This window comes from Oncorhynchus mykiss, chromosome 23, assembly GCF_013265735.2.
Source record: "Oncorhynchus mykiss isolate Arlee chromosome 23, USDA_OmykA_1.1, whole genome shotgun sequence".
Lineage (NCBI taxonomy): Eukaryota > Metazoa > Chordata > Actinopteri > Salmoniformes > Salmonidae > Oncorhynchus > Oncorhynchus mykiss.
In genome coordinates, this window is record NC_048587.1 from 40,235,029 (window position 1) to 40,341,654 (window position 106,626).

General features: G+C 42.1%; 4 protein-coding genes across 11 annotated transcripts; 2 read left to right on the forward strand and 2 right to left on the reverse strand.

The window, feature by feature from the left end:
- Nucleotides 1–10,197: 10,197 nt before the first annotated feature.
- lrrc59 (leucine rich repeat containing 59) lies at nucleotides 10,198–16,101 on the forward strand. The gene is made up of 8 exons (XM_021581021.2): nucleotides 10,198–10,446; nucleotides 10,732–10,842; nucleotides 11,106–11,165; nucleotides 12,265–12,423; nucleotides 13,520–13,624; nucleotides 13,916–13,988; nucleotides 14,948–15,142; nucleotides 15,241–16,101. The coding sequence occupies exons 2-8, from the start codon at nucleotides 10,744–10,746 to the stop codon at nucleotides 15,579–15,581; spliced, it is 1,032 nt and encodes a 343-aa protein (XP_021436696.2). The 5' UTR covers nucleotides 10,198–10,446; nucleotides 10,732–10,743; the 3' UTR covers nucleotides 15,582–16,101.
- A 101-nt stretch (nucleotides 16,102–16,202) lies between these two features.
- Nucleotides 16,203–19,292, reverse strand: nat9 (N-acetyltransferase 9 (GCN5-related, putative)). 3 transcript variants are annotated; one of them, XM_021581022.2, is made up of 7 exons: nucleotides 19,071–19,216; nucleotides 18,784–18,876; nucleotides 18,307–18,416; nucleotides 17,952–18,092; nucleotides 17,736–17,795; nucleotides 17,505–17,599; nucleotides 16,203–17,206 (listed from the first exon to the last, which is right to left on the reverse strand). In XM_021581022.2, exons 1-7 carry the CDS (start codon nucleotides 19,097–19,099, stop codon nucleotides 17,045–17,047), a joined length of 690 nt encoding a protein of 229 aa, XP_021436697.1. In that variant the 5' UTR covers nucleotides 19,100–19,216; the 3' UTR covers nucleotides 16,203–17,044. The 3 variants fall into 3 exon arrangements, with proteins under 3 accessions (XP_021436697.1, XP_021436698.1, XP_036816346.1); XM_021581023.2 differs by lacking the exon at nucleotides 19,071–19,216 and adding an exon at nucleotides 19,228–19,292 and having other exon boundaries at nucleotides 16,677–17,206; XM_036960451.1 differs by having other exon boundaries at nucleotides 16,677–17,206; nucleotides 18,784–18,872; nucleotides 19,071–19,187.
- Nucleotides 19,293–35,389: 16,097 nt separating this feature from the next.
- Nucleotides 35,390–55,271, reverse strand: eme1 (essential meiotic structure-specific endonuclease 1). Its single transcript, XM_036960452.1, has 9 exons — nucleotides 55,114–55,271; nucleotides 49,101–49,858; nucleotides 48,799–48,926; nucleotides 44,168–44,257; nucleotides 39,695–39,816; nucleotides 39,223–39,367; nucleotides 36,702–36,817; nucleotides 36,361–36,550; nucleotides 35,390–36,265 (listed from the first exon to the last, which is right to left on the reverse strand). Exons 2-9 carry the CDS (start codon nucleotides 49,825–49,827, stop codon nucleotides 36,110–36,112), a joined length of 1,674 nt encoding a protein of 557 aa, XP_036816347.1. The 5' UTR covers nucleotides 49,828–49,858; nucleotides 55,114–55,271; the 3' UTR covers nucleotides 35,390–36,109.
- Nucleotides 55,272–55,453: 182 nt separating this feature from the next.
- Nucleotides 55,454–105,992, forward strand: LOC110502758 (ras-related protein Rab-37). Of its 6 annotated transcripts, XR_005039189.1 has the most exons (11): nucleotides 77,545–79,844; nucleotides 95,949–96,059; nucleotides 96,180–96,221; nucleotides 96,325–96,433; nucleotides 98,841–98,893; nucleotides 101,015–101,080; nucleotides 101,365–101,421; nucleotides 101,606–101,682; nucleotides 101,845–102,019; nucleotides 104,928–105,121; nucleotides 105,464–105,992. XR_005039189.1 is itself a non-coding variant. In XM_036960453.1 (10 exons), the coding sequence occupies exons 2-10, from the start codon at nucleotides 79,686–79,688 to the stop codon at nucleotides 101,954–101,956; spliced, it is 786 nt and encodes a 261-aa protein (XP_036816348.1). In that variant the 5' UTR covers nucleotides 55,454–55,529; nucleotides 79,674–79,685; the 3' UTR covers nucleotides 101,957–104,117. The 6 variants fall into 6 exon arrangements, 4 of the variants coding, with proteins under 4 accessions (XP_036816348.1, XP_036816350.1, XP_036816351.1 ...); XM_036960453.1 differs by lacking the exons at nucleotides 104,928–105,121; nucleotides 105,464–105,992 and adding an exon at nucleotides 55,454–55,529 and having other exon boundaries at nucleotides 79,674–79,844; nucleotides 101,845–104,117; XR_005039188.1 differs by having other exon boundaries at nucleotides 104,928–105,992.
- Nucleotides 105,993–106,626: the final 634 nt, after the last annotated feature.

The following is a 106,626-nucleotide window of genomic DNA, read 5'->3' on the forward strand; positions in this document are numbered from 1 at the left end:
CTGCAGCATAAATACTGGAAGCTGAGACAGGAGGGGTCAGGAGACACTATGGCCCCATCCGATGATACCCCCGGACAGGGCCAAACAGGAAGGATATAACCCCACCCACTTTGCCAAAGCACAGCCCCCACACCACTAGAGGGATATCTTCAACCACCAACTTACCATCCTGAGACAAGGCTGAGTATAGCCCACAAAGATCTCCGCCACGGCACAACCCAAGAGGGGGCGCCAACCCAGACAGGAAGATCACATCAGTGACTCAACCCACTCAAGTGACGCACCCGTCCTAGGGACGGCAGGAAAGAGCACCAGTAAGCCAGTGACTCAGCCCCTGTAATAGGGTTAGAGGCAGAGAATCCCAGTGGAAAGAGGGGAACCGGCCAGGCAGAGACAGCAAGGGTGGTTCGTTGCTCCAGAGACTTTCCGTTCACCTTCACACTCCTGGGCCAGACTACACTCAATCATATAAGCCACTGAAGAGATGAGTCTTCAGTAAAAACTTAAAGGTTGAGCTCTATAGGAGAAAGCCCTGCCTACAGCTGTTTGCTTAGAAATTCTAGGGACAATTAGGAGGCCTGCGTCTTGTGACCGTAGCATACGTGTAGGTATGTAATGCAGGACCAAATCAGAGAGATAGGTAGGAGCAAGCCCATGTAATGCTTTGTAGGTTAGCAGTAAAACCTTGAAATCAGCCCTTGCCTTAACAGGAAGCCAGTGTAGAGAGGCTAACACTGGATTAATATGATCAAATTTTTTGGTTCTAGTCAGGATTCTAGCAGCCGTATTTAGCACTAACTGAAGTTTATTTAGTGCTTTGTAATGGTTTTCTTCCGTTGAAGGAGAGGACCAAAGCGCAGCGTGGTAAGTGTCCATGGTATTTATTTAAACACATAAACTGAACACTCCATACAAAAACAATAAACGTAACGTGAATAACCAAAACCGAAAACAGTACTGTGTGGTGTAAAACACGGAAACAATCACCCACAAAAACACAGTGAAACCCAGGCTACCTAAGTATGATTCTCAATCAGAAACAACTAACGACACCTGCCTCTGATTGAGAACCATACTAGGGCGAACACAGAAAAACAACCTAGACACACAAAACATAGAATGCCCACCCAGCTCACATCCTGACCAACACTAAAACAAGAAAAACACAAAAGAACTATAGTCAGAATGTGACAAACCTAGAAGTAACAAAAGCATGGATTAATTTTTCTGCATAATTTTTGGACAGAAATTTCTGATTTTTGCAATGTTACGTAGATGGAAAAAGCTGTCCTTGAAACAGCCTTGATATGTTCGTCAAAAGAGAGATCAGGGTCCAGAGTAACGCCGATATCCTTCACAGTTTTATTTGAGACGACTGTACAACCATTAAGATTAATTGTCAGATTCAACAGAAGATCTCTTTGTTTCTTGGGACCTCGGACAAGCATCTCTGTTTTGTCCGAGTTTAAAAGTAGAAAGTTTGCAGCCATCCACTTCCTTATGTCTGAAACACAGGCATCAAGCGAGGGCAATTTTGAGGGCAATTTTGGGGCTTTACCATGTTTCATTGAAATGTACAGCTGTGTGTCATCCGCATAGCAGTGAAAGTTAACATTATGTTTTCGAATGACATCCCCTAGAGGTAAAATATATTGTGAAAGCAATAGTGGTCCTAAAACGGAACCTTGAGGAACACCAACATTTACAGTTGATTTGTCAGAGGACAAACTGATATCTTTCCGACAGATAAGATCTAAACCAGGCCATAACTTGTCCGTGTAGACCAATTTGGGTTTCCAATCTCTCCAAAAGAATGTGGTGATCGATGGTATCAAAAGCAGCAGCAGGTCTAGGAGCACGAGGACAGATGCAGAGCCTCGGTCTGATGCCATTAAAAGGTAATTTACCACCTTCACAAGTGCAGTCTCAGTGCTATGATGGGGTCTAAAACCAGACTGAAGCATTTCGTATACATTGTTTGTCTTCAGGAAGGCAGTGAGTTGCTGCGCAACAGCCTTTTCTAAAAGATTTGAGAGGAATGGAAGATTCGATATAGGCCGATAGTTTTTTATATTTTCTGGGTCAAGGTTTTGCTTTTTCAAGAGAGGCTTTATTACTGCCACTTTTAGTGAGTTTGGTACACATCCAGTGGATAGAGAGACGTTTATTATGTTTAACATAGGAGGGCCAAGCACAGGAAGCAGGTCTTTCAGTAGTTTAGTTGGAATAGGGTCCAGTATGCAGCTTGAAGGTTTAGAGGCCATGATTATTTTCATCATTGTGTCAAGAGATATAGTACTAAAACACTTGAGTGTCTCTCTTGATCCTAGGTCCTGGCAGACTCAGGACAACTGAGCTTTGAAGGAATACGCAGATTTAAAGAGGAGTCCGTAATTTGCTTTCTAATATTCATGATCTTTTCCTCAAAGAAGTTCATGAATTTATTACTGCTGAAGTGAAAGCCATCCTCACTTGGGGAATTCTGCTTTTTAGTTAGCTTTGCGACAGTATCAAAAATCAATTTCAGATTGTTCTTATTTTCCTCAATTAAGTTGGAAAAATAGGATGATTGAGCAGCAGTGAGGGCTCTTCGATACTGCACGGTACTGTCTTTCCAAGCTAGTCGGAAGACTTCCAGTTTGGTGTGGCGCCATTTCCGTTCCAATTTTCTGGAAGCTTGCTTCAGAGCTCGGGTATTGTCTGTATACCATGGAGATAGTTTCTTATGAGAAATGTTTTTAGTTTTTAGGGGTGCAACTGCATCTAGAGTATTGCGCAAGGTTAAATTGAGTTCCTCAGTTAGGTGGTTAACTGATTTTTGTCCTCTGACGTTCTTGGGTAGGCAGAGGGAGTCTGGAAGGGCATCAAGGAATCTTTGTGTTGTCTGTGAATTTATAGCACGACTTTTGATGCTACTTGGTTGGGGTCTGAGCAGATTATTTGTTGCAATTGCAAACGTAATAAAATGGTGGTCCGATAGTCCAGGATTATGAGGAAAAACAGTAAGATCCACAACATTTATTCCATGGGACTAAACTAGGTCCAGAGTATGACTGTGACAGTGAATAGGTCCAGAGACATGTTGGACAAAACCCACTGAGTCGATGATGGCTCCAAAAGCCTTTTGGGGTGGGTCTGTGGGCTTTTCCATGTGAATATTAAAGTCAGCAAAAATTTGAATATTATCTGCTATGACAACAAGGTCCGATAGGAATTCAGGGAACTCAATGAGGAACGCTGTATATGGCCCAGGAGGCCTGTAAACAGTAGCTATAAAAAGTGATTGAGTAGGCTGCATAGATTTCATGACTAGAAGCTCAAAATACTTCTTTTTTTTTTTGTAAATTGAAATTTGCTATCGTAAATGTTAGCAACACCTCCGCCTTTGCGGGATGCACGGGGGATATGTTCACTAGTGTAACCAGGAGGTGAGGCCTCATTTAACACAGTAAATTCATCAGGCTTAAGCCATGTTTCAGTCAGGCCAATCACATCAAGATTATGATCAGTGATTAGTTCATTGACTATAACTGCCTTTGAAGTAAGGGATCTAACATTAAGTAGCCCTATTTTGAGATGTGAGGTATCACGATCTCTTTCAATAATGGCAGGAATGGAGGAGGTCTTTATCCTAGTGAGATTGCTAAGGCGAACGAATGCAGTAAGAAGCCAAGGTAAGTTGCTAGCTGGCATTAAACTTATCTTATAAAAAACTATCAATCAATCAATCATAATCACTAGTTATAATCACTACTCACTACTATACATGGTTGATGATATTACTAGTTTATCTAGCGTGTCCTGCGTTGCATATAATCGATGCGGTGCTCATTCGCGAAAAAGGACTGTCAATGCTCCAATGTGTACCTAACCATAAACATCAATGCCTTTTTCAAAATCAACACACAGAAGTATATATTTTTAGACCTGCATATTTAGCTAAAAGAAATCCAGGCAATATTAACCAGGTGAAATTGTGTCACTTCTCTTGCGTTCATTGCACGCAGAGTCAGTGTATATGCAACAGTTTGGGCCGTCTGGCTCATTGCGAACTAATTTGCCAGAATTTTACGTAATTATGACATAACATTGAAGGTTGGGCAATGTAACAGGAATAATTAGACTTAGGGATGCCATCCGTTAGATGAAATACGGAACGGCTCCGTATTTCACTGAAAGAATAAACGTTTTGTTTTCGAAATGATAGTTTCCGGATTCTACCATATTAATGACCTAAAGCTCGTATTTATGTGTGTTATGTTATGATTAAGTCTATGATTTGATAGAGCAGTCTGACTGAGCGATGGTAAGTAGCAGCAGGCTCGTAAGAATTCATTCAAACAGCACTTTAGTGCATTTTGCCAGCAGCTCTTCGCAATGCTTCAAGCCTGTCAACTCCCGAGATTAGGCTGGTGTCAACGATGTGAAATGGCTAGCTAGTTAGCGGGGTGAGCGCAAATAGCGTTTCAAACGTCACTCGTAGTAGTAGTAGTTATTGCTCTGCATGGGTAACGCTGCTTCGAGGGTGGCTGTTGTCAATGTGTTCCTGGTTCGAGCCCAGGTAGGGGCGAGGATAGGGATGGAAGCTATACTGTTACACTGGCAATACTAAAGTGCCTATAAGAACATCCAATAGTCAAAGGTATATGAAATACAATACTTCTGGAGAGAGTTTGCTGCACTGAAAGTAAAGGGGCTGAATAATTTTGCACGCCCAATTTTTCAGTTTTTGATTTGTTAAAAAAGTTTGAAATATCCAATAAATGTCGTTCCACTTCATGATTGTGTCCCACTTGTTGTTGATTCTTCACAAAAAAATACAGTTTTATATCTTTATGTTTGAAGCCTGAAATGTGGCAAAAGGTCGCAAAGTTCAAGAGGGCCGAATACTTTCGCAAGGCACTGTATAATGTATTTTGTTAGGGTGGTGTCGGAGGTGTAACTGCGTTGGAACTGTCAAATCCACTAGGGGCTCCTGACATTCCTATCGCGGACATTGCCATTGGAAGCACCAAGTCCTATTAGTAGAAATCTAATCTCTTGTGGACAGACTACATAAGCAAGATTTTAGTTTTGGCCCAACTAACAATTCTAGGGAGAGAGAATTTTTTTTGTAATGTTCCCCTGATGTTTGAGTGTCCAATTTTCTGTTAGTTAGAAGAACATTCTATGTATGTTAGCAAAAACCTCCTGAGAACCCATTTAGCATGTTTTGTCATTGGAGTTAGGAGAACATTCAATATTAATGTTCTAGATATGTTTAATGGGACATTGCAAAAACATTCATGTGTCCAGTTTTATGAGAGTAAGGAGAATATTCCAACGACATCACAACAAACGTAACAGAACATGGTTGCCATGTTCTCAGAATAAAGATATTTATGTTCTAGACACCTTTCATGTGACATTGCAAGAACATTCCAACCTGAACACATCACCCTTTGTTACTGTTGCCAAGCCCATCAAGGCCCTGATTGGTGGACCGTTGATCCATTCACAGCTCTTTGTCTGTTGTCAAGGTTAGGTACAGCCACAAACAGTGCTTTCAACTTATTTGACACACTTTCACATCAAATCAAACTTTGTCACATGCGCCGAATACAACAAGTGTAGACCTTACCTAATGCTCACTTACAAGCCCTTACCCAACAATGCAGTTCAAGAAGAGTTAAGAAAATATTTACCAAGTAAACTATATAAAACTATATCAAAACATCAAAAAATGTAGTTTTTTTAAATGATACAAAAATAATAAAAGTAACACAATAACATTACAATAACAAAGCTATATACAGGGGGAACCAGTACTGAGTCAGTGTGCGGTGGTACAGGTTAGTTTAGGTAATTTATTAATGTAGTAGGTAGGGGTGAAGTGACTATGCGTAGATAATAAAACAGTGAGTAGCAGCAGTGTATAAAACAAATGGAGGGGGGGTCAATGTAATAGTCCAGTGGCCATTTGATTAATTGTTCAGCAGTCTTATGGCTTGGGGGTAGAAGCTGTTAAGGAGCCTTTTGGTCCTAGACTTGGCGCTCCGGTACTGCTTGCCATGTGGTAGCAGAGAAAACAGTCTTATGACTTGGGTGACTGGAGTCTCTGACAATTTTATGGGCTTTCCTCTGACACCGCCTATTATATAGGTCCTGGATGGCAGGAAGCTGGGCCGTACACACTACCCTCTGTAGCGCCTTACAGATGTAAGTACAGATGCCGAGCAGTTGCCATACCAGGTGGTGATGCAACTGGTCAGGATGCTCTCGATCGTGCAGCTGTAGAACTATTGAGGATCTGGGGACCCATGCCAGATCTTTTCAGTCTCCTGAAGGGGAAAAGTTTTTGTCATGCCCTCTTCACGACTGTCTTGGTGTGTTTGGACCATGATCGCTTGTTGGTGATGTGGACACCAAGGAACTTGAAACTCTCGACTCTCTCCACTACAGCCCCGTTGATGTTAATGGAGGCCTGTTTGGCCCACCTTTTCCAGCTCCTTTGTCTTGCTCACATTGAGGGAGAGGTTGTTGTCCTGGCACCACACTGCCAGTTCTCTGACCTCCTCCCTTTAGGCTGTCTAATTGTTGTCAGTGATCAGGCCACTGTTGTGTCGTCAGCAAACTTAATGATGGTGTTGGAGTCGTGTTTGGCCCTGCAGTCGTGGGTGAACAGGGAGTACAGGAAGGGACTAAGTACATATCCCTGAGGGGCCCCAGTGTTGAGGGTCAGCGTGGCAGACGTGTTGTTGCCTACCCTTACCAGCTGGGGGTGGCCCGTCAGGTAGTCCAGGATCCAGTTGCAGAGGGAGGTGTTTAGTCTCAGGGTCATTAGCTTTGTGATGAGCTTCGTGGGCACTATGGTGTTGAACGCTGAGTTGTAGCCAATGAACAGCATTCTCACATAGGTGTTCCTTTTGTCCAGGTGGGAAAGGGCAGTGTGGAGTGCATTTGAGATTGTGTCATCTGTGGATCTGTTGGGGCGCTATGCGAATTGGAGTGGGTCTAGGGTATCCAGGAGGATGCTGTTGATGTGAGCCATAACCAGCCTTTCAAAGCACTTCATGGCTACCGACGTGAGTGCTACGGGGCGGAAATCATTTAGGCCGGTTACCTTCCGCTTCTGTGGGCACAGGGACTATGGTGGTCTGCTTGAAACATGTAGATATTACAGACTCAGTCAGGGAGAGGTTGAAAATGTCAGTGAAGACACTTGCCAGTTGGTCCACGCATGCTTTGAGTACACGTCCTGGTAATCCATCTGGCCCCGTGGCTTTGTGAATGCTGACCTGTTTAAAGGTCTTGCTCACATCGGCTACCGAGAGCGTTATCACACAGTCATCCAGAACAGCTGGTGTTCTCGTGCATGCTTCAGTGTTGCTTCCCTTGAAGCGAGCATAAAAAGCATTTAGCTCATCTGGTAGGCTCGAGTCACTGGATTAGTCCCGCTCCTTGAAAGTGGCAGCTCTAGCCTTTAGCTCAATGTGGATGTTGCCTGTAATGCATGGCTTCTGATTGGGATATGTACATACGGTCACTGTGGGGACGTCGGGGCTAAGAACAGCCCTTAGCCGGGGTTTATTGGTCATATACCACACCCCCTTGTGCCTTATTGCTGTCATGCCCTGACCTTAGTTATCTTTGTTTTCTTTATTATTTTGGTTAGGTCAGGGTGTGACAAGGGTGGTTGGTTTAGTTTTTGTATTGTCTATGTGTAAGTTGCCTGTCAGCACTCGTGTCTCATAGCTTCACGTTCGTTTTGTTGTTTTGTTAGTTTTGTTCAGTGTTCGTTTCCTTCATTAAAAGAAGAATGTATGCTTATCACACTGTGCCTTGGTCTCATCAATATGACGAACGTGACAATTGCTTAAATATATAGGTCCATTATCATTTCTACATTCTTTCTATCTGTTTTTTTTAGGGATGCAAGTTAGGGATGCACTGATATTGAAGTTCTGGGCCAATACTCATTTTATGGCCTTTTTAACCATTCTAGCACAGATACAAACTGCAACCCAGTGTATATGTTCATAAGGCTAATAAGAAAATATGTACAATTACTTTTTACAGGATTGTTTTTGTATTTGCATCAAAAAGTGAGTGAAATGCATCAGAAAGGTATTGAAAAGTTTGGCAAAACATTTAGGTAATAATTGTGTGTGTAGAAAAACATATCTGCATTGTTTTCAATTGCGGTTTTGTCACAATCCCTTCTAATGTGTCTTGTGGCCATGTGAGGGAAATAGAAGACATGTACGTGTTCCTGAGAGTCTTTGCTTTCAGGAATGGGGTAATTAATATTAAGTAATTGCATCAATCGTTCAAAAGCTAGAGCTAAATTCGGAGGAAGAAAACAGAAACCACTCCATTTGTCACAACCGCTAATGGTGTACATCAGAGGTTACTCACGAGTGGAGGAGGACCTTCAGCAGAGGAGAAAGGCAAGACAACAAAAATTAACAAAATGATGCCAAGTTCATGAGACCCCCTGATGAGGTGAGGCACCAGGCGATTCCCTAGGTTGCGTAACGGTAAGACCGCCTCTGTGGACAAGGAGAGCCTCATTTCATACAAGCACAGTTTTTTTTCCACTTTTCCTCTCCTCAATTAACTTAGTAACACACGTACTCTATGTCTACTACTTCTATAGATCATGTTAAGTGCATTCATGACTGTTCATTATTCCTCCTAACTTATTTTAACAATGAAAGTCAGTTAAGAACAAATTCTTATTGACAATGACGGCCTACCCCGTACAAAGCTGGGGCAATTGGACTCCCAATCACAGCCAGATGTGATGCAGCCTGGATTTGAACCAAGAACTGCAGTAATGCCTCTTGCACTGAGATGCAGTGCCTTAGACCACTGAGCCACTCAGGAGCCCATAATAATCCCATAATGCATCACATAGATGTGGATAACCGAACTGTGCTGTATAGCTGACAGGAGCTGTTTTTGTTCTGGATCACCTTCCAAACTTTTCTTACCTGGGGTTAGAGATAGGTGACCCTATAGCTAATTTTGGATGTCAATAACTGCATGTATTATCAGTGTGTGTATTGTTCATCTCCAAGGACATCCTGACAATCTACCACAGCATGATAACAACTCACCTGGACTACTCTGCTCACAGGAGGCTGCTGAGGGGAGAACAGCTGACAATAATGAACAGAACGGAGCAAATGGAATGGCATCAAACACCAGGAATGTTTGTTGTATTTGTTACCACCTACTTTGCTCCAGTCATTACCACGAGCCCGTTCTCCACAATTAAGGTGCCACCAATCTCTTGTGACTGTACCACAGTATGGCGTCCCTGCCTACGTCAATGCAATGAGACAGGTTTTAACCAGCTACAGCGTATCATCAACAGGGCCGCTCGTATCAAGACTGGGCATTCATGGAAGGAAAACATATAAACAGAGGTTCTTCTGCAAAAATATGTAATCCAACCACTGACGGACAGGATCCATTACAACAGCCTAGTGACTGTTTTCAAGGCGACACAGCACAAACTGCCTGAATACGTCAGATCTGTTCAGGTGGGAGTCTCCACCCATCCATGGAATGGCAAATGGTATGTTTTTGATATCATTCCACTAATTGCCACTCCAGCCATTACCACAAGCCCGTCCTCCCCAATTAAGGTGCCCAAACCTCCTGTGCTGTATATGCTTCTGTGTATGGTGTGTTTTAATTGATTCTCTGGAACCCAAGACTCCCTGGAAAACAATTGTTACTGAGTGGACTATCCTGGCTAAATAAATACAAATTAAGAAAATATCAATGTACCTGCCTAGTGGTTAGAGCACCAGGCCAGTAACCAAAAGGTTGCTGGATTGAATCCCCTAGCTGACAAGGTAAAAATCTGCCATTCTGCCCCGAGCAAGGCAGTTAACCCACTGTTCCCTGGAGGCCAAAGATGTGGATGTCGATTAAGGCAGCCCGCTGCACCTCTCTGATTCAGAGGGATTGGGTTAAATGCGGAAGACATATTTCAGTTAAAGGCATTCAGTTGTACAACGGACAAGGTATTTCCCTTTCAAGCACTATAGAAAACAACTTTGTTCCTGGTTATAATAAACTGTGTGCTTTTCATGTCATTTTTCAACTAAATAATTGTATTGTAGACTATGCTAAACATAAAAATAAATAAAAAACTTCCTGTGTGTGTGTTCGTGTGAGAAACTTGCCAGTTGCTCCTCCAAAGCTGTAGGTGGCGATAATGCTCTGAAATGTCACGTCATTGCCCCACCGCCAACTGGACTGCGAGTTCAATCAATGACGTGGAATTTTCATTGTAACAACTAACGCCACACAAATGATATTTGTCAGCGATTTAATCGCACTGTACGAATATTTTGCCAACTGTCTTTAAAGTAGAGATTCGTGTAGTATTTATTAGTAGGAATAGAAGGTCTGAGACGCTTAAACGGTTGTGATATCGCAGTGAAACATGTGAGTACTTTGACTAACGTTACCAAGAAAAGGTTACTTTGCTGTGGTGTCACTGTAGCGACCAACAAAAGAAAGTCAATTTGCAGCTAACTAACGTTACTCAGTTTAGCTAAGAAGTGATTACAACGACAGTAAAATAATAACATTGCAACAACGTAGTTTACGTTAAATAGCTTGTTGGCTAGGTGGGCTACAGCAGCTAGCAAACCATAATCACCATGTCAGTTAGCTAGTCTATTAGCTATGAAAGTTTCTGTTTACAAAATCGTGTGTATTCTCCCCCAGCCAAAACTCAGGATGAGTAAGAACAAGGTGTTGAATCTGAAGGACAAAATCGATGGCAACGAGATGGATCTGAGTCTCTGTAACCTCACTGAAGTTCCTGTTAAAGAACTAGTAGGCCCACAACGACACACACATTACCTTTATAAAGCCATATATTGTAAGCAACAGTGGAAGCTGGTGGAATGAGCTACAGGAGGACAGGCTCATTATAATGGCTGGAATATGACAAATGGAATGGAGTCAAACGTGTGGTTTCCATGTGTTTGATACCGTTCCATTTATTCCATTCCATCCATTACAATGAGCCTGTCCTCCTTCCACAAGGCGCAACTAGTATGGAATAGTCATGTTGTCATACACATGTGTGTTTTCAGGCTGCCTTCCCTAAAGTCACAGTCCTGGACCTGTCCTGCAACAATATCACCTCCCTGCCTGTGAGTAACCTTGAGTTAACCTAGTCCCAAAGGTGGTGATTCTTTCCATTGTGTACAGCATAGCCAGACACATTTACATAGAAAAAACAATGTATGCGAGAAAGGGTGGTGGAAACCCCTTAATGCCCAAATATTGATATAATAACCATCATATAGAAGCAAACTTGAAGTCACGCGATGACATTTGTGTGGTCCTCCCAGTACAAAGCATGCAGTTTATTAGGCTTCAGATAAAATATGTGATGATCAACTTCACAGGATGGTGAAAGTGCACGGTGATGAGTTTGTTGCTCCTTTCCAATAAATATTGAGGGTCTTATTCAGGTGACATGATCGATCTATCTTTGGCAGCCGTTTGACAAGTAAAAATAATCTCTTATCCATTTGAATCTCATTTTGTAGGCTAGCCTACCAGCACTGTATCTGCGAGCTGTGGGCTATGCACACTTTCCAAGACCAGAGTGGGCACATTTGCTATTTAACGCAACAGTTTGTGACAAAATTATCGGTAGAGTTGGAAACACATTTAACTTTTTATTTGGTACATGAAAATGTAAATGATTTAAAGTATATTTTATGTGCACTACGTCATCACACACTGCTTTTTATCCGCAACAAGTCAGTTTGGTGAGAAAACGTGCATATTTACTTTATGCAGATTTTAGAATATTTGCATGAAAATCTGTCGCCAATTGGATGGAAACTGCAGTCTGATTTATTAGGCAAGAATGAACCCAGCTCCAAAGCCAAATGCTTGTCACCACAGCCTTCAGTTCGGTCAGTTGTGTTAGTGCTGGGCTGGAACTAAAGCCTGCTCACCCTGTTGCTCCCGCCTGAAGACAACTGGCTAATGTCACTGACTAATGTATAGTAGCCAACCCAGCTGGATGGTCAAGGAGTTGTACTATAATGAAGTAAAGGAGGAGAGATGTGGGTAGAGCAGGAGAGAAGACGCGTAGGGGGTAGCAGAAGTAGTGTACAGTACCTTGAGTGTTGAAATTGTGCAGACATTCCACTGTCTCCTGTCAGTGGATCATTGCAATAGGAGTGGAGAGATGATTATTACACTGTACATAATAGTATGTGTGTGTGTCTCCAGCTGGAGTTCTGCAGCCTGAGTCACTTGGTCAAGGTGGACCTTAGTAAGAACCTCATGACCGTTCTACCTGATGATCTGGGTCGCCTTGGCAACCTGCAACACCTGGACCTGTACAACAACAAGCTGACCATTCTGCCTGTCAGCTTCTCCCAGCTCAAGGTGGGTAACAAACACACACACACACACTAGGGCTGGGAATTGCCAGGGACCTCACAATACTAAAACGCATCTAATCACTGAACATAACATTTTTTAATGGGGAAGCATGTTTCACCATTGTAAGCCATGTTACAGAAAGACACAGATAATGAAACATATCTGCCTGGGTGTAGTAGTTAGTTCCCATCATCACCAAGCTCTTCTAGAGTAATAGTTATAGCAGGCAAACTACAGCACAATATAAGGCCCATTTTCATTGATGCAATTCTGCTGGAAATAAGTTGGACTAAGAACTAGAGAGAATGTATTCAAAGCAATCACCAGTATGTGGAAATGCTGCTGACTTGGCAAAATTAGTTGGTGATGTAAATAAGAGGAAAAATAGACCTTTCTCAAACATCAGGACCTGCTTATTTGATTGTGGTAACGTCTCATAGTGTTCCCATGCTTCAAGCTTCAAATTTGTATTTTTTTTTACCTTTATTTAACCAGGCATGTCAGTTAAGAACAAATTCTTATTTTCAATGACTGCCTAGGAACAATGGGTTAACTGCCTGTTCAGGGGCAGAACGACAGATTTGTACCTTGTCAGCTCGGGGGTTTGAACTTGCAACCTTTTGGTTCCTAGTCCAACGCTCTAACCACTAGGCTACCCCTAAAGTCCCTTTATTCTCCTGGCATTTTCGACACTATTATTCATTAACAACATCATCATTAGTATAGTAATCTGCTTCTATAATATATAGTCACATTTACTGATAACTTTTTGGCAGAAACATTAGTAAAGCCCTGGGAATAAACTTTGAATCTGACCATCAACAGTAGGAAAGGCTAACTGTAATCAACCAATTATAATGTTTTACAACAATCAGAAATGTCTATTGTTAGTTCATTACAAACAGGTTTAAAAACAATGAGTCATACTTTCATGAACAAGACTATACAGTCAACTCTACAATAAGGATAAGCCAGCTATCTTTGAACTCTGTAAACTCCAACATGACCACAGTGGCATATGGACAGAGGTTGAAGACAGAAAACAATTCACACAATCTCAACAGGCTTATTTTTTGTTGTTGTGTGTGTGTGTGTGTAGAACCTGAAGTGGCTGGATCTAAAGGACAACCCTCTGGAAATCAACCTGGCGAAAGCTGCAGGAGACTGTCTGGATGAGAAACAGTGTAAACAATGTGCTGCCAGGGTAAGACTGGGAGGGAGGCGGTGGGAAGGGAGGCAGAGGGAAGTAGAGGAGATTCCACAACTCTTGGAGGACAATGGAAGTTGATAATAAAGCTTATTCATTGTTAAAAGAAGCAGAGGGAGGTAGGGAGGAAAATATGGACTGAGGGAGAGAATAAGAGGTAGGAAGGGAAGTAGAGATAAAGAAATTAGAAATTAAGGGAGAATGGGAGAGGAAGGAAATGTTGGGACAGACTAGGGTTATTTGGTTCCAGCATGGTGCAATATCATTTAGACTACAATATGATTGTAGGTTCTCCAGCACATGAGGATCCTTCAGGACGAGGTGGACAAAGAGAGGGAGCGGCGCTTCCTAAAGGACAAAGGTGGGTATTACAATGCAGGTGCCAGTGGTCAGTCAACCTAGGTCTGTGTCCTGAATGACACCCAATTCCTTATGTTGTGCAGTACTTATGACGAAAGCATAGTGCACTACTTTTGACCAGAGCCCTATGTAGGGAATAGGCTGCCATTTCCTGCCCTAGTGGCTATGGGTTCGCTCGTGTTATTTCATAGTGTTTTAACATTGTTAGCACAGAGCAGCTGATATTACTGACTATATAGCTTTCCATGCTTATAGTGTTCAAAAACATTATTATTCCTCACTGGGTAATCATTGAATGAGACAAAAAACGTTAATGGAAGCTGCGGGGCAGGAACACCTGCTCTTTCCATGACATGGACTGACCAGGTGAAAGCGATCTCTTATTGATATCACCTGTTAAATCCACTTCAGTGTAGATGAAGGGGAAGAGACAGGTTAAAGAAGGATTTTTAAGCCTTGAGAGAATTGAGACATATATTGTGTGCGTGCCATTCAGAGGGTGAATGGGCAAGACAAAATATTTAAGTGCCTTTGAACGGGGTATGGTAGTAGGTGCCAGTCGCACCAGTTTGAGTGTGTCAAGAACTGCAACACTGCTGGGTTTTTCAAACTCTCAATAGTTTCTCGTGTATATCAAGAATGGTTCACCTCTCAAAGGACATCCAGTCAACTTGACACAAGCATTGGAGTCAACATGGGCCAGCATTCCTGTGGAACGCTTGACACCTCAAGAGTCCATGCCTCGACGAATTGAGGCTGTTCTGCGGGCAAAAGGGGGTGCAACTCAATATTAGGAAGGTGTTTCTAATATTTTGTACACTCAGTACATTGAACATGATAGAAAGTGAACATCAAAGCTTAAGAGTTTCAATCTTGTTACAGTTTGGGTTCGGGATATAAACTGATTGGGACATTTGTAACTTAATCTGTTTTCTTTCGTCCATCCCTCCATCGCTTTAGAACTGGAGAAGAAGAAAGAGACGAAGCAGAGAGAGAGGGAGGCGAAAGAGAAGGAGTCGCGTAAACGAGACAAGGCAGAGGAGAAGGAGAGGAAGAGGAAGGAGTACCACGCTCACATGGCTGCCTTGGCCATCCAGGAACAGAAGAATAAGAGAAAAGAGGAGAAGAAAAAGAGGAATGGACAGATAGCAGCAGGTATGCAATGGGAGTGTTCCAGGTTGTTCTTAATGTAGTCGTGCAGCTCACATGTTGACTACACAGCACACGTCACTTACTCCCATCTCTCTCTCCAGATAAGAAAGCAGCTGAATCCGCCCCCAAAGCCCGAAGACGCTCTCTTATTGGCCTGCTGTTCAAGCTCCTCCTGCTGGGATTGGCTGGCGTCGTGGGGGTGTGTCAACTAACGGGGCTAAAGGAGGAGGCAGTCTGTGTGCCAATCAATGTTGCTGTGGATGACAGCCTCTCCTGGGTCCGGGAACAGGAAGTAGATGTAAGAGTCAGAAAGCTGGTGGAGGAAGTGGATATCAGAGCCAGAGAGCTGCTGCAGAAACTGTCCTCTCTGGTGCCACAACTCTTGGAGCCGCTCGGAGTCGTACCCACGGCAACGGAACCCGTGGAAACGGTAGAAAACTGAGGATGAACTGACGAGAATGAAAAATGGACGATCAGCTTAAATTCCCATGGAATTGTCCTGTCGTCGCTCCTGGTTTCCCCTCTTTGTATGCGCTCTGTTTTTAACCAGTGGCTGTCTGCGTCAAAATTCACTTACACCCTAGTTCCCTACAGTATGTGACTAGTCCAAAATAGTGCACTATTAAAAAGGAATAGGGTGTGATTGGAGACTTGCCCTGTGACACATGCACACTCCCAAGTCAACTCCCAGCCACTGTAGATCTGGATAGGTGTACTGGCATTCAATATGATGGAAATTCACTTGCCTAATAGAGGGCAAGATGAAGCAACTATATACTGCTTATACCTGTCCTATTCCTTTCAAGTCTACACTGGTGTAAAAGGTGGGGGTTGATTTGGGATTGGGCAATAGTGACAGGCCCCGCCTGTGCATCTTAGATCTGGGGTAAATTGGCTACACTCTTTTGTAATGCATCATCTCTGCTCAAGGACTGTCAACATTAATAAATGGCTATAAGCTTGAGAATGGTCTTTGTTTAGAGACGTATACATGAGAATGGAGCATCATGGCATGCCTCAGTTGATTGAATCAATGGAAAACCCATAAATATAATTGGGGGAAAAACCTCTTACCACTTTGGCAATTTTAATATCTACATAGTACATTTGTAGAGTTACAAAACACTGACAAACAACCTTGGACGGCAAATATAAGTTTCTGTAAAAATAAAAGACGTAAGACACTTGACACGATTGGAATAGGTAGATGACTACTGACTGACTACAAGCTCTACAATACATTATCATCCAAGCAAAATACAAATAACTTTGTCCCATTATATGGGTGAAAACTGTGTTTCTGACAGGGCGTATCACCATCAGAAAATCTACTGTGCTCTGTGGAGTCTAGATAGCAAGCGTGAATAGAGTTCAGGGAATTGTTTTTAGACCCACCGAGTAGCCATTAACTCTTATTATGGTTATTAAATTTGAGGCCTGGAGTTTTCCCCGGCCATGTATAAACAACAAAGTTCCGTTCAACGGTAGCCTATAGCAGCCACAGGCCATGGGGTCCTTCGCCCAATTAAACTCTCCATTCCAGGTATTCGACTGTACCCAGAATGCCTTTGTCTGACAGGAGGAAGTTGCCCCTAAGCGCTGATCTAGGGTCAGTCTTACATTCCCTCCCTAATGGTTAAGATTGGGGGATGGGGTGCTGATCCTAGATCTGTGCCTAAGCGCATCTTCTACCAAAGCCAAATTCTGTTTCTTCTCCTCGAAGTGTGCACCTGTACACTGCCCCTTCCCCCTATGGATTTAAAAGGAATGGACAGATGTAGGAAATGTGTTAAAGTCCCTCTAGTCTAACCCATGATTACACCCATCCAATGCTTTCTAAATGAGGGGGGAGTGAATGAACGCACACTTCGGGAAGGAGGGTAGCGAATCTGTAGCAGCAGTGGTTCACAGGGTGGCGTGTGACGACGTCACTTCCTGCCGGCTGTCCCGGTCCTTCCTGTACTCTCTCTCCTGCATGAAGGCCATGTCCCCCAGCAGCCGGGTCCGCACCGCCTGGTCCACCGTCATGCCCAGGGTGACCTCCCGGAACACCTCGCTCACTGACAGCTGCAGGGGGCAGAAGTCAAGGGCTAGGGGTTAGGGTGAATATACAGCTACAAGAGTATCATACTTTGGAAAAGACCTAGAGAAATGAGGTACTCTGACTGCATATACAATAAATACACTTGAACAATTTCAGTGTTTTCAACGTAGCCATTGAGTTGGGGAAACTGAACTGATATACAGAGCTATAATAATCCCTCTTTAAATAACTAAAGTAAGGATGACCAACATATTGCAGTTGTTTATAAAGGTTTCCCCTAGGTGGGGATGTGATTAACACCACATATAAAACCCTGCTTACCTCGTGGAAGTGGAACCTTTTGAACATGGCAATGCTGACTTTGTTGTCCAGGCCGATCTTTGCCTCAAACTTCCGGATCCCAAGTTTGGTCACCCCTGACAACGGAACACAGCACAGCTGTTACTATGGCAGCACAATCACAAGGTTCCAAAACCCTGATTCTAAATTCCAAACGTTTTAACATCTCAATATTAATCTAAATTTATGTCATAGTGAAATATCTGTACGTACCATAGCAGATCATCATCCGTGTGACCTCTTTTCCCAGGCCTTTGCCTCTGTAACTGGGCTCTACACAGGACATGCAAAAGCTGTGTAACTGATACAAAACCAGGAGTATGTGACCAATTATATTAATTGACAAACTGAGTACAAACAAGGAACAAGTGAACTTGTGCACCCTTGTTGTAGCATGTTTATTACACATTTATTATAGGTGTGTGTGACCTGCGATCATGATCTCCAGCTCAGCGAGGGAGGAGTCACTGGGGTCCGTCAGGAAGATGTTGACATCTCCCACCATGCACTGCTCTTCCTGTACGGCAGGGTCCGCCCACCGTTGTTTATCCAGGATGATGAAGGTGCACTCTGAAAAACAGAGTTTGGGAATCAAAACAAACTAAAAAATGTATTTTAAAATCCCCTTTACTGGGTCAAGACCCTACATTACATGAAACATTCATGAGAGAGAGAGCAAGACAGAGTGACTACAATAAGGGCGTTAAAGTGTAGAGACCATCCTAAAGAGCGCCTTAAAATACCACAGCTTGTGTGTGTGTGAGAGTGTATGACGAAGGCTCACTGTCATCATCCTCCCTCCAGCTCCTCTGCATGTCATACTCCTGCTCTAGAGTCAGCGGCTCAGATGCAGTCAGCTGCTGCAGCTCAGGACAGCCCATCCACTGGTGGTACCTGTCATGGAGAGGTAGATAAGATACATGGAGAGGTAGATAAGATACATGCACAGGTCACGGGTGCAGAAAGGGACAGGTAGATACAGATAAGACATCAGGAGAGCTGATCCACGGGTAGTAGCTGCAACCACACAGACGGGAAAACAGGTAGATAAAAGGTAAATGGTGAAAAACAGATGCAGGTAAATAATGTATAAGTGCAAGCCTATACAATAAACTACTGCTAGTTATTACATTCTGCAACAACAGAACGTAATCTTTGTATAGGATGCAACAAAACAAACACAATGAATACGTGATTTCACGACTAGAATAAGCAATTACAGCGGGACAATCAATTGAACAAATTACAGTTTTTTTCCTACCTGGGTACATGATCTGCGTTGTAAGGCACCAGTACGACGCTTTTCCCCTCCAGTAAGGTATCTTCGTTTATTCTCATGATGAGTGTTACCTGACTGACACGACAGGCGACACAAACATAAGCTAACGTTAGTTATCTAGCTAACTATCCGTCTGCTATGGATAATTGTATGTTATTTGCTGACAAAGCATTTATTTGGATTTTCTTTCGTTGGAACAGCTAGCTAGAGACAACTTCACAAGCTAGCTTTTCATTCATGTCAGCAAAACTAGGCAGCTAGCTACTTACTAGCTAACTAGACGTAATCTCATTGGCATTTGTTAGATATGCTGTTGATGAGATCTTTCATGAGAGACTTTCCATAACGAAATCTGTGCCATGTTGTCATGTTTTAGTAGCTAACGTTACAGTTGTCAGTTTTCTAGCTAACTAACTGGCTACTTACCTCTGAAAAAATAGCTACTTCCTTATTCTTCTTCTATTATATCATGGCGGTCCGCAAACATACGTTTAAGGTGCATGCCGCCACCTACTGTTCTGGAGTGTGCGATCAATCATGGCTGCAGTCCAAACTCCAGGGCTGCATTCCAAACACTTAAAAGACACACCCTATCCCCTCAGCCCTCAAATGAAGTGGACACGTCTGATTTGAGGGTTTAGGGCCGAGGGCTGTCGACTTTTGAGTTTGAAATGCAGCCTAAGGTTGTGTTTCAAAGTCATAAAAGACACACCCTCGTCCACTTACCCTCACCTTATGCCCTTTGGGAATCCCCGCGGGCCATATGTGGAGGCAAATGTTTGAGGTTTTTAATATGATAACTGATGATCAATGGGCACCACTGTTGTCTGTAAATTGACCCTGCTTACTAGAAGTTTAGATAGCTGGCCAGTAGACTAACACACAATGTTAAAAAATATATATATATTGCTGACATGGGCTAGTTGAGTGACTGTCGATACATTGTCGATACATTTCAAAATTACACATTGCATATTCTATTACTTTAACTCTCAACAGTAAGTTGAGAGCCCGACTGAGTAACTAAAAAATAAATAAATTGGTCCCAGGCCTACATAAGGGCGCCCTGCAGCCGCAAATGTATTACAAATAATAGACAGAAATACCTTAGTTAAGTAAGTAAATATCCTTTGCTGTGAGACTCAAAATTGAGCTCAGGTGCATGCTGTTTCCATTGATCATCCTTGAAGTCCACCTGTGGTAAATTATATTGATTGGACATGATTTGGAAAGGCACACACCTGTCAACTGTCCTGCTAAACCAAGCCATGAAGTTGAAGGAATTGTCGTAGAGCTCCGAGACAGGATTGTGTCGAGGCACAGATCTGGGGAAGGTCCCCAAGAACACAGCGGCCTCCATCATTCTTAAATGGAAGAAGTTTGGAACCACCAAGATTCTTCAAGAGCTGGCCGCCTGGCCAAACTGAGCAATCGGAGTAGAAGGGCCTTGGTCAGGGCGGTGACCAAGAACCCGATGGTCAGTCTGACAGAGCTCCAGAGTTCCTCTGTGGATATGGGAGAACCTTCCAGAAGGACAACCATCTTTGCAGCACTCCACCAATCAGGCCTTTACACTAGAGTGGCCAGATGGAAGCAGAGAATTAGGCCTACTACACATTATACCTTGCCATGCACTGCATTCTTCTGCTGCAACTCCATCATAGTCCTTCTCTGCATGCATCTCCAACACATTTGTAGTTTAAATTATGCTATTACTGGCCTATTTGTAGCCTGTTTTCAAATATTAGATTTTGCGTTGGCATTGGACATGGGAACAAGAACACTTTTTCTCCATTTGGATTTGTTTACACTTCAAGGATATCCATACACAATGCGTCTTCGACTACCTCTGGAGGTGGTCAGGAAGATCTAATCACAATCAGATCACAATATGTATTTTGATTGTCTACACCTGTCGAGAAATGTGTACACAATCAGAATGTGGCCAACATCAGTACAATGGACGCATGTTAGAACCAGGTATAAATGGGGCTAGGTAGTATGCAATTAAATATTTATTTAAAAAATATATATTTTTCTTTCACCTTAGAAATGTGAAGTAGGTAGTCAAATTGAATAACTGTTTCGGTCGCTCTCCACCCTCTTCATTGGCATTCAAGGTACTAGAAGCTGATTGGCTTAAATCGTAAATATGCTAAACATATTAGCATATGTGGATTCGACAATTGATTAAAAAAAAATCAAATGTAATTATTGATATAAACAAATCACATTTTTATATCAAACCGTTTTTGATATAGATAATTCCAAATATTGATATCAATAATGACATTGTATATATAAAATTACAATTATTGATACATTTGAATTGTCAAAATCAAAAATGAGTTTCTCAATTGAATCCTAATAAAAAAAAAAATGTGTATCAACAATTATTTATATATATATATATATATATATATACAGTGGGGAGAACAAGTATTTGATACACTGACGATTTTGCAGGTTTTCCTACTTACAAAGCATGTAGAGGTCTGTAATTTTTATCATAGGTACACTTCAACTGTGAGAGACGGAATCTAAAACAAAAATCCAGAAAATCACATTGTATGATTTTTAAGTAATTAATTTGCATTTTATTGCATGACATAAGTATTTGATACATCAGAAAAGCAGAACTTAATATTTGGTACAGAAACCTATGTTTGCAATTACAGAGATCATACGTTTCCTGTAGTTCTTGAACAGGTTTGCACACACTGCAGCAGGGATTTTGGCCCACTCCTCCATACAGACCTTCTCCAGATCCTTCAGGTTATGGGGTTGTCGCTGGGCAATACAGACTTTCAGCTCCCTCCAAAGATTTTCTATTGGGTTCAGGTCTGGAGACTGGCTAGGCCACTCCAGGACCTTGAGATGCTTCTTACGGAGCCACTCCTTAGGGCACTCCTCAGGGCAACCCTGGCTGTGTGTTTCGGGTCATTGTCATGCTGGAAGACCCAGCCACGACCCATCTTCAATGCTCTTACTGAGGGAAGGAGGTTGTTGGCCAAGATCTCGCGATACATGGCCCCATCCATCCTCCCCTCAATACGGTGCAGTCATCCTGTCCCCTTTGCAGAAAAGCATCCCCAAAGAATGTTTCCACCTCCATGCTTCACGGTTGGGATGGTGTTCTTGGGGTTGTGCTCATCCTTCTTCTTCCTCCAAACACAGCGTGTGGTGTTTGTCTCATCAGACCACATGACCTTCTCCCATTCCTCCTCTGGATCATCCAGATGGTCATTGACAAACTTCAGACGGGCCTGGACATGCTCTGCCTTCAGCAGGGGGACCTTGCCTGCGCTGCAAGATTTTAATCCATAACGGCGTAGTGTGTTACTAATGGTTTTCTTTGAGACTGTGGTCCCAGCTCTCTTCAGGTCATTGACCAGGTCCTGCCGTGTAGTTCTGGGCTGATCCCTCACCTTCCTCATGATCATTGATGCCCCATGAGGTGAGATCTTGCATGGAGCCCCAGACCGAGGATGATTGACCGTGATCTTGAACTTCTTCCATTTTCCAATAATTGCGCAAACAGTTGTTGCCTTCTCACCAAGCTGCTTGCCTATTGTCCTGTAGTCCATCCCAGCCTTGTGCAGGTCTACAATTTTATCCCTGATGTCCTTACACAGCTCTCTGGTCTTGGCCATTGTGGAGAGGTTGGAGTCTGTTTGATTGAGTGTGTGGACAGGTGTCTTTTATACAGCTAACGAGTTCAAACAGGTGCAGTTAATACAGGTAATGAGTGGAGAACAGGAGGGCTTCTTAAGAAAAACTAACAGGTCTGTGAGAGCCTGAATTCTTACTGGTTGGTAGGTGATCAAATACTTATGTCATGCAATAAAATGCAAATTAATTATTTAAAAAATCATACAATGGGATTTTCTGGATTTTTGTTTTAGATTCCGTCTCTCACATTTGAAGTGTACCTATGATTAAAATTACAGACCTCTACATGCTTTGTAAGTAGGAAAACCTGCAAAATCGGCAGTGTATCAAATACTTGTTCTCCCCACTGTGTGTATATATATATTTTTTTTTAATCTCTATCGGAGCTGAGACAACAACTGGCAGTTGTCTGCAAGGAATAACTGGAGAAGATATCTAAAAGAGAAGTTGCCCATAACACGGTCACTGATCACTTAAACCTCTATGGGATTGGTGTGTCCCCCGTGGGACAGATGAGCTAACGTAGGCTAATGTGATTAGCATGAGGTTGTAAGTAACAATAATATTTCACAGGACATAGACATATCTAATATGGGCAGAAATCTTCAATTCTGCCCTAACTGCACTGTCCAATTTACAGTAGCTATTACAGTGAAAGAATACCATGCTATTGTTTGAGGAGAGTGCACAACGTGCACAACACATGAACTTGAAAATGTATTAATAAACCAATTAGGCACATTTGGGCAGTCTTAATACAACATTTTGAACAGATAAATGGTTCATTGGATCAGTCTAAAACTTTGCACATACACTGCAATCTGGTGGCCAAAATATAAATTGCACCTGGGCTGGAATAATACAGTACGGCCTTTATCTTGCATTTGAAAGATTATTGTAAAAAATAAAATTATTTAACCAGATCTAATGTGTTATTCACCTACACTAATTTCACATGTCCACAAACTTCAAAGTGTTTCCTTTCAAATGGTATCAAGAATATGTATATCCTTGCTTCAGGTACTGAGCTACAGGCAGTTAGATTTGAGTCTGTCATTTTAGGTGAAAATTGAAAAATATTAATTAAGGTCAGTTTAGCCTAGGGCTCGTTCAGGGCGCAATGTTTTGGAACGTTCAGAAGAAATATGCTTTGTAGAACTAACATGGCTCTCTGACATGTAAAAATAAGATATCAGGTCAGCTCTATTCTTGGAATTTCTATCTGCAGAGTTCACCAATTGGCTACTGATTGTGGCTCTCGTGTTGTCAGTAGTGTGTGATGACTTGTCTTTATGTCCACAGAGGAGGTCGTCCAGGGTCTACTAAGTAAATGTGAGTATTTTCTCATTTGAAACAGATGGTTCGATTGTAGCCAATGACATGATGTCTAGGGAGCTAGTTTAGCAAAGTCAGCGCGGTTGCCTTCCTGAGACCTGAAGTACTATCGCCCCTGACCAATAAATGCTTTGGTGGTAAGCTACAGGGTCCTGATGCTAGCAATACTAGTTAAGACCTTTAGGAAATAATGTCTGGCGTGTGAAAATCCCAAAATATTTATTTTACTCAGAGTATTACATACACTGCTCAAAAAAATAAAGGGAACACTAAAATAACACATCCTAGATCTGAATGAATGAAATATTCTTATTAAATACTTTTTTCTTTACATAGTTGAATGTGCTGACAACAAAATCACACAAACATTATCAATGGAAATCAAATTTATCAACCTATGGAGGTCTGGATTTGGAGTCACACTCAAAATTAAAGTGGAAAACCACACTACAGGCTGATCCAACTTTGATGTAATGTCCTTAAAACATGTCAAAATGAGGATCAGTAGTGTGTGTGGCCTCCACGTGCCTGTATGACCTCCCTACAATGCCTGGGCATGCTCCTGATGAGGTGGCGGATGGTCTTCTGAGGGATCTCCTCCCAGACCTGGACTAAAGCATTCGCCAACTCCTGGATAGTCTGTGGTGCAATGTGGCGTTGGTGGATGGAGTGAGACATGATGTCCCAGATGTGCTCAATTGGATTCAGGTCTGGGGAACGGGCGGGCCAGTCCATAGCATCAATGCCTTCCTCTTGCAGGAACTGCTGACACAGTCCAGCCTCATGAGGTCTAGCATTGTCTTGCATTAGGAGGAACCCAGGGCCAACCGCACCAGCATATGGTCTCACAAGGGGTCTGAGGATCTCATCTCGGTACCGAATGGCAGTCAGGCTACCTCTGGCGAGCACATGGAGGGCTGTGCGGCCCACCAAAGAAATGCCACCCCACACCATGACTGACCCACCGCCAAACCGGTCATGCTGGAGGATGTTGCAGGCAACAGAACGTTCTCCACGGCGTCTCCAGACTCTGTCACGTCTGTCACATGTGCTCAGTGTGAACCTGCTTTCATCTGTGAAGAGCACAGGGCGCCAGTGGCGAATTTGCCAATCTTGTTGTTCTCTGGCAAATGCCAAACGTCCTGCACGGTGTTGGGCTCTAAGGACAACCCCCACCTGTGGACGTCGGGCCCTCATTACCACCCTTCTGGAGTCTGTTTCTGACTGTTTGAGCAGACACATGCACATTTGTGGCCTGCTGGAGGTCATTTTGCAGGGCTCTGGCAGTGCTCCTCCTTGCACAAAGGCGGAGGTAGCGGTCCTGCTGCTGGGTTGTTGCCCTCCTACGGCCTCCTCCACGTCTCCTGGTAGCGCCTCCATGCTCTGGACACTACGCTGACAGACACAGCAAACCTTCTTGCCACAGCTCGCATTGATGTGCCATCCTGGATGAGGTGCACTACCTGAGCCACTTGTGTGGGTTGTAGACTCCGTCTCATGCGACCACTAGAGTGAAAGCAACTCCAGCATTCAAAAGTGATCAAAACATCAGCCAGGAAGCATAGGAACTGAGAAGTGGTCTGTGGGGATCACCTCCAGAACCACTCCTTTATTGGGGGATGTCTTGCTAATTGCCTATAATTTCCACCTGTTGTCTATTCCATTTGCACAACAGCATGTGACATTTATTGTCAATCAGTGTTGCGTCCTAAGTGGACAATTTGATTTTAAAAAAGTGTGATTGACTTGGAGTTACAGTGTGTTGTTTAAGTGTTCCCTTTATTTTTTGGAGCAGTGTATATCACCTCCCCTGTCTGCTATCTTAACTTTATGCCACAAAAATCTGTGTGGTAAATATAAATTGTTTTGTGTAACAGTATCTGCTGAAGGGTCATATGATGAATCATATAAAGACCAGAAGCTCCATAAACATCCTGTTTAGGTGGTACATTACTCCCTTTTTACTCTTCTCTCACTCTTTCCTGCAAAATGAAATCTCCTGAAAAGACAAGCCCAGGAACCCCTAAAAGTTTCTAAAATGTAATTTAATATACACACACTTATGGATGCAAGTATACACACATGCAGACATGCACACAAGCTCATAGCTTTCAATGTTAATGAAATGATTTCTGATTTCTAGGGCAGCTGAAAGAGAACGTGATCATTGAAAGGCTTTTTTGTCTCTCCTGTCAGATGCCTGTGAGCTCACAATACATTATGATCGGCCTATTTGAGGTGAACAAGGTGGCATGGGGGGGGGGGGAGCAGAACACATCCATTGTATGTTCACAGGCTTACCCACAAGAGGCAGGTGCTCTGTGAGCCGATGTTACTGGGAGGCAGAGTGGAGTGAGGGAAGATGTACCGTGGCAGTGACATATACGTTTGCCGACAACAGTAAGCCAACAGTGACGAGACAGCCTACAGGGAGGTGGTGAGGGCCCTGGCGGAGTGGTGCCAAGAAAATATCCTCTCCCTGAATGTCAACAGAATTAAGGAGCCGATTGTGGACTTCAGGAAACAGCAGAGGGAGCACACCCCTATGGGACCACAGCGGAGGTGGAAAGCTTCAAGTTCCTTGGTGTACATATCACTGACAATCTGAAATGGTCCACCCATACATCGTGGTGAAGAAGGCGGAACAGCGCCTCTTCAAACTCAGGAGGCTGAAGAAATTCGGCTTGGCCGAAATGATCATCAAGGACATCCACCACCCAAACAAGGGCCTGTTCAACCCGCTATCATCCAGAAGGCAAGGTCAGTACAGTTGTATCAAAGCTGGGACCGAGAGACTGAAACAGCTAATATCTCAAGGCCATCTCTAGCCGGCTAACACCCGGCACCTTCCTGAGACCGCCCACAACCGTAAGGCTCTCCAGAGGGTAGTGAGGTCTGCACAACGCATCACCGGGGGCAAACTACCTGCCCTCCAGGACACCTACACCACCCAATGTCACAGGAAGGCCATAAATATCATCAAGGACAACAACCACCCGAGCCACTGCCTGTTCACCCCGCTATCATCCAGAAGGCGAGGTCAGTACAGGTGCATTAAAGCAGGGACCAAGAGACTGAAAAACAGCTTCTATCTCAAGGCCATCAGACTGTTAAACAGCCCCCACTAACATTGAGTGGCTGCTGTCAACACACTGACTCAACTCCAGCCACTTTAATAATGGGAATTGAAGGAAATTGATGGAAAATGTATCACTAGCCACTTTAAACAATGCTACTTAATATAATGTTTACATACCCTACATTACTCATCTCATATGTATATACTGTACTCGATACCATCTACTGCATCTTGCCTATGCCGTTCTGTACCATCACTCATTCATATATCTTTATGTACATATTCTTTATCCCTTTACACTTGTGTGTAAAAGGTAGTAGTTTTGGAATTGTTAGGTTAGATTACTCGTTGGTTATTACTGCATTGTCGGAAGTAGAAGCACAAGCATTTCGCTACACTCGCATTAACATCTGCTAACCATGTGTATGTGACAAATAAATTTGATTTTTGACCTTAGAGCCTGCTGCACTATAGAAATGGAATCACTGGTCACTTTAATAATGGAACACTAGTCAATTTAATAATGTGTACATACTGCTTTACTCATCTCATGTGTATATACTGTATTTTAGTCAATGCCACTCCGACATTGCTCATCCTAATATTTATTTCTTAATTCCATTCTTTTACTTTTAGATTTGTGTGTATTGTTAGATACTACTGCACTGTTGAAGCCAGGAACACAAGCATTAAGCTCCTAAATACGTGTTTGTGACATCTGCTAAATACGTGTTTGTGACATCTGCTAAATACGTGTTTGTGACATCTGCTAAATATGTGTTTGTGACATCTGCTAAATACGTGTTTGTGACATCTGCTAAATATGTGTTTGTGACATCTGCTAAATATGTGTATGTGACCAATAAAATTTGATTTGGTTTGATATAAAAGGAATCAGCCAGTGGGGATGGAATAATTAAGCTGTGCTTGGAAACAATGACAACTCCTGGTCTCTGACTAGTAGTTAGTGTCAGGCACAACAAGTATGCTCACATCCCAGAACTCTACCCCAGCTCCAACAGAGTAAGAGTATCTGGACTGGACAGCTGGCATGGTCTTTCTACAGTGTCTTCTCTGGCACACCGACCCATCTGTACACATTCGAGCCCCGCTAACCAACATTTGTGGTTGATTCAGTGACTTTGCGCCAGGTAGCCAATACTGCACAATTTAATACGGCACTTCCCCCCTCCCCCCCAATTCCCCGATACATGTGTAAATGTGGTATTTTAAATAGTGCCTTCCTGTATTATACTCATGCTACACAATGTATTCTATTCTACGGAGCCATTTACTTTATGTTCGTATCCTTATCTTTTATTATTCTTATAGTTGTTGCATTGTCAAGAAGGAACCTGCAAGTAAGAATTTCATTGGACAGTATATACACCATCTGTATCCTGTACTGTATGTATGTATGTAAGACTATAGGGTAATAGAATGATTTAGGCAAAGAGAATAATTATCTTTGAACCAACTATAGCTGTTACACTGTTGCAATAGAAAGAGAAAGATATCAGATACATACAGTGCCTTGCGAAAGTATTCGGCCCCCTTGAACTTTGCGACCTTTTGCCACATTTCAGGCTTCAAACAAAGATATAAAACTGTATTTTTTTGTGAAGAATCAACAACAAGTGGGACACAATCATGAAGTGGAACGACATTTATTGGATATTTCAAACTTTAACAAATCAAAAACTGAAAAATTGGGCGTGCAAAATTATTCAGCCCCTTTACTTTCAGTGCAGCAAACTCTCTCCAGAAGTTCAGTGTGGATCTCTGAATGATCCAATGTTGACCTAAATGACTAATGATGATAAATACAATCCACCTGTGTGTAATCAAGTCTCCGTATAAATGCACCTGCACTGTGATAGTCTCAGAGGTCCGTTAAAAGCGCAGAGAGCATCATGAAGAACAAGGAACACACCAGGCAGGTCCGAGATACTGTTGTGAAGAAGTTTAAAGCCGGATTTGGATACAAAAAGATTTCCCAAGCTTTAAACATCCCAAGGAGCACTGTGCAAGCGATAATATTGAAATGGAAGGAGTATCAGACCACTACAAATCTACCAAGACCTGGCCGTCCCTCTAAACTTTCAGCTTATACAAGGAGAAGACTGATCAGAGATGCAGCCAAGAGGCCCATGATCACTCTGGATGAACTGCAGAGATCTACAGCTGAGGTGGGAGACTCTGTCCATAGGACAACAATCAGTCATATATTGCACAAATCTGGCCTTTATGGAAGAGTGGCAAGAAGAAAGACATTTCTTAAAGATATCCATAAAAAGTGTTGTTTAAAGTTTGCCACAAGCCACCTGGGAGACACACCAAACATGTGGAAGAAGGTGCTCTGGTCAGATGAAACCAAAATTGAACTTTTTGGCAACAATGCAAAACGTTATGTTTGGCGTAAAAGCAACACAGCTGAACACACCATCCCCACTGTCAAACATGGTGGTGGCAGCATCATGGTTTGGGCCTGCTTTTCTTCAGCAGGGACAGGGAAGATGGTTAAAATTGATGGGAAGATGGATGGAGCCAAATACAGGACCATTCTGGAAGAAAACCTGATGGGAGTCTGCAAAAGACCTGAGACTGGGACGGAGATTTGTCTTCCAACAAGACAATGATCCAAAAAAAAGCAAAATCTACAATGGAATGGTTCAAAAATAAATATATCCAGGTGTTAGAATGGCCAAGTCAAAGTCCAGACCTGAATCCAATCGAGAATCTGTGGAAAGAACTGAAAACTGCTGTTCACAAATGCTCTTCATCCAACCTCACTGAGCTCGAGCTGTTTTGCAAGGAGGAATGGGAAAAAATTTCAGTCTCTCGATGTGCAAAACTGATAGAGACATACCCCAAGCGACTTACAGCTGTAATCGCAGCAAAAGGTGGCACTACAAAGTATTAACTTAAGGGGGCTGAATAATTTTGCACGCCCAATTTTTCAGTTTTTGATTTGTTAAAAAAGTTTGAAATATCCAATAAATGTCGTTCCACTTCATGATTGTGTCCCACTTGTTGTTGATTCTTCACAAAAAAATACAGTTTTATATCTTTATGTTTGAAGCCTGAAATGTGGCAAAAGGTCGCAAAGTTGAAGGGGGCCGAATACTTTCGCAAGGCACTGTACAACTTTAAACTAGAGTAGCCTCGTGTCCTGGAGGAACACCTGACCTGAGTATTCAGAGTCACAATCTTCTGTGAACTCTCAACTCTACTCAACCAGATAAATACTCACACAACTTTCCACACTGGAGTCACTAATAAACCATGTACTGTTAATTAATATTTTTGCAAGTACAAGACGAGGAACATTTGATCTTTTCCCCTGTTCATTGTAACATTGTTGTCATTTGGAAATAAACCACAAAACACCTTTTTTTTTTAGAAACTCTGGTTTGATTTTGAGTTATTGTGGTGCTCTTGTCTAAACTTGTGAATATACCTAATCCAAAGATAGGGAAATGTTTAGAAACAGCAAATAAAATAGCAACAGAGAAAACTCACTAGTCTTTTTAAAGTACAGGTTTCTCTAACCCACTTGTGTGCTATGTAATATAGGTGGTGTCTATTATTGACTATCTATTTTGGTCAAAATCCCATGATTGTATTAGACGCTTTAATAAAATAAAAAGTATATTACAAACCAAGGTGGATGTCCCTTCTGGAGTCTGTTTCTGACTGTTTGAGCAGACACATGCACATTTGTGGCCTGCTGGAGGTCATTTTGCAGGGCTCTGGCAGTGCTCCTCCTTGCACAAAGGCGGAGGTAGCGGTCCTGCTGCTGGGTTGTTGCCCTCCTACGGCCTCCTCCACGTCTCCTGATGTACTGGCCTGTCTCCTGGTAGTGCCTCCATGCTCTGGACACTACGCTGACAGACACAGACTCACTGTGTGAGCCGATGTTACTGGGAGGCAGAGTGGAGTGAGGGAAGATGTACCGTGGCAGTGACATATACGTTTGCCGACAACAGTAAGCCAACAGTGACGAGACAGCCTACAGGGAGGTGGTGAGGGCCCTGGCGGAGTGGTGCCAAGAAAATATCCTCTCCCTGAATGTCAACAGAATTAAGGAGCCGATTGTGGACTTCAGGAAACAGCAGAGGGAGCACACCCCTATGGGACCACAGCGGAGGTGGAAAGCTTCAAGTTCCTTGGTGTACATATCACTGACAATCTGAAATGGTCCACCCATACATCGTGGTGAAGAAGGCGGAACAGCGCCTCTTCAAACTCAGGAGGCTGAAGAAATTCAGCTTGGCCCCTAAGAACCTCAGAAACTTTTAAAGATGTACAATTGAGAGCATCCTGTCGGGTTATATCACCGCCTGGTATGGCAACTACACCACCCACAACCACAGGGCTCTCCAGAGGGTAGTGCGGTCTGCCCAACGCATCACCGGGGGCACACTGCCTGCCCTCCAGGACACCTACAGCACCTGATGTAACAGGAAGGCCGAAATGATCATCAAGGACATCCACCACCCAAGCAAGGGCCTGTTCAACCCGCTATCATCCAGAAGGCGAGGTCAGTACAGATGTTTCAAAGCTGGGACCGAGAGACTGAAACAGCTTATATCTCAAGGCCATCTCTAGCCGGCTAACACCCGGCACCTTCCTGAGACCGCCCACAACCGTAAGGCTCTCCAGAGGGTAGTGAGGTCTGCACAACGCATCACCGGGGGCAAACTACCTGCCCTCCAGAACACCTACACCACCCGATGTCACAGGAAGGCCATAAATATCATCAAGGACAACAACCACCCGAGCCACTGCCTGTTCACCCCACTATCATCCAGAAGGCGAGGTCAGTACAGGTGCATTAAAGCAGGGACCAAGAGACTGAAAAACAGCTTCTATCTCAAGGCCATCAGACTGTTAAACAGCCCCCACTAACATTGAGTGGCTGCTGTCAACACACTGACTCAACTCCAGCCACTTTAATAATGGGAATTGAAGGAAATTGATGGAAAATGTATCACTAGCCACTTTAAACAATGCTACTTAATATAATGTTTACATACCCTACATTACTCATCTCATATGTATATACTGTACTCGATACCATCTACTGCATCTTGCCTATGCCGTTCTGTACCATCACTCATTCATATATCTTTATGTACATATTCTTTATCCCTTTACACTTGTGTGTATAAGGTAGTAGTTTTGTAATTGTTAGGTTAGATTACTCGTTGGTTATTACTGCATTGTCGGAAGTAGAAGCACAAGCATTTCGCTACACTCGCATTAACATCTGCTAACCATGTGTATGTGACAAATAAATTTGATTTTTGACCTTAGAGCCTGCTGCACTATAGAAATGGAATCACTGGTCACTTTAATAATGGAACACTAGTCAATTTAATAATGTTTACATACTGCTTTACTCATCTCATATGTATATACTGTATTTAATAATGTTTACATACTGCTTTACTCATCTCATATGTATATACTGTATTTAATAATGTTTACATACTGCTTTACTCATCTCATATGTATATACTGTATTTAATAATGTTTACATACTGCTTTACTCATCTCATATGTATATACTGTATTTAATAATGTTTACATACTGCTTTACTCATCTCATATGTATATACTGTATTTAATGTTTACATACTGCTTTACTCATCTCATATGTTTATACTGTATTTAATAATGTTTACATACTGCTTTACTCATCTCATATGTATATACTGTATTTTAGTCAATGCCACTCCGACATTGCTCATCCTAATATTTATTTCTTAATTCCATTCTTTTACTTTTAGATTTGTGTGTATTGTTAGATACTACTGCACTGTTGAAGCCAGGAACACAAGCATTAAGCTCCTAAATACGTGTTTGTGACATCTGCTAAATACGTGTTTGTGACATCTGCTAAATACGTGTTTGTGACATCTGCTAAATATGTGTTTGTGACATCTGCTAAATACGTGTTTGTGACATCTGCTAAATATGTGTTTGTGACATCTGCTAAATACGTGTTTGTGACATCTGCTAAATACGTGTTTGTGACATCTGCTAAATATGTGTATGTGACCAATAAAATTTGATTTGGTTTGATATAAAAGGAATCAGCCAGTGGGGATGGAATAATTAAGCTGTGCTTGGAAACAATGACAACTCCTGGTCTCTGACTAGTAGTTAGTGTCAGGCACAACAAGTATGCTCACATCCCAGAACTCTACCCCAGCTCCAACAGAGTAAGAGTATCTGGACTGGACAGCTGGCATGGTCTTTCTACAGTGTCTTCTCTGGCACACCGACCCATCTGTACACATTCGAGCCCCGCTAACCAACATTTGTGGTTGATTCAGTGACTTTGCGCCAGGTAGCCAATACCGCACAATTTAATACGGCACTTCCCCCCTCCCCCCCAATTCCCCGATACATGTGTAAATGTGGTATTTTAAATAGTGCCTTCCTGTATTATACTCATGCTACACAATGTATTCTATTCTACGGAGCCATTTACTTTATGTTCGTATCCTTATCTTTTATTATTCTTATAGTTGTTGCATTGTCAAGAAGGAACCTGCAAGTAAGAATTTCATTAGACAGTATATACACCATCTGTATCCTGTACTGTATGTATGTATGTATGTATGTATGTAAGACTATAGGGTAATAGAATGATTTAGGCAAAGAGAATAATTATCTTTGAACCAACTATAGCTGTTACACTGTTGCAATAGAAAGAGAAAGATATCAGATACATACAGTGCCTTGCGAAAGTATTCGGCCCCCTTGAACTTTGCGACCTTTTGCCACATTTCAGGCTTCAAACAAAGATATAAAACTGTATTTTTTTGTGAAGAATCAACAACAAGTGGGACACAATCATGAAGTAGAACGACATTTATTGGATATTTCAAACTTTAACAAATCAAAAACTGAAAAATTGGGCGTGCAAAATTATTCAGCCCCTTTACTTTCAGTGCAGCAAACTCTCTCCAGAAGTTCAGTGAGGATCTCTGAATGATCCAATGTTGACCTAAATGACTAATGATGATAAATACAATCCACCTGTGTGTAATCAAGTCTCCGTATAAATGCACCTGCACTGTGATAGTCTCAGAGGTCCGTTAAAAGCGCAGAGAGCATCATGAAGAACAAGGAACACACCAGGCAGGTCCGAGATACTGTTGTGAAGAAGTTTAAAGCCGGATTTGGATACAAAAAGATTTCCCAAGCTTTAAACATCCCAAGGAGCACTGTGCAAGCGATAATATTGAAATGGAAGGAGTATCAGACCACTACAAATCTACCAAGACCTGGCCGTCCCTCTAAACTTTCAGCTTATACAAGGAGAAGACTGATCAGAGATGCAGCCAAGAGGCCCATGATCACTCTGGATGAACTGCAGAGATCTACAGCTGAGGTGGGAGACTCTGTCCATAGGACAACAATCAGTCGTATATTGCACAAATCTGGCCTTTATGGAAGAGTGGCAAGAAGAAAGCCATTTCTTAAAGATATCCATAAAAAGTGTCGTTTAAAGTTTGCCACAAGCCACCTGGGAGACACACCAAACATGTGGAAGAAGGTGCTCTGGTCAGATGAAACCAAAATTGAACTTTTTGGCAACAATGCAAAACGTTATGTTTGGCGTAAAAGCAACACAGCTGAACACACCATCCCCACTGTCAAACATGGTGGTGGCAGCATCATGGTTTGGGCCTGCTTTTCTTCAGCAGGGACAGGGAAGATGGTTAAAATTGATGGGAAGATGGATGGAGCCAAATACAGGACCATTCTGGAAGAAAACCTGATGGGAGTCTGCAAAAGACCTGAGACTGGGACGGAGATTTGTCTTCCAACAAGACAATGATCCAAAACATAAAGCAAAATCTACAATGGAATGGTTCAAAAATAAACATATCCAGGTGTTAGAATGGCCAAGTCAAAGTCCAGACCTGAATCCAATCGAGAATCTGTGGAAAGAACTGAAAACTGCTGTTCACAAATGCTCTCCATCCAACCTCACTGAGCTCGAGCTGTTTTGCAAGGAGGAATGGGAAAAAATTTCAGTCTCTCGATGTGCAAAACTGATAGAGACATACCCCAAGCGACTTACAACTGTAATCGCAGCAAAAGGTGGCACTACAAAGTATTAACTTAAGGGGGCTGAATAATTTTGCACGCCCAATTTTTCAGTTTTTGATTTGTTAAAAAAGTTTGAAATATCCAATAAATGTCGTTCCACTTCATGATTGTGTCCCACTTGTTGTTGATTCTTCACAAAAAAATACAGTTTTATATCTTTATGTTTGAAGCCTGAAATGTGGCAAAAGGTCGCAAAGTTGAAGGGGGCCGAATACTTTCGCAAGGCACTGTACAACTTTAAACTAGAGTAGCCTCGTGTCCTGGAGGAACACCTGACCTGAGTATTCAGAGTCACAATCTTCTGTGAACTCTCAACTCTACTCAACCAGATAAATACTCACACAACTTTCCACACTGGAGTCACTAATAAACCATGTACTGTTAATTAATATTTTTGCAAGTACAAGACGAGGAACATTTGATCTTTTCCCCTGTTCATTGTAACATTGTTGTCATTTGGAAATAAACCACAAAACACCTTTTTTTTTTTAGAAACTCTGGTTTGATTTTGAGTTATTGTGGTGCTCTTGTCTAAACTTGTGAATATACCTAATCCAAAGATAGGGAAATGTTTAGAAACAGCAAATAAAATAGCAACAGAGAAAACTCACTAGTCTTTTTAAAGTACAGGTTTCTCTAACCCACTTGTGTGCTATGTAATATAGGTGGTGTCTATTATTGACTATCTATTTTGGTCAAAATCCCATGATTGTATTAGACGCTTTAATAAAATAAAAAGTATATTACAAACCAAGGTGGATGTCATAAAACGGGACACTATCCAAATCCAAATGTCACTGTGCTCCATAGTTAACGTTCCTGAGGACCCACATATGTGTTCCAGCCCCGAACTAACATGTCTGACACAATGGATTAGCCAATCACAAAGTCCTTGATTAGTTGAATGAAGTGCGTTAGTGCTGAGCTGGAGCAAAAGCCTGCACATCATATAGGTCCCCAGAGGCAGGGCTGAAGACTAGTGATGAAGAACACAGATTTAAAACATCAGTCCAACTCCACTCTTCCACTACTGAGGTCACTGGTCAGATGCATGACATCATAAAAGGGTCAAAGCATGGAGTCCAGGGTCTACTGGGGGTCTGATGATGTCATCACCAGGCAGAGACGCTTGGAGAGCTCAGGACCAACCCGGCGAGTTGTGGAAGTCACGCCCTCCCCTCTGCGAATCAGGAGGTCCGATAGCAGTGACAGTTTCTCACGTTCTGACTTGCACCGACTGTACGCCTGCCAACGACATCACAATGCGGAGAGCAATTGTGAGATTCAGTGTGGGGAAAACACATGCTGTATGTGTATGTACGTATTATGTGTAGTTTTACCTGGTTGAGAAGCTGTGGAGAGGGGTAGGCAGCGAGGATGGCAGAGGCCATATCTTGGCTGACTCTGTTCAGCTGCTGGATCTGTCTCTTCCAGACCTGCAGCAGTCCTTTCCCAGCCTTGTCCACTTTCTGGCCTCCAGCCCACTCACTCTCCAGGTAGAACGAGAAGCCTGTCTTCTCCCTCTCTCGTCTGGAGACAGACACGCACACAAACACACAATATATGAGATGTTACTCCCTTACAACTCTGCACAGCTGTATATTGTAATGACTTACTGATTGAGTGGTTCTATATTGAAATTACACAGTTGACCATTTATCTGTCACAGCAGCTCACTCACTTGAATGGGGCCTCAGCTACTGCTTTGGTTGCCATGGCAATGTGGTCAGAGAAATCCTTCCAGGTGGACAGGAAATGCACCTGAACCCCTGTGTGTAGCTGCAGGTGTACCACAGCCTGATGGGATGGATGTTGGAGGATCAAGAGACTGTTACAGAGGTACTTTGGAAAACTGTCACACAAGTGTCCTACATGACATGAAGCATGTAGGCTTACCTTTACTCCATACAAGTGGACATGGGTGTGCAGGGGCGTCATACACCCCAAAAATCTGAGGGGGCCCAAAGTACGTGAGGATGGCTGGGGGGTGGTCCGTAGGAGTGCTAGGCCTCCCGACCGTAAGTTTGAGAATTTAGCATTTTTCAAACACCCGAAAACAGCCTTTTCCTGCAATCTAGACCCATAATGTATGTAAACAAATGTCTATTTTTCTACATATCTAAGCATACCTCGAGCTATCTGTACCCTCCTGAGGGTGGTTATTTTTTTAAAGAAACTAAATATGCTTCTCTGCATCTCTACTAAAATCTGGGTAAAATAATGAAAGTGGCAGACCGTGACTATTGGACTTAGGCCTTCAGTTGAGATTTTTTTTTCTCCAATAATTCCTATCCAAAATCATGAAAACAACCAATACAGAGCATCATTTAATGCAACCGACATAATATTGTGTAGTCGGACCATTCTAGTGCAGACTCTAGCACAGGAGAATACTTTTTTTTTGATGACAAAATCAAAACAGGCCTGAGCTGTGCTTCGGGCTGCAGCAGCGGTGTGTGTAAATCATGGGGGAACCAAGCCAGGAAAAAAAAGCCATATTACAACTTATGTTGTGATAATTGCGTTGTTAAGGCTACTCTATACCCATTTGAAATGCATTCATATGGCACCGTTATATACAGTGTACAAAACATTTGGAAAAACTTCTTAATACTTTGTTGCACCCCTTTTGCCCTCAGAACAGCATTAGGGCATGGACTCTAGAATGTATAGAAAGCGTTCCACAGGGATGCTGGCCCATGTTCACTCCACTGCTTCCCACAGTTATGTCAAGTTGGCTGGATGTCCTTTGGGAGGTGGACCATTCTTGATACACACAGGAAATTGTTGCGCATGAAAAGTCCAACAGCGGCGCAGTTCGTCACACTCAAAACATTGCACACACACAATCCATGTCTCAAGGCTTAAAAATCCTTATTTAACCTGACTCCTCCCCTTCATCTACACCAGGGGTGGGCCACCCCCCTTTTGAAGGACCTCTGATCAATACTCCCCTCCTCCCTGAACGCAACATGTAAAGTGTTGGTCCACTGTTTCATAAACTGAAATAAAAGATCCCAGAAATGTTCCATACTCACAAAAAGCTTCTCTAAAATGTTGTGCACAAATTTGTTTACATCCCTGTTAATGAGCATTTCTCCTTTGCCAAAATAATCCATCCACTTGATAGGTGTGGCAGATTAAACAGCATTATCATTACACAGGTGCACCTTGTGCTGGGGACAATAAAAGGCCACAAAAATGCAGTTGTCACACAACCCAATGCCACAGATGTTTCAAGTTTAGAGTGAGCATGCAATTGGCACCAATTGGTACACTGTCCTTCTCTCAACACATATCAAAGCTGCAAGCTAAGGTTAAACCTACACCTGGTTTCCTCTATCGTAATCACTCCTCTTTCACCCCAGCTGCCAAACTAACCCTTATTCAGATGACCATACTAAACTGGTCATCTCTGTAAACCTGAAGCAAGACCCTCTGGTTGATGCTTATTTATAAAACCCTCTTAGGCGTCACTCCCCCCTATTTGAGATACCTACTGCAACCCTCATCCTCCACATGCAACACCCGTTCTGCCAGTCACATTCTGTTAAAGGTCCCCAAAGCACACACATCCCTGGGTCGCTCCTCGTTTCAGTTCGCTGCAGCTAGCGTCTGGAACAAGCTGCAACAAACACTCAAACTGGACAGTTTTATCTCCATCTACATTCAAAGACTCCATCATGGACAATATTACTGACAAATGTAGGGTTGCTTCATGTGATGTATAGTTGTCTCTACCTTTTTGCCCTTTGTGCGGTTGTCTGTGCCTAACAATGTTTGTACCATGTTTGTGCTGCTGCCATGTTGTGTCGCTACCATGTTGTTGTCATGTTGCTACCATGCTGTGTTGCTGCCATTCTGTTGCTGTCTTAGGTATCTCTTTATGTAGTGGTGTGACGTCTCTCTTGTTGTGATGCGTGTTTTGTCCTAATTTTCTTATTTTTAATCCCAGCCCTCATCCCTACAGGAGGCTTTTTGCCTCCTGGTAGGCCTTCATTGTATATAATAATTTGTTCTTAATTGACTTGCCTAATTAAATAAAGGTTAAATAAAAATAAGTAAGTAACCTTGTCCGAGACAGATCGGCCCTTAGTTGAGTTGGTTTCAAAGACTAAAAACTTGCTCAAATAGTATTTGCAAAGACAATTCCACACACTATATTGTCAAACAATTACCAGCTGTTAATCATGACAACCCACCTCCTCTACCTCAACTCGAGACACCTTGGGCAGTGCATCACCTTCATCTTTCTTCCTCTTCTTTTTCACTGCCCCCTTTACTGCTGCTTGCTCATCCCCCAGGACCGCATCCCGGAACTTCTTCTGATTCTGGGATTTCTGGGATCTGTAGGTAAAACAATGTTTTTTGGGGCAAAATTGAGGACTTTTATGTAACACAGCTTGACGAAGTTTGATGTTTCCAAAAGAAACACTTTTCCTTCCTCCAAGTCACACTTATTTGAAATGCTAACACTTTATAATAACTTCTAGCAATAAACCATTTAATTATGAATGCTTAATTTAAAAAAATAATTGATCAAAATGCTTTATAAAACTATTAGAAATATCCCCAAGTGGACGGTGGCATAGTACCTTGTCCCTACATAATGCACTTTGTAGGCAATATGGTGCCATTTGGGACACACACCACATCCCTCTCCAGCCCCCTCACCTGAAGTATTTCTCCAGGTCTATGACCACCAGACTGGGGGTCCTGCCAGGGTTGCGAGCCTGCAGACCCAGGATCCAGGAGGTCAAAGAGGCGCTACAGTCTGCACCTCCACTCCTCTGTTCCTGGGTAACATACAGACAGGAGTGAGGGAGGTCAGAATCTAGTAACAGTGTATTGCCTAATAGTTGTAAAAGTGTCCTGGATTGATGCAATTATTATCAACAAAAGTGTTGAGACGGCAACGGTTGTTTTGTGTATTTTTTTTACGCATTTTTAGCATGAAATACTGTACATCATCAATGTGTGACTATGCCTTTTTGGTTGTTGTTATTGTTGCTCGACAACAAGGTATTTTTAAGCAATAAGGCCAGAGGGGGTGTGGATTCTGGCCAAAATACCACGGCTAAGGGCTGTTCTTAAGCACAACGCAACGTGGAGTTCCTGGATACAGCCCTTCCCTGAGGTGCCTTATTGCTATTATTAACTGGTTACCAATGTAATTAGAGCAGTAAAAATAAATTCTCATATCAGTGGTATGCGGGTCTGATATCACAGCTTTCAGACAATCAGCATTCAGGGCTCAAACCACCCAGTTTATAAAATCAGCAATATGCTACAACAAAACATGCTAATATGCTCTTCCGGGTCATTGTCATTGTCAATGGTGAGCCCATGTCAGCATTTTAGGATGTTTTGTTGTAGCCTCTGTAAGCTTTACACTCATCATTATTCATGATACATTCAAGGTTTTCCATAAATCATGGCATTATCAAGATTAATTTAGAACTGTTCAAAAACATGTTCTTCTCTTACTTTAATAGAAAATGGCACAAGACATTATTCACCATTCAATTCTGGTCGGGCAAAACATAACCCACAACAAGAAAAAAGTGCAAATGCATCCAAGGAGTTTGTAGAATTACAAGCGTGATGTAGTCATTGCATGCAAGGAATATGGGACAAAATAATCAATTTGACTACTTTCATACACTTTATTTAGTTCATTAATCTAGAGGTTCACATACTTTTTCTCACAAAGAAAGTGAATGTTGGATCAACATGCTCAATAAAGAAATTAAAAAGTATAATTGTTTTGTGCCATTTGTTTAAATCAGATACACTTCATCTATACTTAAAAAAGGAATTAAAGCAACAAAGTGTTGGTCCCATATTTCATGAGCTGAAATAAAAGATCCCAGAATTTACCATTTGCATAAAAAGATTTTCTTTCAAATGTTTGGCACAAACTTGTTTAAATCGCTGTTAGTGAACATTTGTCCTAATTCAAGATAATCCATCCACCTGACAGTTGTGGCATATCAAGACGGCATGAAAAATGGCATGATCATTACACAGGTGCACCTTGTGCTGGGGACAATAAAAGGCCACTAAAATGCCTCAAGTTGAGGGAGCGTTCAATGTCATACTGACTGCAGGAATATTCACCAAAGCTGTTGCCAGAGAATTTAATGTTAATTTCTCTACCATAAGCCACCTCTCCAACATTGTTTTAGAGAATTTGGCAGTATGTCCAACAGGCCTCACAACCGCAGACCATGTGTAACCACGCCAGCCCAGGACCTCCACATCCGGCTTCTTCACCAGTGGGATCGTCTGAGACCAGCCACCCGGACAGCTGATGAAACTGTGGGTTTGCACAACTGAATCATTTCTGCACAAACTGTCAGAAACGGTCTCAGGGAAGCTCAGTTGCGTGCTCATCGTCCTCAGCAGGGTCTTGACCTGACTGCAGTTCGGCGTCGTAACCAACTTTAGTGGGCAAATCCCGGTTTCAACTGTACCGGGAAGATGGCAGACAGTGTGTATGGCGTTGTGTGGTTGAGCGGTTTGCTGATGTCAACATTGTGAACAGTGTCCCATGTTGGTGGTGGGGTTATGATTTGGGCAGACATATGCTACGGACAACGAACACAATTGCATTTAATCAATGGCAATTTATTTGCACAGAGATACCGCGACGAGATCCCGAGGCCCATTTTGTTGTGCCAATTATCCGCCCCCATCACCTCATGTTTCAGTATGATAATGCACGGCAGTATGTCGCAAGGATCCGTACACAATTCCTGGAAACTGAAAATGTCCCAGTTCTTCCATGGCCTGCATTCTCACCATTGAGCAAGTTTGGATGCTCTGGATCCATGTAGACAATGGCATGTTCCAGTTCCTGCCAATATCCAGCAACTTAGCACAGCCATGGAAGCGGAGTGGGACAACATTCCACGAGCCACTATCAACAGACTGATCAACTGTATGCAAAGGAGATATGTCGCCCCAATCCTTTTTTTTAAGTGTCGGTCACCAACAGGTGTATTCACAGTCATGTGAAATCCATAGATTAGGGTCTAATGAATTTAATTCAATTGACTGATTTCCTTATATGAACTGTAACTCAGTAAAATCATTGAAATTGTTGCATTTATATTTTTGTTCAGTGTATTAGTACATTTTAGGTCAAATGTAGGCAGAACTAAAGAAAATGCTGAAGTTTTCAAACTTTCTCTAAGCACTATATGCATATAATGGTATGTACATACATTGTGGACAGTATATTAATAGAAAAGGTGTGTACAGCTGTAGTTATATAGGATGAGCTTTGACTAGAATACAGTATATACAGATGAAGTGGGTAAAAAACAGTATGTAAACATTATTAAAGTGACCTGTGTTCAATGACTATGTAACAATTTGTAAAGTCAAAACAATTTCAATGTTTGAGGGAAAAAATGCATTCATCTTTAGATCAGAGTTGTAGTTGTACTGAATAACACAGTGCCTTCAGAAAGTATTCATACCCTTTTACTTATTCCACATTGTGTTGTGTTACAGCCTGAATTCAAAATTGAATAAATGATATTTTCTCACCCATCTACACACAATACCCCACAATGACAAAGTGAAAACATGTTTTAATTGAACATGAAATACTGAAATCTAATTTACATACAGTACCAGTCAAAAGTTTGGACACACCTACTCATTCAAGGGTTTACCATTTTCTACACTAACGTTCAAAAGTTTGGGGTCACTAAGAAATTCTTGTTTTTGAAAGAAAATAAAAAAAATTGTCCATTAAAATAACATCAAATTGATCAGAAATACAGAAATGACTATTGGAAATGGCCGATTTTTAGGCGTACAGAGGCCCATTACCAGCAACCGTCGCTCCTGTGCTCCAATGGCACGTTGTGTTAGCTAGTCCAAGTTTATCATTTTAAAAGGCTAATTGAACATTAGAAAACCCTTTTGCAATGATGTTAGCACAGCTGAAAACTGTTGTTCTGATTAAAGAAGCAATAAAACTGGCCTTCTTCAGACTAGTTGAGTATCTGGAGCATCAGCATTTGTGGGTTCAATTACAGGCTCAAAATGGCCAGAAACGTGGCCTCCCGGGTGGCGCAGTCGTCTAAGGCGATGCAGTGCTAGCTGTGCGTGAGATTCTGGGTTTGAGCCCAGGCTCTGTCGCAGCCGGGAGGCCCATGGGGTGGCGCACAATTGGCCCAGCCTCGTCTGGGTTGGGGGTTTGGCCGACAGGAATATCCTTGTCCCATCCCGCACTAGTGACTCCTGTGGCGGGTCGGGCGCAGTGCACGCTGACCAGGTTGCCAGGTGTTTCCTCCGACCCATTGGTGCGGCTAGCTGTGCATTGTGTCAAGAAGCAGTGCGGCTTGTGTTTCGGAGGACGCATGTCTCTCGACCTTCGCCTCTCGAGTCCGTACCAGAGTTGCAGCGATGAGACAAGACTAACTACTACCAATTGGATAACACGAAATTGGGGAGAAAAAAAAAAGGGTACAAAAAAATAAAATGGCCAGAAACAAAGACCTTTCTTCTGAAACTCGTCAGTCTTATTCTGAGAGAAATTGCCAAGAAACTGAAGATCTTGTACAACGGTATGTACTCCCTTCACAGAACAGCGCAAACTGGTGCTCTTTCAATGACAGACTGACCATGTGAATCCAGGTGAAAGATATGATCCCTTATTGATGTCACCTGTTAAATCCACTTCAATCAGTGTAGCTGAGGGAGAGGAGACAGGTTAAACATTTTAAAAATTAACCTTGAGACCATTGAGACATGGATTGTGTAAGTGTGCCATTCAGAGGGTGAATGGGCAAGAAAATAGTTTTGAGTGTGCCAAGAACTGCAATGCTGCTGAGTTTCACACAAACAGTTTCCTGTAGGACAGCCAGCCAACTTGACTACTGTGGGAAGCATTGGAGTCAACATGGGCCAGCATCCCTGTGGAACGATTGACACCTTGTAAAGTCCATGCCCCGATGAATTAAGGCTGTTCTGAGGGCAAAGGGGGGTGCAACTCAATGTTAGTAAGGTGTTCCTAATGTTTTGTACACTCTGTACACCCCTCCCCAACTAGCACATTCAAGCTAGTCAGCAGAAACAGGAAGTGGGATGAAACCATAGCCATGCCCAACCCAGAGAGGTGTCACTCACCTGAGTGTAGCTGTGGATCAGGTTGATGAAGTCATCAACAGGTACTTGCATCACTGTGTGGGCCTCCGGGATACACAACACCTCACCTGTCTGAGAAGCAACAGAGATTAAGGGCTTTGATTTGCTTGTTCGACATAGATCAACCACTGCAGTCAGCGACTGCCAAATGACTGATCTACAAATCACCTGGCATAATGAATAACTACTCGTTATTATTTGTACATCAGTCAATCAGTAAAAATGTACCCATAATGCATCACGGATTCAACACGACTACAAAAAGCTATGGGTTGAGTGTAGGGGTGTGAACGTTTAAAAGAGATTGGGATACATAACGTGAAGAAAAATCCCTAACCAAAAAACATCCCCCCACATAATTAAAATCCCAGTGCAGTTATCACAAAACATTATTTTCCGTGTTATAGCCTGACTAGACGATAGGCAATAAAGGCCTGGGGAAAGTTGTGTAATTTAAATGAAACCAGGGAGGAAAGGGCAAACTTTAGGCTACTTTGGTAAATTTGCAAGGCATTCAAGACAAACGTTGCAAGATTCAGATTACCAGGACATATGCACATCAGTTCTTTGTGCCTGCCCCCTCATTTCTCTCCCTCCCTCCCTCACCATGGCTCGCCTGGGGCATATTCAGTATTCTGTTGCAAACGTTTCAGAATGGAAGCAAACTGAGCAAAACCGGGAGGGACCTACCTGAATTTGTCCAATAGAAACTCTCGTTTAAGTTGCAAACTGTTTGAACTAATGATTACAACCCTGCTCTTTTGCTTCCCTAATAATGCGAGTGTGTGTTCAGTTATCAGTCTGTTGCGTGTAGAATATCCTTGCCTATTCATTGACGATAGACTCTGCTTTTTACTGAAGTTGCAAGACATGGCAAGCCAAGAAATTGCAAGATACAGCATTCCATTTCCATAGATAGGCCTAGTGCACGAACTGCCTATACTGTGCCCCACCCCTCTCTCTCCGTCCCTCGGTAGATCGCTATAAAAGATGCAAGAGTGTTGATGTTCTCAGAAGTACAGCAAATAAATTAAATCAAATTTTATTTGTCACATACACATGGTTAGCAGATGTTAATGCGAGTGTAGCGAAATGCTTGTGCTTCTAGTTCCGACAATGCAGTAATAACCAACAAGTAATCTAACTAACAATTCCAAAACTACTGTCTTATACACACAAGTGTAGGGGGATAAAGAATATGTACATAAAGATATATGAATGAGTGATGGTACAGAGCGGCATAGGCAAGATACAGTAGATGGTATCGAGTACAGTATATACATATGAGATGAGTATGTAAACAAAGTGGCATAGTTAGTGGCTAGTGATACATGTATTACATAAAGATGCAGTAGATGATATAGAGTACAGTATATACGTATACATATGAGATGAATAATGTAGGGTATGTAAACATTATATTAGGTAGCATTGTTTAAAGTGGCTAGTGATATATTTTACATCATTTCCCATCAATTCCCATTATTAAAGTGGCTGGAGTTGAGTCAGTGTGTTGGCAGCAGCCACTCAATGTTAGTGGGGGCTGTTTAACAGTCTGATGGCCTTGAGATAGAAGCTGTTTTTCAGTCACTCGGTCCCAGCTTTGATGCACCTGTACTGACCTCGCCTTCTGGATGATAGCGGGGTGAACAGGCAGTGGCTCGGGTGGTTGTTGCCCTTGATGATCTTTATGGCCTTCCTGTAACATCGGGTGGTGTAGGTGTCCTGGAGGACAGGTAGTTTGCCCCCGGTGATGCGTTGTGCAGACCTCACTACCCTCTGGAGAGCCTTACGGTTGTGGGCGGAGCAGTTGCCGTACCAGGTGGTGATACAGCCCGCCAGGATGCTCTCGATTGTGCATCTGTAGAAGTTTGTGAGTGCTTTTGGTGACAAGCCAAATTTCTTCAGCCTCCTGAGGTTGAAGAGGCGCTGCTGCGCCTTCTTCACGATGCTGTCTGTGTGGGTGGACCAATTCAGTTTGTCTGTGATGTGTATGCCGAGGATCTTAAAACTTGCTACCCTCTCCACTACTGTTCCATCGATGTGGATAGGGAGGTGTTCCCTCTGCTGTTTCCTGAAGTCCACAATCATCTCCTTAGTTTTGTTGACGTTGAGTGTGAGGTTATTTTCCTGACACCACACTCCGAGGGCCCTCACCTCCTCCCTGTAGGCCGTCTCGTCGTTGTTGGTAATCAAGCCTACCACTGTTGTGTCGTCCGCAAACTTGATGATTGAGTTGGAGGCGTGCGTGGCCACGCAGTCGTGGGTGAACAGGGAGTACAGGAGAGGGCTCAGAACGCACCCTTGTGGGGCCCCAGTGTTGAGGATCAGCGGGGTGGAGATGTTGTTGCCTACCCTCACCACCTGGGGGCGGCCCGTCAGGAAGTCCAGTACCCAGTTGCACAGGGCGGGGGTCGAGACCCAGGGTCTCGAGCTTGATGACGAGCTTGGAGGGTACTATGGTGTTAAATGCCGAGCTGTAGTCGATGAACAGCATTCTCACATAGGTATTCCTCTTGTCCAGTTAGGGCAGTGTGGTTGAGATAGGCCGCATGTTTTGGTTGCAGGCCGTGTCAGTGGCACTGTATTGTCCTCAAAGCAGGCAAAAAAGTTATTTAGTCTGCCTGGGCGCAAGACATCCTGGTCCGTGACGGGGCTGGTTTTCTTTTTGTAATCCATGATTGACTGTAGACCCTGCCACATACCTCTTGTGTCTGAGCCGTTGAATTGAGATTCTACTTTGTCTCTATACTGACGCTTAGCTTGTTTGATTGCCTTGCGGAGGGAATAGCTACACTGTTTGTATTCGGTCATGTTACCAGACACCTTGCCCTGATTAAAAGCAGTGGTTCGGGCTTTCAGTTTCACGCGAATGCTGCCATCAATCCACGGTTTCTGGTTTGGGAATGTTTTAATCGTTGCTATGGGAACGACATCTTCAACGCACGTTCTAATGAACTCGCACACCGAATCAGCGTATTCGTCAATGTTGTCTGACGCAATATAAAACATATCCCAGTCCACGTGATGGAAGCAGTCTTGGAGTGTGGAATCAGATTGGTCGGACCAGCGTTGAACAGACCTCAGCGTGGGAGCTTCTTGTTTTAGTTTCTGTCTGTAGGCAGGGATCAACAAAATGGAGTCGTGGTCAGCTTTTCCCGAAAGGAGGGCAGGGCAGGGCCTTATATGCGTCACGGAAGTTAGAATAGCAGTGATCCAAGCTTTTGCCAGCCCTGGTTGCGCAATCGATATGCTGATACAATTTAGGGAGTCTTGTTTTCAGATTAGCCTTGTTAAAATCCCCAGCTACAATGAATGCAGCCTCAGGATGTATGGATTCCAGTTTGCAAAGAGTCAAATAAAGTTCGTTCAGAGCCATCGATGTGTCTGCTTGGGGGGGAATATATACGGCTGTGATTATAATCGAAGAGAATTCCCTTGGTAGATAATGCGGTCGACATTTGATTGTGAGGAATTCTAAATCAGGTGAACAGAAGGACTTGAGTTCCTGTATGCTTTTGTGACCACACCACGTCTCGTTAGCCATAAGGCCCCTCTTCTTACCAGAAAGATGTTTGTTTCTGTCGGCGCGATGCGTGGAGAAACTAGCTGGCTGCACCGACTCCGATAGCGTCTCTCCAGTGAGCCATGTTTCCGTGAAGCAAAGAACGTTACAGTCTCTGATGTCCCTCTGGAATGCTACCCTTGCTCGGATTTCATCAACCTTGTTGTCAAGAGACTGGACATTGGCGAGAAGTATACTGGGGAGTGGTGCACGATGTGCCCGTCTCCGGAGTCTGACCAGAAGACCGCTTCGTTTCCCTCTTTTACGAAGTCGTTTTTTTGGGTCGCCGGCTGGGATCCATTCCATTGTCCTGGGTGAAAGGCAGAACACAGGATCCGCTTCGCGAAAGTCATATTCTTGGTCGTACTGATGGTGAGTTGACGCTGCTCTTATATTCAGTAGTTCTTCTCGACTGTATGTAATGAAACCTAAGATGACCTGGGGTACTAATGTAAGAAATAACACGTAAAAAACCAAAAAACTGCATAGTTTCCTAGGAACGCGAAGCGAGGCGGCCATCTCTGTCGGCGCCGGAATAGTCTCCTCTGCTCCAAAAATATTGAATCTTAGGAGTCTATTTGTAGCGGAATCGAATCTTGACACCCAGAAATGGGAGTCGAAACCGAGAGTCAACAATCAAGGAGTCGAGGAATCAATTATTTTGGAGAGCGACGCTCCACCACTACGTCATCGTCATTAATCGTTGGAAAAATAGCAGAGAAAGGCAACAGACAGCAGCTAAGTCCTGTATGGAAAATGAGAAGGTGGAATTAAGGTACAGTAATGATAGTACATGTACTATGTTTACCCATCTGAAAGGGATGCACCATGAGACCCAAACAGTTTTTGGCAGCATTGTGAATTCACATGTAAAATGGCAGTTTAAACATTAAGAAACAGTTTTGATTTGTCACATCCCTAGTTGCGTTGCATGATTAAGATGAAGATGAACACACACTTGTGCTTGGTTAATACAGAATGGATAAGCATGGCAAGAGGAGAAGCGATAGAGGTGTGTGTGTGTGTGTGTGTGTGATGCTCCAGTCACCTGAGTGCTAGGTGTTCTCCTGACCCAGTTGACGCTGCGAGGGAGGGGCTGTTTCTCTATGGCACAGCTGCAGCCCATGGCCTGGAGTGACGTCAGCAAAGGGCCCCCACCTTCCAACTGCAACAGAGCTACACACACACACGCGCACATATGTTGGAAAATGGGAACTACAAAATCCTCTGTGTAGCCCTTACTTACACCTATTCAATGCTTTTAAATCCATGCGGGTGAGACTGAGCAAGTGCACACTCTGGGAAAAAGGTAGGGAATCGAAACACAGCCCCTGCCTCTCTTCAACACACCTGGATCCACAGACACCACCATGTGTTTGATGCACTCCTCTGGTCGCAGTGCTTTCACAGCCTCTGCCAGGGCCGCCTTCTCTGCCTTCTGCCTCTCCTGCTGCAGCATCCGCGCCTCCTTGTCCCCCTGTTGCCTCTCCCTGGCCTCCCTCCTCAGCACCTCCCTGGACCCCTGGATCTCCTCACCAGTCATCTTGGAGGGCTTCCTCTTGGCAGGGGAGATGGTGCTCCTAGCCCAGGAGGATGGCTTTGGCGGGGGCCACAGCTGAGGGAGAGCTGCCTCCTCTGGGTCATCCCAGTCTGGTCCTCCACTTTTCTCCTTCCTACGATGACTGTTTAGGGTCTCATATGAGGTGAATAGAGGTTCGGACTCTGAGTGACCATTCGGTGCCAACAGGCCTAAACCACCAGGAAGGTCAGGTGAGGAGTGATGGTTGTCCTGTCCATTACTGAGTGTGGAGGATGCAGGCTCCAAACCCTCCTGTCTCTGTTTGAGTCTCAGCGCCAGGGGGATATAGGGAACATCCTCTTCCTCATCATCACTACTGATCATCATAACATCAGCCAACCCTATGGGGAGGTCTGTATGAGAGCTGTCCAGGACCACCAGGTCTGGTTGGTCTGTGTGGATCTGGGAGGCTTGGCTCAGGCTACATCTGGGCTGGAGGAAGTCATACACAGGGAGATCCTCGTCCAGGTCACTGGTGGAGTCACTGTAGCTGCCCATGGTGGGTCCAGCCTCAGACAGTCGAGACGGACTGCGGATGGACAAAGCAGGTTAAAAATCAGAACCATGGTGTTATGTTGACAGGCGCCATTGGATTCTGTATGGTTGGCACTATTAATTATGTTCCATCCAGAATGATAACATACATATTTATTGTACAATCTATTGGAGTAGGCCTAAATAGGCTAAAGAGTATCCAAATTGGCCTTCCTCTCTGGCCATACTAGCCTTGAGAGACCGCTAGTGAGTGCTGTTCTTCTGACGTTGTAGTTCCGCTCTAGGTCATCTTCAACCTAGGTTCCGCTTAGGGTACAATGTCAGGAAGAACAGCGCTCAATGGATAGAGGAGGTGCAACCAAGAAGAGTAGTAATATGTTCAGATTCTGCATCAGTTTTGTGTAGTCTAAGATCAGGGAAGTCAGAACGTGAGGATTTATGGATAGAAATGATGTTGTTAGGGTTACAAAAAAATGGGATAGAGATTCAATTTTGTTGGATCCCTGCTCAAACAGGAGTCAAAGTAAATTATTTAGTATATATACAGGTGCAATTAGGGAGAGGAGAGGTTAAAAACATGAATCCAAAAGTTTAGGTTAGATTGCTGGCAGAGGAAAATATAGTAAAAGGAAATCTGTACAAGAAATTGGGTCTTGTAATGGGAACCGTAGAGATTAAGTAATGTCAACAACAAAAAATGCTTGGTTTAAAACAACCCAATTTGGATAAATATTGGACAGAACACACATTGGATTATTTTGAACCAGCCATCTGGGTAACCTAGTTTGCTTGTTGGGTTATTGATGCTGGGCTATTGAGCAATGACTCACCGGGTCAGATCAGAAGACTGGTGGCGTGGCTTTCGTGTTGGCCACCCGGGAGAGTAAATGTCATTCCAGTTCTCTGGTCATCTGTTCTGTTCTGTTCTGTTGTTTTTCGTATTTTTTTTTTTTAGAGTAAGTGTAGGATGAGATTAAGGCATATGGGATTGAATTATTTGAACTTGGTAGGGAAGCATGTTACTGGAATGTGTGATGGGTGTATGGTGAAAGAAACAGATGAACATGTATTTTATTGTCAATTGTATGGGGGAGTTTGACAGGGTCAGAGGTTGGATGGGGCTGGGGTGGTATTTTGGGTGGTGGTGGCGGAGGAAGGGGGGTAGTGAGGTTTGTAGGGGATATAGATTAATAGGAAGGCCGTGACTGGCCTCACACTCCAGTGGCTTCAAAGCCTCTCACTGGCCAATACAAAGCATCAGCAATCCAGGTTTTACATCAGGGTTCCCCAAATGGTGGCCCGCAAGCGGTTTTATTTGGCCTTCCAACTTTTCTGAGCAATAATTATTTTTTTAAGACTAAAAACACCAGGAAATCAGCTCCGAGTGATTTTAAATTTTGGAAATACAGTGGGGCAAAAAAGTATTTAGTCAGACACCAATTGTGCAAGTTCTCCCACTTAAAAAGATGAGGCCTGTAATTTTCATCATAGGTACACTTCAACTATGACAGACAAAATGAGAAAAGAAATCCAGAAAATCACATTGTAGGATTTTTAATGAATGTATTTGCAAATTATGGTGGAAAATAAGTATTTGGTCAATAACAAAAGTTTCTCAATACTTTGTTATATACTCTTTGTTGGCAATGACAGAGGTCAAACGTTTTCTGTAAGTCTTCACAAGGTTCAAGGTATTTTGGCCCATTCCTCCATGCAGATCTCCTCTAGAGCAATGATGTTTTGGGGCTGTTGCTGGGCAACACGGACTTTCAACTCCCTCCAAAGATTTTCTATGGGGTTGAGATCTGGAGACTGGCTAGGCCACTCCAGGACCTTGAAATGCTTTTTACGAAGCCACTCCTTCGTTACCCGGGCAGTGTGTTTGGGATCATTGTCATGCTGAAAGACCAAGCCACGTTTCATCTTCAATGCCCTTGCTGATGGAAGGAGGTTTTCACTCAAAATCTCACGATACATGGCCCCATTCATTCTTTCCTTTACACGGATCAGTCCCAAAGTATGATGTTTCCACCCCCATGCTTCACAGTAGGTATGGGGTTCTTTGGATGCAACTCAGCATTCTTTGTCCTCCAAACACGACGAGTTGAGTTTACCAAAAAGTTGTATTTTGGTTTCATCTGACATTCTCCCAATCTCCTTCTGGATCATCCAAATGCTTTCTAGCAAATTTCAGACGGGCCTGGACATGTACTGGCTTAAGCATGGGGACACATCTGGCACTGCAGGATTTGAGTCCCTGGCGGCGTAGTGTGTTACTGATGGTAGGCTTTGTTACTTTGCTCCCAGACCTTTGCAGGTCATTCACCAGGTCCCCCCGTGTGGTTCTGGGATTTTTGCTCACCGTTCTTGTGATCAATTTGACCCCACGGGGTGAGATCTTGCGCGGAGCCCCAGATCGAGGGAGATTATCAGTGGTCTTGTATGTCTTCCATTTCCTAATAATTGCTCCCACAGTTGATTTCTTCAAACCAAGCTGCTTACCTATTGCAGATTCAGTCTTCCCAGCCTGGTGCAGGTCTACAATTTTGTTTCTGGTGTCCTTTGACAGCTCTTTGGTCTTGGCCATAGTGGAGTTTGGAGTGTGACTGTTAGAGATTTATACTGATAACAAGTTCAAACAGGTGCCATTAATACAGGTAACGAGTGGAGGACAGAGGAGCCTCTTAAAGAAGAAGTCACAGGTCTGTGAGAGTCAGAAATCTTGCTTGTTTGTAGGTGAACAATGTGCTATGTAAGAAAGCTAACGTTTCATTTCCTTGCTCAGAACATGAGAACATATGAAAGCTGGTGGTTCCTTTTAACATGGGTCTTCAATATTCCCAGGTAAGAAGTTTTAGGTTGTAGTTATTATAGGAATTATAGGACTATTTCCCTCTATACCATTTGTATTTCCTTAACCTTAACCTTCATTAACCTAACTATTGGATGTTCTTATAGGCACTTTAGTATTGCCAGTGTAACAGTATAGCTTCCGTCCCTCTAGTTAGCACACGCTAACTAGCTAGCCATTTCACTTCGGTTAGACCAGCCTCATCTCGGGAGTTGATAGGCTTGAAGTCATAAACAGCGCAATGCTTGACGCACAACGAAGAGCTGCTGGCAAAACGCACGAAAGTGCTGTTTGAATGAATGTTTACTCGTCTGCTTCTGCCTACCATCGCTCAGTGAGATACTTAGATGCTTGTATGCTCAGTCAGATTATATGCAACGCAGGACACGCTAGATAATATCTAGTAATATCATCAACCATGTGTAGTTAACTAGTGATTATGATTGTTTTTTATAAGATAAGTTTAATGCTAGCTAGTAACTTACCTTGGCTTACTGCATTCGCATAACAGGCAGTCTCCTTGTGGAGTGCAACGAGAGAGAGGCAGGTCGTTATTGCTTTGGACAAGTTGACTGTAAGGTTGCAAGATTGGATCCCCCGAGCTGACAAGGTGAAAATCTGTCATTCTGCCCCTGAACAAGGCAGTTAACCCACCGTTCCTAGGCATTCATTGAAAATAAGAATGTGTTCTTAACTGACTTGCCTAGTTAAATAAAAGGTATTAAAAAAATCAATTTAAAAAATAAATAAAAAATAAAAACAAATCGGTGCCCAAAAATACTGATTACCGATTGTCATGAAAACTTGAAATCTGCCCTAATTAACCAGCCATTCCGATTAATCGGTCGACCTCATATATATATATTTTTTTTCTTCATCCCAGCCCCCGTCCCCACAGGAGGCCTTTTGGTAGGCCATCATTCTAAATAAGAATTTATTCTTAACTGACTTGCCCAGTTAAATAAAAATAATAGAACACTAGTCACTTTAATAATGTTAACATATTTTGCATTACTCATCTCACATGTATATACCGTATTCTATCCTACTGTATCTAAGTCTATGCCCCTCTGACATTGCTCGCCCAATATTTATATATTTTTAATTCCATTCCTTTAGATTTGTGTGTATTGTTGTGCAATTGTTAGATATTACTGTTAGATATTGCTGTACTGTTAGAGCTAGAAACACAAGTATTTCGCCTACCCGCAATAACATCTGCTAAACACGTGTATGTGACAAATATAATTTGATTTAAATACCGTCACACCATCATAAAATAAAATAGTGATATGATATTTTGACCAGCACTAGTCCAAAAACCCTAACACAGTTGTGAAGAGGGCACAACAATGCCTCTTCCCCCTCAGGAGGCTGAAAAGATTTGGCATGGGCCCTCAGATCCTCAAAAAGATCTTCAACTGCACCATTGAGAGCATCTTGACTGGCTCCATCACCGCTTGGTATGACAACTGCTTGGCACCCGACCCCAGGGCACTACAGAGGGTAGAGCAGGGATGGGCAACTCCAGTCCTCAGGGGCCTAATTGGTGTCACATTTTTGTCCCGGACCCCGTTAACACACCTGACTCCAATAATCAACTAATCATGAGTTTCAGTTTAGAATACCAGGCGCTGTCAAAGGTCGGTCCTAACAATTGTTGTCAACGACACCAGCCACGGACTGTTCTCTCTACTACCGCACAGATCACCAAGTCTGGAACCTGAATAACATCTACCCCCAAGCCATAAGACTGCTAAATAGTTAGCTGCACTGACCCATTTTTTGCATTAACTGACTCCTCACATACGCTGCTGCTACTGTTTACTATCTGGTTTATTGACATAATTGGTCGGAACACATCAAACGAAAGACTAGTTTCTCAGTGACTCGTTCAATTTAATCATGACTCGAGTCAGTAAAGAGTCGTTCAAAAATAACGACTCGTTTGCGTACTACATATCACTACTGCTCAATGTGCCTGCTAGCTACTACTTGCTAGCTTCATTGACAAACACAGAGTTGGAACTGAGCTAGAAAGTGATTTTGGGCACTGATAAACCGCGTGTAAGTTAGCTGGTGCTTTATTTACGATAGTTTGACAGCTTGCAGAAGATTAAGTTGTAGACATGTTCTCAGAAATCAGTCCTGAGCGCGCAGCCCGACTCGATAGACTATGCAGTACACTTACTACTTGTTAATGCACATGTTTTTACTTGAAATACTGCAAACACTAAAGCTACAGTTAACGTGTATGTAATTATCGTAACAGTAACATTCGAGGCATATGGGTTGGGTTAATGTCATACTATTACATTTAGCTAGCTACATTAGCTAGTAAATGTTCTCGAGGCGTGTTGGCTAGCTAACGTTTAGCTACCAATACAACGTTAATATCTAAAGTCTGTCAAATTAATTGAACATAATTATCTACTCACGTTCTTGTAGAAGGGGTTCAATATTTTATTTTCAGGACAAAAAATAATTTCTTTAACTTTCGAGCCTTTTTGTAACTGGATTTTCATAATTTTGGATTCCGCGGGTTTAGTGGACGAACTAGTTACCACAGCCACAATTATGGTTAAACCCCGCCTATTTCTACAATTTCTCTTTTTAACAATTTTATTTTAAACCAAACCTTAACCACACTGGCAACCTTATGCCAAAACTTAATCTTCAATTAAGACCAAAAAGCTCATTTTTGTTTAAGATTTTTTAGGACGTAGACAATTTTGACTTTGGCTCTGGTAACTAGTGACAAGCGGTCAGTAGTTTAGAATTTGATGTGACAACGTTGACGTCACGTGATCCAACATGGCGGCGCTCGCGTCCTTGATGTTCAAGTCCAGATCAGGTAAAATATACACATTACAATTTATTTGCGTTAATTCAAACCTCTCTATGAAACACACGTCAATGACGCTCATGTATTGTAGTTACCCAGCTGATTAACGTGTTTTTGAAGCTAGCTGGCATGGCTTTAGCCACTCTCTCGTGCCTCCATAGCCGAAAATTGTATATAAGTGGATATTAAGTGGATATATTTTTTTAATTTAACTAGGCAAGTCAGTTAAGAACAAATTCTTATTTACAATGACTGCCAAGGAACAGTGGGTTAACTGCCTTTTTCAGGTTCAGAGGCAGAACAGATTTTTACCATAGTCATCTACCATAGTCATCTAGCAACCTTTCGGTTACTGGCCAAACGCTAGGCTGGCTACCTGCAGATGTGATGCAGCCTGGATTCGAACTAGGCATTGCAGTGTCTTGTGCCCACGGGTTTTGTTCGTCGTTGGCCTACAAACCGTGCCAATATATCCTCCAAACGCTGTCTTCGAAGGCATTATCACTTTTATACCATGAGTTACCAACATATTAAAATAATGATTGACATATTTTCATTAAACTTTATTTTGACTAATTTACTCATACTATTTAATCCTTCTGCAAGATATAGTCCCCACACAAATCTAGGGTTGCTAGAGACACGACCCAGTTGTTCAGTCTTTTTGTTTTGTTTGTAATGTTGCGACCCAGTCGTTCATTCTAAATGTTCCATTGTCATCCAGGCTGGCAACTTTCTTATCCCTTGCTTGCTAGCTAGCCAAATACGGCTAACATAGTCAAGTCAAAAAGTGCAGCCAGAATAACGGCAAAGTAGCCGCACTTGCCTTGTCATAGAAAATGTGCTCACTCGTCAGGTTACTGTTATTCAGAGGAGCTAGCCAACGACACAGCAACAGTAACACAATCACTTCAATCGGAACCTGGAAAGACTGCAAATGAGCTACTTTTAATTTAAAAAAAATATATATATCCATAAAAATGATGCCAGCTGATTCATGATTTCGACTGCCTGCCTGTCTGTGTCTCATCCTGACAAGTTCATTACTATGTCACAGCAGGAGATCGAATTTGAATATTGAAACAATGTTGCAAATGTCGGAGATGGACAGTGAGGTTTATTCAAATCTCCCTGTTGAAAACAAAATGTTAGTCTAAAATATATGTGAGATAATGTCTAGATACTTTTTATAGTGGAGATCATGTTTATAAAATGCCTGGCTGGGCTGATGAGACAGTGGATTGCGCAGTCAAATGGAACAGAGTAAATGGGCCTTTTAACATAATAGATTTAGCGGTGGCAACTTGTGGAATTGACACCGTCTGGAATGCAGTTTTAACCAATCAGCATTCAGGATTAGACCCACCCGTTGCATAAAACTAAGACCACAGCCTGTCGCTTCCAATGGGAACAAATGAGTCATAGTAGGCAGAACAAGCAAAGAGGTGGGCAGAGCTAAGCACAAGCTAGCGAGAGCCTATTGGCGTGTTATACATTTGTATATTTCCGTTAGGGAACACCTACCCTGTGAAGTGCGCAATAACTCAATTTGCATTTGCACTCCTAAACAATGCATTTTTTTTTTTAAATTAACAAAGGGTAAAGTCAACAACTTTGTCCACTCTGTTCAAAAAAATAATATAGTTTTCGGAACAGAACAGTATTGAGATCAAATGTATCATGATTGAGAATGTGCAGAATGTTGGACAAAATCCATTTTGCCTTAAAATGATGATGATCCAGGAGTACGAGATATAAAGATTATAAATGATTCACACAATTGTGGTAATGTGCCCCAAAAGCTGTCTGAATTGCTGATTTCTGAAGATGTCATTATCAATAATTTAAATATTTAATCTTCAAATGTCTAAAATGCATACGTAAAAGTGAATAGTCATGGATGTGAGCTGATTTAAAATATGCAATATTGTCCAATGAACCGTTTTCATAAAACAGAGGACCAGGAACTTGTAAAATTCCATAAGAATGCCAATACGTTTTAACCAAATATCTTGATGTTGAGAGCAGCAAACCATTACACAAAGTTAGTTTTAATTCAGATGTATTTTTATTATGGGGGTATAGCAGATTGGTCTGTTACTAGAGTACTAAAATGTATATAATTGTCCACAACAGGCCCAACATTGGATTTTACTACAATGGAATGGAATGTACAGGAAAGGTTTAAAGTCCTCATAATGAAAACAGTTAAAGGATAACATTGTTTATAATTTGAATCAGCCCACATGACTATTTACATGTATAAATCTATTTTACATGTTTGAAGATGTTGAAGGAATTCTAAATTCCTCTGTATTATTTCCCAATCAGAATTTAATACTCTGTCAATGCATTCGAAGGGTTTGTAAGACCCTTAATTTATAAGAATGGACAGAGCCCCGGTCTTAAAAGTCAGGTAACAGCGTTTAATTCAAGAGAGTACTGGGTACATACACATTTTTCCACAGGTTATAAACTGAAAATGACGTCAGCGTTTTCTAAATGTTCTATCTCTTCATGACACTAGTAGAGAGGCCCTATAGTTCTCGAGCCTTCCCTCCTCGCCTGAAGCCAAGGTCCGTCAGAGTAGATAGCATTCTAGACAGTCTGGAGATAATCCGTCCCTGCCATCTGGAGATAGTTAATTCATTTGTACCAAGGCACTGTTCTAAACTCCTGACTATATTATATACAATTGGGAATGGGAGCAAGAGAGAAAATTCATATATGTACAGTACATAATAGCATTTGGACTAGTCAGTCCTGATTGAAATGTATACATAATTAGTCATCATTGATAAAAATTCCCTTAACATATCCACCCTTTGATTAAATATTATACATTCAAACACACATTGTAGTTATATTGTAATATTGAAAAGCCCATTTCTATTTTTATTAGAGATATTTCTTGTCATCAAAACATCACCTAAACATAACCCAACACTTGTATTCGCCATAACTGTTTCTCAGGCCTACATCAGAATCATAACTCTTCTTATCAGGATTTTCGTTACAATCTTCATTAAAAAACAGTCTAATATTGAGATGGGATACAACCTAGCCTCCCTAAACATCAAAAATGGTCTCATCAAATATAAATTCCCCACAAATAAAAGATCCAGATTCGTCCACTTGTTCTGTAGACATGCATTCAGTCCTCCACGAGTCAGAACCTGGAATCGGCCCATACTGCACCATCTATTGTCATAGATTTCTCCAGAGTCCTGGAAATAAGGCCTCATACACAGGGAATTAGACAACAGCCCCCTAAAACTAAAACAGTCACACAGGTGAATGTATCCCATAACACAGTGATCATAACATTTTTCCAAACATACTATCAAACCAATTATTCAGAGAAGTATCCACCCCAGAGTTTTCTGCCAACTCGTGAGCCAGGGTGGTCAAACCAGCTAAGGCTTTGGTCACTGATCCGTCCGGAGCTGTGTTATTTGGGATGTAAGCACAAACATGGTCCTGATAATCACGCATACTTCTCCCTTTTCAGCCATTAACATATCTAATGCAATTCTTTTCTGCCAAGCCATCCAGCTGGTTGCTTCAGTCTGTTCTGCAAAACCTTTAATAGCATCTCTGGTATACTTGTTAAAGCGCTGTTGATTATCATAAATATAATTAATCCAGTCCACGTTCTTATTGAGAGTAGACCCCCCGGAAATGCTTAACTCTAATCCTGCTAGGATCTGATTTCTTGCTTTGACTCATCTGGCACCCCCCCTGGAACCCCAATGTTATCAATGTATATATACTTAGCCAATAGAGATCCGGATGGAATAGCTCTTTTCTCCCATTTGGCTATACTTCATGTCTTGGTGTTGAATGAGTGTGAAAGGCATTACAATGGAGCATAATCCTGTCCAATCTGTCGGTAAAACCTCGCCCTGACATCATTTCCCAAGAGTACTGTACCGGGCCAAACGGTAATAATCTCCTCCGGTCACTGTAAAGGGAGGAACCTGGGGATTTAAATAGTGCAAATCAATACACCTGTCATTATCTGGCATTCCTGCTTTCGTGAACAGCTTTACCATACCGGCCTAAACTCCTCTACCCAGAACCGTACTAGGGTGTCGACCAAGACCTGGTCATATCCATACTGCAACCCTAGATCCTCCTTCATTTTCAATTTAAAGGGTTAGGCGTATCTTTATGCAATACATCCCTCTCTCCTGATTACAATCAAAAACTCTCACCTTCACTATACTCTACCTTCTTCCATACTGGGTGATTGGATTCATATAGCCCTCTCTCTCCAAATGAGCTATGACCTGTGTCCACGATCAATATGGGAACCTGCACCGATATATGCCATAATGGCTCAGAGTCCTAGACTGCCATGTAGTTAGAGACTCCATTTTGATCTACATAAAACTCCATTGAGAGATCCTTTCCAACCTCTACTCTAACTTCCTGTCTACCCAGATCTAGGGATCTCTTATGCTTATTTTGGAACAAAATCCTCATCGTCTAAACCATGGGTCAAATTACCACTCTCCGCATACTTAAGTAGGACGTGCTGTATCAGGAATATGTCACCCACGATAAAACAGCTCAGACGAACAGCTTCCATGTGAAGCCTCACCCTCTCCCCGAGAACACATCACTTAGCAAGAGCCAGACACATCTTCACTTCTATGAACAACAACAGGGATGAAAAGATAGGGAGGGTTTTTTCATTCGAGAGATGGCCACCGGAATTCTGTTAATTCCAGTTCTCCTCTCGAACACTGTTTATTGTTCGACAGTGTTAATGTGTCTTACCCTCCCGCCGTGCGATATGAATCCGGGTAGCTCTTTCAGCTAGCTGTCACCAGGAGTTCTTGGTATGGTCCCCCCAACAAGCCTCTGGGACTGGATTGAGTGACTTCACCTGTAGTTCATCTGTTCATGGCTTGGTTAACAAAAAGTTTCTCATATGCTTTATCTGATAGCTAAACATTTTTTTTATTTATTTTTTATTATAAGTTTCTTATCCAATAGGCCACTAACTTACCCACCCCCCTTTTGATACCTGGCTCTGCCCAGGTATCAACCTTATATACCCTAAATAATGACTTAGGGCATCCATCCCAATAATGACTCTTGGGCATCCATTCATCCCAATCATGTATCAATTCTCTGTCCAGTGGCTTATCTAGTTTAAGAAGTATCTGTGCTATTTATATATGTTCCTAAATATATATATTTACCGATTTCAACAGTAATTCCTTTCTCTGCTATTTCTCAAAATGCCACTAAGCGTCTCACTGTTTGACTATCTAAAATCATTGATTTTAGAAAAAACATGTCTATAAGTGGCCATCTCTAAAGTCCTTACATTTCCTTAATCAATCTATCTTAATCCTTACAATAATCCTAAATCACCACAGATGTCCTATATTCCTGTCAAATTTAATAATATTTAAAAGGCCTAATGGTTAACCAGAGCCTGAACAAATGCTAACCATATCGAAATCCTTCCGACACTTTACAAGCTCTTTACTTCAGGAATCCTCAGTATTCTATCTGACAATAACATGGAATACCTTATCTACAGTAATTTATCACCCCTATTTATTCTCAATGATAAATATAACTATTTTCTGTTGTAATATCAAATCCATAATAGCCAATTCAAAAACTTCCCAGCTAATATTGTAAATCAGCTTCAGTGATTCAAACAACAATTCTAAACCCCAAACTAACACTCCATTATAACTAATTTACCTTAAAATTAGTAACCCAACTGACCACAATTCATTATACAAATGGCTCTCCCCCGGGGCTGATCAGACCCCAAAAGATAGCCACGATAAGGTCAAAAGGTCATACCACCCCCCTTCTTTTTTTTAGTCATGTTTCCATACCATTTTAGACATATTAAAGAACCCTTTATCCTTAAAATAAAAATAATCACCTGTGTAATTAAAACCCATAAAATTAAAACTCCTAAATAATCCATATATGAGTGTACCCCTTTAAGATATCTTGTCTCTGGGAACATGGAAATCCCCTTAACCCAAACGTTTACTACAAAAACAAAACCTGATAATTATGATAATCCCCTCAAACTCAAATAATTTGTCTCGATGTTTCATGTTTTATTCATGTTCCTCCAAATTGTCTCCCCAAAATACTTCTTAAATACCCAGCCATTAGACCCACACACAACTGTGATAAACGTATACTGTCTCTGCGGGCCTTTCATTGTTCCCCATAATGAAAACAGATTCTAATGTTAGTATACCTTAACCTCCTGTTTAATTTCAATGGTGTTATCTGAACAATCAAACCAAAATCAATAACCGGGAAGTACTTGTGTAAATTAATTAAAATAAATCTGCCTTATTTCTCAGCACTTGGTTAGAACACCACTCCCGTCTTACATCGACCACACCCGTCGCCCCGTACCTAGTGTATATCTTATCTATCTCTGTGGCTCAATTAATGTTTAACGTAAGTATGTTCAGATGTTGATTATGTAATTCTACCATATTAGTATAGTTCAAACCTCATAATATAAATCTACACACAGAATTTCCCCTCTAAATGCCACAACCCCTTTTCTCTGTTTAAATTTGAGGAACGATGTTGTTCAATGTGAAACGACACCACAAATCTGCCTGCCTCTGTAAAATATATATTCCCTATTCAGATTGCGTTCAGTTTTAAATGATAATCATCAAAGTAAAACCAACCCAACTTCTCAACTTACCTAACATCTGAACGTACCATGTTTTGTGCTAAATGTATCTATCATATGTCAGTCGATTCATAAATAGCTATAACGTCCGGATAGCACGAAATTGTATCGTATCTCTCCGTTATTCCCTACATTTAACTTTAGGTGCCTTTCTCTTCTATGATACATTTATTTAAATACGACTCCCCTCTTAATACATTATTCAACCAGATCATTTTGGGCAAAATAGCGTATTACCTCAATTGTCTCGACATTATTTTTAATGGCTTTTTTTTCTTTTTTTATTCAATCTAAAACACATAATAAACGTTCAGTTATATTTAGACAAACACTGGCGACCGTATTTTTCCGGCAAAACATGCAAATAGGTGAATTACACTCTAATATCAGTTTTAGTTAACCGCCTCGGCTGGGAACCGAACTGTGGGTTGCCGTTGGTAAGACTGAAATGACTGAAATTCTCCGCAAATAGACCCATTTTACAGTTATCTGTATTTGTTACTCCGGCAGATAGCCCCAATTTAAACGCCCAAAGTTTTCCCTCAGTTAGGATTCTCATTAATCTCGCTCCCTTTATATCTGACTCTTCCTTTTTTTTTTACCCGATTTTCGCCTCTGACTTTTCCCACAGTTAAATTACAACCTTGTTGACGACGTTTGCAGGGAGTGTTACACTCCCGGGCGAAATGTACAATTTTGTTACAATTAAAACATCTTCTATTTTTCTTTTGACTCACATTATCCACTTTTCTCGACTTTATTCCCTCCTAACTCCATTATACCTCCCTCGGCTTCAGCGGGATCCACATACATGGGTGGTAATTTCACAGGTAGCTCCTGCAGCCGTATTCTTATAACCACTATTTCGTCGACTGGATTATCTCTGTATTGTTGGTATAATCGAGGAAGATATAGTTTCTTACCCTCACCTCCACCTAATTGGTTAACTTTTTCATCTGCGGGAGCGGAGGGCAGCGCCTCTCGAGTCTTGTCAGATTTAACCATTTTTCCTGCGCGTCCAATTCTCTTTTTTGCTTCCGAAAGCCAAACTCCGGCTGTGTATAACCCCTGTATATTCGGATTTTTCACATTATTTCCACATTCCTTATGTATCTGTTTTATGAGGGATTCCAGCTTTTCTACATTTAGGCGGCCATCAAAATCGTATTTCTTTCTCCATCTTAGACCGAAATCAATGTTTCTCTTGTCCCTCTGTTCCATATAACGCTCGTCTCCCGTTAGTTCCGGGGCTTCTTTTGAGGCATTTCCACTCATCCTTAATCCTTACTGTTTCTAGTAGCTATGGTATTTAATCACTATGCCTTACTATATTTAAATTTTAAATTCTATGTGCGTGTCTTTCGAAGAATTAACAATTTACCGTTACTTAATTACTTTTAGTGCTTTTCTGTCTGACTATGTGTGTGTCTCTTTAAAAATAATCAGTATGTATTTTCCTTCCTGTGAACCGCGTCCATAGAAGACTTTTGATCGGACATCACATTTCACCCATAGGATATTCTTTTTGGGACTTTCAACGTTAATGTCTCATATCTCACTACTCTAGACTAAGTTAACATCTCCTTTTTTGGATATTAATTTTTTTCAGCATCGTACAGGTTCAATTATTCTGTTCGCCTAGAATTACCCTGCCTTCTCACCACGCCTAATTTATCCTCACCTGTTATATATATATATTATCTGCTACTTCTTGATAGTCAGAATACCTCCCATATACAGATAGACTACTCAGGTTCAAACTTTATTTAGGTATGTCTTTTGAATTAATGGTTATCCTATTTGTACGGAACAAGCGTCCTAATTCTCCAATGCGTACTATATCCCTTCCTTAATAACCTTCTGGCTTGCAAAACCAGGATTTATTAAGCTCTAGTTTATTTATGGTAGTGCACCTTACCACAGGTCAATTTCAGACCTGTTTCCTTCCTATCGATTTTGGTTAAAACCCAAGGTAGAAACCCATTTTATTTGTTCAGAATATTCAAGCACCTATTATTGATTAAATCCAACTCCTTTATAACATTTTGATCAATAAATATCCTAAATAATCCCTCCCAAATTCGAGAATAAAGGCTACTGACCTGCTGCCGACTGGGTCATCATTGATAAAAATTCCCTTAACAGAAGATGAAGTATTGCAATTAAGGATTTAAACATTCTAAAATGAGTGATTCGGACAGCTTTTTGGGAACATTCTTTCCACAATTCTGTGAATAATTTACCATCTTTACAATATGGCACACCTGGCTCATTTGGTTGTGTATTCTACATCACTATGAAAATTGTAAGATATTATTGGGCATGCTACAATTATATTTCATACAGGTATGGTCATGCGCAATTGATCCAATAACAGTTGTTTGGCGGCCATATTGGGGAAAGGTTTCTATGGGGTTGATACGTGAATCCTGTGATGGCCCTGTATCTACAAATATTTTTTAAACCCTGTTCTAGCTGTGTGTCTGTGAAATGCGGCGCCTCTATCACCAAAGTTACAATCCAAAAACATAGCTACCCCACTACATGGAATTCTATGGCAAAGCTTCAAACATTCTAATGTCAATGGCAGAATATGGGTTATTTTTTAAATAATAGTTGTATCTGGTGCTTTCAGATTTGGTTATATTATATATCATTTGAAAGGTCATTTTAATGACCTTTCAGAAGAACTTGTCAAACAAAGATAAAAGTGTATCAGGGTTTACATTGTTAAAGCAATTTATACAGGTACATTTAGTAAATTTTCAATCATGGGTGGTTTCATTTGCAGTCTGGGCAAGTAACTTATAGCCAACCATGCAATCTGATATTTAAATCGATTGTTTGGAAAACTAAAATAACACCATCCCCCCCCCTCAATGATGACTCTTTGATGAAAAGCAATATATTTAGGGCCTGCACAAAGCCAAATATACACTGGAGTTTCTTACCAAGATGACGTTAAACATTCCTGAGTGGCCTAGTTACAGTCTAATATTACATTTAAATATGTATTCAGACCCTTTACTCAGTACATTGTTGAAACACCTTTGGCAGCGATTACAGCCTTGCGTCTTCATAGGTATGACGCTTCAAGCATGGCACACCTGTATTTGGGGAGTTTCTTTCATTCATCTCTGCTGATCCTCTCAAGTTCGGTCAGGTTGGATGGGTAGCGTTGCTGCACAGCTATTTTCAGGTCTCTCCAGAAATGTTCGATCGAGTTCAAGTCCTGGCTCTGGCTGGGTCACTCAAGGACATTCAGAGCCACTCCTGTGTTGTCTTGGCTGTGTGCTTAGGGTCGTTGTCCTGTTGGAAGGGGAACCTTTGCCCCAGTCTGAGGTCCTGAGCGCTCTGAATCAGGTTTTCATCAAGGATCTCTCTGTACTTTGCTCCATTCATCTGTCCCTTGATCCTGACTAATCTCCCAGTCCCTGCTGCTGAAAAACATCCCCACAACAAGATGCTGCCACCACCATGCTTCACCGTAGGGATGGTGCCAGGTTTCCTCCAGATGTGATGTTTGGCATTAAGGCCAAGGAGTTCAATCTTGGTTTCATCAGACCAGATTATCTTTTTTCTCATGGTCTGAGAGGCCTTTTGGTGCCTTTTGGCAAACTCGAAGTGGGCTGTCATGTGCCTTTTAATGAGGAGTGGCTTCCGTCTGGTCACTCTACCATAAAGGCCTGAATGGTGGAGTGCTGCAGAGATGGTTGTCCTTCTGGAAGGTTTTCCCATCTGCATAGAGGAACTCTGGAGCTCTTTCAGTGACCATTAGGTTATCGTCACCTCCCTGACCAAGGCCCTTCTCCCCCGATTGCTCAGTTTGGCCAGGTGGCCAGCATTTGGTGGATCCAAACTTCCATTTAAGAATGATGGAGGCCACTGTGTTCTTCGGGACCTTCAATGCTGCAGAAATATTTTGGTACCTTTCCCCAGATCTGTGCCTATCAATCCTGTCTACGGAATTCTAAGAACAATTCCTTCGACCTCATGGCTTGGTTTTTGCTCTGAAATGCACTGTCAACAGTGGGACCTTAATGTATATAGACAGATGTGTGCCTTTCCAAATCATGTCCAATCAATTTACTATACCACAGGTGGACTCCAATCAAGTTGTAGAAACATCTCAAGGATGATCAATGGAAACAGGATCCACCTGAGCTCAATTTTGAGTCTCATAGCAAAGGTTCTGAATACTTATGTAAATAAGATATTTCTGTTTTTTATCTTTAATGCATTTGCAAAAAAATCTACAAAACTGTTTTTGCTTTGTTATTATGGGGTCTTGTGTGTAGATTGAGGATCATTTAAAATAAAAAATAAAAAACATTTTAGAATAACACTAACGTTACAATGTGGAAAAAGTCAAGGGGTCTGAAACCAAATCAATAAAATTTGTTTTGAATACTTTCCAAATGCGTTGTATGTATTGACTCGGGTGTGAATATTTATGTAAATTAGATTTCTGTATTTCATTTTCAGTAAGTGTGCAAACATTTCTAAAAGCATGTTGTCACTTTGTCATTATGAGTTATTGTGGGTAGATGGGTAAGAAAAATAATCTATTTAACCTCTCTAGGCTTGATGGGACGCTACCGTCCCACCTGACCAACATCCAGTGAAAGTGCAGGGCGCCAAATTCAAACTACAGAATTGTAAATATTTAACATTCTTGAAAATACACATGCAATATGTCAAACTAAAGCTTAACTTCTTGTTAATCCAGCCACGGTGTCAGATTTCAAAAAGGCTTTACGGCGAAAGTAAACCATGCGATTCTCTGAGGACAGCAGCCCATAAAACAAACACAGACGATCATATTTCATCCTGCAAGGCGCGACACAAAACCCAGAAATAACGATATAATTAATGCCTTACCTTTGAAGAGCTTCTTCTGTTGGCACTCCAATATGTCCCATAAACATCACAAATGGTCCTTTTGTTCGATTGTTCGTTATATCTCCAAAATGTCTATTTATTTGGCACGTTTGATCCAGAAAAAAAACGGTTCCAACTCGCGCAACATGACTACAAAATGTCTAATAAGTTACCTGTAATCTTTGTCCAAACATTTCAAACTTTCCTAATAAAACTTTGGGTATTTTTTAACGTAAATAATCAATCAAATTTAAGACGGGATAAACTGCGTTCAATAGAGGATACAAACAAAGTGGAGCGAGCTTTAAGGTCGCGCGCCCCAACCACAACAGTACACTAGACTTGACCCTCGTTCTGAACAGCCCTACTTCTTCATTACACAAAGGAAAAACATCAACCAATTTCTAGACTGTTGACATCCAGTGAAAGCGATAGGAACTGGAAGCAAGTGCTTTAGAAATCTAGATCCACATTGAAAACACTGTCACCTCAAAAAACAAAAAAATCCTGGATGGTTTGTCCTCGGGGTTTCGCCTGCCAAATAAGTTCTGTTATACTTAGACATAATTCAAAGTTTTAGAAACTTCCGAGTTTTTTTATCCAAATCTACTAATAATATGCATATCCTAGCTTCTGGGCCTGAGTAGCAGGCAGTTTACTTTGGGCACGCTTTTCATCCGGACGTGAAAATACCGCCCCTTAGCCTAGAGAGGTTAATCCATTTTGAATTCCGGCTGTAACACAAAATGTGGAAAGTCAAGGGGTATGAATACTTTCTATGCCCAGATGCTCCAGTGCTGCCCAAATGCTCTGTCCAAATGCAAATATACGCTTGTGTTATGATTTTGAAACTTTCATATAAGTGAGAGAATTTTACAAAATCAAAAGATACTTACTGCAGTTTAGCAAAGCTCCACCCGGCTGTGTTTATAAGAACACCTGCTTCCAGCTGAAAATGTGGAATGAAATGGCCCAATGGAAATGCGAGCCCAATCACAGCCGGTTGTGATACAGCCTGGAATCGAACCAGGGTCTGTCGTGGCTTCTCTATTGCTGAGATGCAGTGCCTTAGACTGCTGCACCACCCGTGAGCCCTATACACATCAATTACACTTCAAATCTAAACTCACCTAAAAAAGAAACGTCCTCACTGACAACTGCGTTTATTTGTGTAAATATTTGTGTGAACATAAGATTCAACAACTGAGACATAAACTGAACAAGTTCCACATACATGTGACTAACAGACATGAAATAATGTGTCCCTGTGGTCAAAATCTAAATTAACAGTCAATAAGTATCTGGTGTGGCCACCAGCTGCATTAAGTACTGCAGTGCATCTCCTTCTCATGTACTGCACCAGATTTGCCAATTGTTGCTGTGAGATGTTACGCCACTATTCCACCAAGGCACCTGCAAGTTCCTGGACATTTCTGGGGGGAATGGTCCTAGCCTTCACCCTCCGATCCAACAGGTCCCAGACGTGCTCAATGGGATTGAGATCTGGGCTCTTCGCTGGCCATGGCAGAACACTGACATTCCTGTCTTGCAGGGAATAACGCACAGAACGAGCAGAATAGCTGGTGGCATTGTCAGGATGAGCCTGCAGGAAGGGTACCACATGAGGGAGGAGGATGTCTTCCCTGTAACACACAGCATTGAGATTGCCTGCAATGACAACAAGCTCAGCCCGATGATTATGTGACACACCGCCCCAGACTTTGACGGACCCTCCACCTCCAAATCGATCCCGCTCCAGAGTACAGGCCTCGGTGTAACGCTCATTCCTTTGACGATAAACTTGAATCCGACCATCACCCTGTGGTGAGACAAAACCACTACTCATCAGTGGAAAGCACTTTTTGCCAGTCCTGTCTGGTCCAGCAACAGTGGGTTTGTGCCCGTAGGCAACGTTGTTGCTGGTGATGTCTGGTGAGGACCTGCCTTACAACAGCCTACAAGCCCTCAGTCCAGCCTCGGACAGTTATTGTTGCCATCCTGTACTTGTCCCGTAGGTGTGATGTTCTGATGTACCGATCCTGTGCAGGTGTTGTTACACGTGGTCTGCCACTGCGAGGATGATCAGCTGTCCGTCCTGTCTCCCTGTAGCGCTGTCTTAGGCGTCTCACAGTACTGACATTGCAATTTATTGCCCTGGCCACATCTGCAGTCCTCATGCCTCCTTGCAGCATGCCTCCTTGCAGCATGCCTAAGGCTTGTTCACGCAGATGAGCAGGGACCCTGGGTATTTATTTTTGTGTTTTTCAGAGTCAGTAGAAAGGCCTCTTTAGTGTCCTAAGTTTTCATAACTGTGACCTTAATTGCCTACTGTCTGTAAGCTGTTAGTGTCTTAACGACCGTTCCACAGGTGCATGTTCATTAATTGCTTATGGTTCATTGAACAAGCATGGGAAACAGTGTTTAAACCCTTTACAAAGAAGATCTGTGAAGTTATTTGGATTTTTACGAATTATCTCTGAAAGACAGGGTCCTGAAAATGGGACGTTTTTTGTTTGTTGCTGAGTTTATATACACATCAATTACACAAAACATATCTATAAACACCAATTACACTATACACATCTATATACACTTAAATTCACCAACAATCCTGAAATTTCCTTCCCCAACTACAACATTTTCTGACAATATAAAACTGCGTAACGGGGCGGAGTTAGCCTGCAGAGTTCCGTCATACTATCCAGGTCTGTGCCCAAACAATTCAAGCTTCTACTTTTAAAAATCCACCTTTCCAGAAACAAGTCTTTCACCGTTGCCACTTGTTATAGATCCCCCTCAGCTCCCAGCAGTGCCCTGGACACCATATGTGAATTGATTGCCCCCCATCTATCTTCAGCGTTCGTTCTGTTAGATGACATAAACTGGGATATGCTTAACACCCCGGCCATCCTACAATCTAAACTAGATGCCCTCAATCTTACACAAATTATCAAGGAACCTACCAGGTACAACCCTAAAACCGTAGCCATGGGCACTCTCTTAGATATCATCCTGACCAACTTGGCTTCTAAATACAACTGTGCTGTCTTCAACCAGGATCTCCGCGATCACTGCCTCATTGCCTGCATCCGTAATGGGTCCGCGGTCAAAAGACCACCCCCCATCACTGTCAAACGCTCCCTAAAACACTTCAGCGTGCAGGCCTTTCTAATTGACCTGGCCCGGGTATCCTGAAAGGATATTGACCTCATCCTGTCAGTAGAGGATGCCTGGTTGCTTTATAAAAGTGCTTTCCTCACCATCTTAAATAAACATGCCCCATTCAAAAAAATGTAGAACTAAGAACAGATATAGCCCTTCGTTCACCCCAGACTTGACTACCCTTGACCAGCACAAAAACATCCTGTGGCGTACTGCACTAGCATAGAATAGCCCCCGCGATAGGCAACCTTTCAGGGTAGTCAGGGACCAATATACACAGTCAGTTAGGAAAGCTAAGGCTACCTTTTTCAAATTTGCATCCTGTAGCAGTTTTGGGACACTAAAGTCCATGGAGAATAAGAGCACCTCCTCCCAGCTGCCCACTGCACTGAGGCTAGGAAACACTGTCACCACCGATAAATCTACGATAATCGATAATTTCAATAAGCATATTTCCTCCTGCAGCAACTTGCTCCCCTGTTCTCATTTACAACTGCAACCTGGCCAAGATGAAGCAAAGCAGTGCGACACAAACAACAACACTGAGTTACACATGGAATAACAAACACGCAGTCAATAATACAGTAGAAAAACTCTATATATAGTATGTGCAAACGAGGTAGGATAAGGGAGGTAAGGCAATGAATAGGCCATAGTGGCTAAATAATTACAATATAGCAATTAAACACTGGAGGGATAAATGTGCAGAAGATGAGTGTGCAAGTAGAGATACTTGGGTGCAAAGGAGCAAAATAAATGAAACAAATAACAGTATGGGGATGAGGTTGTTTGATGGGCAATTTACAGATGGGCTATGTACAGGTTCAGTGATCTGTGAGCTGCTCTGACAGCTGATGCTTAAAGTTAGTGAGGGAGATATAAGTCTCCAGCTTCAGTGATTTTTTGCAGTTCGTTCCAGTAATTGGCAGCAGAGAACTGGAAGGAAAGGCGGCCAAAGAAGAAATTGGCTTTGGGGGTGACCAGTGAAATATACCTGCTGAAGCGTGTGCTATGGATGGGTGCTGCTATGGTGACCAGTGAGCTGAGATAAGACGGGGCTTTACTTAGCAAAGACTTATAGATGACCTGGAGCCAGTGGGTTTGGCGACAAATATGAAGCGAGGGCCAGCCAACGAGAGCATACAGGTGGCAGTGGTGGGTAGTATATGGGGCTTTGGTGACAAAATGGATGGCACTGTGATAGACTGCATCCAATTTGCCCAGGCTATTTTGTAAGTGACATCGCCAAAGTCAAGGATTGGTAGGATAGTCAGTTTTACGAGGGTATATTTGGCAGCATGAGTGAAGGATGCTTTGTTGCGAAATAGGAAGCTGATTCTAGATGTTTTTTGGATTTGAGATGCTTAATGTGAGTCTGGAAGGAGAGTTTACAGTCTAACCAGACACCTAGGTATTTGTAGTTGTCCACATATTCTAAGTCAGAACCATCCAGAGTAGTGATGCTGGATGGGCGGGCAGGTGTGGGCAGCGATTGGTTGAAGAGCATGCATTTAGTGTTACTTGCATTTAAGAGCAGTTGGAGGCCACGGAAAGAGAGTTGTATGGCATTGAAGCTCGTCTGGAGGTTAGTTAACACAGTGTCCAAAGAAGGGCCAGAAGTTTACAGAATGGTGTCGTCTGCGTAGAGGTGGATCAGAGAATCCCCAGCAGCAAAAGCGACATTATTGATGTATACAGAGAAAAGAGTCAGCCCATGAATTGAACCCTATGGCACCCCCATAGAGACTGCCAGAGGTCAGAAGACCCTCCGGTTTGACACACTGAACTCTGTCTGAGAAGTAGTTGGTGAACCAGGCGAGGCAGTCATTTGAGGAACCAAGGCTGTTGAGTCTGCCGATAAGAATGTGGTGATTGACAGAGTCGAAAGCCTTGGCCAGGTCGATGAATAGAGCTGCACAGTACTGTCTCTTATTAATGACGGTTCTGATATCATTTAGGACCTTGAGCGTGACTGAGGTGCACCCATGACCAATTTGGAAACCAGATTGCATAGCAAAGAAGGTGCGGTGGGATTCGAAATGGTCGGTGATCTGTTTATTAACTTGGCTTTCGAAGACCTTAGAAGTGCAAGGTAGGATAGATATAGGTCTGTAGCAGTTTGGGTCTAGAGTGTCTCCCCCTTTGAAGAGGGGGATATCCGCAGCAGCTTTTCAGAGGTTGAACAGGCTATAGATCTTTGATTAAATTCTTCAAGCCAAATAATATACTCCACTAATTTAAAAAGCAGTATTGATCCTTGTCTGATGCATGGAACACAATGGAAAATGCCCTGTGCCAAATTCTAAAGTTTTATCCAAAAGTCTCTTTCTTTATCCCTTCTTTATTTCTTATTAATTCTTTATCCCTGTTGTGGTCTCACAGATACACTATAAGCAGTAGTAGAAAGGTATGTATTTTAACATGAGACATCATTGTGTACATAATAACACAGCATAATTTCTCAATCAACTGATACTGGTTCAACAAGTAAACAGTGTTGATGTTTTCAATGAAAAATATTGAATTGAATGGAAGGAAGGCAGTGGGAGGCAAATGGGGCTGGAGTATGACCTTCAATGTAACTGACTAGCATGTGATGCAAAGGAAAAACAGGAATGAAAGCTTATCTCAGATGAGTAGCCTACGGTTGAATAGCAAATGATTGTATAGTAACAGAATAAAAACAATTTTGTTGATACAACCACAAAAAGGTCAAAGGAGAGTTTAGCTGTGGTTGCATTCTCGATAGGGGAGAAAAATATGGATACAAAAAGCAGGGGGTATTGATATTAACCTTTAATTTACTGAGCTGTCGCTGCTTGCTCTCTCACGTCTGTATCGTAAGAGAAACAGGGAATCTTATTCACGGAAACATTTTAAAACAGCCATACATTAGATCCCTTTGTTGATAAGATTGGCCCCCCATTGCCTTAGATTAGACGATGGTCTCATAATACCACCAGACCAGTTACATGGTCAAATAAAATCAAGTTTTATTGGTCACATACACATGGTTAGCAGATGTTATTGCGAGTGTAGCGAAATGCTTGTGCTTCTAGTTCTGACAGTGCAGCAATATCTAACACGTAATCTATCAATTACACAACAACTGCCTAATAAACACAAATCTAAGTAAAGGCATGGATTAAGAATATATACATATAAATATATGGATGAGCAATGACCGAGCGACAAGATGGCAAGATGGTATAAAATACAGTATATACACTATCGTTCAAAAGTTTGGGGCCACTTAGAAATTCTCTTGTTTTTTGCCCATTAAAATAAACATCAAATTTATCAGAAATACAGTGTAGACATTGTTAATGTTGTAAAGGACTATTGTAGCTGGAAACGGCTGATTTTTTTATGGAATATCTACATAGGCGTACAGAGGCCCATTATCAGCAACCTTCACTCCTGTGTTCCAATGGCATGTTGTGTTAGCTAATCCAAGTTTATAATTTTAAAAGGCTAATTGATCATTAGAAAACCATTTTGCAATTATGTTAGCACAGCTGAAAACTGTAGTTCTGATTAAAGAAGCAATAAAACTGGCCTTCTTTAGACTAGTTGAGTATCTGGAGCATCAGCATTTGTGGGTTTGATTACAGGCTCAAAATGGCCAGAGACAAAGGATTTTCTTCTGAAACTCAGTCTATTCTTGTTCTGAGAAATTACGTCTATTCCATGTGAGAAATTGCCAAGAAACTGAAGATCTCGTACAACGCTGTGTACTACTCCCTTCACAGAACAGCGCAAACTGGCTGTAACCAGAATAGAAAGAGTGCCCCAGTGCACAAATGAACAAGAGGACAAGTACATTATAGTTTGCAGTTGGAGAAACGTACGCCTCACAAGTCCTCAACTGGCAGCTTCATTAAATAGTACCCACAAAAAACACCCGTCTCAACGTCAACAGTGAAGAGGCGACTCTGGGATACTAGCCTTCTACGCAGAGTTGCAAAGAAAAAGACATATCTCAGACTTGCCAATAAAAATCAAAGATTAAGATGGGCAAAAGAACAGACAATGAACAGAGGAACTCTGCCTAGAAGGCCAGAATCCCGGAGTCGCCTCTTCACTGTTGATTTCCTTGCCAGAGGGAATAACTACACTGTTTGTATTCTGACATATTCCCAGTCACCTTTCCATGGTTTAATGCGGTGGTTCACGCTTTCAGTTTTGCGCGAATCCCGCCATCTATCCACAGTTTTTGGTTAGGGTAGGTTTGAATAGTCACAGTGGGTACATCATCTCCTATGCACTTCCTTATAAACACACTCACCGAATCAGAGTATAAATCAGTTATTTTATGAGGCTACCAGGATCATGTCCCAGTCCGCGTGATCAAAACAATCTTGAAGTGTGGATCCGATTGGTCAGACCAGCGTTGAATAGTCCTTGTCACGAGTTTCTGCCTATAGGAAGGGAAGAGCAAAATGGCGTCGAGGTCAGATTTGGCGAAAGGACGGCAGGGGAGAGGCCTTGTATGCATCACGGAAGTTAGAGTACCAGTGGTCCAGTGTTTTGCCAGCATGAGTGCTACAATCATTATGCTGATAGAATTTAGGTAGCCTTGTTCTCAAATGTGCTTTGTTAAAATCCACAGCTACAATAAATGCAGCCTCAGGATATATGGTTTCCAGTTTGCATAGAGTCCAGTGAAGTTCCTTGAGGGCCGTCGTGGTATCGGCTTGAGGGCGGTGTAACGTTCGTCATAAGGAGTTGACCAAGGCGCGGCGTGGTTTGGGTTCATCATAATTTATTTAAATGTGAACCAGCAACAAAACAATAAAGAGTAACAAACGAACGTACAGCCTTGTAGGGCTCAAAAGCAACAATACAAAAACAACAACGCGAACAAACAAAACATGACGCTAATATAATGCTCTCAGGCAACTATACATAGACAAGATCCCACAAAACTCAATGGGAAAATGGCTACCTAAATATGATCCCCAATCAGAGACAATGATAAACAGCTGCCTCTGATTGGGAACCATACTAGGCCAGAATAGAAATACAATTCACCGAGATAACCCACCCTTAAATCACACCCGACCTAACCAACATAGAGAATAAAAGCTCTCTATGGTCAGGGCGTGACAGGCGGATGGATATACACGGCTATGACAATAACCGACAAGAATTCTCTTGGGAGATAATATGGTTGGCATTTGATTGTGAGGAATTCTACGTCAGGTGAACAAAAGGACTTGAGTTCGGTATCCCAAATGACACCCTGTTCCCTACCTGTGTGTCTCTTTTGTTAACGACAGCTGGTGCGCGATCTCTAATATTAAGGAAGTCTCGAGGTTCTGCTCGCCTGAGTTAGAATACCTCATGATAAGCTGTAGACCATACTATTTACCAAGAGAGTTTTAATCTATGTTTATCATAGCTGTCTATTAACCACCACAAACTGATGAGGGCACTAAGACCTCACTCAACGAGCAGCATATGGACATAATAAAACAAGAAAATGCTCATCCAGAGGCGACACGCCTAGTGGCCATTGATTTTAACGCAGGAAAAATTATATCCTTCGTACCTAATAGCCTCCCTATCCCTGCTTACAATCAAAAACTTAAACAGGAACTACCAGTGGCGCACTCAATACGGAAGTGGTCCGATGACGTGATGTTAAGATACAGGACTGTTTCACTGGTGCAGACTGGATTATTTTTCGGGATTCATCCGATAGCATTGAGGAGTTTATCACATCAGTCACCGGTTTCATTAATAAATACATTGACGACATTGTCCCCACAGTGACCGTACATACATATCCCAACCAGAAGCCATGGATTACAGGCAACATCCACACTGAGCTACGGCTTGTTGCAGCCGCTTTCAAGGAGCTGGAAGCTCATACGAAATCCGTTACGCACTCCGACAAATCATCAAATAGGCAAAGCGTCAATACAGGACTAACATCAAATACTACTACACCGGCTCTGATGCTCATCGGATGTAGCAGGGCTTGCAAACTATTGCAGATTATAAAGGGAAACCTAGCCGGGAGCTGCCCAGTGACACAAGTCTACCAGACTAAATGCCTTCTATGCTAGCTTCGAGGCAGCAACACTGAACCTTGCTTGAGAGTGACAAGTGTCTTCAGTCCCTGTGCAACCGAGGACAGATTATTTTTATGCGCTACGCACTTCAGCGCTCGTCGGTACCGTTCTGTGAGCTTGTGTGGCCTACCACTTTGCGGCTGAGCCGTTGTTGCTCCTAGACATTTCACCTTCACAATAACCGCACTTACAGTTTACTGGGGCAGCTCCAGCAGGGCAGAAGTTTCACAAATTGACTTGTTGGAAAGGTGGCATCCTATGACAGTGCCACATTGAAAGACACTGAGTAAGGCCATTCTACTACTAATGTTTGTTTATGGAGATTGCATGGCTGTGTGCTCAATTTTATACACCTGTGAGCAACGGGTGTGGCTGAAATAGCTGAATCCACTAATTTGAAGCGTATGTGAGAATGCTGTTCATTGACTACAGCTCAGCGTTCAACACCATAGTGCCCTCCAAGCTCATCACTAAGCTAAGGACCCTGGGACTGAACACCTCTCTCTACAACTGGACCCTGGACTTCCTGACAGGCCATCCCCAGGTGGTGAGGCTAGGCAACAACACATTTGCCATGCTGAGCCTCAACACGGGGGCCCCTCAGGGGTGCGTGCTTAGTCCCCTCCTGTACTCACTGTTCACCCACAACTGTGTGGCCTGCATGGCACCAACACCATCATGAAGTTTTTGTCGACAATGGTGGTAGGCCTAATCACCAATGACTATGAGACAGCTTATAGGGAGAAGGTCAGAGACCTGGCAGTGTTGTTCCAGAACAACAACCATTCCCTCAATGTCAGCAAGACAAAGGAGATGATCAACTGGCAACTGCTTGGCATCCGACTGCAAGGCACTACAGAGGGTATTGTGTATAGCCCAGTACATCACTGGAGCTGAGCTCCCTGCCATCCAGGACCTTTATACCCGCCGGTGTCAGAGGAAGGCCCTTAAAAATTGTCAAAGACCCCAGCCACCCAAGTCATAGACTGTTCTCTCTGCTACGGCACAGTAATCGGTACTGATCAAGTCTGGAACCGACAGGATCCTGAACAGCTTCTATCTCCACACCAATTACCTCGTACCCCTGCACATCGACTCGATACTGGTACCCTGTGTATATAGCCAAGTTATCTTTACTCATTGTGCATTTATTACTTTTATTATTGTGTTATAAAATAATATTATTTCTCTATTTTCTTTCTCTATGCATTGTTGGGAAGGGCTGTAAGTAAGCATTTCACTGTTCGTCTACACCTGTTGTTTACGAAGCAAGTGATGAATAAAATGGGATTTTGATTAGATTGAATGATTTATGGAAGTTTCCCTAGCCTCGAGTACCACACTCCTATCAGAGAGGGTCTTAATATACATTAGGCATGTTTTCCCTGTTTATAACATATTCATAACATATTATATAATTATAATATATGTAATTTTGCTTTAATCCAAAGCAATTTACAGTCATGCATGCATAAATCTTTGGTATGGGTGGTCCCGGAAATCAAACCCACTATCCTGGCGTTGCAAGTGACATGCCCTAACAACTGAGCTATGTATAGTCTTACTGTATAGTGTTGGGTGGCCTGGTAGCTCCACACACTGCGGCAGAGAAGGTCTTTCCTGTACAGGACCACCAGGAGCATGAGAATCACTACGAAGAACGCCAGGCAGGACACTACAGAAAAGAAAACAACAAGAAGACCGGCATGAAGAGACTTTATAAAACATATGTGACATTAAAGTAAACATATAGGTTATGCACGATTGCTTTTACATATTTATTTATAAAAATGTAAAAAAACATTCGCACATCTGAGCTATCTTTTTTGCAGGTGCATGGTAACAGTTGAACAAGATGAAGGAAAAAGTAAACCGCACACGGCTCTTGATAGTATCACTGATCTTTAATAAGCTTACGTATCAGCCTAACACATGCAAAATATACATAACCTAAACAACCAACAGTTAGACAGTCCTGTATAAGAGCAAAAGGTTTATGTAGACTGAATGCTGTATGATATGTTCATAGTTTAGCAGCCTGCTTAGGTTATGTGACTGCCACCACTCACCCGAGGCCACGATGACCGTTATCTGATCCGCTGTCAGTGTAGGTCGAATAGTTGTAGTTGCAGACGAAGACATCTTAAACTAAAGTAAGTCCGTATAAGTAGCCTTGTAAACCAGGTCCTGCTATGTAGACAGTTCTAAATAAAAAACGTTGGCTTTCTTTCGCTCCATTATGCTTCTACTGTCCAAACCGCGAAGATTAAACCAATTGAAAAAGAAAATCGATATTATCTTCCCCTTCATTCGAGGACAGAGCCCCACACTGTTAAATCCAGTTATGCTGCAGGAGTGTATCACCTACTGTCTGTCCGAAGTTGGAACGCACTAGTTGGAGAGAAGGGGCCTAGCATCACGTGTACCCGCCCTTCAATGGTCCATTTACGTACTTGGCTAAGATACAGACCTTTCACGTCTGTTTAGGTGAAAAAAATAGCAGCCTACAGGACACATGCGATACACGGATCAGAGCATTGTTTCAGTTGCAAACTGGTAGGCTACAGGCCAGACAGATCTTTGGAACCAGAATTATAGAAAGCTTCATTAATTCATAGCCGACGGATCTATGCATCTTAATTCATTCAGTAAACATGCGATGGGATTCTCTGACTTCCCCTCCCTGAAACTACCGACTCTGAGTTGACAGGCTCATTAAAATGTGCTATTATCACATCAGAAAGATTATATATCTTCTCAAAATAAATATATTTAATCTATCTACAAATTAAGGAGATGAATGAATTATCTAGCTCAGCTCCATGATGCGCTCAGGAGGAATCCCCCAGCCGTTCGTGTTATTCGGGATCCTACAACAATTGAAGTTGAAATGTGAAATGGTTAAGGTTAGGGTTATAGTAAGGGTAGGAGTTAGGGTTTTAGGGTGGGGACGTCCCAAGGATCCCTGTTAGCACTGACCATTCCCCAACCCCCTCCTCCCACTCCCCTCCTCCTCATTCAGAACTATCCGTGGTGCTGAACACGATTCGCTCTGACGTTGATACACTGTCACGTTGTGTGTGGTGCTGGCTGTAGCTGTATGGTACAGTCAGCCTCCTACATATCTTACATGTAAGTCATTACAGAGAAAAGCTGTGGGCAACATGCCTGGTATTCGTGTTGGGGGTTTCGTGGTTTCACACAAAGAAAAGTAGGAAGGAGAGAGACAAAGGGAGAGAGAAATAGATAGTTGTCAGGAAATATCTGGCAAATTTTCTAAGGGGGCATCATTGATTTTGGCATTGTATCCTGGTCTGCCTTGAGCGCTTCGAGAGGATGGAGACGATGGAGTCCATGGAACCGATATCTGCGCACTACACCACGGCATACCCGGAGATCCACCCCGATAGCGCCTATGGATCTACGGAAGGGGAGGAGAACCATTCACCGTCTGCCCCACCAGCTCTTTCATACGACGAAGAATTAATGCACAAGGTAGGAGGATGATTGGATTAATGTCTAAATAATATAAAACTCTGTTACTTGTTGATTTTCTCATAAGACGAGGCTATACACTCGGTTATCTCTTATTGATTTCAGTCACGTTAAGATAGAACTCGTAATGGTTCAGCTCTTTGATGCCACATCTAAATAACAGTTGTCTTGACCTGGTGGAATAGCACTTTGAATTGTCATTGGGCTTTCCATGGTACTGAAACGCTGGATAGCAGTTGGATAATAGCCCACTGACCATCGCAGCAGGAGAGAGTGTATGACGATGTTTCCAAACCAAAGCAAACACCTGTACTGTGCCCTCCCCGTCCCCGAAGTGTTTCGGTTCGCTGCCAGTACCAGCTCATACCCTGTCCAAATAACCTCACATTAACTAACCAGCCTTCGTGCTGAGTCCACAGCTTCAGCCTGGTCTCATAGACTAGACGTAACATATTCAATATGTTGAACAAGCAACTAATGAGCACAGAGACCTCCCAAGTTTGACGAAATGACTTTATATCTTTCAGTCTAACATGGATATTTACCTGCTTTTGTAGCTCTTCGTCAGAACAACACGTTTCACTGCACTAATCTGGTGTGTGTGCCAATATTTTATATATTTTTTAAACACCATTTTTGTAAGTAGTTAGGCCTACTGTCCTCTTCAAGTATAGCTGGAACAACGGTTATGGATATACTGACAAGTTACATGTCTCTCCGCCCTAACAATGGGAGTCGTTGTCCACAAAGTGGCACTGTGGGCTGTCTAGTCATCTAAACCTCACGTAGCAAATAAGTCATACATTTTTTTGTTCTCCAAATTCAACACTCTCTCATTGACCGCCATTAAAAAACTCCTTGCTTTGTGGGCAACTTTAGCCTTGATCTCCCCTTTTAAATAAAGGAGAAACCAAAGCTGCCTTCCAAGCAATGGGAACCTCCCCAGAAAGGAGAGACAGGTTAAAAAGGTCAGAGATAGGCACAAAACAACGAAAAAACACCACCTGCTTAAGGGAAGCATATTTTCCTCCGAGTTGGGCCTCTCTCTTCCTCTCTGGCTGAAATTGAGTACCACAGTATGAGTCATAATACCTATAAAACCTAGCAGTTAAACAAGGAAATGGTTCCAATAGTTTTTCCACCGTTCATTTTTCCATGGGGGATTTTATAATGACTTCATATAAGGTCTGTGTTTCGTGTAGGCTTACCCTGTCTTGATGTTTTGATAACCACGTAAATCTCTCTCGGACAAGGTCACTTTTACCAATATATTTGCCTGTAATAACCCCTCAAAAATGAAATGCTTTTTAGCCTCTAATGTGGCTATCATACAGAACTACAGATCCTGTTGCAAGCTTTGAAGTCATCAATCAAGGCAGTGTTGCAGGGAGGGAAAACCTAAACATTTCTCCATGCTAAATCTCAGGATCAAGTAACGTAAACTCACTCACTTTTGTACATCGCCCTGGTCCGTACAATTGACCTTATTTTAGCGCCCCAAAAACATAATACTTCCAGATCAACTGTAATGTCAATACCATGGTAAAGCACAATTTCTCCCCTTTCCAACAGAATCAATTACATGACCCCCACGCTGCCCGTTTCTGTATGATTCAAGAATGCAATCAGCCCCATCGGGTCTTTTTAAAAATGGCGGGTGGGGAAGCGAAACTGATGCGTGATAGTGAGAAGGAGAGATATTGTGTGGGAAAATAGCTTTTTTTCACTTGATCTGTCCAACTTATCACCTTATTGCCTCTAAAATGTAAATAAAATAAAACACTGTAAAGAGTTTATATAATGTGTCATTACATACCTATTTGAAGGTTTATGTCGCATTTGAATCGGGTTTTTAGGGCGGTGCTAAAGTGATCTTCAGAAGTAAACAGCGGCTTTGAGAATGATGATCGCTTGCAGTGATGATGCAAAAAAATGACTAGGTATCCCCCCTTACCCCCGTCACTGTCCATTTCTTGTTTTTAAACGATGAGAGAAGTGCTACACCTGGTGGAGAGAGATTGTAAGACAGAAATAGTTGCTTTATGCGTGCTGTACGTTACGGCATGACACATCACGATGTAACGGAGGGTCAGTTTTTTCAACCATGTCGATCAACGCTTGAATAGAAACGTAGTTCACACCCACGATTTTGAAGTCAACACAGTCGCTACAGTCCCATTAGTTTCCTTTGTAGCCTCATTTGAATGTTGCAGTTGCACACATTTGTACGGAATGGGGTGAGTTTACGTTAGTAAGGAACCTACAAGTAAAGTCAAATATAATAACTGGTAGATATTATAGTCTTTTTGTAGTTTCTTGTTTAAATAATTGATATTGTGTATTTATCATGTGCATTACTGTTTAGCATCTTTCAAATAACCTACCTTAGCATGTTTTATTACTAGAATAGTTCAAATTACCCTGGCCTTTGTAGCTAACTAGCTAACCTTAGGTCTTTCCGTCGATCAGAAGCAAGGGTGGTTCTGTGCTATGTAACCACGACTCCGGATTGTAACCACTACTCCGATAAGCATGCATGTGTATTTTATCATTTTCCGACCTCTGTAAGAGAGAGGCATCGCTGGAGCCATGTGATAAGGTAAGCCCTGTTTGCTAGCTTCTAATAAGCTATTTTGGTTTGGTCAAAGATCTATAGTTAGCTAGGTGCTTATGAAAATTTGCTAGATAACCACTGACTGTAGTTACGTGTACAACGCACATTACCTTCCTTACAAGTAAAAATAAAACCAGCATTAGCTGGTATAATGACTGTGTTGACCTTTTTATTGACAAGTATTTAGTGAGCTAGCCAGCTAGATAATGTTGGCTCACAGTTTGTGTAGTCATAGTTTTTCACATTAGCCCACGAAGGAAGGGATATTTAGCTAGCTAGTTAATGTTAACTCATCGTTTGTGTTGTCAGACTTGCCAGGTAACGTTAGGCCATCACCATGGCAAGGATAGTTGATTAACTAGCATGTCACCACTTAGAAAAGTCTGACTACACGAACAGTGAGCTAATGTTAACTAGCTAGCTAGCTAAATATCAGCTGGTGGGCCAGCTCGTTAGGCATCTTAGTTGGCTAGTTAGCGACATTAGCTAAAGTTAGCTAGCTGGCTAGCTACCTTACATAGGACTTGTGGGCTCAATGTTTTCCCATACAAAACACAGAAACGGTTTTGTTCCACGAGTGCATCTGTTGTTCTTGACTATTCAAAAAATCCTGTGAAGTAAGTTAGACATGTTAACAGGGATGTAAATTAAGCTATCCCGAGGCTAGTACTTTTCAAACTGGCCCAGTAGACAATGTGCCAAACTAGCCTGACACAGAAGTGAAATGGATAGTAGAAAATGTGCCAAACTAGCCTGACACAGCAGTGAAATTTTGCCTTTACAAACATCGTATGCCACAGATTTTGGACCTAAATGTTACCCGGGCTAGTAAAAATCGTGGTCTGCTGGCCAATGCCAAAAATCCTTATATTCCATCCCTGCATGTCAGTCCCTTTCAGACGCTTTCTTTTGAGAAGTCCCTTTCAGTCCCTTTCTTTTGAGAAGTCTGTTGGTTATGGTATTTAAATATAAATGTTACCATTTTAGAAATCAATCTATCCAGCTAGTAAAAGTAACTTTTGTTTGTCTTTCAGACTTGCAGACTGGAAACCCAGTGATAACACTTGGGTCTGCAGCTGCCATTTTCAGTTGGGAAAGTGAAGAGGCCCTGTGTTTTACAGAAAAGGTAGCTCATCCACCGTGCCAGAAGAGGAACATCCAGACACATCCACCATAGCAGACAATGAAGTTCCAGGCCCCTCGGCCGCTGAATAATGTAGGAGACTGCTGTCTGCACAGTTGCAGAATGCTCTCACTGAGGTACATCCTGAGGAAACATTAGCACAGTTGAAGGTTCTACAGGAGAATCAGCTGTATACCTGCAACCGGTATTCAGCATCACAGCTGTCTGATAAAATACTTAGGGTGGAAACAGAACTTCCAGACAAAGGCATGTTCAACATCGTTGTTGAATACTTTGAACGTTGCAAGGACTGCGTTATCTACTTTGCCAAGTGGAGGGTTAAGGTGCTGTCATTTGAGGATCAAGTGTTTATGGCGCTTATGAAGTTGTGTCACAGCTACACCAACTTGCACCTGGCTCAATTATTCCGTTGTAGTGCAAGCACTGTCAGCAATGTTACCATCAGTTTAATTCACGTGACTCACAAGCTTTTTTTCATTATGATCATGAAGACTGTTCCAAGTCGGGAGAAGAACCAAACGTGCTTGCCTGCGTCTTTTCAGGGGTCCAGCAGAAACTGCAGGATGGTCATTGACTGTACTGATAAAATATAACCTATTCTGGGAGGAGCCTAGTGTGTGTGTCTGAACAATGTGGAATATTTTTGGACCATTGGATTGGAATAAAACCTCAAAAACATATTTGTGTGCTAAAACTATTTACAAGATATTTACAAATGTTCACTGTTGCAGTGCCAACTTTGGATACATGTGGTCCTTGAAGAACTCCTCTAGTCCAGCAATACGAGTCTGCCAGAGGTCGTCACGCTGGATGGTGATGGAAGCTTTGGTGGTCCACAAAACGAAGAAGCAAGTGTCCCTTCCAGTGATGTGGAGCTTCCCTTCGACCTCGTGCCAGTAAAGATGGTCTCCATGTAGGCGGTAAGACCCTCCCTCCTCCTGGATATAGAAATCCTTAGAACCATCCGGTGAGACACCCAGGATCCCAGACCCTGTGACCAAAAACCCTGACTCCTGCACATCCATCCCTGTAGCCATTTTGAATGCCTTGATGCCCCCCTATTCATTATCTGTACCCCACTTTACAGACAACACCCCATCCAATGACTGTGATCTGAGGACTCTTTTTAGCAGCGATGGAGTAACTGGCAGCCAACCTCCCTCTCCTTATGGTGTACCAGTTTGGTTTGGTGCGCTGTCCTACAGTTGCCTGCCGTAGAGCCTCCTGCAGCTCCACCGACAGTGCCATGCCAGCCAGGATGCCTGCATGCCCCAGGTGCCCTTTTTTAAAACAACGTCCAGTACAGACAAGGGTGACAGGGAGGGTAGCGGTTGTTCTGGCTCAGGTTCAAGGAGACATGCCATTTCACTAAACCTGCCCCGGAGACGGTTCCTTAGCTTGTACTTTTCGGCCGGCTGCAGGTCCTCAACTGACTGCACCTGGTTGGGCACGGCTGGCTTCCTCCACTCGCATTCCACATCCGTACAGCCGATATTGTGAACTGCAAAAATAGCCAATGCAGCTGTTTTGCTACACTTATGAGCTCCATGGGGGCATTTGCATGTGGTAGAGATAATCCCTTGGTCACCTATAGAGACCTGCCAAGAGGAAGGATGTTAAGTGCCACATGCCATTCAATACATGACTTTGAACACCTCGAAATACATTTGTTGTAAGAAATGTGCTATATAAATAAAGTTTCATTTTATTGATGACATTAAAGTTGTAGAATATTTAATTAACGGTAATTTCTTACATGAGGACAAGTGCAGTTTTTCCATAAACTTTTAATTGATAACTTGGGATTTTATCACTTGACATATCACTCATACAGTTTGAAAGATCCTATAAATCAAGACAGTGTGAATGCATGTGCCACTCTGAATAAATAAATACTGTGCCTTTGAAGATTTGTCTCTGGTCATGTGACTACAATACAGGATGGATGTCTTAACAATGTCAATCATTCTGAATGTCAATAGATTTTTAGAATCATTTTCATGAATGACAACATTCTAGAACTGAGTTATCACTCATCTGAGTCTGGTATCCGGGGTAATTTAGTAAATTATTATATCATTGATTAGGTATCTCTTTCCTTGTAGACACAGGATAAACTTTATCCCTCATGCTGGTCCTGACCAAACCGGTAAGTTTCCCCTCACTATAGCTGCACTTCTCCACATCGCCATACTTATAGTGGTCTTCTCCCCTTTTAATAGCTCTTATTTACATTCTTGAAAAATATCATAAGGTCTGAACTTGACACTAAAGTTGACATACTGAACAAACAATTATCTAGACTAAGTAAAACAAAATATTTTTTTAAATCTATTGCTTTGCTAACTTGCTAGCTAAAGTGTAGTCTGTGACTAGCTAAGACAGAGAAACCAGATGGAAGAAGTTCAACACTTTATTCAATTAATTTGAATACAGCACATGGATTCATCATGGATTGGGCACAGGACTTTTATCGCGCTGGTGAAATGCAGGAGCTTCCTGCAGGATTTGTAGTTTTGCTGAGGTCTTCTCTGTTGCTAAACTCAGCAAAAAAAGAAACGTCCCTTTTCCAGGACCCTGTCTTTCAAAGATAATTAGTAAAAATCCAAATAACTTCACAGATCTTCATTGTAAAGGGTTTAAACACTGTTTCCCATGCTTGTTCAATGAACCATAAACAATTAATGAACATGCACCTGTGGAACGGTCGTTAAGACACTAACAGCTTACAGACGGTAGGCAATTAAGGTCACAGTTATGAAAACTTAGGACACTAAAGAGGCCTTTCTACTGACTCTGAAAAACACCAAAAGAAAAGATGCCCAGGGTCCTTGCTCATCTGCGTGAACATGCCTTAGGCATGCTGCAAGGAGTCATGAGGACTGCAGATGTGGCCAGGGCAATAAATTGCAATGTCCGTACTGTGAGACGCCTAAGACAGCGCTACAGGGAGACAGGACGGACAGCTGATCGTCCTAGCAGTGGCAGACCACGTGTAACAACACCTGCACCGGATCGGTACATTCGAATATCTGCGGGACAAGTTCAGCATGGCAACAACTGCAACACCAGGAACGCACAATCCCTCCATCAGTGCTCAGACTGTCCGCAATAGGCTGAGAGAGGCTGGACTGAGGGCTTGTAGGCCTGTTGTAAGGCAGGTCCTCACCAGACATCACTGGCAACAACGTTGCCTATGGTCACGAACCCACTGACGCTGGACCGGGCAGGACTGGAAAAAGTGCTCTTCACTGACGAGTAGCGGTTTTGTCTCACCAGGGATGATGGTCAGATTTGCGTTTATCGTCGAAGGAATGAGCGTTACACTGAGGCCTGCACTCTGGAGCGGAATCAATTTGGAGGTGGAGGGTCCGTCACGGTCTGGGGAAGGTGTGTCACAGCATCATCGGACTGAGCTTGTTGTCATTGCAGGCAATCTCAAAGCTGTGTGTTACAGGGAAGACATCCTCCTCCCTCATGTGGTACCCTTCCTGCAGGCTCATCCTGACATGACCCTCCAGCATGACAATGCCAGCAGCCATACTGTTCATTGTGTGCGTAGGGCTAGGAGGTGCCTTGGTGGGGAAGTGGGGTACCACCTCACAGCAGCAACTGGTAAATCAGTCCATGAGGAGGAGATGCACTGCAGTATTTAATGCAGCTGGTGGCCACACCAGATACTGACTGTTACTTTTGATTTTGACCCCCTTTGTTCAGGGACACATTTTTCAATTTCTGTTAGTCACATGTCTGTGGATTTGTTCAGTTTATGTCTCAGTTGTTGAATCTTATGTTCATACAAATATTTACACATGTTAAGTTTTCTGGAAATAAACGCAGTTGACAGTGAGAGGACGTTTCTTTTTTTGCTGAGTTTATTTAGGATTTAGCATTTGTTTTAGGTAATTGAGGCGAATATATTGATATAACTCCCCTAGTCCGAGAAAGAATTACACGGTTATCAAAATGTCACGCCAAGGTAAGCCTACACCAAATACACACTTAATTTGAAGTGTTTGTAAAATTACCTATGTGAGAAGTGAATGGTGAAAAAACTATTGGAACCATTTCTGTGTTTGACCGCTAGGTTTTGTGGGTATTATGACGGTGGTTATGATTATGATGATGGTATTATTATGTGTCCACTCTGGGGGACTATTTAGGCTGAAAGGATTTGAGAAATATGATTGGTTGACGATAGGCCTATGACATTGACCTTGTGTCTTGTGCAGAATATCAGATCTCAATAACAATTGGAGAAGTGTTTAACATCACCATGGCTACCACATCCTTATGATATAGGATTGTTTAGCTGCGGGACAAAGGACCAAAATGCGTGACTGTTCCGCACAATCCGAGACATGTGGTCACCCTGTCCAAACTTTTCATGTTTGAATCTCATCACAGACAACTTTAGCATTTTAGCAAATTAGGATCTTTGTAACTACTTACAATTTTTTAACAACTTTGCAACTACTTAGCATGTTAATGAACCCTTTCCCTAACCCAGGGCCTTGGGATTCCACAGGGTGCACATTTTGGTTTTTGCCCTAGCACTACACACCTGATTAAAATAATCAACTAATCATCAAGCTTTGTAGTGTTAAGGCAAATACCAAAACATGCACCATTTTGGGTCCCGAGGACCAAGTTTGGAAAATGCTGCCCTAACCCTGACGTTTGCCCTTTGACCTAACTCCTAACCTTAACCCCTAACCCCTAGCCTAGCTAACGTTAGCCATCTAGCTAACGTTAGCCATCTAGCTAACGTTAGCCATCTAGCTAACGTTAGCCATCTAGCTAACGTTAGCCACCTAGCTAACGTTAACCACCTAGCTAACGTTAGCCACCTAGCTAACATTAGCTACATCAAATTGGAATTCGTAGCATATCATACGTTTAGCAAATGTATAACATGTACAAATTGCAATTCGTAACATATTGTACGAATTGCAATTCGTTACATATCATACTTATAGTAATTCATAACATATCATACGAAATGGATGAAGGACATCCACAAATTAATACATACCATACAGAACCTAACATATCATACTAATTGGAGTTCCCGGATTTACATATACTATGTTACTTCTACACCTAAGCCCAGGTTGACAGCTTTGAAAGTACTGCAGTTCACTTTACTTAAATATGCAGTTTGCAAAGACTACAGTTCAATCCAGTTGAATTGGCTGCTGCAGTTGCATCAATTAAGTTTGTTTCTCTTGGGATAGACCTGGCTTACATTTCATTATATTTTATCAGTCGTCTGGACTGGCCTAGTTCTTTTCACTGTTGTGCCGCTCCATTAGTACTGTATATAGGTCAGAGTAGGGCACCACTGCACTGCTTTCATTTCTCTCTGAAATCAGGGGCAGGGAAGGAGCCCATTGATAAAAAGGTTTGTAGTACAAGCCAATGGCTGAATGACTGTAGACTTGGAGTCATCAGTGTGTTTTAGATCTCTCTACACAATGCTAAAGAAGGATTGTAGTGGTCAGTCCCTTCTGTAGTAATGGTCCTATAGCTTTCTAATTAGTCTGAATTACCTTATTGACAGCACTCTCTACAAGCCCCATAGGACGGACACACACACACACACACACACACACACACAGGTCTGAACTTTCTGTTTTACTTGGAGGCAGAAGTAATACGTTTCAGTACAACAACCTGCTCCATAAAGACATCTGTGTTTTAACCCTCTCTGTGACTCAGCCTTCACACTGATGTAACAGTATAAGTTTACCCCGTCCCCTCGCCCATACACCCGGGCGCGAACCAGGGACCCTCTGCACACATCAACAACAGTCACCCTCGAAGCATCGTTACCCATCGCTCCACAAAAGGCAGAGCAGAGCAAGGGGAACTACTACTTCAAGGTCTCAGAGCAAGTGACGTCACCGATTGAAACGCTATTTAGCGCGCACCGCTAACTAAGCTAGCCGTTTCTCATCCGTTACACTGACTCATCACCTACTTCCAGATCTGTGCATACAGTAAAGGTCCACTGCATATTTGACAGGATTGACCAATTCCCAACCAACCTTACAGCCCTTACCCCCTGTGTACTTGCGGCGATCTGACTGGGTTGGTATTGGCCATATAGAGAATATTCCACCTAGCCTATCAGTGCAGAAGGAATCATGTTCTCTGATGTAAGACAACGGGGTGGGTGATGACAACTCAGGCCACAGACAGGACACTTAGGGAATATGTGTGTGTGTGTATGTATACAGTGCATTTGGAAACTATTTAGACCCCTTGACTTTTTCCACATTTTGTTACTTTACAGCCTTATTCTAAAATTGATGAAATATATGTTTTTCTCATCAATCTACACACAATACCACATAATGACAAAGCAAAAACAGGTTTTTAGAAATGTTTGAAAATAAAAAATAAATAAAAAATGAAATATCAAATTTACTTAAAGTATTCAGACCCTTTATTCAGTACTTTGTTGAAGCATCTTTGTTTGCGATTACAGCCTCGAGTCTTCTTGGGTGTGACGCTACAATCTTGGCAGACCTGTATTTGGGGAGTTTTTCCCATTCTTCTCTGCAGATCCTCTCAAGCTCTGTCAGGTTGGATGGGGAAGGTCGCTGAACAGCTATTTTCAGGACACTCCAGAGATATTTAGATCGGGTTCAAGTCCGGGCTCTGGCTGGGCTGCTCAAGGACATTCAGAGACTTGTCCCAAAGCCACTCTTGCGTTGTATTGGCCCTGTGCTTAGGGTCATGTCCTGTTGGAAGGTGAATCGTCGCACCCCCAGTCTGAGCGCTCTGGAGCAGGTTTTCATCAAGAATCTCTCTATACTTTGCTCCATTCCTCTTTCCCTCGATCCTGACTGGTCTCCCAGTCCCTGCTTCTGAAAAACATACCCACAGCATGATGCTGCCACCACCATGCTTCACCGTAGGGATGGTGCCAGGTTTCCTCTTGACGTGATGCTTGGCAATCAGGCCAAGGAGTTCAATCTTGGTTTCATCAGACCAGAGAATCTTGTTTCTGATGGTCTGACAGTCCTTCAGGTGCCTTTTGGCAAACTCCAAGCAGGCTGTCATGTGCCTTTTACTGAGGAGTGGCTTCCATCTGGCCTCTCTACCATAAAGGCCTGATTGGTGGAGTGCTGCAGAGATGGTTGTTCTTCTGGAAGGTTCTCCCATCACCATAGAGGAACTCTGGAGCTCTGTCAGAGTGACCATTGGGTTCTTGGTCACCTCCCCGACCAAGGCCTTTCTCCCCCGATTGCTCAGTTTGGATGGGCGACCAGGTCTAGGAAGATTCTTGGTGGTTCCAAACTTCTTCCATTTAAGAATGATGGAGGCCATTGTGCAGCAGAATGGTTTTGGTATCATTCCCCAGATCTGTGCCTCAACACAATTCTGTCTCGGAGCTTTACGGACAATTCCTTCGACCTCATGGCTTGGTTTGTGCTCTGACATGCACTGTCAACTATGGGACCTTATATGGACAGGTCTGTGCCTTTTGAAATCATATCCAATCAATTGAATTTACCACAGGTGGACTCCAATCAAGTTGTAGAAACATCTCAAGGATGATCAATGGAAACAGGATGTACCTGACATCAATTTTGAGTCTCATAGCAAAGGGTCTGAATACTTATGTAAATAAGGTATTTCTGTTTTTTATTTTTAATACGTGTGCAAAAATGTCTAAAAACATGTTTTCACTTTGTAATTATGGGGTATTGTGTGTAGATTGATGAGAATAAAATATAATGTAATCAATCTTAGGATAAGGCTATAACAAAATGTGGAAAAAGGGAAGGGGTCTGAATACTTTCAGAATGCACTGTATGTGTGTGAGTTAATGGCGGACACTCACAGCCTCCTAACAAGCTCCTCATTAACCACAGAGATAAAGAACCATAAGTGCTTGGAGAGTGGATATATCCTCGTGTTGGACACACACACACACACACACACACACACACACACACACACACACACACACACACACACACACACACACACACACACACTCTTCCTGTGTCTTCCTCAGGTCCGTGACGAATTTCCCAAACATTTGCATCTGTTCCAGCTAATTGCATCTGAGTCACCGGGGGGATATAATGCTCCATTTCCAGCAAACCCCATGTTACCACAGAAAAGCTTTGCTCATAATCCCCAACAGACTTATTGCGTCTTCTTCCCCTCACAATACTCCTCCTTCCCTCCTTTCCCGTCGGCTTCCCCTCAATGATGTAACATGACTAGAGGTGGGTATATTATTTAGTTTACCAGTAAACCACCAGAATTTTGGTATCTTTCAAGGATTTATGTATCTAGTGGCCCTTTTGGGTACTTCAGATGATCATAGGTGTCTGTACTGTAAGTATCTCTGGTCCTCTGTGTGGCCTTATCACATGTAAAATATATGAAATAATTAAACAAGATAATTAAAAAATTAAAAATATTAAGTTACGAAGCTGTAAAATATAAATATAAACCATCAACTTAGTGAATATCATTGGTGTTTAATATGAAGGTTTCAGCATTAAATATACAGTACCAGTCAAAAGTTTGGACATATCTACTCATTCAATTGTAGAATAATAGTGAAGAAATCAAAACTATGAAATAACACATATGAAATCATGTAGTAACCAAAAAAGTGTTAAACAAATGTTATTTCATATTTGAGATTCTTCAAAGTAGCCACCCTTTGCCTTGATGAGAGCTTTGCACACTCTTGACATTCTCTAAACCAGCTTCATGATGTAGTCACCTGGAATGCATTTCAATTAACAGGTGTGCCTTGTTAAAAGTTCGTGGAATTTCTTTCCTTCTTAATGCATTTGCGCCAATCAATTGTGTTGTGACAAGGTAGGGTTGGTGTACAGAAGATAGCCCTATTTGGTAAAAGACCAAGTCCATATTATAGCAAGAACAGCTCAAATAAGCAAAGGGAAAATACAGTCCATCATTACTTTAAGACACAAAGGTCAGTCAATGCGGAACATTTCAAGAACTTTTAAAGTTTCTTCAAGTGCAGTTGCAAAACCATCAAGCATATGACTGTCTTGGTGTGTTTGGACCGTTCTAGTTTGTTGGTGATGTGGACACCAAGGAACTAGTAGTACCACTACTGCCCTCAACCTACTCGAGTAAAAGTATAGATACCGTAATAGAAAGTTACTCAAGTAAAAGTGAAAGTCACCCAGTAAAATCTTACTTGAGTAAAAGTCTAAAAGTATTTTGTTCTAAATATATTAAGTATCAAAAGTAAATGTAATTGCTAAAATATACTTAAGTATCAAAAGTAAAAGTATTCCATATATTATATTATATATTATATATTATCCATATATAAAAGTATTCCATATATTAAGCAAAGCAGACAGCACCATTTTCTTGTTTTGAAAATGTACAGATAACCAGGGGTACACTCCAACACTCAGACATAATTTGCAAGCGATGCATTTGTGTTTAGTGAGTCTGCCAGATCAGAGGCATCAGGGATTGGACCATTTTCCTGACCTGCTGCGCATTCAACATGTAATGAGTACTTTTGGGTGTCAGCGAAAATGTATGGAGTAAAAAGTACATGATTTTCTTTAGGAATGTAGTGAAGTAAAAGTTGTCAAAAATATAAATAGTAAAGTAAAGTACAGATACCCCAATACTTTACAGCACTGCCAAAGTTACAATAGATTGCTATAGATTTTCTGTTAATTACCAAAATTATTAAACATTCCAGCAACTTTGGTAATTACCGGTAGCTTTGCAACCCTAAATAATGACTAACCCCAACCTCAAGGCTCTCTCAGCCTATTGCGGACAGTCTGAGCACTGATGGAGGGATTGTGCGTTCCTGGTGTGACTCGAGCAGTTGTTGTTGCCATCCTGTACCTGTCCTGCAGGTGTGATGTTTGGATGTACCGATCCTGTGCAGGTGTTGTTACACGTGGTCTGCCACTGCGAGGACGATCAGCTCTCCCTCTTGTCTCCATGTAGCGCTGTCTTAGGCGTCTCACAGTAAGGACATTGCAATTTATTGCCCTGGCCACATCTGCAGTCCTCATGCCTCCTTGCAGCATGCCTAAGGCACATTTACGCAGATGAGCAGGGACCCTGGGCATCTTTCTTTTGGTGTTTTTCAGAGTCAGTAGAAAGGCCTCTTTAGTGTCCTAAGTTTTTATAACAATGACTTTAATTTTCTCAATCTTAACCCTTTAATCTAACTCCTAAACTAAACCCTAATCTTAACCCCAACCCCTCACGTAGCTAACGTTAGCCCCCTAGCTAGAATTCTTAACATATCATACGTTTTTCAAATTTGTAACATTGTACATTTTGTAAATTCGTAACATATTGTACATTTTACAAATTCGGGAACATACCTATAATACGAATTGTAATTCGGAACATATCATGCAAATTAGGTGATGGTAATCCATCACCAAATACCTAAAGAGCTAAAACATTTTTTTTTCTAGAAAAACAAACTGGTCTCAGAGCATTTCATATTATTCTGTGCGTAAATCCATGACAGTCCATTTAATGGGATGTCTTGGATTTACACACAGAATAATACGAAATGCTCTGAGACCAGTTAGTTAGGAAAACAAATGTTTTAGCACTTTAGATCTTAAGATTTGAATGGTTTGGGCCAGAGACGAGTACCGGTAGTTTTCTGCATTGTAAAGATGCAAACACGGACACAAAGCCATGCTCTGTTTGTTTGTTCCTATGGCAGAGGCTGTGGTACAAGCCTTATCAGACTTGCCTAAGCTAATGGTTTGTACAGGCAAAGTAAAATTATACAAACTACTTTGCTGGTGATGTGCACCCCTCAAATTATATAAACTACTTTGCTGGTGATGTGCACCCCTCAAATTATACAAACTACTTTGCTGGTGATGTGCACCCCTCAAATTATACAAACTACTTTGCTGGTGATGTGCACCCCTCAAATGATACAGATGTAACAACAGCCTTAGCGCACTGGACTTGAAACATTGATACCGATGTAATGTAACCATGTGCTATTCAATGTATTATCTGGGCGGAACTGGTGCTCCCAAGTCAAAATTCCATTGCTTTCCACAGGGCACGTTTATAAGTGATTGTTCAATAAAATAATAAAGATTAGGGAATGTTTTACGTCACACCTGAGAGTTCCTCAATGCACACCAGTTGAAAGCCACTATCAGGTAAATGATACAGATATACCATGCACCTATAATTGTGAATGAGTGTGTTAGACTTCTAATCTGGCTAGTGACCATTTTAGTTTATCCAGAATAGTGATCAATGTTGAGTTTAATCCAGTTGTTTTTTAATTGAACCTTTATTTAACTAGGAAAGTCATTTAAAAACAAATTGTTATTTACAATGATGGCCTACTCCGGCCAAACCCAGATGACGCTGTGCCAATTGTACACCACCCTATGGGACTCCCAATCACAGCCAGATGTGATACAGCCTGGATTCAAACCAAGGACTGTAGTGACACCTCTTGCACTGAGATGCAGTGCCTTAGACCCCTGCGCCTCTCGGGAGCCCGATGAGTATACTTAATTTAAAGTCCTCATAATGGTATTTATCATTTATCCGCTGTATAAATTGTACATACTGCATGCAGTTTTATTACATATAGATGTTACCAGAATACATTCACTTAATAATAGTTTCATTTGTTAATAGCCAAGCTGAAATAACCCAAATAACCGATTTGAAATTGCAGCTCAAATAGCCAATCCCAGTATTGTTATATTTCTATTCGCATCTCCCGTCCCAATTTCCTTATCTCATAGAGCCGTCTGTCAAAATACATTTTAAAAAGCCTAATTTTCCTCACAGCTTTACATTTAATTTCTACATGTCTGTCTGTGTGTCAGTCTGTCTGTGTGCGTCTTACATCCCATGGAAGCCGAGTTCAAAGACACTCTCTCAAAGTTGAGTCAGAGCTTTCTGAATCTACTTCAATGCTTCTACACTCAGTTACAGTCTATAATCCTGTGTGTCTGTGTTGAGTAAGATACTTAGCTGTGTCTGCAGGAAGAGATCATTGATTCACCTAAGCCCGTTCAGTTTGTGAGTCATCAAAAATCTATTGATCTCAGTTTTCCAAGGTAATCTTCTCACCCTTGTAGGAAGATAAGAGAGACTCTGTGCTGTGTAAACATATCCACATGCTGCACATACATACAGTCATGCACAGGCTGACACACACACAAACATGATATGAATGGGCACTGTTGCACTCATTGATGCACATATAGATACATGCACACACGTTCTCACTCATGTTTGCACACACAAATACACACACACACGCAGATTATTGTCTTGTTGTGTGTGTTGTTGGCAGACTATCCTGGTGGGGGATAGTGGAGTGGGTAAGACATCTCTTCTGGTCCAGTTTGACCAGGGCAAGTTCATCCCGGGATCCTTCTCTGCTACTGTTGGCATCTGCTTCACGGTGAGTGAGTGAGAGAGTGAGAGAGTGAGAGAGTGAGTGAGTGAGTGAGTGAGTGAGTGAGTGAGTGAGTGAGTGAGTGAATGTAATCAATCAATCGCCCCTCTTGTCTCATCTCCTCAGAACAAGGTGGTGACTGTAGACAACATGAAGGTAAAACTACAGGTAAGTCAATCTGAATGAATCCCTGTTCAAATATTTTTTGTTGCACAGAAAGGGGGATTTATTTTAATATGGTGTATTCTTTCCTCTTTCCTCTTCATGTCAGATGTGGGACACTGCAGGCCAGGAGCGGTTCAGGAGTGTGACACATGCCTATTACAGGGACGCCCATGGTAAAACAGTCTTGACACATGCCTATTACAGGGACGCCCATGGTAAAACAGTCTTGACACATGCCTATTACAGGGACGCCCGTGGTAAAACAGTCTTGACACATGCCTACACTCTTAGAAAAAAAGGTGCTATCTAGAGGATTCTTACAGGATTCTTTGGCTGTCCCCATAGGAGAACCCTTTGAAGAACCTTTTTTTGGTTGCAGGTAGAACCCTTTTCGGTTACAATTAAATCATGCTAACGAACTTGCTCTTACAGCAATAACATAAAAAGCACATCCCAGGATGCTCCCAATATCTAACAAGTACCGTACACATCACAGGAGGTTGGTGGCGCCTTAATTGGGGAGGACGGGTCCGTGATAATACCTGGAGCGGAATAAGTGGAATGGTAACAAATACATCAAACACATGGTTTCCACATGTTTGATGCCTTTCCCTCCATTTGATTCCATTCGCTCCATTCCAGCCATTATCATGAGCCATCCTTCCCCTCAGGAGCCTCCTATGGTACACATACAGTACCAATCAAAAGTTTGAACATGCCTACTCATTCAAGGTTTTCCATGTTTTGAAAACTATTTTCGACATTGTAGAATAATAGTGAAGACATCAAAACTATAAAATAACACATATAAAATCATGTAGTAACCAAAAAAGTGTTAAACCAATCACAATATATTTTTCAAAGTAGCCACCCTTTGCCTTGATGACAGCTTTGCACACTCTTGGCATTCTCTCAACCAGCTTCACCTGGAATGCTTTTCCAACAGTCTTGAAGGAGTTTCCAACTCATCCCAAACCATCTCAATTGGGTTGAGGTCTGTGATTGTGGAGGCCAGGTCATTTGATGCAGCACTCCATCACTCTTCTTCTTGGTCAAATACTCCTTACACAGATTGGAAGTGTGTTGGGTCATTGTCCTGTTGAAAAACAAATGATAGTCCCACTAAGCGCAAACCAGATGGGATCGCGTATCGCTGCAGAATGCTGTGGTAGACATGCTGGTTAAGTGTGCCTTGAATTCTAAATAAATCATCACAGTTTCACCAGCAAAGCACCCCCACACCATCACACCTCCTCCTCCATGCTTCACGGGGGAACCACACATGCGGAGATCATCCTTTCACCTAAAATGCATCTCACAAAGACACTGCGGTTGGAACCAAAAATCTCAAATTTGGACTCATCAGACCAAAGGACAGATTTCCACCGATCTAATGTCCATTGCTCATGTTTCCTGGCCCAAGCAAGTCTCTTCTTCTTATTGGTGTTTTTTAGAATTGGTTTCTTTGCAGCATTTCGACCATGAGTTAACCAAGGCAGTTAACCCACTGTTCCTAGGCCGTCATTGAAAAAAAAAATTTGTTCTTAACTGACTGGCCTAGTTAAATAAAGGTAAAATGTAAAAAAATATAATGAACTTATCCTCTGCAGCAGAGGTAACTCTGGGTCTTCCTTTCTTGTGGCGGTCCTCATGAGAGTCAGTTTCATAGCGGTTGATTATTTTTGACGACTGCACTTGAAGAAACATTCAAGTTCTTGAAATTTTCCGGATTGACTGACCTTCATGTCTTAAAGTAATGATGAACTGTCCGTACTCTTTGCTTATTTGAGCTGTTCTTGCCATAATATGGACTTTGTCTTTTACCAAATAGGGTTATCTTCTGTATACCACACTTACCTTGTCACAACACAACTGATTGGCTAAAATGCATTAAGAAGGAAAGAAATTCCACAAATTAACTTTTAACAAGGCACACCTGTTAATTGAAATGCATTCCAAGTGACTACCTCATGAAGTTGGTTGAGAGAATGCCAAAAGTGTGCAAAGGGTGGCTACTTTGAAGAATCTCAAATATAAAATATAGTTTGATTTGTTTAACACTGTTTTGGTTACTACATGATTCCATATGTGCTATTTCATAGTTTTGATGTCTTCACCATTTTTCTACAATGTAGAAAATAGTAAAAATAAAGAAAAGCCCTTGAATGAGTAGATGTTTGCAAACTTTTGACTGGTACTGTATATATAAAGTATATATACATAATAAACTTGTACACATTGTAAATACATAAATAGAATGCACTATTTCAGAATGTGATTTATTGCTTGCATGTCAATATCAGACTGAGAAGAATTTACGATCTCCCCCTATCTGCAAGCATGACCAATGGCAATTTACCTAATTGATATGTAAATTTAACCAACCAATAGGAATACACAAACATTGAATACATATTTCTGCAGTGTCAAGTGAATATCACAACAAACCTGTTACACCTTCTACAGGGACACTTACAGTAAAACAGTCTTGTCAAGCCAACAATCTGGCTCTGGATCTCAGCCATAAGGAGATACCTGATTATAACTTTAGTTATTTATATCATATACATTCATCTATTATTCATAGGGCTACATTTCATGTTTTTTCTTTCTTTCTCATAGCCCTACTCCTTTTATATGACATCACCAGCAAATCCTCCTTTGACAACATACGGGTGAGTTTTGGTCTCTGAAGGACACCTCTGCCATTATAATGTCTTTAACTGGTGATGCCCTGCAGAATTGTAATATTATAAAGATGTCCTGTGAGAGTTGTAATGTTGACAAATGACTAATCATACCAATTATGATGAGGATATTGCCTGAAATGTAAACTGATACCATAAAGTGTTGACATGAACAATGATGTGTGTGTGTATGCATGGTGTGTGTATGTGCATGTGAAAACTAAATGGCAGAGTTCCTGCTCGACTACATTGCATTGTATCAACCAAAAGTTGTGTTCCACGTCATTGATTGTGCAGTTGGGAACTAGATTACTGTATCATATGATGTTATTAGCTGATATGTTAAATACAGTGCGTTTGGAAGGTAGTCACATTTTGTTACGTTAAAGCCTTATAAGATTTATTCAACAAAAGAATTCCGCCCCTCATCAATCTACACACAATAGCCCATAATGACAACGCAAATACAGGTTTTTAGAAATGTTTGCAATTTAAAAAAAAACAACTTAACTATCAAATTTACATAAGTATTCAAAACCTTTACTCGGTGCTTTGTTGAAACACCTTTGGCAGCGATTACAGCCTTCATTCTTCTTGGGTATGACAGTACAAGCTTGGTACATCTGTATTTGGGGAGTTTCTCCCATTCCTCTCTGCAGATTCTCTCAAGCTCTGTCAGGTTGCATGGGGAGCATCGTTGCACAGCTATTTTTAGGTCTCTCCAGAGATGTTCGATCAAGTCTGTCCTCAGGCTGGGCTGCTCAAGGACATTCAGAGACTTGTCCCGAAGCCACTCCTGCGTTGTCTTGTCTGTGTGCTTAGGGTCGTTGTCCTGTTGGAAGGTGAAGATTTGCCCCAGTCTGAGGTCCTGAGTGCTCTGGAGCAGGTTTTCATCAAGGATCTCCCTGTACTTTGCTCCATTCATCTTTCCCTCGATCCTGACTAGTCTCGCAGTCCCTGCCACTGAAAAACATCCCCACAGCATGATGCTGCCACCACCAAGCTTCACCGTAGGGATGGTGCCAGGTTTCCTACAGACGTATCGCTTTGGCATTCAGGCCAAAGAGTTCAATATTGGTTTCATCAGACCAGAGAATCTTGTTTATCATGTTCTGAGAGTCCTTTAGGTGCCTTTTGGCAAACTCCAAGCAGGCTGTGATGTGCCTTTTACTAAGGAGTGGATTCCGTCCAGCCACTCTACCATAAAGGCTTGATTGGTGGAGTGCTACAGGTGGTTGTCCTTCTGGAAGGTTCTCCCATCTCCACAGAGGAACTCTGGAGCTCTGTCAACATCCTGACCAAGGCCCTTCTCCCCTGATTGCTCAGTTTGGCCAGGCAGCCAGCTCTAGAAAGAGCCTTGGTTATTCCAAACTTTTTCCATTTAAGAATGATTGAGGCCACAGTGTTCTTTGGAACTTTTAATGCTGCAGAAATGTTTTGTTACCATTCCCTAGATTTGTGCCTAGACACAATCCTGTCTCGGCGCTCTACATGCAATTCCTTCGACCTCATGGCTTGGTTTTTGCTCTGACATGCACTGTCAACAGTGGGACCTTATATAGACAGGTGTGTGCCTCTCCAAATCATGTCCAATCAATTGAATTTACCACAGGTGGACTCCAATCAAGTTGTAGAAACATCTCAAGGATGATCATTGGAAACAGGATACACCTGAGGTCAATTTCGAGTCTCATAGCAGAGTCTGAATAATTCTGTAAATAAGGTATTTCTGTTTTTAATTTTTAATACATTAGAAAATATTTCAAAAAACTGTTTTTGCATTGTCATTATGTGGGATTGTGTGTAGATTGATGAGGAAAAACGTTTATTTAATCCATTTTAGAATAAGAGTGTAATGTAATAAAATGTTGAAAAAGTCAATGAATCTGAATACTTTCTGAATGCACTATACCTATCCGGGCGTGGTAAGATCTGGCATGCGTCTGCAATGTAGTTGACCACGAACTCGACCCTAAAGCAATACTCGTTGCTCCCAGTTTACAGGTACTGTAGTATTGTTCGGGTTTCCCACTTGTTACGAACTCAGCATTAGCTGTGTTCCTGCAACCTCCCTTCTTGTCCTCTGATTGGCTGTTTCTCCCTCTGTAGGCGTGGCTTACAGAGATTCATGAGTATGCACAGAGGGATGTAGTCATCATGTTGCTGGGCAACAAGGTGAGAGGAATGGAAGGAATGGATAGGCCTGAAAAGCTTTTTGTAGTGGAAGAAAAGGAGAAGTATACTGTTCGCCCTACCTCACATAACACCACACACAAATGATTGGACACACTCTCTGACTCACTCAAGTTGGTTATTCTTTCCAGTTATTCAACAGAAATGAGACGTTCAGATAATGCAAGTGCATTGTGTTTTACTCTGTTGACACTGAGATATTTGGCCTATTTGGATATTCTGGCCTTTCTCTTCTCCAATGGTGTGAATCTCTTTTCCCCCTACAGGCAGACATGGCCAGTGAAAGAGTGATCAGGAGAGACGAAGGAGAGAAGCTGGCCAGGGTGAGCAGCATGGTCACCTGTGAAGTAAATCATGCATTGATGCCAAGAACAGATATGAGCAACATTTACAGTTACGCCAATATGTAGATCCTAATTTCAATTTAGGATTAAGCACACGGTATTCTAAATTGACAATCCAATCCTTACACAAGTTGAATGTAATAGATCTGTTTTCCTCTCCAAGGAGTATTCTGTTCCTTTCATGGAGACAAGTGCCAAGACTGGGGTGAACGTTGATCTGGCTTTCATTGCAGTGGCAAAGTAAGTGACAACACCCACACTGGCGTCATGGAATTACTCTATGTGAACAATAAAAAAAAATGTCTTCCTCACTTTTTTTGTGCTCATCCTGCCATCCCTTCCTCCATCCATCCATCCATCCATCCATCCATCCATCCATCCATCTTTCTTTCCCTTCTGCAGGGAGCTGAAGCACAGGGCAGTACATGGCCAGCAGCCCAACGAGCCCAAGTTCCAGATTCATGAGTACATTGAGTCTCAGAAGGAAAAGTCTGGTTGCTGTAGCTACTTCTGATGCAGATACCCCTTTCTCTCACCTCTGACTCTATACTCCCCCGATCAGCAACAGCTCTACCAGGTACAATCAAGGGGAGTGAAGAGGTGCCATCTAAGTAGTACACAGCAAGGAACTTACAGGGAGGGAAGTACACCAACTAATCAGCTTCGGATGAGTGTGGGAGAATTGGCTTTGGGGTTTTTCTATTTATCTTTTACACAAATACAGAAATGCCATAGAAATATTTTCCCCCTTTTACAAGGAAGAGCTGTCTCAAGATTAACACATTTCCCCTAGGACCCATGATACTGTGTTATCATTAAAATGCAGTGCCATGCATGTGTCACAAGGTGGAAAGTGTTGGGTTCTAAGTCTGGGTTGAGCAGGCAGAGTGAAGTAGAGGCAGACAAAAAAAGGATGTTTTCAAACATTTATTTTCTATGGCATGGTTTTCTCCACATAAATTGCGATCAAAGTTTAAGCATGTTCTCTGTTAAAATTCTTACTTCAATTCCATAATTATTTTCCATACTTCGTAGCATGCTCTTTTACTTTTAACTTTAAAACCCATGCTAGTTGCAACCACAGATATACAAACCAAACAAAACAAAAAGGGTCCCAGGAAGTGATAGAGCCCAGGAGGCAGGCGTCTATTTTTTCAAGAGCTCAATTTCAGCTTGACCAAACTCAATTAGCAATGTGCTCTCACCAATCAAAGCCATAACACGTTCCGGCACAACTTGGGACCCACCATGCTTCCAGACAACATTCACTTCCTGTGAGCAGCTGCCTGGAACACAAAAACAAATGGGTTTAAATACAGCATTCAAAAGCATATGATGTGTTAATCAACCAACACAAATGCTTCCATGCAAATAACTCACACCTGCTTTCAGATATATAATAATACAATTTCATAATATTATGCTGCTGAAGTTATTTCAGGTTGTCAATTTTAATATGAACTTGAGTATTTTATTCAGAATATTACAATATGTTATTTACCTGGTCAGTAGTTTCTTGTGAGAATGCCAAATGTTGTATTTGATGTATGCTGCATGAAAATTATATTTTCTCAAATGTTTTGTATTTGTCTCTCACTTCACTGGGAATAGTGTGTGTGTGTGTGTGTGTGTGAGAGAGAGAGAGAGAGAGAGAGGGAGCGCTCAAAGTTGGCACACACCGCCAGAGGGCAGTGTCTTTTCATTTATGTTCTGTTATTCCCTGAAGGCATCATGGTCAAATGTAAAACAATGAATGTAATGTTCTTATATTCACAATTGTGTGCTACATTGAACTTAGAAGGGTTTTATAGTTGACCTATTTTCATGAGATTTGTTTTTATTCTTTCGGGAACAAAGAAACGTGTTATCAGTTTGGATTAAGTCCATGGATGAGGAATCATGAAGAAGCTTTGCATTCACATAAATAGCCATAGCCTATCGATGACAGTGTCTATATCATAGAGATCCTATTAAATTACTTATAACAAAGCAACAGCAAACATGTCGTCCCACACAAATGATGCAGCACCCCCTTGGGCCAATCAGTGTCATTTTGTAAATTACAGATCTTTATTGTCAAGACGTATTATTCACCTAAGTTTCATCAAAATCGAGCCAGTGGTGTCTGAGATATCGCGTGTGACTAATGTACGTACAGTTGATTACTATGACTCCCCCCCTCCCTTGGGCCCATCAGTGTAATTTTGTAGATGATGGAATTTTATGGCAAGATGCATCATTCACCCAGTCTTCATCAAAACTGGGCCAGTGGTGTCTGAGATATTGTGTGGGTTAGCTAGACTTATATGCCTGACCATGTATGCCAAATTTCAGCACTCTAAGTCAAACAGATCAAGAGGTATAAACATGCCCGTTATAATGCCACCGTGAAGTCGATATGAATGTTCTTGCATATGTTGTCTTGACAGGGTTTGCAACATGTGTAACACAATTTGTTACAATACAAATAACCTTGACTGATTTACAGTGCCTTCAGAAAGTATTCAGACCCCTTCACCTTTTCCACATTTTGTTATGTTACAGCCTTATTCTTAAATGGATTAAATAAAACAAATTCCTCATCAATCTACACACAATACCACATAATGACAATGCAAAAACAGGTTTTTAGAAATGTTTGCAAATGTTTTAAAAATAAAAAACAGAAATACCTTATTTACATAAGTATTCAGACCCTTTGCTATGAGACTCAAAATTGAGTTCAGGTGCATCCTGTTGATATTGATCATCCTGAAGATGTTTATACAACATGATTGGAGTCCACCTGTGGTAAATTTAATTGATTGGACATGATTTGGAAAGGCACACAGGTCCAACAGTTGACACTGCATGTCAGCGCAAACACCAAGCCATGAAGTCGAAGGAATTGTCTGTAGAGTGCCGAGACAGGATTGTGTCAAGACACAGATCTGGGGAAAGGTACCAAAAAAGGTCTGCAAGCCCATAATCTACTTGACAAGTAATAGCCTAGGTGACAACTTTTGTTCATAGAGGAATTTAAAGGCAGCCCATTGGCTGTCTGATAAACTCAGTGACAGTGTTAGCCTCCCCATGATGTTCCGGTTTTGAGGGGAAATGGAAAGAGACACTTTTGGAAGTTAACAAGGGTTTTCACTAATTACCTCAGCCACAAAGTCAAAATTGGCAATATCGGAAAAATATGCTTTTTGGTTTTAATTTTAAGGTTATGGTTAGGCATAAGTTTAGCAGTGTGAATAAGGTAGGGTTAGGTTTAAAATCGGATTTTAAGAAAAATTGTAGAAATAGGCGGGTTTATGCTAAAGCCACTTTCTATCATTCTAAATTTCATCAGTTTGGATGAAACTTTTCCACCTTCTCCTCCATCCACTTTGAAAAGAAGGTTGACGACATCCACTCCTCATTCACTCAACCTATTGAGTCTAATGGTCACACTCTCTCAAAACTACCCTACGCCTTGACCTCTTTCTCCCCTCTTTCTCCAGATGAAATCCTGCAATTAGTGAGGTCCAGCCGCCCGACAACCTGCCCACTCTACCCCATCACTACCTCCCTTCTCCAGACCATCTCTGAAGACCTCACTTCCCTCATAAACTCATCTCTGACCACTGGCTGAGTCCCCTCTGACTGCAGGGTAGCCTAGTGGTTAGTTGCAAGTTCAAATCCCTGAGCTGACAAGGTACAAATCTGTCGTTCTGCCAGGCAGTTCCACTGTTCCTAGGCCGTCATTGAAAATAAGAATTTGTTCTTAACTGACTTGCCTAGTTAAATAAAGGTAAAAAAAAATGGCCAGAGTTGCTCCCCTCCTCAAGAAACCAACAACTCTCCCTTCTTTTCTTTACAAAACACTTCAGCGTGCTGTCTCTGACCAACTCTCTAGCTATCTCTCTCAGAACGATCTTCTTGACCCTAACCAGTCAGGCTTCAAGACGAGTCACTCAAGCGAGACTGCTCTTCTCTGTGTCATGGAGGCTCTCTGCACTGCCAAAGCTGACTCTCTCCTCTGTTTTCATCCTCCTAGATCGATCTGCTGACTTTGACACTGTGAGCCATCAGATCCTCCTCTCCACCCTCGCAGGGCCGGGCATCTCAGGCTCTGCACACTTTGGATTGCATCCTACCTGGCAGGCCGCTCCGATCTGTGTCTGCATCGGGTACTGGTGGCAACTCCACGGTGTCCCCCTCCCAGAGTGCAAAGAACCATGGCATGACCCTGTCGTTCTCTGCAAACATGAAAGCAATGACTCGCTCCTGTAGGTTCATGAGCCACAACATCCGTAGAGTACAACCCTACCTCACACAGGAAGCTGCTCAAGTCCTAATCCTGGCACTTGCCATCTTCTGTCTGGACTACTGCAACTCGCTGTTGGCTGGGCTCCCCGCTTGTGCCATCAAACCCCTGCAACTTATCCAGAATGCTGCAGCCCGCCTTGTCTTCAACCTTTCCAAGTTCTCCCATGTCTCTCCGCTCCTCCGCACACTCCACTGGCTTCCATGGTACTTCCCTACAGAGCAGCAAGAGGAACGGCCCCTCCCTTTCTTCAGGCTATGCTCAAACCCTACACTCCAACCCGAGCACTCCGTTCTGCCACCTCTGGTCTCTTGGCGAGGGCCTACCTCTTTAAAGAGTATCTTAAATAATCCCACCTGCTAAATGACTAAAATGGAAATGTTTCACTTTGTGGCTGTGGTAACTAGTGACGACCGTTAACAAGGCAATCTAAACTTCTCCACATTTACTGGATTGGTTGAACAGTGCAGAAGAGAACCTCCCCGGACTGTTTTTTTTCTTCTCATCAAGACCGGTATGTAGGGAAGGGATCATCAACTAGATTCAGCCATGGGATTCATTTTTATTTTATTGTTCTTGAGCTCAAGGTCAGGGGGCTAGAACAAATAAGAATTTGTTTTTAACTGGCTTGCCTAGTTAAATAAAATAAATAAATAGCAAGTCATTTGAAGACCTCAAATTGACCCAAACAGATATATTTGACTAAAACATAATCATTTCAAACCTTACTTACATTTGAATACGATTACATACAGTATATACTGAGTATACCAAATAGTAGGAACACCTTCCTAATATTGAGTTAAACCCCTCCCCTGCTTTTGTTCTCAGAACAGCCTCAATTTGTCAGGGCATGGACTCTACAAGTTGTCAAAAGCGTTCCGCAGGGATGC

Bases quoted from the DNA above. Each gene is read 5' to 3' on its own strand.
- lrrc59 (XM_021581021.2), top strand. From the start codon at position 10,744: ATGAGTAAGAACAAGGTGTTGAATCTGAAGGACAAAATCGATGGCAAC. The intron at 12,424-13,519 runs GTGGGTAACAAA...GTGTGTGTGTAG, and splicing joins TCAGCTTCTCCCAGCTCAAG to AACCTGAAGTGGCTGGATCT. The intron at 13,625-13,915 runs GTAAGACTGGGA...ATATGATTGTAG, and splicing joins GTAAACAATGTGCTGCCAGG to GTTCTCCAGCACATGAGGAT.
- nat9 (XM_021581022.2), bottom strand. From the start codon at position 19,099: ATGCCAATGAGATTACGTCTAGTTAGCTA. The intron at 18,877-19,070 runs GTAAGTAGCTAG...CTGTCGTGTCAG, and splicing joins AGATTACGTCTAGTTAGCTA to TCAGGTAACACTCATCATGA. The intron at 17,796-17,951 runs GTCACACACACC...TGTCCTGTGTAG, and splicing joins GCTGGAGATCATGATCGCAG to AGCCCAGTTACAGAGGCAAA.
- eme1 (XM_036960452.1), bottom strand. From the start codon at position 49,827: ATGGGCAGCTACAGTGACTCCACCAGTGACCTGGACGAGGATCTCCCT. The intron at 48,927-49,100 runs GTGTGTTGAAGA...GTGTGTGTGTAG, and splicing joins GGTGGTGTCTGTGGATCCAG to CTCTGTTGCAGTTGGAAGGT. The intron at 36,818-39,222 runs GTGGGTTGTCAT...CCATCCCATCAG, and splicing joins CTCGAGTTGAGGTAGAGGAG to GCTGTGGTACACCTGCAGCT.
- LOC110502758 (XM_036960453.1), top strand. From the start codon at position 79,686: ATGGAGACGATGGAGTCCATGGAACCGATATCTGCGCACTACACCACG. The intron at 79,845-95,948 runs GTAGGAGGATGA...TGTTGTTGGCAG, and splicing joins ACGAAGAATTAATGCACAAG to ACTATCCTGGTGGGGGATAG. The intron at 98,894-101,014 runs GTGAGTTTTGGT...CTCCCTCTGTAG, and splicing joins CCTCCTTTGACAACATACGG to GCGTGGCTTACAGAGATTCA.